The sequence below is a fragment of the Globicephala melas genome, chromosome 7, assembly GCF_963455315.2.
Source record: "Globicephala melas chromosome 7, mGloMel1.2, whole genome shotgun sequence".
NCBI classification, from domain to species: Eukaryota; Metazoa; Chordata; class Mammalia; order Artiodactyla; family Delphinidae; genus Globicephala; species Globicephala melas.
The window spans coordinates 66,479,823-66,616,360 of NC_083320.1; the positions used below are offsets into that span (position 1 = coordinate 66,479,823).

The window sequence follows — 136,538 nt, forward strand, 5'->3', positions numbered from 1 at the left end:
TCCCCACCCCCCGCCCTACAACATGCAGGGTAGCAAATCCTCTTTTAATCTCTCCTTCACAGTGTGAAGAGTCCTCTGCTCCTCTTACCCTTTATTCCCACCTCCTTGATAAAGATTCTAAGTATCCTTTTCTTAAATTGGGTCCCTACTAAGTACTCAGTGCTAGGTGCTGGAGATAAAATTAGGAAAAAGACATAGCTCCCATTGGAGCTTACAGGGCTCCATGGGAGGAGATAGGAGAGGCACGCAATCGCCAAGAACAGTGAGAAGCAGTGGGGCAGGCTGCCTGGAGAGAGTACCTCTACTGTGACCTGACGAGTCTGGAGGATTTAGTCAGGCAAAAGAATGGAATGGCTGGAAAGTGAGGTGGGATGGAGGTGGGGAAAAGGCATCTGGCTGAGAGAACAAAGACGTTCTCAAGAGATAGGGATCCTGTGGCAGGGAGACTAGGTTAACCTCTATCTTTATAGTTCAATATTCACTAGTTTTAAGTTATGACTCAAACTGATCCAATAACTTTCTGTTACAACCTAGGATACAGCCAGAGACGGTTCACAAATCTAATACAAAAGCTGTTGCACTTCACCAATCTTTTATTCAAACTGTGTTTCATCGAAATGCACTTCCATGTGTCTCCAAACAAGAGACAGGGCTTGGACTGTGCTCAAAATAATTATTCTTAAGGATATAGGATGGTACCGTTGAGTAATTATTAAGTAAATCTTTTGTCAAATTGTAACTACCCAAGAAAAATTAGGAAATGTATTCTGAGCAAACACTGCTTGCAAATGCCTGTGTTCACAGGTACTTAGCTATTCCTGGACACAGGTCCGATTTTTCTTCTAAAGGAGAAAAGCAGGCAAATCGATCGACTACGATTGTTTAAAAAGATAAAACATGCGATTTAATTTTTGAAGGGGTGTTTCTGAAAACGCTACGCCCAAATTTAGAGCTTCAGGTTTCTCTGATTTGCTCTTCAGGGTGAGCATCTACTCTGCCCCTCTGCTGCCCTCGTGCGAGTTGATGGAGCATAGCAGCACAGAAAATCTGGCCTCCGAGAAACCTGCCAGGTCCTCGGGCAGGGATGACATGACAAGCAAAAGCCTTTCTCACAGATTCCAGGAATCTGGATTTGTTGTGACTCAATCACTGTGCAGATGGATTTCAGTCGAATAATATTTTCAGGGCTTGTTTCAAAGAGACGAGAGTTTTTCCAACATCTCAAAATATATATTTAGATAATAGTAAGGATGAGGAAAGCAAGATTTAATTGGCTAATTAAGGTTTCAACTTGTACAATTACAGAACAATTATTGCTCCGCCAAGAACTAAACCTTACTGGGGTTTTTTTCCACCTTAGAAGTGTTACACCATTCTTTGCTAGTGGAATGGTATACATCAGGGACTTTAACCTTCTTATTTTACTTGAGCTATTTCCTTTAAAAAAAAAAAAAAAGAAAGCTATCTTTGTTAACTTGTATTGCATAGAAAATGTGAAAAAAATTCTTCCTGAGCTAACTTTCCTGGAATTTCCTTCAAATATGCCAGTTCTTTCTTCTTTATTTCTATTCTGCGCCTTACAGATTGTAAGTATTGTCATAGCTCCATAGATCACACTTCTGCAGATGATTCTCAAATGGTCCTCCAACTTCTCTGTATACCAGACACTAATCTTTGAATGTCTCAACACAATCTTGATATAAAAAGATGATTCCTCTTGCCTTAAAACCTGCTTCCATCCTGATTGTCCTATATTCTTGGGGAGTATTCTTGTCATTTTTCCAGGCTTAACACTCAAAAGCTTTTTTTGAATCCCCTTTCCTCTTTCCTCTGTATTCATTTTCCAACCAGTCAATGCTACGAACCCTGCCATGGGCTTGCTTACAATAGATTGAAGATTCCTAGTGAAAATAGATGCTTAGGAAAGATTTATTGAATGGATGATTCAGCAGATGGATGGGTGGACGGATGGGGAGGAAAAGATAGATATTAGATAATCATAATTTTGAAAACATTCTAAGAGGATAAGTATGCTGTAACAGGGAGATGGAATCGAATTCGAGTCAGGAGTACAAAAGGAATAGGCTTCCATGATGAAGTGATTTTTAAGCTAATGTTTATAAGACAAGAGATTGTTGATCTGGTAAAAAGAAGGAGGAAAGCATTCCAGGCAGAGAGAATGGTCAGTTCTTAAACTCTGAGGTAGGAAGGAGCTTGACATATTCATGAAACTGCAGCATGGGCAGAGGAGAGAGGAGGGCAGGTTTTTCCTCTCCTTTGGCATATTTACAGTTTACTCTGTTATTTTTAATCAACTCTGAATACCTTTAGATAGGAAATACAGCTTCAGAAGCCCCAGGCCCCCACCATTCCCTATAGTCTTATAGGCAGGTGGATCACACACTCACGCCTACCTAATTTGGGGCTAGACACTTTCGTTAACCTCCGAACTGGTCACCCTGCATCTGGACACTCTCTACTCCACAACACTCAGCACAGTTTGGCAAATTACATATCATAAAGACTAAGTATTATAGTTGAGATGAAAATCGAGCCTTAGAACCCATGTGATTAGAGATTTATCCTCAGAGGGGGGGGGGAAATCTGTGGAAAATTTTTAACAAGGGAAGGGACACATTCTGATTTGAGTTTATAAAATACACTAACGCCTTTCCATAACAGAGTAAGTGTGGTCCAGAATTTTCCACTGCTATTATATGTGGAGTTTTGTTATGGTTAGGTTAATGAAGTGACCTGGATCAGCCACAAGGACAGTAGGCTGTCAGTCATTGGAGTGCAGAAGAGCTGCCCAAATTCCTCCAAATTGGGTGGGGTCTGCATCCTAGCCTCTGTTTGGCACCATCTAGTGGCAGCTGCCCATTCTAGGTTAAATACTGGTAGGGATGATTGAGTGCTTTGGAAGGGATTTCTAAGACAGTAGCAGCAATGTCAGAAATCTTTTGTTTTGCTGATACCATCTAGGGAAATAGGACTGGAGAAAACTGGGGGAGTGGAAGTCCCTTATCCACTTCCCAAAATAGGAGTTCCTGAAATTCAGTGGGCCTTGAAGTTCAGTGGGCCTTGCCGTCTTGTACGGGCCTCTCCAATGAAAGATAAAAACTTTACCCCACCTCTGTTTGAAAATGGCGGAAGGATGGGAAGTAGTAACCAATCACATCCTCTCCAAATTCGCTTAATTACTGGTGGGTGTCATGGGCTTTTACAGTAATACTGCAGCTGTTATGTGGAAAGTGGATTGTAGGTGGAAGAGAGCTTGTTTAGTGAGCAAATCATTAGGAGGCAATTGCAATGGCTCAAGTGAGAGGTGAAGGTTTACGAAACTAAAGTGGCAGCATGAGAAATGGAGTAAGGGGGCAGAGTTAAGAGATTTAGAAATCAGAATCAGCTTGACTCAGTGACTGGATGCCAGCAAGTAGAGGAGGAAAAGTGCCAAGAACTATCTGTGATTACCCAGGTTTCTAACATGAAAAAGCTGGTTATGGTGGCCAGTTTACTGAAATACTTGGGAAAAGAGATATGCAGGTAAATATCATGAGTTCAGTTTTGAACAGGTGTTTGAGATCCTCTGAGACATTGAAGTGGATTTGTTGCTTAAGCAAATGGATAGGCATGCCTTAGAGCTCAAACAAAGGATCGTGGCCGGAGGTGTAAATTAGGGACCTGTCACTGAACAGATGGTAATAGAAGTGGTTAGCAAGAATGTGATTGCTTGGGGAAACGGGTTTGATTAACAAGAAAAGAAGGACTGAGACTCAAGAATGAGGAAAATGAGGAGAATGAGGTATTACAGAAACCAAAAGAAGAAAATGCTTCCACATAGGATGAGCCATAAACCATGCTGAAGCCTGTTCAGAGGTGAGGCAAGTCAGGACAGAAAACAGTGTGGCTGTGACTTCTGGAGGGCACTGGTGACCTTAGCAAGGAGAGTTGTATGCAAGAAGTGGGAGTAAAACCCAGACTGGAGTTATTTGTTAATTTATTAAAAAGTTAGGAAATGCAAAGTAACCTGTTTGATTTTTGTTTTTGTTATTAATTGAAGTATAGTTCATTTACAATGTTGTGTCAGTTTCTAGTGTACAGCAAAGTGTAACCTGTTTGATTTTATATAACTGAGCAGACTTAAGCAGTGATCCTCAATACTTCTTCGAAACTTTGAAAAACCTGAGCGGTAAAGAAAAAAAGGCAGAGCTATAGATGAGAGGAATTTTTGCTTTTCAGATAAGAGAGATTTGAGAATGTTGAAAGAAAGGGACCAATAATGAGGGGGAAAGGAAGGATAGAGGATAGAGAAGAGAGATGACAAGAAAGGTTCTTGAGGAACTGGGAAAGAATGGCGTCGAGAACACAGGAGATCGGCCTTTGATTAGAGGAGGAAGAGTCCCGCTATTGCTTTAAGAGAGGAGGGGTGCGGACCACAGGAGTCTCATAGATTCTGTGGTTGAAGTTCCCACTGTCTTCAATAATTTGGGGCTAGACACTTTCGTTAACCTCCGAACTGGTCACCCTGCATCTGGACACTCTCTACTCCACAACACTCAGCACAGTTTGGCAAATTACATATCATAAAGAACTGCTTCAATAATGTCACTTCTCCACTTAAACATCTTCAGTGACTACAGAGAAGGCTACTGAAGAAGAGATGCTGGATACTCTATTATATAGAGAATGGATAAACTACAAGGTCTTACTGCATAGCACAGGGAGCTCTATTCAGTATCCTGTGATAAACCATAATGGAAAAGAATATGAAAAAAGAATGTGTGTGTATATAGATATAGTTATAGATATATGTATATGAACTGAGTCACTTTGCTATACAGCAGAAATTAACACAACATTGTAAATCAACTATACTTCAATAAAATCAATTTAAAATAAAAGAGAGATACTGGATACTCAAAGTTAGAATCAGGTCAAAATGGGGGACTTGGCCTTAACTCAGCTGTATACTCACCTAAATCTCTTCACTCCTCTGTCCCTGTCTAGCCAAACTCTTTTCTTTATGCATTCCAGTCTCCCCGAGCTGTTGCCACTTATGTCATGACATATCATTGATCGTCAAGGTTTACTTCTTATTTTCTCCATAACTTTCACTGGTGACTCTCTTAGGGAAGCCCAGCAACTCTCATTTGGTTCTTCTGTGTACTAACTTACCTTTCAGTTGAACTTCTCAGGACTTTACCCAAAGCCTCCAAAGGCAGGTACCATATTTCTATTGGTCATTATAACTAAGAGACTAGCAGAGTACAATATTTTTGCAATAGTCACAGAGAAAGAAAAACAAGAACAAGACAAGGGGTCTTCAAAAAGTCACTTCTTTTGCAGCACTGTGCTAACACTCACAGCCATATTTTTATAGGAATGTTCAACACATATTTCTTAATGGAAATATGCTCAAAAGAATTCTCTTCAGAAAGTCAGAAGAATTAAATTGAGTCTAGTCCTAGTGTAGCTCTAATTAATTGTTTAACCTTGGGCAAGTCACTTCCTCTCTGGGTCTCAGAGTCCTCATTTGTACCAAAAAAAAAAAAAACAGAACAAGTAATCTCTTATTTTTCTTCTAGTCATAAAATTCTATGAACCTCTTTTTGAGAACGAGGCTGATTGTGGGTGAATAGGCATTTTATGATTTAAAGATGGCTACTACAGTGTGATAATTCTTAAAAGGCATAGTCCTTTCTCTGCATTTGGAAGGAAAAAAGTGCTGAATGATGCTTTCATTTTTTTCCCTGAGCCACGTCATCCTTCCTGGGGAAAGCCTACTGCCACCTTTAGAATATTGGACATGGAGCAGTGAAATGATAATACTCCTGAATTGCTTGCTGAGAAGCGATGTTTGATGATGATTTCATGGACAGTCTCATGGTACTACCTAATAGGGAAATCTGCTTTTAGATGAGACTCTAAGCATTAAACTCTTCCCATGAAAAGAGAAAAAATCAATACCCCATCATTAAACAGCAAATAACTCTAGTAACAATAACAATTATTTCGCCTCTGCAACTTGTAGCAATTTGTATCTGTGTAAAATAATCAGCTAACATTTTACAGAATTTCTTGGAAAGAAGCACACTTTCAACAAAATAAATAGACTCAGTTTATTGATTAAATGAAGGCATGAACTCATGAATAAATAAAAAGAGCTAAACCGTATTCATTAATAAATATTTAAGCAAAGACTAGGATTTGTAATTCTGTGGTTAGAAATTAAATCTCTGGACCAAGATAGCTACATCCCAGCTCAAAGATCAGTAGCACCTAACAGAAGAAGGGCATTAGTGTGTAGGTATAGCAACAGCCTCCCAAAGATGCCTACACCCTAATTCCTGGAATTTGTGACTATGTTAACTTACATGATAAAAGAGACTTTGCAGATGTGATTAAACTAAATATTTTGAGGTGGAGAGATTATCCTGGATTATCCTGGTGGATCCAATATAACTACAGGGGCCCTTATAAAAGTGAGGCAAGAGGATCAGACTCAAAGAAAGCGATGCAATGAAGGAACCAGAGGTCAGAGTGTTGTGGGCTCATGAGACAAGTACATTATTCACCACAAGCTGTTTTATTCTCCTTCTTCTGTGTGAGTTCTATACACAGCTTTAAAAAAGTGAGAAAGCAAATGCAGAATTATGTGACTATATTTGTCTTACTCTTTAAATGGCTCTACTAAGTCTTTTCATGGTTTATTTTTAGGTAAATGTACTTGTTTCCTATTGCTGCTATAACAAATTACCACCACCTTAGTGAATTACAAACACTATTAAAGATTTTCATGCAAGGAGTCATAGTTTTTTTCAGTGTGTATGTGCGTGAGTGGGTGTGTATGTACCTAAGTTAACTTGTATAGAAAACACCCAAAGTTCTTATAAGTGTGTGTTCAATCCACCTCAACAAATTCTTTCACTATCCTTATTCTAATTAAAGACCTCCTCTAGATGTTATTAAATATAGGAACATGAGCTGTTCATATCAATTTATCACCAATAGATATAAATGTGATTTTTTTCTGAATAGCAATACTTTACAGCTATCAACATTTGATGGGATCCTATGTTGTAGGAATTCAGAGGCAAAGAAGATGGGACCCATACTCTCAAAGAACTCAGGTCATCCTAGAGGAGAGGATGATTTCAATTGTTTCATAATTTTTTATGAGGATAGTATATCAGAGTAATATCTTAAGTTATTTTAAATCTTATTTCTAGACACATTCTGCCTTTGAAAAAAATATTATAGCCCCTAATAAAGATATACAATCTGTAGAAAGCATTAATTTTGAAAATGCTTCCTGACGGTGCATGGCTTACTTGTATGACTAGACATGGAATGCATATTAAAGCTTCGTTTAGTCTCCAAATACAGTGGAGAATATTTATTTTACCTTTTTCACCGAAACCACAAAACTAAGCACTGTTAAATGTTAACTGCTGAGAGATTCCATGTAACAAATCACCTGAAGATAGGACGGCTCTCTCATTTACACGGAGCCAACGGTCCTATTCTGGAATCCACAACTCAGTAGCAGAAGGGCTTCAATGAACCTGATAACCCCTTGAAACTGCAAGCAACTCTGTGTGTGTGTGTGTGTGTGTGTGTGTGTGTGCGCGCGTGCACGTGCGTGCACGCTTTTGGCTATAGGGTCAATAAACACAATCAGTGCTTAAAGGGGTCTGTAAAGAGAACTATACCCTTCCACAGGCTAATTTCAGTAAGCAAAAGGTTATGTACTTGAAGCGAGTTTCATTCTTAACCTAATTACACCTTTCCGGTTGTACCTAGATCAAATAATTTTATCTTTTAATATATCAATATCACATTTTTACTTCCTAAAATAGGGCTAATGATGATTCCCTGATGCCCCATATTATCCAAGGCTCCATTTGGAGACAGACAGAGGGAATAAATACCCTGACCTCACTCTCTTTTTTCCCTGATCTCATGCTAGAACTCCCCGTCAGCTGAACGTAACTGTAAGCCAAAGTGCAAAATTGCCTCTTGATGTGGTCCATACAGCCTGTCCTCCCCATGACAAAAAGAAGGGTATAGAAGGGTGGAGAGTGGATCCTGGGGTAGTGAGTAAAAGAAAGCTATCTGGCACATGCCCTCAGGTATGAAGTTCTTAAAGTTCAATGTACTAAGACATGGTCTTTACATTTGCTCTTCCAGCTCCTTCAAGTCCTTGCTCAAATGTTATCTCTTTGGTGAGACTTTCTCTCATCACCTTATTGAAGTAACAACACATGCCCCTGACTCTCCATCTCCCTTTCCTGCTTGGAGTTTGATGGTAGAACGACCACTTTAGATGAGCTTCACACTTCACTTGCTTATTTTTTTATTGTCAGTCTCTCCCCACTAGACCATAAGCTCCAAGAAAACAGGGAATATTTTGTCTCCTGGAACATCGCTTATCTTCAATGCCTATATCAGCAACGTCTGGTACCCAGTAGGTCTCTAAGCTATGGCCTGGGGTTGCTGCAAGAATTAAATAAGATGATACATTTAAACCATTAGGAATAAATGCTCAAGTGTACCTATTATTAGCCTAGTGTGTGCTCACTATTTGTTAAACAAATGAATGGCTATAGTAAGACATGGAAAAATGAAATCCATACAAGATGTAATTTGTCCATGTCGTTGCTTAGTGATATATGAGGGGTCTTTAATGTGAACCAGAAAATAAATCTATGTTAGAGTGAGGGCTTTCGCGTCAAACTGCTCACAATCAAATCCATCCCTTACTACCTGTATGACTCTGACCAAGTATTTAACTTTTCTACCCCTGAGTTTTCTCACCAATCTAACCCAGAGAGAACAGAGCCTTGGCATACTAAATGATCAATATCACTTGTTACTATAGACACTGAAAGCCAAACTGAAAATAAAAAAACTTTTCTTTTAATCTGACAGGCTGTCAGACATTCACAAATTTTAAGAATTTCGTTTGCATGCTGATAAATAAAAAGCTATAATTAATCTATTCAGAATTTCTCATTGCCAAGGTCCTTTCCTTTCAAGACAGGACTAAACCACAGACATTTAGGGAAAAATACTTCAAAACAAGCAATGTTCCAAGAGGTAAAATATAACTTCAAAAATCCTTTTATGTGTTTGTTAAAAGTAATCCTCAAAGCAGCTGTTATTAAAACGTTCTATTTTCTGTCATCCAACAGTGTTATTTCACAATCATTAATAATTAATCATAGGTCTCTGATTCATTCTTGCACACTCTAAAAATAGGAACCCATGAATAGGCTTAGATCCTCAGCAACAGAATATTGAGTACTCTATCAGCCTAACCTGGGTACCTATTCGCATTTTGCAAACAGATTTGTCTTGGGATTGCTAAATTGGAAGGTATCTCATGGCAAAGTCAGACAACATATTTTTCTTATGTGCAGTTATTTCAAATTCATCTCACTAAAAGCCTCTACATTTCTTCTGTTCTCTCTGCCTGGGGGTTGAGAGCAACAGAGTTTGTGCTACCATCTTGAGACCTTGAACATGGTGGCCAAGCATCAGATTTGAAGCCTGCAAAACCAGCACCAACCTGGCCAGCTACCTGATGGGATTTTCCGATGTCCACCATGTGGCAGATATTTGAACGAGCTCTGATGAGTGAGAAAATGTCATTAATACTGGTAGCATCTAACTTTTTATTTAAATTTTAATTTAGGGCTTCCCTGGTGGCGCAGTGGTTGAGAATCTGCCTGCCAATGCAGGGGACACGGGTTCGAGCCCTGGTCTGGGAAGATCCCACATGCCGCGGAGCGACTGGGCCCGTGAGCCACAAGTACTGAGCCTGCGCGTCTGGAGCCTGTGCTCTGCAACAAGAGAGGCCGCGATAGTGAGAGGCCCGCGCACCGCGATGAAGAGTGGCCCCTGCTCGCTGCAACTAGAGAAAGCCCTCGCACAGAAACAAAGACCCAACACAGCCAAATAAATAAATAAATAAATAGCGTTCCCTTTACAAAAATAAAATAAAATAAATGTTAGCTCAAAAAATGTAAATCCTAGCACATTAGTAATATGCTAAGAAAAATATTAAAAAAAAAAATTTTAATTTAATTTGTTAAAATAAACAGTGCAAGGCACTACTCTATACACTTTACAAATATGAGTTTATTTAGACTTCATAACAACCCCCTGGTGAAACCTATGGAAAAGTTTAAGTATGCCTCCAAGAGTCACACCATAATAAATGAGTCCAGGATTGACACCCAGGCAGCCTGGGTCCTGAATCCAAGAGCCTAAGCCTCAAGCAATCCAACAAACCAGTAAATCATGGATTTGGTTGACAAATTTCCATACAGCTCTTGCCTTAACAGCAGGACAAATGTGGGGATGGGTTGGATGTGTATATGTGTTTCTTAGCTTAGTATTCAAAATATTCAACTTACCAAGTGATAGCCTATGTATGGACTTCACTAACATGAAATAATAATCAGGGGACAATAGAGTTGAGCATAAAGACGTATAACATAGCCTGATATAAAATAGTGGTGCAATAGCTTAAGATACTTGACACTTTGCAGTAGGTAGTTCTGGGCTCACCTGAGAGCGGAAAACAGCATTTGCTTTTTTTCCCCATGAAAAGTAGTCATTCTCTTTCTATCTCAGATAGATGACAGACAGAGATGTGGATAGATAGTATCAATGAAAAAAATATTGCCTGCCAAATCAGTAAACAAAGGATGTTGCAGAGATTACACCCCTCAACCACTCACCCCCGACAGTGCACCCTGAGGACACTCAGCATACTGGCCCCAGATAACTGAGGTGCGCATCAAAGGAATGATTTCAGGGAGCCCAGACTCTTGCATCTTCTCATACATAGAAAAGCGATAAATTCCTTAACTTGAGATATCAGTTTTTCTTTAACTAACAGTAATCCTGGACTTCCCTGGTGGCACGGTGGTTAAGAATCCGCCTGCCAATTCAGGGTACACGGGTTCGAGCCCTGGTCTGGGAAGATCCCACATGCCGTGGAGCAGCTAAGCCCACGCACCACAACTACCGAGCCTGCGCTCTAGAGCCCGTGAGCCACAACTACTGAGCCCGTGTGCCACAACTACTGAAGCCCACACGCCTAGAGCCCGTGCTCTGCAATGAGAAGCCTGCGCACCACAACGACGAGTAGCCCCCGCTCGCCACAACTAGAGAAAACCCACACGCAGCAACGAAGACCAAACACAGCCAAAAATAAGCAAATAAAATAAATAAATTTAAAAAAAAGACAGTAATCCTTTGGTGTTCTGACTACCTGGTCTTTGTTGCAAAAACCCCTATATAGCCTGGTTCTCCCCTGCCTCTTCAGAAAAGTCCCTCAGAACGATCTGAGAGGCAGCAGTATCCCAGGCTTAAGTCCTCAGTTCTGTCCGCCGAATAAAACACAATTTTCAACTTGCAAGTTGTGCATTTTTTTCTGTTGACACTATATAGATAGAGATAACCCCCACTTCCTCATGTGACCCAAATTCCTCTTTTTTCTTTTTCTCTCCCACAAATTAGATATACTTTCAAGTCTGAGCTCACAAATGTCTCTCTGATACCTGCAGTGTCCAGTACAGTAGCCATGAACACAAGTGGCTACATAAATTCATTAAAATAGGCAAGTTAAAATTTTAGTTCCTTGGTCCATTTGACACATGTGGCTAGTAGCTATCACTGGATAGCACAGATATGGAGCAGGTTCATCACCACAGAAAGTTCTGCTCTAGAGAAAGATGGGAGCCACTGCCCTTTCTGTCCCCTGAAAGTGGTACTAATTCATTCATCTTGTCTGAGTTACCCTATTTTTGTCATCACAGAGCTACACAATTAAGTTTAAGAAAACCATCTACTATAAATATTGAAATTATTTGGCAACATTTACTTTATCAGACACTTCCTTCAGTCTGCCAACATTTCTTGATCAAGATCATTGGCAAGATTCCATGGATTTTTCAAGTATTTTTTTTTCTTACATGACATCCTTCCAAGTAGCTAGAATAGAGAACTTAGTATATGTGAATTTTTAAAATCAAAGCAAATACAATTACAGAGCTTATTCTTTTCTTTACCTAAAAGTTTCATTTAAATGTATGCATTATTAGGGAAAAATCACCTTTACCACATTGCTTTCTATCCTGACGTGGCCTCAACTCACTTTGTCTCTCAGAATTGTGTCCAAATAAATGAAACAATTGCTGTGGGCTTTCCACATTTTATCACTGGTAAACTGGCAACAATTAAGCCACTGAGTCAGCAACTAATAAAATTTAGACAAGAAAAACATGATTATTTTATTCTAAAGATTAGACTAGTTCCTCCATAATCTCTTTTGCTAAAGTGAATTATAAAATCTACTAATGCATTTATCCATCAGATGCTTAATTATCACTTACTATATGCCTGAAACTGTATTAGATATGCCCTAAAATTTCTTACAATACTGTTGGGCTAAAATTACTGAAATAAAAAAGTGTTAGCCATTGCCCTTTGAGTTCCCATAGGGTGATGGTGACCACCTAAATTCAAATCTCTACTCACATTCTCCAAAGACCACACAGATTCAAAAAGGGAGCAAATAAAACCACTGGACCGTTGGTAACCCATGCCTACAGCACAATCAGGAGACAGAGAATGTGACAAACTTCCATTTACAATGTAAACAAGGAATAAACCTCCAAAGCTGTAGAACCATGCCGGGGCTCAGGCCAGGGCAAAAGCGAGGAGAGGGCAAGCGAGGAGAGGGCAGTGGGGCCCACTAGCAACAGAACCCTAAAAGATATAAATCACTCGCAGAAGGAGAAAGTTCCGCCTGGACTGGAGAAATACTTAGAACAGGGATGAGACCTGGGGGATCAGAGCATTGGCTCCTGAAGAATTGACAGGAAGGGACAGAAAAGTGCACAGGAGCAGAGACAGCAGTTTGGGAAAGTATGGGCTCTGGGGTGGAGGCAGGGAACCTGGTGATGGGGTGGCGGAGGCATCCCTTGGAGGCTTGGTGGTAAAGGAGGAGCAAGGGTTAGAAATTAAGGAAAACTAAGAAACCAAAGAGGATCAGAACCAGAATGTATACCAACTGGCCTCGCCAAAAAGTGCTACAACAGGATAAGGCATTCTCGAACTAAGAATCCCAGCAAACCACTCAAATCTCTCACCTCTGCACACAGAGAATCAAGGTGATAGAAAATAATTTTAAACATGGAACAACCCAGAGAACACAGTACTCGTGAGTCCATCCTTAGGATCTACTAGCGGGGAAGTTTCAGCCCGCCAGATATGAATTGGGAAACTAGAAAAAGGACTTATGGTGAGCACTGAATATATATAATATATATATTTAATGGTAGATCAAAGACTACAATAAAGGTGGAAAAAAGGTGAAAGAATAGTATGTAACTGTTACATATTTTGGTAAAATTTTAAAATATAACTAAAGAAATGGGAGGAAAAAGGAGAAAAAAAAAAGAAACACATTCACTGAATATCATATAGTAATAAAAGGGTATCATTTTCAGGTGACAAACAAAATAGTAGAAGTGTAACCACTAGAAAAAATACAAACTTTCCTAAACACCAAATTGAATACTCTGCCCACTCCAGCTCCCTCAAAAAAAGCAAAGAAACAGACCACATGGAGAAACATGGAAATTATAACAATAAGTATATACAGTAAATATAAAAAACAATGGGTTGAAACCAAACGTCTTAGTCATACCAATATATGAAAATGAGATTAATTTAACTATTAAAGAGATTTTCAAATTGACTCACAAAGTAGAACCCAATTCTGTGCTACATGCGGTAGATACACGTGAAACAGAGGTTCAGGAATGCTAAAAATAAAGGGATGGACAAAAATTTTCTCAGGCTAAAAGAAAAGCAAAGTTGACAATCAAGGAAGGGCATGCTAAAATGATAAAGGTCAAATTTATAATGATGATAATACATATGTTTTTTTTTAGCTGTACGCGGGCCTCTCACCACTATGGCCTCTTCCGTTGTGGAGCACAACAGGCTCCGGACACACAGACCCAGCGGCCATGACTCACGCACGGGCCCAGCTGCTTCGCACCATGTGGGATCCTCCCAGACCGGGGCACGAACCCGCGTCCCCTGCATCAGCAGGCGGACCCTCAACCACTGCGCCACCAGGGAAACCCATGATGATAATATTTTTAAATACTCATGAACACCACGACAACCTTCATAAAACAGAAACTCCAGGAAATGCCAAAAGAAATGGTCAAAATCTCAGTAATAATAATGAGAGTTTACTGTATCATTCCCAGGCCAAGAAAACCAAGTGGACAAAGAACAAGGAATGATACCATTATTCATGTTATGTATGAATAAGGTAGATCCTGTGAATCTAGATTTAATTTTACTACCAATAATAATTTACATATTTTCTTCCCAAGTGCATATAGAACATTCACAGAAATTGACCATATTTCACATAGAAACCCTCAGTAATTTCCATAAAAGTATAAATAATTCAAACAATATTCTTTAATCAGAGTACAATATAAATAGAAATTAATGACAAAAATTTTTAATGTCTTTTCCAGCTGAAAATGTAAAAACTCTCTACTAAACATCTCTTTGGTAAAAAGGGAAATACTAGGTTAAACTGAAGAATTTCTTTTTTAAAAGGTGATAATAAAAATATAATAAATGAGGGCTTCCCTGGTGGCGCAGTGGTTGAGAGTCCACCTGCCAATGCAGGGGACACAGGTTCGTGCCCCGGTCCGGGAAGATCCCACATGCCGCGGAGCGGCTGGGCCCGTGAGCCATGGCCGCTGAGCCTGCGCATCCGGAGCCTGTGCTCCGCAACGGGAGAGGCCACAACACTGAGAGGCCCGTTTACCGCAAAAAAAAAAATATATATATATATATATACATAAAATAAATGAAATATAATTTAAGCTATGATCAGAGGGAAATTCATAGCCTTTAACAGTTATATCAATAAAAATAAAATAATAAAAATTTATGAATTTAAATCCCAACCTGAAATTCTAGGAAAAACATGCAAACAAACAAACATTGTAAACCATAAGAAATCACAAGAAAGTAATAAAAGCAGAAATTATTAGAATTAATAAATGATAATGCTGGGCTTTGTGGGGGAAACCACTTGCTAACTTATTTAGGAATAGGATAGGAGGCATAAATGTATAAAATAAGATATAACCACTGATAGAGAGGGAATTAAAATATTTAAGAGCCTATTTTGTACAACTCAGTGCTAATAATACAGAGATGAAATACAAATTTCCTAGTAAGTTTAATTGATCAAAATTGATCCCATTAAATATAGGTACTCAAGTAGACTAATTTCCATTGAAAAAAATAGAAAAATTATCAAAAAACTACCCTATTGAACAAGCAATAGACCCAGATGGCTTCACAAGAGAATTCTACCAAACGTTCAAAGACCAGATAATTCTAATTATGCTTAAATTATTCCAGAATATAGAAAAAGAAAGAATACCTCCAAACTTTTTTTTATAAAGCAGGTAGAACATTGCTAATAAAATCTAACGAAGATGATACCAGAAAACCAGTTAGTTACTCCTCACCTCACAAATGTAAGAAATTGTACTCCCCCAACCACAAGGCTTAGGGAGGAATAAGTATGGAAAGCCCTGAGATCAGCTTTGCACAAGCACTAGGCATCTACACTGCCCTACTTGCCCTGCTGGGGATACCTAAGCCCAGGATTGAGTCTGCAGGTACAGAGCCAGGGTATTGCATCATCCCAAAGAAATGGAAGGAGAAGATTTTAATTGAGCCTCTTGCAGACAGGCTAGGCTGCCTCCTTCCCCTGGGCAAAGCTATCATCCTACATGAGTTCAAAACATCTCCCTTTTCCCCATCCCTCAAGTCAGGGGTCTCCCACAGTTCCCTCTGTTTTTCTCTCCCTGTTCTTCTGGGGTGGATTTGGGAGGTGGGGGTCAAAGAGTCAGTATTCCTGCTAGATCCACCCCTTAGGTGAAACTGGAACCTCAGCAGAGAAAGAAAATTTGACTGGTTTGACTAAAAGTCAACATTCTTGAAACGGAGTGGTGGAGGATAAAGTTAAAAAGTTGTGTCAGAATTATGAAGGTTGGCAAATGACTTAATTTTGGCTTTAAACTAGATTTGGTAGACCTATGAATGTTTTCCAGTGAAGGAAGATTTCAATAGTGCTATAGAAAGATCAATCTAGTGATCATCACATAGGAGGCTATTGTAGTATCCTGGAGAGCCCTGCTACTCAAAGTATGACCCACATAGGTCATAGGCATGCATAGGCATCACCTGGGAACTTGTTAAAATGCAAACTCCCAGGCCCCACCCCAGACCTATGGAGTCAGATCTGGATTTTAATAAAATCCTCAGAGAATGTATGTGTACATTAAAATGTGAGAAGCAATGCCCTAGACATCATAAAATAGCCCCTGAAAAAAAGAAGGGATAGATGCAAAAGAAACTGTGCTTCAAAGAAATAATAAAGGTCAGAGAAGTCAATAAGGTTTCAAGATTAGGTTGCAGGAGTATGTGAAAACTGGCCCAAGAAGAAAATTCATAATGGGTTTGACTGTAGTTAATGGCTTACAGCTGCATTGCTGCTAACTTTCAAAATAATTTAAATTGTTAAATCATAGTAATATTTCAATTTGGAAAAAAAATCAATGGAAACCCTGCTATTACTACCTTAACTCTCAAAGATTTTACATGGCTTATGTTTTAAATGAAGCTATCCATCAGATTTTCCATTTTCTGTCTTACAATGTGGTAGATTTAGTCTTCCTCCAAATTCCCTTTGTCACTAACCTGGGCATTTCTCCAAGCCCAAAGATAGTAATGAAAATTATAGGCTCTTCCTACATACTTTTCTTTTTTAAGCAACTAGATCTGGGTTCCATATTAGCAAGCCTCAATCTTTCCCGATTTGCAGAGGCTTTTTTTTTTTTTTAAACACAAGCAACTCCACAGTCCTGTCCAGAATAAAAAGCCTTCAAAAGAAGCTAAGCTCATTAGTGTGCAATTAAGGATGCTGATTTATATGGTTTATATAATTTCTTACCAGACTGACTTGAAGTATTATAAATATCATGATAGAATTATAGAAATGTGGAAGTATCTTAAACAGTCAAGTGTTGAAAAAGCCAATCAATATAGAGTGTTGTCAATTTGGTTAATATGATATAAACAATATAGAAATAATAATACAGAAATAGAAAGGTGAGCCCTTCTGTGTAACACAAATGTATCAACACCACTCTAAAAATGTTTTACCTTCAAGCTAAAGTCAAAATTAAGAAAATTTAGCTGATCTCAGTAACATACTGGTTCCCTCTCAAAAACAACAGAAAACTTATCTAAAGACATGTTGAGCAATTAAATCTATGCTTACACTTAAAACTGAATAGTAATAGAAAAAGACAATTTTTAGAAGTATCTCCGCATTTTAAAAAAATGCCCCTTAGAAGAAAGAAAAAGATGTCTTACAACCTAATAATTTTTAAATTAATTTTCCATAATTACATATTCTCTTCCTTTGATCTCTTAATCTTTTAAAATTTCTACTCTTTTTCTCTGAGACTCACCTTTCACTTCCACACTCATCTTATGCCTCCCTTGTCTGAATCTGTTTTTCCTCATTCTATGGTCATGATCTACAACAAACACACTTTCATATAATCTCTCTAATTAAAACTTTATTACCAGGACTTCCCTAGTGGTGCAGTGGTTAAGAATCTGCCTGCCAATGCAGGGGACACGGGTTCGAACCCTGGTCCGGGAAGATCCCACATGCCGCGGAGCAACTAAGCCCGTGCGCCACAACTACTGAGCCCGCGTGCCGCAACTACTGAAGCCCACGTGCCTAGAGCCCGTGCTCTGCAACAAGAGAAGCCACCACCCTCGCACCATAATGAAAAGTAGCCCTCAGTCACCACAACTAGAGAAAATCCCTCGCACAGCAACGAAGACCCAACGCAGCCAAAAAATAATTAATTAAAATTTAAAAGTTCACACTAAAAAAATAAACTTTATGGCCTATATTTCAGTATCAAAAACTCAAAAATTGGTGCATGGGGAGTGTTCAGGGATTCTGCTGGTCTCTGTAATTCTTCTATGTAATTAGTTTTATTACATATCTAAACAATATAGGATACACGATCTTTTCTCCCTGAGCACTTGACATGCACAGACTCGTTATTCATCCCTTGCTCACAAATTTTTCTCAAAAGTGTTATGTGCACATTCCTTTAGGATATACTGCTTCAGAGAAATTATGAAGACTGTGTATGGAATGTCTCACTTTCCTTTATGCTGATTGTTCAGAAGTTAAATTGCTTGTTGGACTGTGTTAATATCTTTGCTTCACAAAATTTTTGGCTTCCTGATATTAAAGACATGAACACTATCAATTCAAACATTTGTTATTAGAACAGCATTATTCTTACAGAATGGCAGAGACTATTCAGGGAATAGCTTTGAAAAAACAATTGTTACCAGAATACACCTTGACCCTAGATTATGCAAAATAATTATTCATCATATAAAAATCTCAGTGGAATCCAGAAGTTTTAATTGGTCAAGGCAAAGGAGAAAAATAAATGAGGCAACATTTCCTAGATAAGAGTCCTGGGACTTGCTTGCAGGATAATTAACTTTTAATTAAACAAAAGGCAAAAGAAGTGCTATTGAAATCAAACTGGGTGAATAGGGAAAGAGATCTAAAATATACATTTATGCTGACATATATATGGTCTTGGAAAATGGGCGAATTATGAGTGGGTCGTTTTGTATAGTCAGTGATGTAGATATTTCATAAATAAATAACTTTTTATCAGTCTCAGTGGAATGGACCTAGCTAGAAGTCATTTTCACTCTCTCATCATATCCCAAATGAAGCATTAATGTCTACAACTCTGTGCTTATAATAAAATTTGCATGGGTTTAGCCCCATATTTGAACAATCTAAAACTTTCCCTGTAGGTTTAATTTCCTTAGCTCCCCATTTTAAAGACTTTTTTCAGTAAAGAGAATTATGGTGGTATGAATTGTCTTCATTTGGCTTGTTATTATTCATTTTTCCCACAAAATTGCTTTGTGAGAATTCTCTGGTGTTTAGAGCTTTCTTAGAATAAATAAGCATGCTCCTTTTTATTCTGCCCTATATGCTTTTTAAGACGGAAGTAAAATTTGAAAAAATTTTATTCTAGCAAATGTAATATCCCTCCACATTCTTTTTAGCATGCTAAAACAATTTGATTTAAATAAGCCACATATTAAAATCTTAAAGATCAGATAATCTGCCTTCTATTTAAACTATTCCATACAACAGAAAAAATAAATTCCCCCAATTAATTTTATGAAGATATGATGAGCAAAATTTTTAAATCCTGATAACATAGTTTTTATTTTATTTTATTGGAGTAAAATTGCTTTACAATGTTGTGTTAGTTTCTGCTGTACAATGAAGCGAATCAGCTATAATGTATACCTATAGCCCCTCCCTCTTGGACCTCCCTCCCACTCCACTATCCCACCCGTCTAGGTCGTCACAGAGCACCAAGCTGAGCTCCCTGTACTAATACAGCAGGTTCCCACTAAATATCTATTTTACACATGGTAGTGTATCTATATCAAACCTAATCTCCCAATTCGTCCCACCCTCCCCATCCCTGCCATGTCCACATGTCTGTTCTCTACATCTATGTCTCTATTCCTGCCCTACAAATAGGTTCATCTGTACCATTTTTCTACATTCCACACATAAGTATTAATATACGATATTTGTTTTTCTCTTTCTGGCTCACTTCACTCTGTATGACAGACTCCAGGTACATCGACATCCCTACAAATGACGCAATTTCGTTCCTTTTTATGGCTGAGTAATATTCCATTGTATTTACGTACCACACCTTCTTTACCCATTCATCTATCATTGGACATTTGGGTAGTTTCCATGTCCTGGCTATTGTAAATAGTGCTGCAATGAACACTGGGGTACATGTGTCTTTTTGAATTATGGTTTTCTCAGGGTATATGCCAAGTAGTGGGATTGCTGGGTCATATGGTAGTTCTATTTTTAGTTTTTTAAGAAATTTCCATACTGTTCTCCATAGTGGCTGTATCAATTTACATTCCCACCAACAGTGCAAAAGGGTTCCCTTTTCTCCACACCCTCTCCAGCATTTATTGTTTGTAGATTTTTTGATGATGGTCATTCTGACTGGTGTGAGGTGATACCTCATGGTAGTTTTGATTTGCATTTCTTTAATAATTAGTGATGTTGAGCATCTTTTCATGTGCCTCTTGGCCATCTGTATGTCTTTGGTGAAATGTCTATTTAGGTCTTCCCCCTCTTTTTTTTTTTTTTGCGGTACGCAGGCCTCTCACTGTTGTGGCCTCTCCCGTTGCAGAGCACAGGCTCCAGACGCGCAGGCCCAGCGGTCATGGCTCACAAGCCCAGCTGCTCCGCGACATGTGGGATCTTCCCGGACTGGGGCACGAACCCATGTCCCCTGCATCAGCAGGCGGACTCTAAACCACTGCGCCACCAGGGAAGCCCCCCCATTTTTTAATTGGGTTGTTTGTTTTTTGATATTGAGCTTCACGAGCTGCTTGTATATTTTGGAGATTGGAGATTGTCAGTTGCTTCATTTGCAATTATTTTCTCCAATTCTGAGTGTTGTCTTTTCATCTTAAGTTTTTCTTTGCTGTGCAAAAGCTTTTAAGTTTAATGGGTCCCATTTGTTTATTTTTATTTTCGTTACTCTAGGAGGTGGGTCAAAAAATATCTTGCTGTGGTTTATGTCAAAGAGTGTTTTTGCTATGTTTTTCTCTGAGAGTTTTATAGTGTCTGGTCTTACATTTAGGTCTTTAATCCATTTGGAGTTTATTTTTGTATATGGTGTTAGGTAGTGTTCTAATTTCATTCTTTTACATGTAGCTGTCCAGTTTTCCCAGCACCACTTATTGAAGAGGCTGTCTTTTCTCCATTGTCTGTTCTTGCCTCGTTTGTCATAAATTAGGTGACCATATGTGCATGGGTTTGTCTCTGGGCTTTCTATCCTGTACCATGGATCTATATTTCTGTTTTTGTGCCAGTACCATACTGTCTTGATTACTGTAGCTTTGTGGTATAGTTTGAAGTCAGGCAGCCTGATTCCTCCAACTCCGTTTTTCTTTCTCAAGATTGCTTTGGTTATTCGGGGTCTTTTGTGTTTCTATATGAATTGCAAGATTTTTTGTTCTAATTCTGTGAAGAATGTCATTGGTAGTTTGATAGGGATTGTATTGAATCTGTAGATTGCTTTGGGTAGTATAGTCATTTTCACAATATTGATTCTTCCAATCCAAGACTGTGGTCTATTTCTCCACCTGTTTATGTCATCTTTGATTTCTTTCATCAGTGTTTCATAGTTTTCTGAGTACAAATATTTTGCCTCCTTAGGTAGGTTTATTTCTAGGTATTTTATTCTTTTTGTTGTGATGGTAAATAGGATTGTTTCCTTAATTTCTCTTTCTGATTTTTCGTTGTTAGTGTATAGGAATGCAAGAGATTTCTGTGCATTAATTTTGTATCCTGCAACCTTACCAAATTCATTGATTAATTCTAATAGTTTTCTAATGGCATCTTTAGGATTCTCTATGTATAGTATCATCATCTGCAAACAGTGACAGTTTTACTTCTTCTTTTCTAATTTGGATTCCTTTTACTTCTTTCTTTTTTCTTTTTTTTTTTTTTTTTAATTTTTGGCTGCACTGGGTCTTCACTGCTGAGCACAGGCTTTCTCTCATTGTGGTGACCAGGGCCTACTCTTCATTGTGATGTGAGGGCTTCTCATTGCAGTGGCTCATCTTGTGGCAGAGCACAGGCTCTAGGCTTGCGGGCTTCAGTAGTTGTGGCTCATGGGCTCTAAAGCGCAGGCTCAGTAGTTGTGGGGTATGGACTTAGTTACTCTGCAGCATGTGTCATCTTCCCGGACTAGGGCTTGAACCCGTGTCCCCTGCATTTGCAGGAGGATTCTTAACCACTGCACCACCAGGGAAGCCCGGATTCCTTTTATTTCTTTTTCTTCTCTGATTGCCGTGGCTAGGACTTCCAAAACTATGTTGAACAAGAGTGGCAAGAGTGGACATCCTTGTCTCATTCCTGATCTTAGTGGAAATTATTTCAGTTTTTCACCATTGAGAATGATGTTTGCTGTGGGTTTGCTGTTATTATGTTTCCCATTTTCTGGAGAGTTTTTAACATAATAGGGTGTTGAATCTTGTCAAAAGCTTTTTCTGCATCTATTGAGATGATCATATGGTTTTTATTCCTTAATTTGTTAATATGGTGTGTCACATTGATTGATTTGTGCATACTGAAGAATCCTTGCATTCCTGGGATAAATCCCACTTGATCATGGTGAATGATCTTTTTAATGTGTTGCTGAATTCTACTAGTATTTTGTTCAGGATTTTTGCATCTCTGTTCATCAGTGATATTGGTCTGTAATTTTCTTTTTTTGTGATATATTTTTCTGGTTTTGATATCAGGGTGATGGTTACCTCATAGAACGAATTTGGGAGTGTTCCTCCCTCTGCAATTTTTTGGAAGAGTTTGAGAAGGATCAGTGTTAGCTCTTTTCTAAATGTTTGACAGAATTCGCCTGTGAAGCCATCTGGTCCTAGACTTTTGTTTGTTGGAAGATTTTTAATTACAGTTTCAATATCATTATGTGTGATAGGTCTGTTTATATTTTCTAATTCTTCCTGGTTCAGTCTTGAAAATCGTACATTTCCTAGAATTTGTCCATTTCTTTTTGGTTGTCCATTTTATTGGCATATAGTTGTTTGTAGTAGTCTCTTATAATCCTTTTTATTTCTGCAGTGTCAGTTGTGATTTCTCCTTTTTCATTTCTAATTTTATTGATTTGTGTCTTCTCCCTTTTTTTTCTTGATGAGTCTGGCTAAAGGTTTATCAATTTTGTTTGTCTTCTCAAAGAACCAACTTTTAGTTTAATTGATCTTTACTATTGTTTTCTTCATTTCTATTTCATTTATTTCTGCTCTGACCTTTATGATTTCTTTCCTTCTACTGATTTTGGGTTTTCTTTGTTCTTCTTTTTCTAGTTGCTTTAAGTGTAAGGTTAGATTGCTTATTTGAGATTTTTCTTGTTTCTTGAGGTGAGATTGAATTGCTATAAACTTCCGTCTTAGAACTGCTTTTGCTGTGTCCCATAGATTTTGGGTCATTGTGTTTTCATTGTTATTGTTTCTATGTATTTTTTTTTCTTCTCCGATTTCTTCAGTGATCTCTTGGTTATTTAGTAGCACACTGTTTAGCCTTCATTTATTTGTGGTTTTTACAGTTTTATTCCTGTAATTGATTTCCAAATTCATAGTGTTGTGGTCAGAAAAGATGCTTAATAAGATTTCAATTTTCTTAAATTTTCCGAGGCTTGATTTGTGACCCAAGATGTGATCTATCCTGGAGCATGATCCACGTGCACTTGAGAAGATAGTGTATTCTGCCACTGCAGGTGGAATGTCCTATAAATATCAATTAAATCTATCTGGTCTATTGTGTCATTTAAAGCTTGTGTTTCCTTATTTAATTTCTGTTTGGATGATCTGTCCATTGGTGTAAGTGGGGTGTTAAAGTCCCCTACTATTATTGTGTTACTGTCAATTTCCCCTTTTATGGTTGTTAGCATTTGCCTTATGTATTGAGGTGCTCCTATGCTGGATGCATAAATATTTATAATTGTTATATTTTCTTCTTGGATTGACCCCTTGATAATTATGTAGTGTTCTTCCTTATCTCTTGTAATAGTTTTTATTTTAAAGTCTATTTTATCTTATATGAGTATTGCTAGTACTCCAGCTTTCTTTTGATTTCCATTTGCATGGAATATCTTTTTCCATCCCTTCACTTTCAGTCTGTATGTGTCCCTAGGTCTGAAGTAGGTCTCTTGTAGACAGCATATATATGGGTCTTGTTTTTGTATCCATTCAGCCAGTCTGTGTCTTTTGTTGGAGCATTTAATCCATTTACATTCAAGGTTATTATCTATATGTATGTTACTATTACTATTTTCTTAATTTTGGGGGGTTTGTTTTTGTGGGTCTTTTTCTTCTCTTGTGTTTCCTGCCTAGAGAAGTTCCTTTAGCATTTGTTGTAAAGCTGGTTTGGTGGTACTGAATTCTCTTAGCTTTTGCTTGTCTGTAAAGCTTTTGATTTCTTTGTCAAATCTGAATGAGCTCTTTATTGGGTAGAGTAATCTTGGTTGTAGGTTTTTCTCTTTCATCACTTTAAGTATATCCTGCCACTCCCTTCTGGCCTGCAGAGTTTCTGCTGAAAAATCAGCTGATAACCTTATCAGGATTCCTTTGTATGTTATTTTTTGCTTTTCCCTTACTTTTAATATTTTTTTCTTGAATTTTTGTTAGTTTGATTAATATGTATCTTAATCAAAGGTGTGTTTCCTAGGGTTTCTTCTGAATGGGATACTCTGCGCTTCCTGGACTTGAGTGACTATTTCCTTTCTCATATTAGGGAAATTTTCCACTATAATCTCTTTGAATATTTTCTCAGATCCTTTCTTTAACTTCTTCTGGGACCCCTATAATTCGAATGTTGGTGCATTTAGTGTTGTCCCAGAGGTCTCTGAGATTGACTTTATTTCTTTTCATTCTTTTTTCTTTATTCTGCTCCTCAGCAGTTATTTCCACCATTCTGTCTTCCAGCTCACTTATTCATTCTTCTGCCTCAGTTATTCTGTTATTGATTCCTTCTAGTGTATTTTTCATTTCAGTTATAGTGTTGTTCATCTCTGTTTGTTTGTTCTTTAGTTCTTCTAGATCTTTGTTAAACATTTCTTGTATTTTCTCAATCCGTGCCTCCATTCTATTTCTGAGATTCTCGATCATCTTTACTATCATTACTCTGAATTCTTTCTCAGGTAGGTTGCCTATTTCCTCTGCCTTTATTTGGTCTTGTAGGTTTTTACCTTACTCCTTCATCTGTGACATATTCTTTTTGTCATCTCATTTTTTTTTTTTTTTTTGGATGGGTGGGATTGTGTTCCTGTCTTACTGGTGGTTTGACCTGAGGCTTCTAGGACTGGAGTTTGTAGGCTGTTGGGTAGAGCTGGTTCTTGCTGCCGAGATGAGGACCTCTGGGAGACCTTATTCCAATGAATATTCCCTGGGGTCTGAGGTTCTCTGTTAGTCCAATGGTTCGGACTCAGAGCTCCTACTGCAGGAGCTCAGGCCTGACCCCTGGCTCAGGAACCAAGATCCCACAAGCTGCATGGGCCAGCAAAAAACAAAAAAAAAGAAAAAGAAAAAGAGGAGCAGAACAATAACAAAGAGTAAAAAATAAAATAAGATTAGAAAACTAACAGATATGTTAGAAAGAATAAAAAAATAAAAATACAGATGAAACAACAACCAGAAGGTAAAACAGAACCACAATAGTCAAAAAAAGGAGAAAAAAGCCAGAAAAGGCCTTGGCTGTGGAGGGCGGGGCTTAGGCAGGGACTGGGTTTAGGTGGTGGTTGGGGCCTATGCTTAGGACCCACAGGGTCGGAAAAGGCCCTGGAGGGTTGGGGAGTGGGACTTAGGCTCAATGCAGCAGGAGGGGCCCAGGAGTACCTCTGGCCTTGGAGGGCTGAGGACCAGGTCCAGGACCACAGCAGGCTCACTGGGCCCAAGTGGGCAGGGGAAAAGCTAAGCGTGTTCTCCCTTGATCCTGCACCCTGGAGGGCCCCACCCCGCTGGCCTCTCTTCTTCCCCCCCCCCCACCCATGCCCTCCTATGTCCCTAGGACCCACGCAGCCGGAGGGGGCCCTGGAAGGCAGGGGACCAGACCTGGAAGCCCAACAGGCTTCCTGGGGCTGAGTGGGTGGGGGCTTCCCCTGATCCCTTGGTCCTGGAGGTCCCCCCCGCCACCGTCAGCCTCTCCTCCTCTTCCCCCCCCCTCCCTCCTATGCCCCTAGGACCCCTGCAGCCAGGTGGGGAGGGGGGCCTCAGAGGGCCGAGGACCAAGCCCAGGAGCTCAGCAGGCTTCCCAGGGCCCAAGTGGATGGGGGAAACACCCGCCGCACCTCCCCTGATCCTCCAGTCCTGGAGGGTCCCCCCCCACCGTTTGCCTCTCCTCCTCTCCCCCCTTCCTCTCTCCCTCCCATGCCCCTAAGGCTCACAAGGCTGGAGAGGGCCCCGGAGAACAGAGGACCAGGCCCAGGAGCCCAGCAGGCTTCCCAGGGCCCAACTGGGCAGGGGAAACGCTAGGCACGCTCCCCCCCGATCCCCCAAGTCCCCGAGGGTCCCTCTAGGCATGGGAACCCCTCCCCACTCCCAGCCACCCCTCAGGGGTGGGTGCCAGTCCTGTCCAGCCTCCACTTCTCCTCCCCCCTCACTCCCCACCACGTCCTACCCAGTCGCTCAGGGGTTCCTCCCATCTCCTTGGGTGCCGAGGTCCCCCCCCAGCATCTGGCAAGAGCCCTAGTTGTGAGGAGACACAAACTCTGTGTCCTTCCCCCGCCGCCATCTAAATCCTGATAACATATGGGTTGATCGATGTCTCTTACAAATTTGTTTGCAAAATTATAAATGAAGTAATAACAAGTCAATTCAACAGTATGTTAAAAGCCTGATATGATGATAAAGTAGAATTTCTATTAGCAATAAAACTATTGTTCATAATTGGAATACGTAACATCACATATACAAATACAAGCAAAAGGTATATGACCTATAAAAAGTCAACTGGAAATTCCTACAGTTATTCCTGTGTAAAGAACTCTAAGTAAAATATGATTAAGAAGAAATTAAATATGCTAAAGACTAAAAGAAACAGAGAGAAAAAAGTAAAATCCTGAAACCATTTTTATTAAAGTCCAGAATAATGTTGGATACTTACTAGGACTATGATTATTTAAAATTTGTTTGGAATTTCTAATAATTGCAATAGTATAAAAAAGTAAAATATTTGCTATGAATGTTGGAAGAAACAAAATCATCTATACGTGCAGATGAGATTATTATGTAGCTAGAAAACCCAAGAAAGTGTATTGAAAAGCATTAGAATTAATAAGAAAATTTGATAAGGGGCATACAAAATAAATATGCTACAATCAATAGTTTTACTATTTTATCATTAATACAGATAGAAATGAAAATTAAATCAAAACATTCTCATAACAACAGAAGTGTGAAGTTCCTAGGAAGGTACAAGGGCTATATAAAGAAAACAATAATATATTACATATTATATCCATATTATAACCATTCCAAATTAATAAATACATGTAGCATAATTCCACAAACATTAAAATTTACTATGAAGCTACTGAACAGAAACTCTCCATTTCTCCTCAGTAGAATTCATTTTTGTCATTCCATGTCAGTAAAATTTTAAAAAATTCAAACTAAACAAAAACAGCATCATTTTTCAGTCTTCACATTCTCAATTTAAAAAAAAAAAAGAAAAAGGTAACCCCAGTGCTGGCAAGGATGCAGGGAAACCAACACTCTTTTACATCAATGCTGGGAGTCTAAGTTATCGCAAATATTTTAGAAAGAAATCAAGAATTATCTATTAAAATTAAAACTTCACGGGACTTCCCTGGTGGTCCAGTGGTTAAGAAACCACCTTCCAATGCAGGGGACACGGGTTTGATCCCTGGTTGGGGAACTAATATCCCACATGCGGCGGGGTAACTAAGCATGCGCACCTCAACTAGAGAGAAGCCTGCGTGCTGCAACAAAAGATCTTGCATGCAGCAACGAAGATCCCTCAAGGAGCAACTAAGACCCGACTCAGCCAAAAATAAAATTAAATAAATTTTTTTTAAGTTTAAAAAAAATTTTAAAACTTCACATACTTTTGACGCCCAAATTCTATTTTTTTAAATGTATCTGACAGAAAGAAAAAAAAAAAAGGCATTATTATGTAGTGGTATTTCTATAATGATTTTACTGAAGTATTATTTATGGTGATAAAAATTAAAACTGAAGATATTTATATGTCTATAAGCTAGGAAATACATCTTAGTGATGTGTTTTTCTACTATTTTTTTTCAGGCAAAGAAACTTATATTTATATATGTTTATATATGTTTATGTGTGCCAAGAACAATGCTGGAAGGATATACAGCATATGTTAAGTTGATTACCTCAGGAGGTGGGGAGGTAAGACTGGAGACACTGGAGTAGGGGGATGCTACTGTTTTTCCTTTATTTATCCTGGAAATCTTCCACTTGTTAAAAGAACATGATAGGACTTCCCTGGTGGCGCAGTGGTTAAGAATCCGCCTGCCAGTGCAGGGGACACGGGTTCAAGCCCTGGTCCGGGAAAATTCCACATGCCCTGGAGCAACTAAGCCTGTGCGCCACAACTACTGAGCCTGCACTCTAGAGCCCACGAGCCACAACTACTGAGCCCGTGTACCACAACTACTGAAGCCCACGCGCCCTAGAGCCCGTGCTCCACAAGAGAAGCCACCACTCACCGCAACTAGAGAAAGCCCGTGTGCAGCACAAAGATACAACACAGCCAAAAATAAAATTAAACTTAAAAAAAAATTTTTTTAAAGGTGATATTAAAAGAAAAAAAGAACGTGATAATAAATCATGAAAATTTTTGGCCAGAATAAAGTTATCTTGTCCATTCACCTTATTTTACAAATGGGTAAGTAAAGCTCAATGTTCAGGTTCCCCAGGTTATGCAGCCATGGCTCAAAAGGAGAGTTTTGACTCTCAGATCAGCACTCAAACTCAAAATATAAAATCAAATTCTGAAAATAAGTTTCAGCTAACTCTATAGCAAACTCTTTCATGAGCCCATTGCATGATACTACTAATTGCTTGTCTTCTGATCTGCCTATGTGATTTACACACGACACACACACATTCTTTCCCTAGCGTATAAAAATCAATACTCCCTTAGATAAATGAAGTTATCTCTGTTGTCAGAAGATAAAAGACAAAGGTGATATTCAAAATATTTATCTGTAGGTATAACACAGCCTTGAACAATCAGCCCTCAGACACCAGCCCAGTCAAAACAGGTACCAAAGGTCCAGGTGTAAACATCTGTTAGAAACAGCAATATCAGACCTGCTTAATGCTTAAATATGCTGACACATTATATCTTTAAAAGGATTAGGATATTTTACTTGAAAATCTCATACCATACTAAATCAATTTTCCTACTAAAGCACCATTTTTTTTAAAGAACCATTTCTTTTAATTAATTAATTTCATTTATTTTGGCTGCATTGCGCCTTCATTGCGGTATGCAGGCTTCTCAATGTGGTGGCTTCCCTTGTTGCAGAGCAGGGCTCTAGGTGCGCGGACTTCAGTAGTTGTGGCGCACGGGCTTAGCTGCTCCGCGGCATGTGGGATCTTCCCGGACCAGGGCTCGAACCCATGTCCCGGGCATCGGCAGGTGGATTCTTAAGCACTGCGCCACCAGGGAAGTCCCTAAAGAACCATTCTGACAAACATTTTGGTTGTCACTAAGAGCCAAGCTGCTAATGGATATGGCTTCGTAATACTATTTGACATAAATAATACTAATAGTAGAATTTGACTGATTTACCTAACAAGGTTTTCATGTATAGAACAAGAAATATAAATATTCACTCCACAAATATTTACTGAATGTATCCCATTTCCCAGGTCCTCCCCTAGGTACCGGGCATGCTGCAGAACAGATTTGATTCTTGCCTTCATGGGGTTCACTGTCTATGAGCAAGACAGTCATTGATCAAGTAAACAAAGAGGTGAGTATACAATTCCAAATATGAACAGGGTGCCATGAAATAGAGTAATGAGGAAGGGGTTTCATTATGTAGATTAGGTGGTCAGGAATGGCCTGTCTGGGAAAATGACATTTCATCCATTAGAGTTAAGAAGTCAACCTTATGAAAGTAGGGAACAAGTTCTCCAGCCAAGGCAAGTGGTCTGCTTTTTACTTATGAGACTGGCTTATTTTTTTTACATGAATCACAATGCCTAATTGGTACTTCACTGGTGCTCAATATACATTTACTTATTGAATCTAACCATTGGATCCTGTGCACTATTCCATCCTCTTAGCAAAGGGCTGTTTATGTGTTGAACTATGGTACGATGGGGCACTTTAAGAAGAAATAAAATATTCTGAAAGTACTATAAGTTTCACATGTTTATTTGCCACTTACACACTGACAGTAAAAGACCTAAAGCATATATACAAATAATAACATAATCAAACATATATACAATTAATTCTTTATATAGTTCTGTCTTTGTGGTTCTCATCCTTTTTCCCCCATGTCCATAATATTCACAGTTCAATACCTCCCCTTCGGTATCATCTAATTACATGGAATGATTCCCATCTGGGAAAAGGAGTTGAGCGGGGTCACAGAGGTCTGCATCACAATGAGTGAGGATCCTGTGCAGTTTGAAAAGAATTCCTTGGATACTGTGTTATGCTGTCTTCTAGGGAGTGTATCCTTCTGCTCTTTCCCATTTAAGAATAACTGTGGTGTATTATGACTATCTCAGTTCAGAGCATTGATTGCTTACCTATCACAAGCTTAGCACTGTGCTTGGCTCTGTGGAGAACCCCAAAGCATGTTCATGCCTCAGCTCACTACAGGCCATGTTCAACCCCTATGGCTCTTTTGAACAGGGCCTTCTAGCTGCATAATGCAAGTCTTACCTATCTTCTCAGACCTACTATTAACTGAGCTCTTTTGACCACACCCTCCTCTTGAATCTATATTCTCCCTTGGCATCCATGACAACAGTCAGGGACCCTTTGCTTTCCTGGCTCATCTTCCTTTCCTTTCCCCATGGAATGCTGGTTTTCCCTGAAGTTTCACAATTAGTCCATTAATGTCGGCAATCTCTTACCCACTTGGAGCTTCTACCATCACACACACACTGGTGGGTCCCAACTCTGCATCTGTGGCCCAGATCTCTCTCCATATTCTACATTCTGACCTCCTGTGCCCTCCTGACATCTCCACTTAGATGTCTCACAGATAGTTCATGATAAACGCAGACTCTTTTACTTTGCCCTGGATCTATGCTTCCTCCTCTAACCGCTATACTTATAATGGCTCCTTAGACCATTCAAGAATCTGGAAGTTATCCTAGTCTCTTCCCTCCTTCTCGCCTTCCATATTCAATTGATCACTTGATCCTGAGAGTTTTGCCCTCTTAAAATTTCTTTATGCTTTTCTTCTTTTCCTTGGTTAGGCTCTTAAATTGAATTTCCTTGGAGAAATTCAACAGTAATTTTAAACTACTCTCTGCCTTCCTAATTACCTTCTCCAACTACAAGTCATCCAATGTATCTTCCATAAGACCACCAAAGGGACTGTATTAGAATATGAAAGTACAGTATCAAGTTAAACTTAGTGTTTAGTGGCAATATTAAGGGTTAGAAAATTCAGGAAAGAGAAAACTACATCCACTTTCCTCATCATGGACTCCCTCCAACAGGATTAGGTTTCTAAGAAACAATGTCACCTGAAATACCTCGCTTGTGAACTCTACAGGAACTCTGACCAAGAAATTTCCATCATTGGGCTTCCCTGGTGGCGCAGTGGTTGAGTCCGCCTGCCGATGCAGGGGACACGGGTTCGTGCCCCGGTCCGGGAAGATCCCACATGCCGCGGAGCGGCTGGGCCCGTGAGCCATGGCCGCTGAGCCTGCGCTCCGCAATGCGAGAGGCCACAACAGTGAGAGGCCCGCATACCGCAAAAAAAAAAAAAAGAAAGAAAGAAATTTCCATCATTAAGATTGGCTATGGAGACTTCCCTAGTGGCACAGTGGTTAAGAATCCGCCAACCAATGCAGGGGACATGGGTTTGATCCCTGGTCCAGGAACATCCCACATGCCGTGGAGCAACTAAGCCCGTGCGCCACAACTACTGAGCCCGTGCACCTAGAGTCCATGTTCCACAACAAGAGAAGCCACCACAGTGAGAAGCCTGTGCACCACAAGGTTTTCATGTATAGAACAAGAAATATAAACATTCACTCCACAAATATTTACTGAATGTATCCCATTTCCCAGGTCCTCCCCTAGGTACCGGGCATGCTGCAGAACAGATTTGATTCTTGCCTTCATGGGGTTCACGGTCTATGAGCAAGACAGTCATTGATCAAGTAAACAAAGAGGTGAGTATACAATTCCAAATATGAACAGGGTGCCATGAAATAGAGTAATGAGGAAGGGGGTACGAAGAGTAGCCCCTTCTTGCCACAACTAGAGAAAGTCCACGGGCAGCAACGAAGATCCAACACAGCCAAAAATAAATTAATTTAAAAAAAGAAAAAATACTGGCTATGTGTAAGGACAAAGGAAATGGAGTATAGGACATTGCTTTAGTAATTTACAAGAAATCATGCAGTTATGTTTCAGGGACTAGTCTCCACATTAATGCTCTGATTTGTGTCCTGATGAAATGAGACAAAAACCAGGAAAATTGGAAAGTGATATAGAGATGCAAGAACAGGCTCTAGGAATGAAATTGAAGGTCTACTATATAATTATAGGGTCCCAAAGATGTCCTTCAGGTAATTCCCCGTCTAACTTTTTGCTTGTCTTGCTGATATCACCCTTCTTTTCACTTCATTCAGGAGATTTTCATTGAGCATGTCTTCTGTGCCTTACCCTGAACACTGTAGGGTATCAAAGAGAAATATAAAACATAGTTCCCATCCTCAAGGAGCTTACAATCTAATTGAGGAGATAACACATACAAGGCAAACACACATGAAAATATACTAAATGAGGAGTTACAAAAATAAGTGGTAACAGAGGGCTTCCCTGGTGGCGCAGTGGTTGAGAGTCTGCCTGCCAATGCAGGGGACGCGGGTTCGTGCCCCAGTCCGGGAGGGTCCCGCGTGCCGCGGCCGCTGAGCCTGCGCGTCCGGAGCCTGTGCTCCGCGATGGGAGAGGCCACGGCGGTGAGAGGCCCGCATACCACAAAAACAAAAACAAACAAACAAACAAAAATCAAAAAATAATAATAAGTGGTAACAGAAAGTAGACAAGTATAGTAAGGATGACAGAAGAAGCAGCTCGCATGTGGGGTCCACCAGCAAGGCATGGTGAAAGGGAAATGGAATCTGCACTGGTGTCACTGCCAAGAGATTTTGTGATATGTACACATTTTTGTATGTAGCATATTTGAAGGGGGGCATTTAGAAGGTCCCCCACCCCAGAGGGTGATGATATAGACCAGAAAAAGTACATCAAAAATGTACTTTAAAAGCAAATCATCTTGATGGGGCTCTGTAATTATGAATTTCAATTTTAAATGTCATGATAACTTCTCACACATGAAGACTAACAACTTGGTCTAATTATTTGGTTTTCTGCCTAAGTATTGGTAAAAGTCACATAGAATTATTTCTTCTGCTCTTTGAATATCAATCAGGGAGTGGTGGGTTTCATCTGAAGATCTTCCACACCACAAAGCCCTCCAGAGCAAATCTTAAAAGAAGTAAATTGCTACCCTCTAGTGGTCAATGTACAAAACTGATGAAAACTTTCATTGACCTTTACTCATTATTCAATAGCGGCTGAGGCCTAGGCACAGAGCAGTATTCAGGTTTTAAAAGGGTTTGCAATTTAAAGGACTAGAGCACTTTGATGTGATACAAGTAAACCCTTCAAGAAATGAAATTCTGAATCAGACCGGATTAAAGTGTTTCAAAATGGGGCCCAACACTCTAATTACCATGATAGCGTATAAACAGATTTTTCCTGCAAGGAGTTCAAAATTTGACTTAAAATCCAATTATCTTAATTTATGATCCAATCCTTACCATACAGAGAACTATTTAGACTAACTGTTCCATAGAAAATGTATCAGAACCTATCTCTTGTTGTTCCCAGCCAGATGTGTTCTTTCCCTGATCCGAATTCCAGTCAGACTTGATTCAACATTTGTACAGGTCTTGTGTCCTGTTGGCAAGGAATATTTTTAGTCTTTTTGTGCCCTCTAGGATGGGCATGGCGCTTGGGGAGTACTTAATAAATGTTTGAATGAATGAGGAATGGACAGATGGATATGTGATCGAGGGTAAAACAATAACCCTTATTTAAGGAGAGAAAAAAATACTATTCATTGCACAAATACAAATACTGGCTCAGAGGCCACAGTGCACAGCTTTTTTTAAAAAATCAGAAAGGCAAGAACAACTCCAAATCAAGCCTAGGATCACTACTGTACTCCGTTGACAGCAGAAATGGACACTGGCTCTGCCTGCTACTTCTGTAGGCCCTACAAGGATTATGCAGGTGCTTGAGCACAAAAGCAGAGGAGTAGAAAACTTGAGAAGGTTGCAACAGGTTCCTCACCCTACTACCGTTAGCTCAGGCACTGTTTGTGGTTCAGGTGCTCTGTGAATGATCGGTGATGTTGGTGGTTGTGATGCAATAACATGTAACAATATTAAAAGCCTGCCTGCTTCAGACTGCTTACATGACCCCTCCTTGCCCTTGAAGGAGCCAGCTGGGAAAGTGTGGAGTCTTCAGCAGGCATTTAGACTTGGCTCCAGGCTTCTCCACACAAGACCCCACTTGTTCCCTCCACTGCGGGTTGTTTGAAGCTTCCTGCTCTTCGGCCCCATTCCTCTAAGCTCAACTCCCATTTTCTGGAAAGCTACAGATAACTTGACTTGGTCATAGTACAACAGACTCCAGGGTAGTTTTTTGTATCTACCTCTGCCTTTCAGCACCACGGTGTGAATAAAAAACTCAGTGTTGTGCTCTGCTTGGGCAGTGTGACAACTAGACAACAGGCTTGCCTTTCAGCCAGGATTCCAGTTCCCTAGAGATCAGGAGGTATTGGAAGAGATAGGGCATAAGAGGCAAAAATGAACAAACTAAGGGAGAGTGCCCCCCCTCACACAGAACATATACAGCACAATCAACACACACACACGCACACACACACACACACACACACACACACGTGCAATTCTAACTGCCAAACTCTCTTCTAAAGGATGTTTGAGACCAGCACCATTTTCTTACCGTCTACTAATTCCTTGACTTCCTTTTACCACAATACACAGACCTCTCTCTTAAGGAACTCCGGTGATCTTCTTGATGAATACCGTGATCTTTCCTCAGTTCTTATTCTCTTTGGTGTCTCTTCAACATTGGACACTTCTGATATCTTTGATCACCGATTCCCAGAACAGTCTCATGATTTTCCTCCCAAGATAATCATTGGTTAGCAGGAGTCCAAACCACTTCCATTTTTTAATAGTCCAAACAATTTGGTATGTTTTCAATGTGTGCTGTTATTAAATTCAAAGTTTTAATACATACTCACAAAATACCGTGGTGTGATCTCACTTGGAGATCACATCATAAATCTAAACCTGAAGTCATGATGACTGTGAAGGCCCACCATGAAAGGACAGTGATAAGCGTGTCCTGCTTTTCTATCTGGCTTCTGACTCTCCTTCAGTAACTCTTCTTCCTCTTTTTTGCTGCAAGATACAGTCCTCAGTCCCAATATCAATTCACTTACATTCTGTGGGCCTACTGCTCCTGCCTTCTAATGCCAATGACCATTTCCTACTAATGACTACACAATTGATCTCCCAAACCTAACCTCTCACCTAAGCCTGGATTCCAATACCTCCACAGTTGCCTGCAGGACATCTAAACCTTTCTATATGCAAACTGAACACATCACCCTCCTTCTGAGTAGCAAACTAGCTTTCCTATTTCTCCTGTCTTAAATCTCAACTCAGCAAAAGCCAAGGGTTCCGTGTATGGCTACTTACCTGTCCTATTTGATGAGAAAATAGGATGCTGAGATAGAGAAATACAACTGAAGGAGCTTGAAGCAGAGAAATCTATCTGAAGGAAATTGGTAGATAAAGCTATTTATAATGTGATGGAAGGAAGTTGTTATACCATTCCAGAACAAGAAAGCCCACAAAATAAAAGACAGAACTCTCAACTTTTATAAGGACACTGGGGCATAGGTTATGGGTAGAGAGGGAACTGTTAAGGTTGTCCAAACAGTTTAGGTATCTCTTAACCAAGTAGGAAGCTATCTCCTTCATGCCATAGATCCAAGTCCTATTCCTTAATTACACACGTCATGGTAATAAGCTGAAAAATACAATTTTAAAATTACACTTAACTTTTGTTTATCCCTCCATAAATTATTCATTCTGTGGATTTTTGTAGGCAATTTTTAATTCCAGTATTAAAATAATCTCTCAGGAAATCTCATTATAGTGTAAGGTCATCCAGCAGCACCATGTACAATCTGTCCTCCTCAAAGATGCACCAGAGTCAATCTTAAGCAAGTTATTGCAGCCACGAGTGTCTTCACTGAAGACACACTATGCATATTACCACAAGGAAGGAGATCATGTGATGTTGGCAACTTCCCTGTGAAAAACCCTTCTAAGATGAGAGATTATGATTTCTTGCTTTTTTTTTTTTTTAGATGTAAACACTTTTAACAATGTATGGGAACATGCCTCACAAAATGTGTTAGTAAATGAGGGTTTTTTTAATTTTTATTAACTCTCAAAGGCCACTCACTGACACAATGAACAAGATTCTCAGAGCAACTTTAGTACCATTCCTGAGCAGGTGAAAAATGCCTGGTATCAGTGCTATTTTAACATAGTAGGGAAGTCCTAGCCTATATTGTTAGATATGAAAAACAAACTCAGAAGTATGTATCTGAAGAGAAAACAATTTTTCAAATTTACAGAATATATCTGTACATTGAAATCGCAAAGGAATCCACTATTAGACTTTAGCATGGTGTCCATATAAATAAAAAGCAATCAGGGGAAACAAAGGCCTAAAAACAGAATTGACTGAATGGACCACCACCTCAAGGATGAGCAGGCTTTTCAATATTGGAGAATCCCTACAAAGGGTCTAGGAAACTGTATAGGTGGTGGGAAAGCATCCTATGGGGTAGACCTTCAACCCCAGTCTTGCCCTTCCTGCCTCTAAACCCCGCCCTGGGCCTCGTCCCGCAGCCCCGCCCCTGGGTGTGGGCAGGGTCTTCGGCCGGTAGCCCTGTATACAACACTGTTTCTAGCCTCTACCTCGTCCCTTTGGCCCGAACCTGTCCCCAGTTACCGCGCTTAGCCGAGCCAAAGGCCCATCCGCATCCACTCCAGAGGGAACTACGTACAACTTGTGTGAAGTGGTCTAACCTGGCTGATGCCCGAAGCCCCGCACCTACTCTCCGAGGCAGGGAACGGAAGTGACGCAAGCGGTTCAGTCTGTCTTTCTGGCACCGAGTCTCTGTCTCCCAGAGCGATTCCACTTTCGTGGGGGTCAGTCCCATCCCGGCTTGGTGAGGCCCGCGCGAACGAGAGGGTCCTGAGCTGGATGAGCGCGTCCAAGAACAAGTTTGTCCCAGGAGGCTTCAGGGGCCTCCTTGGGGCGGCCTGGCCCGCTCTGCTCACGTGTGCTGGGACCGCGGGTCCTCCAGGTCCAGCTGTGACCTAGAGATCGCTCCTGTGATCGGCTGAACCGAGTTGGGAGATGCATCCAGAGAGCGTCCACCAGGTCTTTCCACCCGTTCTCTACCTCTGTTCAGAAGTCTTCAGAGTCAGGTTTGTTCATTTTTTTATGAACACGGCACGATCAGTACCTTCATGATAACCAGAAGGCGCGGGGGCCTGAGCAACCTGGCTGGAACAGCGGATATTCATGTCCTCATGGGCTAAAGGCACAGGCTTCCGAACAGGGAAGCACGTGCCTGACAGAACCCGTAGACGCCTCTTGCCGCACCTACGACCTCGCTGAAGGCGGGGGCTCAGGTCCGGGCGAACGTGAGAGGAGGGGCCAGGCCTGACCAAGGAGACCCCTCTGAAAGCCCGAGCCAAACCTGTCCTTTAATGCGCTCCGTACATCCCAGAGCACTCTCTTAACGCGGGCCTCACCAAGGACACGCTGCAATGCAGGATGACCAAAGCGACTCCCTCCTTCTTGCTTTCTGAAGTTTGCATCAAACAGAAAAATGAGCTTCTTAGAGTCACAATGAGTATTACCTTGACCTACCCTAAATGAGGTAAGATAATCGTGATTGGATATCATCACTGGACCACAATTTCTGTCCTGAGAAAAGTAATAAGGATTGAAACTTTAGAAGAGACACCCATTCTTATTTCAGAAACCTGGCTGTAGGAAGTGGACCCTCTCTGCTTAAAAATCTGGAGTGGCCTAGGCTACTCAACCAATTTTAGGGATCTAGATTATTCAGATAACTGGAGATTCCTAACTTCACAGAAAACGCAGGAGCAGTGCATGAAATACCTGAGTATGGCAGGGCGTTGCATTTTGTAGGAAAGAAGGGGAAACTGAAACCCTTTGTACAGTCTCTTCCTCAGTGCACTGTACTTTCTCTTTTGTTGTAATAAGAAGGTCTGGCCCAGAGGAAAAAAAGCATCCCAAATGTTGGCATTTCCTAAGACACTTGGCCTGAAATTCCATAGCCATCCAGGGCTACATCATCAAAAAACACAAAAACTTTTAAGTATGAGCAAGATATAATTATGAAGGAGAATTTCCTTTTATATATAACAAATCAGTATGTATACGTTGCAAAACTAAAGGTAAGTTATTTTTAAATTATCCATTTTTAAATGCTCTGTACAAATATTCCTGTAGACAGGATTTCTAAATATAAACTGTTAATTCTATTTACAAATGAAATATAATAGTGTATTGAACAAATATGTTTAATATGCAGGAATGTGAACTGAAGTTCAACTTTTACTTTGGGACAACAGCTATTTTTCCAAGAGATTTATCAAGATTATAGAGAAGGCTATGTGGCTGGATTCCTCCAGCAAATGGTGGCCTACCTCTATAAATTTCTATCACAGAGTTTTTTTGTCCTTATTCTAACCTGAACAAATTAATAACTCAATTTCCATCACAAATAAATCAGAAAGAAGCTTTGGTGAATTTACCTTGTAAGAAGAAAACTTGAAAAAAGAAAATAGCACAATATTACATAATGTGTAACAACATTCACCAGGAAAATTCTACAATTAATATAAACCAAATATATTTAGTAAAATAAGAGTTTATTATTTATCATTCAGCTATCAGTTCTAATATATTTTCTTCACTCTTCTAATTTTTTTCTATTTTTAATACACCTATTCCTACAAACATGCCCAAGTCTCCATGAGCCAACGTGAGATGGTTGCTTGATGCTATCTTAAATTATAGTTTCATCTTCATCAGTCTCATCACATGCAAATATTTGCAAAGATACTGACTCTAAACATCTTTCCTCAATTTCCATAGTTCCCTTACTCCCTGGTTTCCATTCCTACAACTCTTTTGAAACTTGCTCATGAAGACTGTTACTAATAATCTAACTCTTGAGTCCAATAACATTTTCTCCATCTTCATCTCAGTCAATTTTAATCAATATTTGACCCCACTAATGTCTTCCTTTTCCTTGAAACTTATTTTTCAGCAGTTTTAATCTGGCTGATCCCCTGCATTTCTTTATGGTAGTTCCCTTTCATTCCCTACCTCTCCCACTCACTGAGAGCTTTTCTCTGGTTCTCACTTCTCCTCTCATATACAACCCCTAGTTCATACAGCCCCATTTTGTATCTCCGCTCTCTCATTTTCCTAGGCTTAAACACTTGGAGAAATTTTCTCTTACCGCTCCCCTAAAATATGAGTTTACCTAATGGAGATTTAATAGAGCAAATGCTTTCTCCACAAAGATATCTTTGGACCTCTAAAAATTCAACACTGTTCTCAAATAAATTCTCTCCCTTTGTATTATTAATGGAAGCTAAACACAATTCTCCAAAATGACAGTTCCCCTCCCAGAATTGCTTAAGAAAATCAGCCCATATAGTCAGCTGAGATCTAAGGGATATTTAATAACAGAAATATCAATGCATCTCTGTGCTCCTTTCGGATATTGACAGCAACTTTCATTTGGGGTCAGGGTAGATGCTTAAACATTTTAGCAAGATGATCTTTTATTCATTGGCCAGGACTGATGCAGACTCTGCCCACTTCTTCCCTAAATTCACCCACATAATACTGAACTAACACTGTGATAAAGCAGGAATATACAAAAGCATACACCTAATAATTAAGATCCCAGCAAAGCTTTGGTGGTATAACTTGAAGGGAAACCCAGTCATTTAACAAGATTAGAGAGAAAAAAGTAAATCATAGTCAACGACAGATCTATTCTTAGTTTCAGTTCTATGCCATCAACAGTCCTGAAACCCAGAAGCAAAGGTTACATGCCTGACCCTACCTGAAAACTTCAGTGTAGTCCAGTCTTAATGCAATCTTGAATTCATCCAAAATTAGCAACAATGGCCCCCCTCTTAAATAGGCTTTTATTGTCATTGTCATTTCCCCCTAAAGTCATTGCATTCACCCATTGTGTGTTTCATTTGGGAAGTCCTTGACTGGGCTATGAATCTCTTTCCTCACTCCCAGTAGTTTTTTGTTTTTTTTTTTCTTCAAACCTTCAAGTGTTCCCTTGGGACTTGAGTAACTTCATGCTCAGGATATGTACAACGTGAAGGTGACTGCTGGACAAAGGACGGGTTCCAGGAATCCCGAAAGTTTGTGGGAGACCTTACCAAAGTTTAGTCCTAAAAGTCATGATGACCAAACATTTTATAGCTAAACAATTGGTGTTCCTACACCATAAGATCATCTTCTTGGTAGGTGACACTTTGACCAATATAAGTTATTATTTAATTCCATGAGCTCCTACAACTCATGCTTTCAGACTAGAACTTCTGGTTCCAGCTCATTTGTAGAGATTCACGATTTATGCTCTTGTGATGGTTAATTTATCTTTAGCATATTTCCATCAGAAAAAAAATGCTCTAAATCCACATTTTAAAATGACTCTATCATTGCAGCATTATTCACAATGGATAAAAGGTGGAAGCAACCCAAATGTTCATCAATGGATGAATGAATTAAAAAATGTGGTCTATACATACAATAGAATATTACTCAGCCTTAACAAGTAAGAGAATTCTGACACATACTGCAACATGGATGAAACTTTAGGACATGTGTACAGTGAAATAAGCCAATCACGAAAAGAAGTTACTGTATGATTTTACAATACTTATATGACTTACCTGGAGTAGTCAAATTTATAGAGACATTAAGAGTGGTGGTTGCCAGGCGCTGGGGGAGAGGAGAATGGGGAGTTATTGTTTAAAGGGTAAGAGTTTCAGTTTTGTAAAATGAAAAATGTTCTGAAGATGAATGGTGGTGATGTTTGCAGAACAATATGAATGTGCTTAATACCACTGAACTGTACACTTTAAAATGGTAAAGATGGTAAATTTTATGTTATGTATATTTTAACACAATGAAAAAATTGGGGGGGGGAATGACTCTGGTGCCATATCACTATCCTAGGACAAGTGTGTACTTTTTCTTCCCAATGCAATGTTTTCTCATAATATAAAGTACTCATCCTCTCAGACACCCCTATTCACACTGCATACATCCAGGTTCTGATTTCAAATATAATCATTCCAGCCATGGATTATATATAGTTAATTCTGAGTGGTACAGGTTGAAGAATGACGTACCAAACCCTCAGATAACAAAAGACAAGCAACAGAGTTTTAAATAACCTAGGTGGTGATCACTTGCCCACCTGGTGTTTATATTTACTCACCTCACTGAGTAGCCATCTCTCTTTTGTCTAGTGAACTTCAGTCTCATTAACCCACTTAGCAGCAAATACGAGCACAGCTGGCTCTGATCAAAAGGTGTTCCAACTTTAACGAGGGACTTTGGATTTGTACAGAGAAGTCTGAGTCCAGAGCCATGCTTTTAAGCCACTCCACTATATTGCCTGGATGAAACATAAAAACACTTTAAAAATTATAATTTATATTATCAGCAATGTAGTCATATTAATTATAATCATTACAAAGATTTGAGTCATTAAATCTATTTAAAGAGAAAAATCTGAGATCATTGAGAGTAGTTTCATAAGGGCAAAAATGTGCATGTCAAATTTAGAAAGCCCATAGAAACAAAAAACAGTAAATTAACTCCTTTAAAATAGGGAGAAAGGGATAATTTATAAAATCAACTTTGGAAATTTTTCCAGAACTAAAAGGAAAAGAAAATGTATTAATAGTTGAAGATAATAAAGAAATTAAGAGACTTGCTAAACAAATTGTGGAACATCCACACCCAGGAATACTACTCGGTAATGAAAAGGAATGAACTGTTGATACATACAACAACTTAGATGGATCCCAAGGGCTTTATGATGAGTGAAGCCAATCTCAAAAAGTCACATACTATTTGATTTCACTTATTCTCAAATTACAAAATTATAGCTATTGAGATCAGGCTAACAGTTTCCAGGGACTAGGGATAGTAAGGGGTAAGGAGTGTGACTATAAAGGGAAGGAGATCTTTGTGTAGGTGGACTAGTTCTATATCTTGATTGTGATTGTGCTTACACAAATCTATGTATGCGATAAAATGGCATTTAACACGGTATTAGATTCCTGGTTTGATACTGTAATATAGTTATGTAAGGTGTAACCATTGAGGGAATATGGATGAAGCATACAGAAGATTTCTCTCTATTATTTTTGCAATATACTGTGAATCTGTAATTACCTCAAAATAAAAAGTTTTAAAAAATGATAGATGTGCTCACTAAATTGAAGAGATCCGATACACATACATGAAGGAAGAAGTTGAAGAAAGTAACAATCAAGAAGAAATAGAGGAAAATTATGCTAAGCCAAAGAAATACCTGTTTCTATTTTAAAAGGGCCAATCAGGCAAAATCAATGTAATGTAACCCACAGCTACAAATATATTTGATATTTACAGATTTCAAGGATAATGAAAATTCCTATAGGCAGAAACTACAAACAATACACAAAGGGAAAAATAATTCAAGTTGACATTACACTTTCTTTTTATAACACTAAATTTCAGTAGTGACTAGAGCAAATTCTACGCAAATAGCTTTTAAAATTTGAAATTACTTTGAAACCTTATTTAAAATACAGATTCCTGGACCGTATTTTTGTAGATTCTGAGGCAGATGGCCCAAGAATCATTATTTGAATAATACTGTTCTACTGAGTTTTGCAGAGAAATGATTTATATTTAAAAAAAAAAAAAAAAACCTGAAGCTAGTTAAACTTTTATTAGAAACCAGGAAAGCAAGGATCCTTTGACCCTTCTTGAAAAAAAAAAGTACTTGATACTTAAAAAACTACTACAGCTGACTAAAAGAACAAATAAAAATTATAAAATCTCAAGAGGTTATATGATATTTAAAAATTGGTAACATGTAATTCACCCATTAAAATTAGCATTAATATGTAATCAGTAGTTTTTAACACAACTGTGTTACATAATTATAAAAATATTTCTTGGGAAAGAGAACACATGATATTAAAAAAAGAAATTCTTAATGTCAAAGAATTTGATCTAAATAAAATCATTAATACATGTTTTGTGGCTTTTTTTGGTGTTTTTATTTTATTTTTTAATTTATTTTATTTATTTTTTAACATCTTTATTGGAGTATTTATATTGTTGTGTTAGTTGCTGCTGTATAACAGTGAATCAGCTATATGTATACATATATCCCCATGTGCCCTGCCTCTTGCGTCTCCCTCCCACCTTCCCTATCCCAACCCTCTAGGTGGTCACAAAGCAGGAGCTGATCTCCCTGTGCTATGCAGCTGCTTCCCACTAGCTAGCTATTTTACATTTGGTAGTGTAATACGTGTTTTGAGGGAGGAAAAAAGGGGAAAGTAAGAACTTTATGAGTCTTGTGTTATACAGGAGAATTAAGAGTAACCTTATATTCTTGTCATTGGTTTAAAATTACATATATATGTATATTAAGCTGTTTATATATAAAAATTATACATTTATGTAATATGTAGAAAATATATGTAAATTATAAAGCTAACACCGTAGAACAGAAATGGGACAAACGCACATTCTACAAATACTTGTAGGAAAAAATAAGTAATAGGAAAAAGATAATTTTCAGTGACACATAATACACAGGTGAGAAGAAACAATAAGTAAAAACCATAAATTATAAAATAAAATGGCAGCGGGAATTCCCTAGTGGTCCAATGGTTAGGACTCAGCGCTGTCACTGCCATGGCCTGGGTTTAATCCGTGGTCGGGGAACTAAGATCCTGCACGCCATGTGGCATGGCCAATAAATAAATAAATAAATAAATCAAATGGCAAAATAAAACCATAAATCATTTGCCATAGTAAATGTAAATGGCTTAAGAGGAAAATACCGTCAGATTGGATCAAAAGGTAAAATTGAAGTCATTGTTAATTACAGGAAGCATACATATAAACAAATTGAGAAAGAAATGTTGTAAATTTCCCTGGGGTTCAAAGAGGTTCAGAAAGTTTCTTCAGTCAAAATAAATATTTAAAAGTCAGAGAAGCAGAGAAGTAAAAACATTAGAATCAAAGTGTCATGTATCATGGCCAAAAATATGAAATGAGAAAAAATTATTATTATATATCTATAAAAGTTATAGTGCACAATAAAAATATAGTAATTGTGAGCAATACATATAGCATAGAAATACATAAAATATAAACTATTAAGAAAGAAATTAAAATTTACTTAAAATTTAACATAATTTTTAACAAGTAGATCAAGGAGATGAAACAATTTCAAGAAGAATTTACAAGAAGAATTACATTATAAAGAATGCACACTTTTCCACAACATGCACAGAACAAATATTAAAATGCCTCTATCAGTTTTAATAAAGTAGCATTTTTATTCATCCACCCCAAAGGGTATATTCTTTTCATATCCATCATGAAACTCAGGATGTTTAGAAGTAATCAGTATTCTCCAATCCTTAAAAGATCTTAGCCCTAAAGATGGGAGTTATCCCCGATTTGGTTGCTGTCTCATAAGACTCTTAGAGGCCGCATGTAAATAAAAGTCACATCAGCCTCTTTACACACTTTACCTGACTATACTAGACTGAATAAAGGCCTCCAAATATGTCCCAATCCTAATACCCCGAAACTGTGAGTGTTAACCATACATGGCAAAAAGTTCTATGCAGATGTGATAAAGGATCTTGAGATGTAAAGATTATCCTGGATTATTCAGGTGGACCCTACATATGATCACAAGTCTTTTTTATAAGAGGAAGGCAGAAGGAAATTTTACCGCGCAAGAGGAGAAAGCAATGGGACCCTAGGGCAGAGACTGAAGTGGTAAGGCCACAAGCCAAGGAATGCCAGCAGCCACTAGAGCTACAAAAGTTAAGGAATAAATTCTCGCCTTTGGCCTCCAAAGAGAATGTGGCCCTGCTGACAGCTTGGTTTAAGTCCAGTGATACTGATTTCAGACTTCTGGCCTCCAGAATTGTGAATTAATAAATCTGTGCTGCTTTTCTACAAATGTTAGGACATTCAGACAAGTTTGAGCAGGGAGATTCAAGCATTAAATTCAACCCTCTCTCCACATATATGAAATAAGAGGAGCTTAGTGATTTATCATACTCCGTATTTTATTGTACTGTCATTTTTTGTATATTAAGTTTGGTTAATACAATCTTGACAGTAGGGTGGAATGTAACTTAAATTTTAATATTTTCAGCTACAACAACAGCAATGTATTATTTCTGCATATGGAAAGATACCAGTTCTCTGATTGACTGATACAGCAGAGAGGACCAATATATACCCTCAGGTTACTTTTTAAAAATAGAAGTGAAAGATCATCTCTCCATGTCACCGATATCATGACATAATAGTTGGTTTGAATTATTCACTAAATTTCTTGGTGCCAAAGATCCCATCAAGTTTTAGAATATATATTTAGATATTTAAAATGGGGCTATAGCACAGGAAATATAGCCAATATTTTATAATAATTTTAAACAGAATATAATCTTTTTATAATAATATAAAAATATTGAATCACTATGTTATACACCTGAAACTAGTATAATATTGTAAATCAACTATACTTCACTAAAAAATAGAATTATTTAATTTTCAAAAAATATAAAAAATAAATCTGTGCCGTTTTAAGCCATCAAGTGTGTGTTTTAAGTCACCTGCCACAGGAAACAAATACACTGACCTTCTCACTGGGTATCTACCTAGTTCCTCTCTATGAAATTCTCAATGTATCAGCAATGATACCATTATTTTCCTTACCATCCAATCACCATGAATGTCTCTTCTTCTTATCTCTATATCCAAGGTTGGGGTGGTGGGGGAGAAATAGAGTGAATTTTTATCCCATCCCCTTCTTTTTTGGTGAATAAATTAAATTTTTAAAAATCTCCACAAGAGACAACTACATATCATTTAAAAGTGAAATCACCTCAGTTTGTATTCTTGTCCTCTCCTGGTGAAACTGCCAGAAATGAAGAAAGTATCTTAGCAACCTAAAGACACTGGAGATAAAATAGATGCAAGAAAAGTACAGTGCTTAGCCAAGTCTTTAAAACAGTTTCTTACATCTCTTTCTTTTACCAAAACATTAGGTTGCTAATACACTTATCACTATAATTTTATTTTTCATTAATACTTTTGGTGGAAAAGTGACATGTTTAAGAGATGTAGACGCTATAATAAAGCCATTTGCCCTAAGAACCAAGAAGCACACAATCTAATGTAGTACTTTTTTTAAAATTTTATTTATTTACTTATTTATTTTTGGCTGTGTTGGGTCTTCGTTGTTGCATGCAGGCTTTCTGTAGTTGTGGCAAGCGGGGGCTACTCTTCATTGCGTTGCGCAGGCTTCTCATTGCGTTGGCTCCTCTTGTTGAGGAGCTCGAGCTCTAGGTGCGCGGGCTTCAGTAGTTGCGGCTCAAGGGCTCTAGAGCACAGGCTCAGTAGTTGTGGTGCATGGGCTTAGTTGCTTCGTGGCATGTGGAATCTTCCTGGACCAGCGCTCAAACTCGTGTCCCCTGCATTGGCAGGCAGATTCTTAACCACTGTGCCACCAGAGAAGTCCTCTAACGTAGTACTTCTTTAAAGATTTCCCACACCTTGATTTACTTGGGACTTAACTTTCAAAAGATTCAAGTTGGCGGCTTCAATAAAAAAGTGGATCCTGTATTTCCTTCAATACTCAACCAAAAGGGACATAAAACGAACATTTTTTTGATGCCAGTATCCACGGTAAGAACTAGTTTGGGTCAGCTCAGTGAATGTATCCATGCTTATATTTTTCTTCCTGAATTGTTGAAAGCACTTTCACTGCTCTAAAGTAAATTGGAAGTAAACACTGCGGATTAGTCACAGTTTAACCAGAAAAACAGAAACAACTTCCAGTGTTCACAGAAGAAGGAATGGAAAATACACAGGTTCATGGAGAATGGTGAGGCTGAGAGTTTAACAGGGCACTATAAAATAACCCTGGCGACGGGCAATAGCAGAAAGTTTTATCTTTCTTAAGCTAGACGGATAATGGGAAAATAGGCAGTTCCTGGAACCAAGAGGCCAGGATGACCCTATGGAAACTAGAAACTGTGGTGGGTCTGGATGCAGTGGAGGCTGGAGCAGTGAAGGAGATAAAAACCATGAGAGAAGCCATCTGAGGCTGAGAAGAGGAGGGGGTGATCTTGATTTCTTTCTCCTCCAAACTCAGTCTTTACCCGGCCCTCCAATCTTCCACCATTGACTTAAGCCAGCCTCTCCCTGACTTAATCCTGCCAGATGTCAGCTAACACTGGAGCCTGGAAAAGTCACCTGGAGGGGATCATCTGCACCCTCGGAGTATATAGGAGAGAAGGATTGAACGTAGGGCAGTTGGGCCCAGGACCAGAACACCTCTGGTAAAATGATTTTATAATGTTAGATAATGTAAAATACCATATAATTCAACCCTTTCCTTTCACAGAGAGGAAATGAGGTCCAGGGAGATTAAATCATTTACCCAAAGGCAAGCTTTTAAGTCCCAGCACACAGCGTGCTTTTATTAGGATCTACTATTTACCATGAAACGTTTTCTGTTTAATTGAAGCCACATGGTGAAGTGCTTGGGAGCTGGGCCCATTTCCTATTCATCCCTAGTATCTGATTCAGCAGCTGATGCACAGAAAACACTCAACAAAATATTTATCAAACTAACACAAATTAAAAGAGAAAACATAGCCCATTGGCTGATTTAAGGTAGTTTTAAATATTTTCAAATTAATATGAAGTCCTGCGCAATTAAACAAAAGAGACTGCCAAAACTATACCTCTTAAATGTTTTAAAGCAGTGGTCCCCAACCTTTTTGGTACCAGGGACCGGTTTCATGGAAGACAATTTTTCCACGGACCAGGGTGGGGCTGGTGATTTGAGAGGCCACTTCTCAATGTACACTAAAATTCAATGAAGAAAAAAAGCATACACAAAGCAAGTACTTCAGAATAAGAAAAAATCAGACTTAAAATGAGCTGTCAATGTAATGTGCCATGTTAGAGAGGAATAATAATTAAAATATGCCTCAAAGGCTAAGTGATTTTTTCTGTTAAAGAATACTACAAAGGAGGAGGTTTGGGGTAAACAATTCCATCAAAATGGCCAAATCAACATGCTTAACAGGAGTTTCCTGTTCTTGACATCTGAGCCTTATTAGAATGCTCTATTTCCTGTATTTCCTTGCCTAAATAGAATCTTACTTCAGGCAACTTTTTGTCTGAACTTCTGTGTGTAAAAACCAGGGACTTTTATCAGATCGTTTCTCACTGGCTACTTAATGTTAACAAAGCACTGAAATGGACTGATGCCCTGGGGTGTGCAATGGAGTGTCCCAGCCTATCAGTTAGCTGCACATAGCACAAATACAGCTCATCTGAGGCAAGGCTAAATGCAATTACAGAACTGAGGGGTAATACACAGAGCACTGTCTTTTTAGGCAATTCACCTCTGAAATGCTTATGAAATAATTGCTTAAAAAATAATAATAAGGTAGGAAACAAAGATACTACCTAATATGTAGGTCTCCCCAAATAAACACACATTTAAAGGTTCATTTTTTAATAAGTTATCTGAAACCTGAAATACATTTTCATGAAGGGCAATAAATTCTGAGTGATGGTTAAGTTTTTATCACAGAGCTAAAGAAATAACTGTGGCAAAATAGTAATTGAATAAAACATAAATTCAATAAAATGGTATAAACATCAATGTTTTTAAATTAATTTTCATTGGAGTATAGTTGCTTTACAAAAAAAATCAATGTTTTAAATTTATCTTGATTTAAATATAAAGAGAATTAAATTGAGAATGAGAAAATGCGGCTTTTAACCTTCGTTCTGGCACTACCTATATGGCCTTGAGCAATTGCCTGGAGATCATACTTGATAGACAGAAGAGAACATACAATTTCTTTTAAATGCTTGAGAATTAGTTTTAGCTCTCTCCTTTCATAACTTGCTCAATGACTCATAAATACCAGAGAATGCTTTAAACTTTACTCAATTCCTGAGATGAGTGACATTTTCTATATCCAGTTAATACAAGTTCAACAAAAATTTATTGAGGGTCTTTTGAATTGTGGGTACTGTGTCTGAACAAACTATTTTAAAAGATACTTCATAAAAGTCATCAGTAAAATGCAAATTAAAATCAAATGAGGTTTCACTAATATCTACTAGGTTGTCTAATATTTTAAAGCTGCCAATATCAAATATTGGGAAGGATGTAGAGCAACCGGAACACTCATACACTGCTGATGGGAGAGCAAAATTGTACATCACTTATGAAGCTAAACATACATTTACCATGTTACTCAAAAATACCACTAAGTGTTCACCAAGTGAAAACAACTGTCCATACAAAGACTTGTACACGAATGGTCACAATAGCTTTATTCATAATAGCTGAAAACGCGAAACAACTCAAATATACAAGTAAATTGATAAACAAATTATGCTGTATCAATTAGTGGAATACTACTGAACAATAAAAAGGAATGAACTAATGATACACTCATTGACATGAATGAATCTCAAAATCATTATCCTAAGTTAGCGAAGCCAGACACAAATGAATACATACTATATGATTTCATTTGCATGAAATTTTACAGTGGAAAATCTCATCTATAATGACAGAAAGCAGATTAGAGGTTGCCTGAGCTCAGGGCTGGAGGAGGATTGACCATAAAAATGTACCAGGAAACTCACTGGGGTGATGGAGATATTCTATATCCTGATTGGCAAGATCGTTACACAGATGTATGGCTTTTTCAAAACTCAGAGCATACACTTAAAATGAGGACTGCCAAATTGCCAGGAGCTTCTGAGGGAGTAAACAACCTTGGTGGAAAAGTTCTGAGACCATAAGAGTCTATTACCTAATTGTCATAGGGGCTATTGGAAATACCATTTGGTAATGAGGGAACATTTTCCTACTGAATAAATTTGAAGCGGAGAAGCAAGAAACAAAAATGAAGTTGTGTTTTAATTACAGTGTTTGCTACGCCAATGCAACTTTGAAACAAGCAAGGTAACACCATGACCATCCCCTGGCCTCCAGTCACCTCCTCACTGGTTCCAATCAGATTGCCTAGAAAATGAAGCTTCCATCAGTTACGACTGAGACCAGAGTTGTTTTGCTAAAATGTAGATGCTGCTGTTCCTTTCTTTAAAATGTGTGTAGCTATTAAAAACTAAAATGGTAGAGAGAGGATCTTAAAAAGAGCATATGGAAACTGTGCACATGATTTAGACTGTAAGTAGCAGCTGACAGTGTTAAGAAGAGTTAGCCTTTTCTTGTTCTACTGTGCACAATAAGAAGCACCTAAGTTCTTCTGCGTGGAGACAGTAAAGAGTCCACATCACTACACCCAGACTGGAACCTAGCCTCTGGGAAGAAAGAGGAAGGAAGAATGGATTGAGGCAATTGGTAGAGGGAAGAAATTTTTAAAAATAAAAAAAAAGAGGAAAAAAAGGAGAATTCCAAGATTCCTGAGGTAGACTCTATTAGGGCTGGCTGGTGACATGATGATAAAAGTTTTTAAATATTTGTACCATCCTCTGGACCCCAAATGTAACTCTCTAGAGATGCTGTGTAGCCAAACTGACTACATAGAAGTCTAGATGATCAGATGTCCCCACAATATTGATCCCAGGACCTGGGCTTCCTACTTCTTTAAGGACTAGATCACTGGATCTTGCAAAATGAATTATGAATCATTTAACCACCAAAGACCATGTTTCTCTGACTGTTAATATTTTTATTATCACTGGAATCAGTGAAGGGGTTGCCTCCCTTGAATCTTAGCAGCAGACACATCATACATAAAAAGATGTCAGTCGGGCTTCCTTGGTGGCGCAGTGGTTGAGAATCTGACTGCCAATGCAGGGGACACGGGTTCGAGCCCTGGTCTGGGAAGATCCCACATGCCGCGGAGCAACTAGGCCCGTGAGCTACAACCATTGAGCCTGCGCATCTGGAGCCTGTGCTCCGCAACAAGAGAGGCCGCGATAGTGAGACCTGCACACCACAATGAAGAGTGGCCCCCTCTTGCCTCAACTAGAGAAAGCCCTCGCACAGAAACGAAGACCCAACACAGCCAAAAATAAATATAAAAATTAATTAATTAATTTTAAAAGAAAAGATGTCAGTGGCTTATCAGAAAAGTGACTAGAGGTCATTTGAATCAAAACAGAAACCTATCACAAATGGATTATGGCATAATAATAATTTCAGAGTTTGGTGCGTTTTACATTTCATTTTTTAACATCATTTTTAATCCTACCTTTACCCATAAATAATTGGGAAGTTGATAAATGAGACTTACATAAAACAAGTATATATAGTCACATAATGCTTAAAATAGAAAATTATTTCAAAAGGAATTTCTAAAAGGGAAATATATCTTCAACTAGGGTACAGAAAAATGGACAAATGACAAAAAAATGCTGTTGTTTTTCCCTCTAGCTGAATCAGTGAAGAGTTATGGTGCCTGATAACCACTGGGTTAGGTTCCAATCCCTCCTCCAGTCAATGGCCAGACCATTGGACTAGCTACTATGGCTTCCCTGCCAAACACTGGGGAATATGGCTGAGGAAAACAGTTTGAGCTAAAGGGGGCCCTGAGCCATGGCCTGAACCATAACCAGTATACATGGAAACACTACATAGTTTTCAGTTTCCTCTGGAACCTATAATTCCCCAAATCCTGACGCAAGGTAGGTTTGGAGGTGGACCTTGATCATTAAAAGTAAGATAAGGGTGTGGTTATGGCAATTCCCCATATGGGAAATAAGACAGAAAAGAGCAAAAGTGTACATGATTTATTTTCATTTTCTTCATTTAATTTGGGGGGGGTGTGTGTGTGTGTGTTTGGGGAATGGGATGCATTAAACTTATCAGATTGCTCGTATTTTTCCCTAGAAGTCACCCGTGGGGAAAATTTATAGACTTTTTGATAGGACATACTCCATACCAAAAAAATTCTCTGATTTTTACATTAAATTTTAAAACACACACACACACATACACACACACACACACACACACACATACAGACACACAGTCTTATGTCTACTTACTCTGGTTGTTGCTACTATTCCACATTTCCAATCATTAAGTCCATGGGTTCTTCCCTTTAGATAATTTACTTTTTAATTGCAGTATGTTTTACATTATTAAATTACCATTTTTTCTGCCTTTGTAGTAGGGACACTTAAGGCCAGGACAGCATTATGCATACAGAGACTCAGTAAGGGCTTTGCTGTCCTGTGTTTCCCACCACATCTGGGTCAAGTCCCTGCAAAGCAAGGTCGTGAGAATGTGACCGCCTTCTGCGTTGCTCTTTTTTGGCCCTTAGGGAAATGCAGGTCCTTTTGGACATTAAGCTGAAGAAGGTAGTAGTATTTAGAACAAATATGCATGGATTCTTATCATTCTTGCCTGTACTATTTTAAAACTTCTTTTTATAATTGGGCTGAGTTCCTGACTGGCTATGTGGTAAGAGGACACTTTGTTTACACTGACATTTTTCTAGAAAACATCATAGAGTCTCATATTGAGAAAGAGATAGGTTGTAATAGCTGTGGGAAAAAAAACACAGCTGAGGAAGGGAAAATTAAAGCAAAATGAACTAAAATTTAAAACAAATGCCTTTTTTAAAAAAAAGAAAGGATCAAGTAAAAAATGCTTTGTTTCATTCTTGCTTTCACTCCATTTTCCCACATGACTTTTAATGTAGAGAAATCAGCCACTAATAAGAATGAAGCCACTTACTACAACATATGATTTTAACTTTATGAAATATTCATAGTGTTTCATATTTTTAAAAAATATTTTACATCTCGACAAATTGAGTACCTTCTCTACTTTTTGTTTAGTAGTATATACATGGTACCTCCACAGTTAACAGGAGGAAAGTATATAGTAAAGGTCAATATTACAAACTGAAAAATAATGAGAAATAATAATAAAACTAACTAAAATCTGCTTTTCTCTCATTCCAAACACACTTTTTAATTTTATATTATTTACCCCAATAATACATGTTTCCACCTTATTTTTCATATCAGGAATTGCCATAACCTCCCCTTATCTTACTTTTAATGATCAAGGTCCAACTCCAATCCTACCCTGCATCACAGAATTGGGAAATTACAAGTTCCAGAGGAAACTGAAAAATATGTAGTGTTTCCATTTATACTGGCCATGGTTCAGGCCATGGCCCAGGCCCACCTTTAGCTCAAACTGTTTTCCTCAGCCATATTACCCAGTGTTTGGCAGGGAAGCCATAGTACTTAGTCCAATGGTCTGGCCACTGACTGGATAAGAGATTGGAACCTAACCCAAAGAAAACTCATCTCTAGGCTGGCAACTTCCCAGGAGGAGGTACAGCTCAAAAGGCTGTGCTCAATGGAGGTGAAGGTATTTAGCTGAACCTGTCAAATTCACTTCCTCCAGAATTTGCCCAGGAAAATTGAGTGACTAGCTGGTCAGTTGCAAGAGAGGAATGGATAGATCCACAGAAAGAAGCCAAATTTCCATGAAATAAAGATCACTATGGCCATGATAAACACAGAAAGCAAACAGTCATGGCTATCTGGAACACTGCCAAGTTTCTAGTCCTAAATCCACTATGTAAATTCTTCTAATAACCACCTCTCCTCATTCCTAAGAAAGCTCAAGTACGTTTCTGTTACTTGCAAGCAAAGAAGAACACCCAGCATCCTTCCTATCCTTCATCATTCCTCACACACTCTAACATGCAACATCCCTGCCCATGGTCATACCCATGTTTAAACATCTGCAGCAGAAATTTACCACTCAAGTTATCCGAGTATATCTCTAGGTAATTAGATTATAAAGCCATTTCCTATGTTGAGTAAATCTTTACTTCCCTGAATCTTATATTCTCCAGCTATTTAAAGCTTCATGAGACCATTCATCATTCTGATTACTCTCTTCTGAAAATGTCACAGCATATTTGTAAATTTCCCAAATCATGGCTTCCATAGCTGAAAACATTTGTCCATGTGTGGTATGACCAACACAGATGGCCTGGACTACCACTTTTGTTGTTCTGTGTAGTATGTTTCAAGTACTGTTGGTTAAAACTGTTTTCAATGACGTTGTTGAAACATTTTAAACTTACTGTTAACCAAAAGCACTAACAGCTCATTTTGAAATGAGTTTCAGATAACCTACATGTCCCCCCGCCATGGACCTATGTAGTTGGGTTTTAGATCCAAGATCAGGATATTAAGTTTATGAGTTAAATTTTGTCTTTGCTGGGCTAAATTTTATCAGTTTCCAGTCTTCCATCAAACGTCCCTGACCATCCACCCCAGCCTTTCATGATCACTTGATCCTCTATATTGCTGTAGCAAATGCATCTATTGCATTCATTTGGTGCATCATTTATACAACTTAGTCAAGTTATTTATCCTTTAGTGAAGGTTGACTTCAAAGTGCAGAGCTGATGTATCTTATTTTTGGAACCTAGAGAGTGCTATACTCAAAAACTTTATTTGTAACTAGTAATGATAGAAAAATGAATATTGTAAGCATATCCAGTGGGTCCTACACTGTTTTTCTGGTCAATGCCTGTGAGCTTACAGATATGTGACAGGAGTGGCCTTATGCAATGGAGCCTTGTACATTCTTTCTCATTATGGAGGATGAGTGGATAATCCTCTTGAAACATGAATGGATTTTTGCCTTCAACTGTTAGTATTTTGGATGTCCTTTGCATCTATTTAAAATATTTCTAGCAAACATTTGTAAAACAGCACCTGTCATAGGTAGTTGAAAGGGTCATTTGGCTTGAGTCTTCAAGGTTTGAAAATTCTCAGAATTAGACATTAACTCTAAATGAAGTTGTACATACAGCTACAGAGATACAGTATAGAGGTTAAATTATGTCACTCACAATAAATTTTAAAATCATGTCCCATTAAAACGCCACTTCATTTTCATGCATTAGGAATAAATATATTAAATATTAATATATCCTATAATTATTGTATGAATCACAGAATGACAATGCACTGTATTTTGCAGTTAAAGACAAAGCATTAGTTTGTTAAATGGAAATATTTAAGATTACATCACAACTTTGTATCACCCTGTTCCATAATTTCTTTATTTTTTCCAATATTCTGGTTGCACTAATAAATGGAGATGAGCCAGCACTTTCTCAGTTTCACAGAGGCCCTTGAGGCAAATGAGCATCATAATCTCATTACTGAAGTATTCTCCTGATGGTCCTTATTTCTGGCCACATTAAACTTATTCTCACCTAACAACAAGGCTTTTTACAAGCTGATTCCTCTCAAGATTGTTTCTTCCATTTGGTACATTTTTAATGAGCAGCAGCAATTGTATGAATCACTGTGCTAGGTTCAGTGAAGAAAAAAACAACAACATCATCAACAGATCAAAATAAATGTGATCCTTTCCTTTCCCTCAAGGAGCTTATCATGCCCACTGATAAGTTCCAATTACCAACAGCACAAAGTAAAGGACTGGGTATTGTATTTTAGGAATAAATAAAATTTCCTGAGACCAGAGAGAAGGAGACATAAATCAGATTAGGAGATTTGGGAAAAATTGGCCGGCTCCATATTTCTACACTATGGGCAATCCTGGCTCTAGTCATAAAGTTCTTTTTTGTGCCTTTGCTCCCACTTCCTGATTTTAACCCCACTTGCCATTCTTGGCGAGAAAGAATATTTCTGGAGCACATCATGCAGGAGGAGGCAATGCCCCAGCTGGGAGAGGATACAGAATCACAGTTGTCGCTAACAATTCTGCTGCCGAAATTCCACCCTACTCTTTGCTCCAGGACTGCAAGTTCTTGAGCTGATATAGTTGAGAGTACTATCTTGCAGGGTCTCTGATCTTCCTATCCACCCACTTGAGGGGTACACAATATCCTTTCTCTCAGTTTAATTCAACTGACATGGGGCTAAAATATTGCAAATGAAACTTCATGAAAACAAAAGGAGAAGAAATATCACCATAGGTGAATGAGCCCTTACTTATTTTAGTGTAACCTTCATAGATGACCTTGACTGGAAAAGCACTAAAGGGCACACACACCCAATTTCATTTCTTCAACCCTGTCAATGTGAGTGTGCTTCCTCATCCAAAACTGTGAGCATATTTATTAATAAGTGATAAAAACTGGTACTCTTTGATTATAAATCTCAGCTTGCCCACCTTTGTCATGAATTATGTTATTCTCATTGCGGTGGACATGAAGGGACTGAGCTGTAACAGCCATTCACATCCAGCTTCTGGAGCTTGGGAAATGGTTCTGATTTTACAAAGTAAATATTGTGAGCTGCAAACATGAAGGATCAAATTTGAGTTTGAATTCCCAATAAAAAGATTTATTTCCATGCAACATTGTAAATCAACTATACTCCAATAAAATGTTTTTAAAGATGCAAGAAAGACTTATCAATTAAAAAAAAGAGGAATATTTGTTTCCATAGAGACCTAAAATTGCATTCTCTACCACAGATGCAGAGAGGACAGGCAGTAGAGCAGAATAAGCTGAGCATACACTCAAGTCAAAGTCAGAGCTGCTGTTTTGCTGGGTCAGTTCTCGGGATAATGATTAAAGACTAAGAATCTGTGTGATGAGTGAAGCAGACCCTGAAACAAGACATTGACAACCAGTACTTTCCAGGCCCCTAAGGATCTAAGGAGAGGACCAACACAGGACACACAGAAGAGGACCCACATCATATTGAAGAGAGCATATTCCCAGCCATATTAGCCAAGGTTTCTTACCAGTTCATTAGTAAGGCAAAACTAAAAATATCAAAATCTAACAATTTATAGTTTATTTTATATGCTTGTAATTGTAAACTGTATATATATATATATTAATACAGAGTTTAATTAAGCACAATAAATCCTCCTATCACTTCCACAAGGAATTTGGTTAAAGGACCACATTAGGTGTTGTAACAGAGAAATATCCAGATTGAATGAATCTTATCTGACTATCAGAATGATAGTCTTGGTACCCAGAGGTTGTGTATTAATGAGGATTAGATTTGTCTATAAGTGACAAATCCCAAATAAAAGTACTTTAAACACGATCAAAGTTTTATTTTCATCTCACATCACCTGAACAATCCAGATCTGGCATAACGAGCAGGGACCCAGATCCTTTCTATCTTGTTACTCAGCCTTGTTTCCAACAGGTGGCTGGCTCAGGATAAAGCTCCAGTTTCATCCATTGTGTCTCTGTACTCCAGCTGGCAGGAAGGAGCAGAAGAGAGGTAAAGGTATTACCCTTCTCTTTAAGAACTTATATTCTGCCTACATTCTTGATCCTAACTTAGCCACAACCAGCTGCAAGTGAAAAGGTGAATTTTATTCCTCTTTCTAAGTGGCCATGGTCCAGACAAAAATCAAGACTCTGTCATGGTGGAAGAATAGAGACGGTTTCTGCTGCAGTAGCCAAAATTCCCTCTACCATATATAATTTTAGCCTAACAAATTATTTTTCTGTTTGGATATAGCAGCAGCAAACATTTATTGAGAGCATATTCTGTGCCAAGCAATTAACTAAAACCTTTAAAAATACTGTTATAGGCTGAATTCTGTCCTCCAATTAAGATATGTTGGATCCTAACTCAAATACCTTAGAACGTGACCTTATTTGGAAATAAAGACCCTTATTGGGTCTTTATTTGGGTCTTTCCAGGTGTAGTCAAGTTAAGATGAGGTCATTAAGGCGGACCCTAATCCAATATGGTTAGTGTCCTTATAAAAAGGTGAACTTGGACACAGACCTACACAGAGGGAAGAGTAAGTGAAGAGTCACAGAGAGAATACCATGTGAAGATGGAGTAATGAAGTGACGCATCTACCACCAGAAGCTAGGAGGAGGTAAGAAAGGATTCCCCTACGTGTTTCAGAGGGAGCATGGCACTGATGATACCTTGATTTTGGACTTCTAGCCTCCAGAACTGTGAAAATAAATTTCTGTTATTTTAAGTCACCCAGTTTATGGTACTTTGTTACAGCAGCTGTAGGAAACTAACACTAATAGGTTAATTCATTTAATCCCACAACTACTCCTATGAAAGAAGTAGTTATTTTTCCTCTTTTACAAATAAGGAAATTAAGGCTCAAAAAGTGAAGCAACAAGCAAAGATCCCTTGAGCTTTGAATGACCCCTAGGTTTTTCTGATTCCAGTCCCTCAACTCCTAATCTGCTATACTAACTAAAGAATTAACAAAAATCCTTGTTTTTTAGATCTTCCATCCCTTCTCAGCTTGGACACCACTGGAAGAAAAACTATGAATCGCTATGCAAATATTTTGATATTATTATCCGCCAGGTGTCTCTGTAGCATGATGTTGTAACTGATCCTCAAAACTGGGACACTTTGGAGAATGCGATTATGCGATTCATAATTACAGTGGAACAAGAAGCCTAAACCAGGACTATCTTGGGCAAACCAGGTTTTACAGTTACACTAATTTTAACTCATTCCTGAGTGCGTCGTCCACTCTGACTCTTAACCAAAAATATCATTATAGTGGCTTACAGAATTCTAATAATTAGGTTAGAAAACATCGAAATACCTTAACTATGCAATAATAATAACATAGTACCACAAGAATAAGACATTCCTGGATAATGAGTAATATAGAGATCACAGAATATAGTTACAAGAATGATTTTTTAAGATGATAAATCCATTTTAAAAAGAACATACTTTGATTATTTAGCCAAAAGTATCTGAGCAGTCCTTCCAGACCTCTAAAGACTGAGGACCCCACCTTTGGAAAGTTAAGAAAAGCAAAAAAGAAAGGTTTATCTTGTTTCAGACTCTGCACATTAAGGCTCTACTAATGCTAGTAGAATTAATAATCTAATACTGTGGAGCATAACAAGCATTCATTTTTACAAAAAACAAAATTACTCCTCTTCCAGACTCCTTTCCAAAGTTGAGGAAAAAGTAACTTCCCTGGGGATGTGGGTTGAAAATTGTTGTCTTTAGTCTCATCCAAACTTGAACCTTAATGTCAGAAAGAAGTCAGGTTAGCTATCAGGGAGAGCTTTGTAAATTCACACTTCTGCCAAGATACAGCCTTCCCTGATTATTTCTAAAACAGCCAGGTGCTCTTAGAGGTCACCTAGTCTGGACTGTAACCAAATAATGAAGAAAAGTAATAATTCTACCTAAGCATAGTATACTACTTACATAATTATACAATCTGATAAAAAGCTCAAATTTAGGCTCTCTAACATTCCTGAAAGTCTGGCTTCCATGGCCTTTATCTGGGGCTAAGACAGGCTCAAAAACTGTTTACCTGCATGTGAACATTCACTTATCCTCTACTTCAAACACTGTATAATCTGAGTAAAATGCAAGGCTCTAAATGCTCACTGTGTTTACCTCTGCATGGAAGGATTTCCAGTGACTATGTGTTCTATTCTTTCTTCCTCATGTTTTTTCATTGAGAATAGAGTACTTTTGAAATTAAACAAATAATACTTTTCAAGCTAGAAAAAAGAGATCTCTAAGAAAGATCATTAAAATAAGTATAAAGAAATTTTGGTTTCTGATCCAGCATATGAGAAGCTGGAATATGTCACTCTGTCTTGAAAAAACAAGTAAAAATCTAACCAAACTGAAAAATCAACAACTCTTCTGAGACCCTTCAGAGAAGTAAGGCCACAGGGCAAACCACTGCCCCCAAAATTAGACAGACCAACAGACAAATACAAGGAATCACAAACCTCCAGGGGAACCAGCACCAGACAGGGAAACCTGAGCTGTAACTGATGAATTTCTGGAGGCTTAACATTACAAGTCTGAGAGATAAAAAGTCCAGGGGTACCTAGTCATAAGGGGCCCCCACACTTTTGTGAATTTTACTTCCAGGAGCTCAACCAAGTTCTCACAGTAAATACTGGAGAAAAATCTCCTCTTGCTTCCTGCAGGAGAAGGGGAAAGGAGCTATTTTTAAACACTCCAGAGCATTCTGTACTTCTTAACAAAGTCTGCCCTCAGGATAAACTATTTAACTAGAGCCTAACCTGCTGGGGTTTTATCAGAGTTTAACTGACCTGGGGGAAGAAAATACACATCTCCAGCCTACTATAATCATCCTGTTCCAACTACAGGGGAGGAGAGTATTGAGAAGCACGGGTGGAATTCACAGTCCAGAGGTACAGGCTTACTAAAAGACTGAGACCTACTCATAGGACCATAGAATGCTTCCCCTCCCTCATCTTCACCATCATGTTACTAAAGGTCTATTTACAGCAGTTCCTTTTACCCAGTACATCATGTCCGGCTATCAAAAAAAAAATTATGACATACTAAAAGCTAAAAAAACAGTCTGAAGAGACAGAGCAAGCATTAGAACCAGACTCTGATTTGGGAGGGATGCTGGAATTATCAGACCAGGAATTTTTAAACTACGATTAAGATGCTAATTATTCTAATAGATAAAGTAGACAGCATGCAAGAACAGATGGGCAGTGTAAGCAGACAGACGGAAATCTTAAGAAAGAACCAAAATAAAATAATACAAGTAAAAAACACTGTAACAGAAATGAAGACTGCCTTGATGGGCTTATTTGTAGACCAGATGTGGCTGAAGAAAGAATCACTGAGCTTGAGGATATCTAAACAGAAACCTCTAAAAATGAAAAGAAAAAAAAAAAAGACTGAAACAAAAAATACCATCCCAGAACAGAATATCCAAAAACTGTGGGACAACTACAAAAGGTGTAACAGGGTTTCCCTGGTGGCACAGTGGTTGAGAGTCCGCCTGCCAATGCAGGGGACATGGGTTCGTGTCCCGGTCTGGGAAGATCCCACATGCCACGGAGCGGCTGGGCCCGTGAGCCATGGCCGCTGAGCCTGCGCGTCCAGAGCCTGTGCTGCGCAACGGGAGAGACCACAACAGTGAGAGGACCGCGTACCGCAAAAAAAAAAAAAAAAAAAAAGGTGTAACAGTTGGACAATAGAAATACCAGAAGAAGAAGAGAGAGGAACAGAAGAAATATTTGAGAAAACAATGACTGAAAATTTCCCAAATTAATATCAGACACCAAACCACAGATCCAGGAAGTTCAGAAAACACCAAAGAGGATAAATACAAAAAAATACTACACTTAAATATCATTTTCAAACTACAGAAAACCAAAGATAAAGAAAAAATTCTGAAAAAAAACAGGGGAAAAAATAACCACCTGACTTATAGAGGAACAAAGGTAAGAATTATATCCAACTTCTCCTCAGAGACAACATAGTCAAGACGAAAGTGAAGTGAAATCTTTAACGTGCTGAGAGAAAAAAACCTATCAACCTAGAATTCTGTACCCTGCAAAAGTATCCTTCAAAAGTGAAGGAGAAATAAAGACGTTCTCAGACAACAAAAGCTGACAGAATTTGTTACCAGTAAACCTGCATTGCAAAATTTTAAAATAAGCTATTTAGAGAGAAGGAAAATGATATGCCAGAAACTTGGATCTACATAAACAAGAGAGGAGCATTGCAGGAGTGAGTGAAGGTAAAATAAAAACTTTTATTCTTTTCTTTTTTAATTTTAATTTTCTTTTTATTATTTATTTTTGGCTGCACTGAGTCTTCGTTGCTGTGCGCGGGCTTTCTCTAGTTGCTGTGAGCAGGGGCTACTCTTTGTTGTAGTGTGCAGGCTTCTCATTGCAGTGGCTTCTCTTGTTGTGGAGCACAGGCTCTAGGCATGTGGGCTTCAGTAGTTGCAGCAGGCGGGCTCAGTAGTTGTAGCACGCGGGCACTAGAGCATGCAGGCTTCAGTAGTTGTGGTGCATGGGCTTAGTCGCTCTGCAGCATGTGGAATCTTCCTGGACCAGGGATTGAACCCATGTCCCCTGCATTGGCAGGCGGATTCTTAACCACTGCACCACCAGGGAAGTCCCTTTCTTTTATTCTTAATTGATCTAACAGATAACAGTTTGTTCAAAATAATAATAGCAACGATGTATTCAATCATATGTGCTTATGTGTGTACTATTAGAATGGTGAAAATGTAGAACACTGACAACACCAAATGCTGGCAGGAACTCTCATTCATTCATTGTACCATTCAATATAAAAGCCACTTTGAAAGACAGTTTGGTGGTTTCTTACAAAGGTAAACATAAGCTTACCATAGGATCCAGCAACTGTACTCCTTGGTATTTACCCAAAGGAGATGAAAACCTATGTCTACACAAAAACCCACACACCGATGTTTCTAGCATCAATATTCAAAATTGCCAAAACTTGGAAGGAACCAAGATGTCCTTCAGTGGGTGAGCGGATAAATAAACTGTGGTACATAGACAATGGAACATTATTTAGTGCTAAAAAGAAATGAGAGGGGCTTCCCTGGTGGCCCAGTGGTTAAGAATCCACCTGCCAATGCAGTGGACACGGGTTCAAGCCCTGGTCCAGGAAGATCCCACATACCGTGAAGCAACTAAGCCTGTGCACCACAACTACTGAGCCTGTGCTCTAGAGCCCGTGAGCCACAACTACTGAAGCCCAGGAACCTAGAGCCTGTGCTTTGCAACAAGAGAAGCCACTGCAATGAGAAGCCTGCACATCACTACAAAGAGCAGCCCCCGCTTGCTGCATCTAGAGAAAGCCCGTGTGCAGCAAAAAAGACCCAATGCAGCCAAAAATAAATAAAATAAAATAAATAAATTTATTTTAAAAAAAAAGAAATGAGTTACCAAGCCATGAAAAAAAAAGGGAGGAAATTTACATGCATATTACTAAGTGAAATAAGCCAATCTGAAAAGGCTACATGTTGTATGATCCCAACTAGACGACATTCTAGAAAAGGGTAAACTCTGGAGATAGTAAAAATATTAGTGGTTGCCAGGGATTGAGGGGAGGGAGGACAGGGATAAATCAGCTGAGCACAGAGGATTTTTAAGGCAGTGAAACTATTCTGTATGATACTATAATGGTGGATACATATCATTATACATTTGTCCAAACCCATAGAATGTACAACACCAAGAGTAAACTTTAATGTAAACTACGAACTGTGGGTGATGATATGTCAATGTAGGTTCATCAGTTGTAACAAATATACAACTCTGGTGGGGAATGTTCTTCATAGGGGAGGCTATGGATGTTTGGAGACAAAGCATATATGGTAAATCTCTGTACCTTCTGCTCAGTGTTGCAATGAACCTAAAACTGTTCAAAATAAAATAAATTCAAAAATGCAAATTAATTAATAAAAACTAACCACCAAAAAAAAAAATAGTATAGAAATCCTATCTTAGTTTTCTATCATCATGCAACAAATAGACCCCAACTGGTGGTCTAAAACAACAGTAAACATTTTTGTGGATGAGGAAGGAGCAAGCAGGTTGGTTGAGTGGCCCTGGCTCAGGTTGCATCTGGGATGTTGGCTGGGGCTGCAGTCATCTGAAGGGTTGAGTGGGGCTAAGGGATCATTTTTCAACATGACTTACTCACATAGCATTGGCAGAGGGTTCAGTTTCTTCTATGAGACCCTTGAATGTCCTCATGACATTGCAGCTGGCTTTTCCCGGAGGGAGTGATCTGAAAGAGAACAAAGCAGAAACCACAATGACTTTTATGACTTAGTATCAGAGATGACACATGTCACTTCCATCATATGCAGTTTATTAGAAACAAGTCACTGAGTCCAGCCCACACCCAGGGAAGGGAAATGAAACTCCACTTCTTGATGGGAGGAGTATCAAGAATTTGTAAACATGTTTTAAACCACCCAGAGAGCCCTATTCACAAAAAGGAAGTCACCACTGTCACATACACAGACAAATATTTAATATATTGAAAAAATTTATAAAGTTATCACTGAAAGTAGAAATACAAAATTTATTAAAAATTCTCCGTTTTACTTTACTTTCTACTTTTAAAAATCAAATATAGTTCTTTGGTAGATTAAAAAAAGGAAACTTTTACAAGCTCTATAAATTTACACCATAGGTGTTTGTGGTCAATATGGTGAAACTAATAGTTTTTAATCAATAAATCAACTTGGACAGAATTGATATCTTTGGAATATTTAGTCTACTTATCCATTAATTTGGTATTTCTCTCCATTTATTCAAGCCTTATTTAATGTCTTTTGATTGTTACAGTTTTCTCTGAAGAGTTTGCGTGTCTTTAGTTGAATTTATTCCTAAGTATTTGGTATTCTTTGACACTATTATAAATTAGCTTCTTTTTTCATTATTATATCTAGTTGTTTGTTGCTGCTGTAAAAATTAATATATTTTCAGGCAAATCTTATATCTATTAAGCTCCCTAAATTCTCTTATTGCTTCTAATATTTTCCTTTAAAGTCTGTTGAATTTTTCTTTTTAAACAATTTCATCATCCCAAAATGACAGCTTTATTTCTACGTTTCCAATCCTCATACCTATAAATTCTTTTCCTCTTCTTATTGCTTTAGGCTACGGACTCCAACATCATGTAAAATAAGGGTCATTATCATGTGCATTTTTGTTTCATTTCTTAGTTAAATGGAAATGCTTCCAAAATTTCCCCATTAATGAAGATATCTGCTATAGTTTATCAGTTTAAGGAAGTTGTCTTCTGTTTCTAATTTACAAAGAGGTTTTCTCCAATCATGAATTCAACATTATCAAATGCTTTATTCTATATCTAGTAAAACAATTACATCGTTTTCTCTTGTAATCTGTTAATGTGGGAAATTATAGTTTTTGGGGGGTTAACCCATCCTTTCATACTTGGGGTATACTCAACTTGGTCATGATATTGTTAGCTTTTTCATACACTGTTAGCTTCAATCTACTAACATTTTATTCAGGATTTTGAATCTATATTTTTTAGTGAAAGGGCTATGATTTTCTTTCTTTTAATGTACTTGTATCAGGATTAAGATTACTAATTTTAAATATTTCAAAACTGTAAACTTTGCATGAAAAAAATAGCACAATTTTAGAAGAAAGAAGCTGGAAGAAGATATGTACAAAATATGTAACTGACATACAGTTGGCCCCCCACATATATAAATAACTCTTACAGATCAATAAGAAAAAGACTAACAATCAAATCAAATGGGCAAAGGATAAAAAAAAAATGAAATTAACAAAGAGGATAACCAAAATATTTAATTATATTCATTAAACATTATAAAAAGATCCTCAACATCACTATAGATTAAGAAAATACAAATCTATACAATATTTATATACCATTTTAAAACTCATCACAACGTCAAAACTTAAAAAGAAACTAACTCCTGATGTTAACAGTGCAGAGCAGGAATTCCATCCCTGCTGGTGGAAAAATAATTGGGGCTATCAATTTGTAGACCAGTTTGGAAATATTTAGTGAAGTTGAAAATATGCATGAACTACTTCCTCATAATTCTACTTCTAGAGAAACTGTCATTTAATATGCTCCAGAAGAGTACAAAATTAGAAAAAATCTTAATGTCTTTCTGTAGGAGGATGGCTAACTGAACAGTGACACAGATAAAATGAATATACTATGTATCTGCATGAATCTATATAATACATCTTGAAAACAGTACACTGGGTAAACAATAATGCTAGGAGGAAAATAGTGCAGTATGGGACCATCTTTGTAAATCTTGAAAATACTCAAATCATTGTTATATATCATTTATGGCTACAAATGAATGAATTAAAATATAAAGCATGAATACAAAAGATATACACAAACTTCATGAATTGGATGAGTCTAGCGACGTAGGGAAAGGAATTCGGAAGGGTAAAGGGGTTTCTGTTGTGACATTAAATGTTTATTTTCGCAATTTGAAGAAAATATGACAAAATATTAGTATTTGTTTCTTTGATAGTGGAGAGTATATGAAGTTTATAGTTCTCTTTAGGTTTTTCTATGTTTTTTAAATGCTTCATAATTTTAAATAAATGTTTATGAAAAAAGAACCACTTGAATTATTGGAGAAGTAGATGTTGCGTTATATTACCGCTCTAACTATCCTTGAAATTGTTCTCTACGTATTCTGTCTCTTTGTGATTGAATATTCTCTGGGCCTGCTTCCTCACCTGTAATGTAAGAGGGGTGAACAGATGGTCATTTCAGATTCTTTGTAGCTCAGATACTCTAAGTGCCTTTCCTTCCCCATCCGCTGACACCCCGTCCCGCCACCATTTTTTTTTTTTTTTTTTTTTTTTGCGGTACGCGGGCCTCTCACTGTTGTGGCCCCTCCCGCCGCGGAGCACAGGCTCCGAAAGCGCAGGCCCAGCAGCCATGGCTCACGGGCCCAGCCGCTCCGCGGCATGTGGGATCCTCCCGGACCGGGTCACGAACCCGTGTCCCCTGCATCGGCAGGCGGACTCTCAACCACTGCGCCACCAGGGAAGCCCCCGCCACCTTTTTAAGGTTCGTTACCTGACTCCATCTTTCTTTCCATTCTCCAAGTCTCCTTTTCTGAAAAGTCACCCGGAAACACTTGACCAAAGCATGCTCAGTAATCAAATTTGCTAAAACTCGAGAAAAGCTTTTTAACAGTTCCACATTTTCATCTGTCAGCTCTGACGGAAATCGGTGTAGGGAGCAGCAGGAGGAAGCAATAGAAAAGACGCTCCCTGGGAACAGGTGTGCTAGTGCGTTCTTACCTGGACGTCAGACTCCAGCCAAGGAGCAGATAATTTGGGAATGGACTATAAGGCCAGTTTAACTCTGTACAATCCGAGCAAGTCAGCGTGGACGCAACATATTGTACTTTGCAGCAGTTGGTTGGGTGGGAGGCGAGGGGAGAGAGGCCGCAGCTGGAGGTTTAAAAAAAAAAAAAAAGGAAAAGGAAAAAAAGGCGAGGTGCTGGGAGAGAGGTCTGCCCGAATCAGAAACACCCTGTAGCGTCTCCGCCTCAGGAGGAAGGCGTATTTCGCAACCTCCGAGGGAAATCGCCTCGGCCGCGGCGTCCAAGTGAGCTGCGGCCGCAGCCCGCGCAGCCCGCGCAGCCCGCGCAGCCCGCGCAGCCCGCGCAGCCCGCGCAGCCCGCGCAGCCCGCCCCCAACTCTCCCGCCGCGCGCTGACCCCGGGCTTGGAGGTCGCGGAGGAGGCTGTTCTGGCGAGTCGAGTACCCGCGCCCGCGAACCTTCCACCTGCAGAGGACCCGGGTGCAGCCATGGGCTACCAGGGTCAGCGGCCCGTCGTCCCGCCACAGGTAACGAGACTGGGGCTGGTTCTGAAGGCAGGTCATATCGTTCGTTCACCCTGCAACAGCGTTTAGCTACCTTCACCCAGCGTCTTGATGTAGCACCACAGAAGGTTCTCCAGGAGAAAAAAGAAATTTTGCCTTGATCTTTTTTTTTTCATAGCGGGCACTTTTCAATATAACCCCTTTAATTTCACAAAAATCACATCCTTTGCTCCTTAAGAGGTCCTAAAGTACTAGGATTTCATGCAGTAGTCCACGAACTTGGTGCAGCTGTAATCAGGACATTTTAGGATGGAGTTTGTTCACAAGCTCTGTTTGAATTACTAGATATTGTTGTTACTCTATTATTATCCTCATTTTCTTATCGTTATTGGCATTACTTATTATTATTACTAATATCATGTTAGTCTCCTAAATTGCATATTTGTCTTACAGTTTTCTGAATTTTTGAGCTAGTTAAATATTTTTTAATTGCACTTTTATATACTAAAATAGAGCCATCTAGATGACAGAGAAACCCTCGTTTCTGAACATAAGGACAAAGGGAAAACTTGTCGTCAGTCTGCTGCTGTTTTTAATGTTGTCAACTCGATTATAGGATCTGGTATAATAGGTAAGTTTTTTTTTTTTAATTTTCAGTGAAAAGGCCAAATTTAAGACACTTATTATGTTGCTAGTATTCATAGGTTAATTTTAAAGGAAAAAATCTTAAATGATAAAATTGGTAATTGTTTTTTCATAAAAGCCTTCCCTTTTTTCCAATGTAACAATGTGCACACATCAGTCTCTCTTATACTAAAAATGGGGTGGTGATTCACACTCTTTCCACATTTGAGAGCGTCCTCCGTGTGTGATAGATTAAGGTGGAGCTGCAGATGGGAGATTGCTGAATTTTTTTTTCATAGGCTGCATCGTCAAGTGATAATGTTACCTAATTTACTTTTTTCCCTGTTCCTGGAGTGGCCAACCGTTACTTGAATCACCTTTCCATAACCTTCTAGAGGTGTAGAACCTCCAGATACTTGCAAATATTGGAGATACAAAAGTTTAATGTGAAAACATAACAATCGTGAAGAATCAAATCCACGTAATATTTCCTTACCCATTTATAGAGTATTAAATTTTAAAGTACAAACTTATTATGATATATCAGTTGTAAATATAATTTAATCAATAAATAGAAATGGTTTTTTAAATGATTTTTTAAAACAAAGGAGCCAAATAATCAGAATTGAAAGAAATGAGCCTCTCATATTTTCCCAATTTGAAGCAAAGGAAAAGTTCAGAAAAAATTAAGTGCGTTGCGTTATAATAATAAAGGCAGTTATTTTTTCAGCGCTTTTGTTATTTGAAACATCCAATGTAAGAAAAAGCAAGGACAAAACAAAATCCTGCAAATACTCATTGAGAATATTACTTTTTCCTGTAAAGTTATGACATTTTAGTCTCAGTCATCTGGATTGAGTTACTTTTCTTAACTTTCACAAGTTGATGTATTTCTTGATTTTACTTTCCATATACAGACAATTTTTTTTTTCAAATGGTAAATAAACTGTAGGAAACTGAGGCAAAGTAGTAGCAAGTAGGCGTAAAGACTTTTTTGAAATTCAGCCTCCATGTACCATAGAGGTGTAGGCCAAATTCCAGAGTTAATTCCTGATATGAACACTTTAAGCTGATTCATGTCAACTTAAAAAGTACTTCTTAATTAGGCTCAGCAGATTTTTGAAAGGGGAAAGTTTTCAGAGAATAAATATTCTGGGTGGAATTATTTTAAGTACATTTTATTTTAAATGTTTCATTGTCCATAATCTAAAATTGCCCATTTCCAAAAAAGATTCATAAGAAATAACATTACATACTCCTTTCAGCTTTATAAAAAATACTTTTGCCTTCTCATTTTCCTCTCCTTTTCCTACAGAGTTGCCCATTTTGACCCCAGGGTTGGTCTTTCCTCAAATCTCATAACCCTTCTATACTCTTGTTATCATCTCTGTTTTCCCGGCCAGCACATAAGGAGAGCTCTGGGTCATTACTCTCCACATATTCTAGGTCATATGTCCCCCTCACCCTGAAGGGAACATTATTTGTGTGAACTGTCATCTGTTTTTCATTTGATGCTTTCTTACTCTTATTTTTCTACCTCATAAACTTGCTCACTTGACATGCCCTTAACTTACAACATTTTATTCTGAAATAGGCGTTAATATGCTAACATTTAATTTTAATATTCATATACACTGTTTAAAACTATGTCATATAAATATGTCAATTTACTTAGCCTATTATATACAGAAATTGGGGGAAAACTTCCGTGTTTCCATATGTTTTATTAATGTGATGAGTGGGACATTTTATGTTTTTTCCAGGATTGCCTTATTCAATGAAGCAAGCTGGCTTTCCTCTGGGAATATTGCTTTTATTCTGGGTTTCATATGTTACAGGTAAAATGCTATGTAATTGATTATTCCTGCAATTTAAATTGTGCAATGACTGTTTTACACAAACACACACACACACACACACACACGCCCTGTAATTGAATTTCCTAATTAAAAAGTGCATCAAAGAATCCTAAAGAATTTAAACATTTGTATCTGAGGAGATTTACTTTCCTGCTAATCCTCTGAACAGATTAGAAAAGCATTATATATTACCAAGCCTAAATCCTTTTCATGTGCCTTTTCACTTTATGCCAAACGTGGTAGATAGAGGAGTCACTTTAAAGACTGATTAAGGCCAAGACCGTACTCTGAAAATGCAGACATCAGGGATTCCTTTCCCACAAAAACCTCGGGCAGGTGCACACAGATGAACAACCTTTTTGAGCTCTGTTTGTGCAGGTGGCACCAAGAGCCCCGGTGCTCAACCAGCAGGGATCCCCACTCCCTCCCCACCTTACCCCGCCTGCCCAGCCTCCTACCTGCCACTGTCTGCAAGGGCAGCAATAAGGTGCTTCTGTATCGCTTCTTCTGTTCTGCTTCCCGCTTTCCGTGTAACATGTTCATTCACACCCATTCCCCTGTCTGAGTGCAGGCTTTACAACTCCTAATCATCTTCTCTTCCTGTTGTTCTCACGCCTGCCCTGTCGTCCCCCCAGTTCACCTCAAGGCAAACACAAGGTCTTTCCTCTACCTTAATATCACTGCGAAAGAGGCAGCAATCACAAACAGACACCCACTGCAGTGGTTGCTGCTAGGGGGCTGCTATGTGTGATCACCTAGATGCCCTTTACCAGGTAATACAAAACACCTCAGCTGTCCCCTGCTCCAGAGTGGCGACCTGGGCCTTAACAGTATCACCTTCCTGTGAGGTTATGAACCCCAGCCACCATTTCCCCGAAGACTGAGTAACAGAAACCCCAAAGCTGTCCTCCTTGCCTCTGGGAGGGACCAATGTGCGGGGCCGTTGGAGCTCCAGAGCGCCACCACTGCAGGGCTTGGGCTGCAGCTGCTCTCCCCCGAGATCGAGTCCTGGTGAGCTGTTCCCCTGCCCTATCTTTTCACTCCCCTTCTCCTAAGAGCACTCCCTCAAATCTCTTGCCCAAGAATCTCTGTCTCAGCTCTACTTCTAGAGACTCTGACTAAGATGCCATCCCTCATAAAATCTCAGGCTTCCAAAACCAGCCTGTAACTCAGCTGTTTTTCCTCAGGCTGAGGAAGAAAGTAAAGCATGCAGCAGGTACCAGAGTCAGAGCTGCAGAGGCCCTCAACTCTCTTCCTCCCTGCTTCTCACCACCCACCACTCCCTAAACCTAAGATGCTTTTAGCTTCTACAGCTCTTAATTTGTAGCTTAAGACCCATAATTTAGTAATGTGGAATCTGTGACTTTGTGCTTATTCAGAGTTGCTGGTGCTTAAAAAGTGTATTTTATTTATGAGCACATTTATCACACTCAAAAACCCTATTCAAGGATTTACGCTTGTCGTTTTTAATTTCCTGTTTTCCAGTCAATCGGTACTGACAAATAATTAATTTCCTCCCAGGCATAATAACCATGGCTTGTTTAAGTGCATTATGAACATGTACACACATTGTACACCAGTAGACAGAAAGCATTTAAAAATATATATCACCTAAGGATTCAATCAATAATTAAGGAGAATGAATAGTTTCTTAAAGCCAAGTCACATTATACATACATAGATCATAATGTGAATAACTCTCTCAACTGATGCTATACATAAACCTACAGCAATGTCTGTGAGCAGTCCTTTGCAAAGTCATATGTTGCAACTAATCAGCAGAAATTAGTTACTCAGTAATTTGGCTGCATGATGAAAATCCTTAAATAATTTTGATAAATTAAGGATGACCAACCACACAGACACAAAAAATAATTATAGACTGTGATTCATTTTTTTCCTTAATTAGGATTTTAAGAGCAAAATCTACAAGTAGGGTTATAATATTGAATTGTTCTTTAAATTGACACTAATTATACAGTTGTTTGTCTCTACAATTATTCTTTTGTCTTTTTAAGGCCTTTGTCTTTTCAATGAGTTATGTCCAGTTCAACAAGTAGTGTTTCTAAGTTCTGTTTTCATGTTTGTGAAATGTTGGAGAACAAGAAAGAATTGTAAATATTTACAACAAATGATTTTATTTTAATTTACTTTAAGGTTCTCATATTTGTTGATTAGAGTAAAATAATTTTTATTGTCCAAGTATACATAACGATGTAAAAGAAAATTTTCCTGTTAAATAACGTACACTCATTCATGGATTATCTAAAATTTGCATACAGTACATTTAAAGGGAGATCAAAATGTTATAGTGATATTTGAGATTCCTAAAACTTTTGAGAGCTTTATCTATAGCCCGTATAGCATTTGTTATTGACTAAATTCTTAGCAAATTGTTACTTTTAAGCAGTACATTTTGAACTGTTGTACAATTCAGCAGTCTCATCCCAAGCATACAGTTCTTCACCAAAACTTTACAACATCTGTGAAATTGGTTACCTCCTGTTACTCCAGTCCTCACTGATTCTCTTCCTCGGCCAATAAGTTGCTTTTTAGTTTTCCTGCCTTTAGCATCTGTCTTTTGCTTTCTGATCCGTCCTCCATATTACTGCAAAAGTTATCTTTACGAAACCTCAGCCTGATCTGATATTCCCCCAGTCAAAACGTTCCAAGACTCTATAATGACAACAGAAAAAAATTTATTGCATTTAAATTCTTTCATGGTTCAGCCACAGTCTGCATTTCTGGTCTTATCTCCCACTAATATGACCTCTCTTTCACCCTGTCACCGACACTGCCCTGTGTGGGACTTATGTTTTAGCCATTCTGGACTATTCCATTACCCACATGTAGAATATACCTTCACACTGACTTCCCATAGATAGTCCCCCTGCTTGACTTTTTTTTTTTTCTTCTCTACCTGGTGAAATCCTGTTTATCCTTCAAGGCACTACTCAACTCTTCTGTGAAGCTTTTCCTAGTTTTAAACAAAGGATGTAGGATGAATTACCATGTCATTTGTGCTTGCAGAATATTTTAAAATATATTTATTAAGTCATTTATCATATTACATTTGAATCAGATATATAGACACCTAGCAATCCTGCTTTATTGATCACTGATTCATTCAACAGATATTTACTGACACTGCTGCCATTATAACAATGATAGCAATGATAGCTATAGCAATGATAGCATTATTCCTGCCCACATGAAGCTCACAATGTAGTATGTTAGGCAGAAAAAAACACACATAATTATCATGCTTCATGAAAAATACCATAATACAAATATGTGCATGACAATAGGGATACTGGCATTTAATCCAGCCTTAAAGGAGCAGACATGTTTTGGGGAGGAAAAGACGGCTTCACCGACTGTTTATGAAAAAATGTGAGAGAGCGAAGAAAATGGAAGGGTACTCCAAGCAGACGGTAATGTGGAAATGCAAGAGAGAACTATGTAAGTGATTCAGCCTGGCTAAAGTATAGGGTTGATGTTGGTAAGTGGAAAGAGATGAAGTTAGAGAGGTTTGCAGAAGCATTTTTGAAGGCTCCCATGTAATGATAATCATTACCATTTCCTGAAGACTGGCTAGATGCCAAGCATAATGCAGCCACTATACTTAATCCTTCTGACTCCATAAAGTAGGTATTCATGTTCTACTTTTTATGGAGGAGGAAATTGAGACCAGTAGGTTAACATGATTTGCCCAAGGTCTGCAGTTACTGGCAACAGAGTTGAGATTTTGGTTAAATGCATGGATTCTGGAGCTAGACTACCAGGGTCTGAGTCCTGTCTCTCCTTTATTCTGTGAAATTTAGCAATTTACTTAAGCTTCTGTGCCTCACTTTTCTCATCTATCAAATGGAGGATCATAATGGCACCTACTTAGGGCTGTTGTGATGATTAAACATGTTAATATACATAAAGCATTTAGAAAAAGGTCTGGCAGACAGAAAGTGTTGTGAAGTATTTGCTAGTGTTTTTGTGGTTTTTATCATCGTTACCATCATTATCATCAGACTCCAAATACAATGTTCTTCCACCTCAACACACAGCCTATAGAAGATAACTAAAAATAGCATGAGTTCTCATTCATTTAGCCTCCATAGTGTGCCAAGCATTGTGGTAGGCATTTAAACATCATCATCCTCATAGACTCTTCAAGGTTGGGGTATTGCCTTACTTTACAGATGAAACTCAGAGTCCTTCATCCAAGATCCCACAGCTAATAAACAGTTTTTTTCTGAAAAAAAATTATGAAAAAGTGTTGTTTTTTATCCAAAGGCATCAAAGTATTCCCCTGGAGGATTTTAAGCAGAAAACATGGTCAGATTTATGCTGTGGTCAGATTCATCTGGTACAGGGGGGAGGTCAAGAAAGTCTTAGTAGGGAGGGGATAGTGGATGAGAGAACTAATAGGAGTTTTTGCAGTAATCCAAGCAAGAAGTGATAAAGGCCTAAGCCCTAAAGTAAAACAGGTTAGAGACTAGAAGTGAGGAGATATAGTTGAATAATTTATGATGCAGTAGTTAATGGACTTAGTGACCAAAGGAAAATAGAAGGTGATGGATAATGAGAAGTCTAGTGTGATTCTCAAGTTTATCTTGATATTATTCACAGTTTGGAGAAATATGAATGCAGAAGCAGGTTCCAAAACAAATATATAAATTCTAATTTGGATATCTAAAATCAAGATGCCTATGAGGTCTTCAAGGTAAAATGTTTATTAGGCAGCTAGATATAGAAATCTGGAGTTTTGGAAGAAATCTGGGCTGGAGGTACAAATTTGGGAGTTACTAACATCTTTATGAAAATTGAAAGCATGACCATGAATAGGATCACATTAGGACATCTTGAAGAGTGAGGGAAAAGTCCAAGAATCCAGGGTTTGAAGAGAGTTAAAGAAACGTGAAAAACTAAATGGCCCAAAAGATAGGAGGAAATCCAAGAGAAAGTGATGTCAGAAAGGCCAAGGGAGGATGGTTGAGAAACAAGGGAATGGTAAACAGGGAGAAAATGCTACTGAAAAAGCAAATATGATTAATATTTAGGAGGTATCAATTGGATTTATCAACTTGGAGCTCATTGATGAACTTGTTAAAAAAAGTTTCAGTGAAATGGGGGTGGGGAATCAAGGTGGAAACAACACTGCAATGATTTGTATTTTCTTCTTTGTATTCTAGTACATTTCCAAATAACTTGATAAAAAATTCACCTGTGATGGAAGCACGAGCAAGAAAAAAGAAAAAGCACGAATCACACCCTCTGTGTAGCTGTGTACCCAATACAACTGCAGTGTCATTCACTAGGTGTTCAAAAAACATTGGGTTAAATGAAAGAGACTTTTAGTTATATATTTTCTGTATATTTGTGTCTTCAATTTCAACACTAAAAGTGGAACTTGGGAATTCTCTGGCGTTCCAGTGGTTAGGACTCCGAGCTCTTACTGCCAAGGGCACGGTTCAATCCCTGGTCAGGGTACTAAGATCCCACAAGCCACACGATGCGGCCAAATAAATAAATAAACAAAAAGAAAATTGGCCATCTCTGTTTTTTTTTTAAAAAAAAAAGTGGAACTTAAATCTCTAAAATGTAAATTTCAAAAAAAAAATTCTTAGAGTGCTCTCTTAACTATAATAATAATATAGTAAAGTAAACCATAATAACTATAAAGTTACTAGTTGTACTTTGTTATAAAACAAATGATCTGATTCTCCTAAATCTATTTTTTCTTCTGAATGCTTCCAGCACGTTTTATTCTCGGTCTTCACACGTTGAACGCCTATGAGATATTGGATTACCTACATTCTGTTGCTTGGACAATTGAGCCACATCCTGTTAATAGTCATCGCACTGGTTAGGTTAAGAAAGTAAAATGGAAAATTGAAGCTTTAACTCTAGTCTGCATACCCTCATCTGTCCAGTTCATTGCATGGATATATGAAGTCTATTTGCATCTCGATTGAAAAATATATAACTGGAAACAGTACAGTTTTATGAAAGATAAAGTTTTATGAAAAGAAAGTAAGACTTGCCATGCTAATTTACTGTAGCATTAAACTCTTCTTTAAAGTTCTTTTTTTCTTTAAGTCAAAACACTAAAAAAAAAAAATTTGTACTAAATGTAATCTGACATTTGTTTAATGGTTATTTTTGCCACAGACTTTTCCCTTGTTTTATTGATAAAAGGAGGGGCCCTCTCAGGGACAGACACTTACCAGTCTTTGGTCAATAAAACTTTTGGCTTTCCAGGATATCTCCTACTGTCTGTTCTACAATTTTTGTATCCTTTCATAGGTAAGGATGAATATGAAATTGAATATTGTAAGTATTTTCATAAACGGCCATTTCTGAATAAAATAGTTTTAATAGTCATTAAAGAATACTAGTAGTTGAAATATTTTCCACATTAAGTGTTTATCTTTAGCCATTTTTCCCTTGTTTTCTGTTCCTTTTGGTCAGTTTTCTGAGTATTTCATTGAAATAAAGTGAGCGTGATTCTGAGTTAATGCTTGTGATTCCCTAGCTTGATGAAAAATAGAATGATAGATTTCTTCTAAGGCTAAAATTTTTTTGAAAACCTAAGGATTTGTGGAAGTCATGTCCAAGGCCAACCTGCTGTTTAAAGTTGGCACCCAGCACTTCTTAAATAAGCAAAATGTTAATGTTCATCAGTGGCCAAATTGACTTCATTTTCAAAATAAGTAATACAGAAGCTATTGTTCAAACTAGTTTCTTATGTCTCTTCAGAAAGCTAAGAATATATTTCTCCAAAATTTTACTTTTTCAAATGAGGTGATATTTTGGAGCCTTGACAGTTTTCTATTATTGTTCCTCACTTTGAGCAAAATATGTGTTCCTAAAGAGTATTTGGAAACTGAACTTTAATAAAACAAATTGCGTTTTAAATGACTACCAAAACTCACTATTATTTAAAGATGTTCTGGAAAGAATCAATTTGTGAAGGGAAAATCTTTTTGTAATACAAACTGATATTCTCCCACAAATCTGCTGTCTAGTTATTTTTAAAGTTGTACATATTTGTAATCACAATATATATTTGAAAGTAGACTATTTGGGAAGTGATAACTGATTACTTTCAAAATATTCAAGATGAAATATGTGATGGCTTGTTGGTGACTGTATTGTTTTAATTATGTGTTTAGCTATGATAAGTTACAACATAATAACTGGAGATACTTTGAGCAAAGTTTTCCAAAGAATCCCTGGAGGTAAGTCAGTATATTTATTTTATATAGTTTTTCATAGTTAATGTGATTCATAATAATTTAAAAATAAAATATTTGCAAGTGGAGGAATTGGATGACTTCAAATATCCAGTAATATCCATGATCCAATCTGATCCTAAAGTATTAATCTCTTATATATAGTTTATTTCTAATTTAGCTGTTTAAAAATTATTATTTATATAATTAAAATACTTTATATTTTAAATATCTTATGTATCACTATCTGTAGTATCATTTTTTCATGTAGTGTTTATACTACATCATTTCTTAAATAAGCAAGCTAATCTTTGTCCCCATTATTTGTATTAAGCTACAATTTAATATAGTAAAATTAACCCTTTTTAATGTATAGTCCTATGAGTTTTGACCCATGCATATAGTCATATAACCACAGCCACAATCAAAATACAGAACCATTCCGTTATCCCCCCAGATTTTCCTCATTCCGCTTTGTAGTCAAACTTTCTCTCATCTCCAGCCTTAGGGAACCACTGATCTGATTTCTCTTCCTACTTTTGCTTTTCCCAGAATGTCAAATAAATGGCATCTTATAGGAGCTAGCCTTTTGGGTCTGGCCTCTTTCACTTAGTATGGTACATTTGAGATTCTCCATGTTTTGGAGTTTATTAGTAACGTGTTCTTTTTTTTAATTGCTGAGGATTATTTCATTATATGGATATAAACATTTTATCTGTCATCCAGTTGAGGGACATTCGGGTTGTTTCCTGTTTGGCTTGATTCTGAAAAAGCCGCTGTGAACATTTTAAGCAGACCTTTTCAGCATGTGCCACAACGCCACTCCCTGTTCATCCTTTCACCATATCATGGCTATTTGAATAATTCAGAGATTGTGAGTCTTTTTGCTTTGAAGAGTTCCTCGTCCAAGCCACATAATCCCCATTTCATAGTCGCCTAACTTTATAGTTGTTATTATCCTTCAAATTGATACAGAAACACGTTTTCTCTTAGTGTATCACCCATCCTAGAAACATGCCAACAAAATGAAACAAAACGTAAAACTGGAAATTGTGCCTATTCCTCTCACAGGGTTTAGTGGAAACTGAAACCAAGGAGATTTGAGCATCAAATCACTGACCCACTACTTGCTAGCTGTGTGACCTTGAGAAGGTTAATGCCCTCGCTGAGTTCTAGCCCCTCATCTCTAAATTATGAATTAGAGTATCACCTGCTTCATAGAATTATGGTGTGAAACGAGAGGCAACGCAGACAGTGCCTAGCATATAGGAGGTGTACCCAGCACCATTAGCTGTTATCTGTAGGTGCTGTCATAGCCCCCAGCCTCCAAATCCTGTTTTCATAAACTGAGATTAGGTGAGTGGATAGAATGTTAAGGAAAATGAGAAGAATATAATACCATATATACAATATGATCTAAATTATGTAAATTTTCTATTTCCATAAATAAGGAAAAAATAAAAAACATATATTCACATATAAACTGTGGTTATCTTTTAATTGTGCGATTCATGGGAATTTTTTGTTTCCTTTGCTATTTTTTCAGTTTTTCAAAGGAGCATTATTAATTTAGAAAAAATTCTTTCTTTTTTCTTATTTAAGAAGTAATACATATGTATGAGGAAAATGTTAGAAAACATAGCATAGTCTCTTTCTCTTGGGACAACCAAGTAGGCATAATCCTACCAACACTTCCTTCCTTCCTTCCTTTTCTCCTTCCTTTTTAATCTATACTTGCAGAATTTTAAGGATACATGTAACTTCAGACATCCGTATAAATAAGATAACACTATATTAGTAGAGCAAACAGTTTGAAAGGGTAAACAGACCAGATACACAAATAATTTAATTCATATTATGTTCACCAGAAATATGTAAATAGTTGAGTTCAAGGGTTTTGGAACTTGACCTTCCTGTTTTATTGTTTTGACTCACAACGTTATGATGATTGTTTAGTTATGACTGAGTTAAACAAAAACCCACGATTAATATTTCCATTCTGGTACATATGTGTGTGTGTGTGTGTGTATAACTTATGCCATTTTGAAATTCCCACCTTGGAACTTCCTTACACATTAGTTTATTAGCCATATAAGAAAACTAGTCTTACTCTTCAGAGTAATAGCTCTCTTTTTTTGTTTTTGTTTTTTACCACATTCACTTACTTATTTGACAGACTTGGCTTCTACAGATTTTAGATTTTGCAGAAATTAGTGCACAAAGACTTGGTACCACTGAGGACATTTCAAAAGTATAATCACATGATCCCTGAAGGAATTCAATATGAGCTAAAAATTTAAACAATAGTGTCTTCATTGGAATAGATACATAGCTCCTAAAGTGAATACTGTGATTAGCACAGCTTTAAATATATATATATATATAAATCCTTGTAAGTATGTTTTATGTTTACAAATTTTGTTTGTATTTGATCTCTCTCTCTCTCTCTCTCGCACACACACACACACACACACACTATATATATATATATTATTTCCTTGTTTTGATAGCCAAGAGTCTGCAGTGAATAAATACCAGGTTTCAGCAGCTTCCCTATGACATCTTCCCTATCCAAAAAGTTGCTTTGTCTGCTTTCCTTCAGGGAAATCACTTCTTTCTCAATAGAAGGGTAGAAATATAGTGAATATTTTTATCAAAACCTTGAGGTTTGAAATTTTAAGTTGTACTGATCAAGTCTCTCTGGAATACAGAAGTTAGAAAAAAAAAAGCCACAGAACATACCATTTCCCCATGTTGCTTACTTTATGAATGAAGGGTTTTGCCATTAGAGGGTTTAGGACAAGGAGTGACATAATGTCTTTACTCTTTGGAAAGGATCTCTGTAGTTTCTAGGTTAAAAGTATACACTAAGGGGGCTTCCTTGGTGGTGCAGTGGTTGAGAGTCTGCCTGCCAATGCAGGGGACACGAGTTCGTGCCCCGGTCCGGGAAGATCCCACGTGCCGCGGAGCCTCGCGTCCGGAGCCTGTGCTCCGCAACGGGAGAGGCCACAACAGTGAGAGGCCTGCGTAACGCAAAAAAAAAAAAATATATATATATATATATATATATATATATATATATATATATATATATATACACACACACACATACACTAAGGGGACAAAGGAAGGAAGAAGCAGGACAACTGATGCAGAGGCTACTAAAATAATTTGAATGCAAAATATTATAACATTATTTGAATTATAGGTTCATCCTTAAGTTACTTTGTATTTACATTTTTCGTGAATTATTTCTGTTTTTACATGGTTGTATGGAATTTATTCAAAATTGTCATTTATGTAGCTCTTTGTATTAATTAAGTCATTTTTTAATTAAATATTTGACTACTTGTGTCACTGGTGTTACTCATAAACACTTTATAATATTTATTGTGTTTTAGTTGATCCTGAAAACTTGCTTATTGGTCACCATTTCATTATTGTGCTTTCCACTGTTGCCTTTACTCTGCCTTTGTCCTTGTATCGAGATATAGCGAAACTTGGAAAGGTAATTTTTACATTTTAAATAGGCAAAGAAATGCACTTTGTTACCTGCATTAATTTTGTCAAACTGCTATCTCTATGGCCAAGTTCTTAATTACAGTATTCATCTTTAGTTTCTTTTAGTTTACTTATAATTGTATTGGAGTAAACTATGTTTGATATTTTATCTTATTTGGGGGAACTGATGGTTAAATACTTGATGACTGAAATAAATAGGTCCTCTCTTCTCTTTTTTTAAGGTAGATACTCTGACACAGACAGCACACTTTAATTTTAGAAAATATAAAGAACTCTATTTAAACCAAGTCTATTTACTGAAAAATCTAGTCTATTTTCTATCATTCTTTGTAGTCATTTAAGCAATTTAAAATTACATTAACTTTAATGAAGTAAGAATAAATCACTTCATTGGCTTAAAATTTTTTTGTAAATTACAATGTCTATTGTGCCCATTTTTATCCAGTGAATTTAAATGTCAATATTTGATTGATTAATTGTTGAGAATTTGGCCAATATTTATGATTCTTATTGCTAAAGAGAAATGGTTATTTATTTCTAATGAAACCAACCAAGTACGTATTCAACTCACCACATATGCTTATCTGCATGCATTAGCCTTTATCTGGCTGTATTTTATTTCCTTACTCTCATGAAGTGTTTGTATTTTACTCAGAATATTATTGATGTTGCATCCTCATTATGCCAAACATTCTGATAAAAAAAAAATTTTTTAAGTTATTCATGTGTTTTTACATTCTATTTTGAAAAATCCAACAGTTAATTAGTTTTACTTTTCACTGTGATGTTTCGTGTGTATCCACAGTGATGAAGCCCCCTCTTCCAGGTAGAGCTGAGAATGGGGATGATATTCCACAGTTTTCTGACCATGCTCCTTCCTTCCATAAGAGGCATCTAGAAATAAACTGAAGTGTATTAAAAGGAACTTTTTTGGTGAATTTTCTGAAATGTCTGAACTGTTTTCCATTCCACATGCTCAATGTAGACATAAATGCTTCCTTCTGAGAGCAAAAGGCAAGGCATTTATGAAAAGAAAGCTAATGTTCCATCATATTACTAATACTTGAACATTTTGACCCTAAGTGTCCCTTAAAAATGTCATATTGATGTATTTAAATAAATCTCCCATGAGCAAAGCAGAGTAGTTAGAAAACACTGATCTGGAGTCAGGCTGAGCATCTGAGTTCCCCACGGGCCACTTTCTAGCTATGTGACCGGATTCTTTCCCAATATCTGAGTGGATCAGAGGACTTACAATAGAACCTTCTCTCTAGTTAAAAACTAACAACCCAGGAAACAAGATTAATGACAATCAAATGAAATAAAAGCAATTTTATATTTTTCTTATCAGACAAAAATTTCTAAATTGTGCTTATCCATTTAAAAAATTAAGAGTAGAACACAGATTTAATGTTGAGAGTGCAAAGAACACATATACACACAGACCAGTTTATATTGTAACCAGTTAAAATAGTGACAGGAGAGAGAGGAAGTAGCAGAGAAGACTCTAGAAACACAGACCAAAGGACAAAACCACAGAGGAAAATTAGACTTAATAGAGCTAGAAAGCAGCAAGGAAAAAGCAGAGGCATCCCAAAATGTGTGTGAGTGGGTGGGGGGACGTTGTATAGGAAGGGGCAGGGTAGGATAACGACAGAAGCAAGAAGCAATTATAGTTAGAAAAAAGCACAAGTCAACACTAAAATAAAACCTGAAGAAAAATGGAAACATAATTTCCCTTTATGAAATAGTCATATTTGGTACTTGTTCTATTTGGGGGGAAAAGAACTAAGACTAAGATCTAATAAAAAATTTACCTGCCTTAGATTATCAATACCAATCTGTAAGAATAAACTACTAAAGAATTGTATTTTAAAAACTGTACATAAGTTTACTCAAGTAAAAAGTGAATCACCTAATATTTTCAATAAAATTGTCTCTATTCTAAACTGACCATATATCTTTACATTTTCTTTTTCAGATCTCTCTTATTTCTACAGTTTTAACAACTCTGATTCTTGGAATTGTAATGGCAAGGGTAGTTTCGTTGGGTCCACACATGTAAGTTTTGTTGCTTCATTGGTTGATATTTGATTTATACCCATCATTCAGATGTTCATATGATATATTATAAATGCAGAAACATAAAGTTATAATGGTACCAGAAGCATCATTTATCTTCAGTATTTGACAAAATGAGAGAAAATGATTACGTTTAAGTAGTAGCTGATGGGATTAAACTGAGTTTGCTTATTATTTTCATGGCCTGCCTAAAGAATTAAAATAAGGAAGGGATTTTGAATAGTGAGAAATAGGAACAAGGTAGAGAAGTGGTAGATGGCAGAAAGAGGAGAAATGGTAGATGGTAGAAATTTCTGTATCTATCTCACAGATGGATTTGTTCTTAACAAAGTTTTCACCAGTGTAGGTTGAAATGAGAAGAGTAAAGAATATAGTGGATGTTTTTCTCTATTTAATGAAATGTGGTCACCTTGAAAACCACCCTTTATTCTCTACTAAGATTATATTCTTTAATTGTGTTAAAATGCTTTGTCATTTGTGAACTAATAGTGATAGTTGGTAATGATATTTATTTGTTTTTTACATTATTATTTGGCCAAATAAAATGTTGGGAACTTGGCATTGGTTCCACAAATTTTAAAAATGTTACTTAGCCGTGAAATTCAAAGTAGAGATTCTACTGATCTAAACCACACAGTTCTTATGCTTTGATTATAGAATAGATTTATCAGATAAGGACTGGGTAGTTTGTATCCACAGTCCCAAGAGAATGCCGTAATGAAACTAGCTTAAAATAGCTTTAAACACAAAATTGGGTTCCCACAATGCACAATAACTATTTGTTGAATAAATTAATAAATAATACATTATGGAGTTTCCATGACACCTTAAATATTTTCTTTATCCTACATAAGACAAATAAAATTAATTTAAGACAATCTCTAACATAGTGCAAGGAACATGCTGGGTCTTCAGTTGTTATCTGTGAGGAAAAAAAGAAACTTGGTGAATAGCTATAATTGATAATGCCATCCCCCAGGTAACTTATTTTTTTCCTACTGAACATTGTTCTGCAAAATCACTTCATCTTCCACTATATATGACTTATGTCAGACTTCTTAATTTACCAGGAAAATACCAAAAATTATGCCTTAAATTTATTTGAAAGGAAGTATGAAATATCTAGACTAACTACATTTCATATGGTCTTTTCTTTAAAAAAAAAACTTTTTTTAAGGTTTTCAATAAAAGGAGATAGCATAAATATCTGTAATGTTTATATTAATGTTATCTTCAAATAACTTAATCCCAGTTCATAGTTGTATTAGTCAGTTTGGCCTGCTGGAACAAAGTACTACAGACTGGGTGACATGAACAACAGATATTTATTTTCTCATAGTTCTGTAGGCTGGCAGCTTGGTTGGGTTCTGGTGAGGGATTTCTTCCTGACTTGCAGATGCCTGCCTTCCTGCTGTGTCCTCATGTGGCAGACAGAGGGAGAGACAGCAAGCTCTCTGGTGTCTCCTCTTATAAAGGCACTAATCCCAGTAAGAGTGTCCTACCCTCATGACCTCTTCTAAACCTAATTATCTCCCAAAGTCCTCATCCTTACATACCATCACGAATTTGGGTTAGGGCTTCAACATGAATTTTGTGGGGAGCACAACTCAGTCCATAGCGATAGTGTTTTTGAAATGTACCTGGTTCACTTCAATATGGCCATTTATTCCTTCATCTAGTAAACACTTATTGAGTACCTATGGCTTCTAACTATTTTGCTGTGCAGCACTTACTGCACATTGTTCACGATCAACTATGGATGAGGGATTTATTTTAAAAACAAAAAAGAAAAAGAAATGACAATACAGTATTAGGAGTGCAAAATAGAAGCATAAATGAGGGGCAGTGTCAGCACCGAAGAAGAGAGTTCTTGATAGTCTGAATTAAGGAAGGCTTCCTAGAGGAAGAGAAATATGATCTGGACGTTTTGAAAGAGGAATCTGAATTTTTCCAGATAGATAAGGGTGTAAAAGGCATTACAGGCCTGGGAAAGGTAAGCTTAAAAGCACAAAAACACATATTAAATTCTACTGGATGTATTTAACATCTATAATATTGGTACTGTATTCTGCTCTGGTTTTCAGAAGCTGAATTCACAGCAACGAAAGGCTAATAAGTGTATTGAACAAAATACACTAATAATTTTTGCTTAAAATTTTTACTTTTATAAGCCAGAACTATTTTAATTGAAGCCTTTATCATGTAGAGAATAAATCAAGTTATAATAAAAGGTGTTAATAGATTTGGGAAATAGAGTACTATGAGGGAATATTGAGGGGAAAAAAAGCAAACAGCTAAAAGTTGGAAGTAAATAAATAAGCCATTAGTTGAGCCCAAGCAGAACAGTTTAAAGCAATGATTTTCAACTCTGGCTTCACATTAGAATTACCTGAGTAGCTTTAAAAAATGCTGATGCCAGGGCCCTACTTGCAGAGATTCTGAAGGAATTGATGTAGGGGTCAGGCAACTGGATTTATTACTTAATGGTTTTGAGTTTGTGAACAAAGATCTAGAGCCTCTTGGTTTGAAGAGATTAAAATCATGAGTACACATTTTAACTGACACATTTCTAAAAATAGGCCAGAGATTTTGTTATTTTAGTTACTGTTGTGTCGTTATTTTTCATGATTCATCCTTCAGTTATTTTTTTCAGTGTCTTCTATATACAAAATGTGTGTGAGATACTATTGTGAACACAAAGAAAAAGTATCTCTGCTCTGAGGGGTGCACAGTTTAGTGGGGAAGATAAGATGATACGAATGACTGTCATATAGGCAGTGTATCTTGATACAAAGGAAAGAGGAAGGAGAAGCCACTTCCTGGTGGTGCTAAATGAATTGATTTTTATGGCCAAGAGCTATTTATTTCTGTTATAAACAAAATGTGACCTGTATCTTTTTAACCTTCCTCTAGTGCTGATAATCATATTTTATCTGAGTCTTTGAAATTTTTCTAATAGGGATTATTTAGTTAACTCTTTCAATATTTAAATGTTAAGGAAGTGTGTTTTTTAATACTGTGCTGCCTTTTATTTCTGTTTGAATACTACTGCAAACAATTTCTGTTTGTCCAGATTTACAATCAGGCTAATCAAATCCCATGTTTAGGGGCTGGCACAGTAGCTAGTCAGGCAGGCTTTTCTCTGAAAATATGACAGCCACGAATGCTTATAATCCATAAAACATGAGAAATTCAATACTCCATGTGTGTTTTTCCTCATTTTTTTGTTCAGATGAATGATCAGAAACCCTGCACTTTTTCATAGGACTTTTAAAGTGGTATTTGAAAAAGATCTTTAAACCCAGTATCAGAAAAGAGGAAGGTCTGCAATGGCGACTGGTATTGACCTTGTTACTATGGAAACACCTTTGTAGTGGTTGTGTTTTAAAAATAAAACATACAATTCAATTTCCTTTTCCATAACTCATAGGGCCATAAACTCTGCTTTTTGATATGATTTCAAATATCTCACAGTCCAATGACTTTCATTTCTTTTTGGAAATAATGTGCAGTTTTATTGTGTTTTCTAACCTTTTGCTTTCTAAAAACTGAGGTGACAACGCAATCTAATTGCTTTCCAGAAAGTGTGCTAGTATCAAAATGCAATAACACATTTCTCCCATTTTTTTTCAAACTACAATCAGAGGTATTATCACTGTGAAAACCTTCATTCTGTGCCTCATTAATATTCAATTCTTTACATTCAGGATGGAAATGATAGCATGCAGTCCAAATTTATAACTAGTCTCCCTTCACATAACATCTCTTTTACAGCATTTTAATCAATAGTGTAGTGTGTTCCAAACATAATTTCAAAAAATGTGTCTACACTTTTAACAGGTATTTATGCATATAAAATGTGCCTTTTCCAAGGATCTCAATACATACTAGTTTTGTTACCCCTTATTCATTCTAACCCTGAAATTCCACAATTATAGCTATATATAAAGAGGAACTAGAGGGGATTAAAGAAGGATCAGAAAAAAATGGGTAAAGACAAAGGAATAGTGCATATTTGAAAAGGGAATGATTAGTTCTGGCAGATACCAGCCACTGATTTGTTTTGATGGTGCATAAATTATTGCCGTTTTTGTTGCAGACGACAACAACCATAGAACCATAACTGGTTGAGGCAAGAGAGAATTTATTGACACACAGCTATAAAGTTCAAGGCTATTTCTGTTATTAGGTTTGGTTGGATTTAGGAGCTCAGTCAACAAAACCATAGTTTTTCTTTTTTTATCCTTTGGCTTCATATCCTATTTTGGCTCTAGTGTCTGAAAGACTTTCCCCTTATTGTGACAAGACGGCAATGGCAATCTTAGCCTACATCTATTCGAGTCCAAGTCCATAAAAATAGAAAGAGCTTTCTCTTTTATTTTACCTCAAACCTCAATTCCAGTATTAGTTCTGATTGGCTCTAGTGAGGACCCGTGACGATCATGCCTTGTACTGAGTTGCTTATGTTTATGTTACATGACTACCTTTGAAGCTAAGGTTGGGATCAGCTCAGCTAAAGCACACAGACTCTGAGCAGAGGAAAAGGTATCCCAAAGGAAATCAAGGCAATGATGATGCCACAGGAAGCGGGAGTAGACTGCATGGCGTAAACTACAGATGTCCACTTGAGGTGACAGGAGGTTACTGGTGAACTTCAGGTGTTTCAATCAAATGATAAAGTTGGAAAGTAGCTTAGAGAGAATTAAGATCTAAGTGAATTTGGCCAAAAAAAAAAAAAAACCCTTTTGTTTTTTAAGAGCCTCAATGAATGAAAATCTCAGGACAAAACAGTGGCTTAAGGCGGTAAGAAGTCTAAAAGCTACCGTTTTTACCCTGGGAGATATGGAACATGTTATAGACCAAGGCAGAAGATGGAGTGAAAGTCCCCCAGGAAATCTTGAAAAGTTGGAATTCATGATATAGAGTGCTCCTTGGAGAGGACTGAAGTCATGAGATAATGAAAATGATCTTAGGACATTAAAAATTTCATACAAAAACATTCTCTGGCAAAGAAAATGTTCCTAAGGCTGCTTCCACGCTAACAAAATTTGCTCATTCATTTGCTAAAATACCATTTGACTCTGTTCTGTAGCACTGCTAGAGCTAGTGTTAAGTTTTCCCAGACCAATTGCTGACATGAAGCAACAAATAGAACCATCATGTGACTTGAGTCTGCATGAAAATAGAAAAAAACAGCTGTAAGACAATATGTTCTCCGAGAAGATCAGTCCAGTCCCTGTGTTAGTGGAGCTGAAGGAGCAGCCTGGGTTGCTCAGTGTTAAGGACTCATCCCACTCATCATCAATTTTTTTTTTTTTTTTTGAGGTACGCGGGCCTCTCACTGTTGTGGCCTCTCCTGTTGCGGAGTACAGGCTCCGGATGCGCAGGCTCAGCGGCCATGGCTCACGGACCCAGCCGCTCCGCGGCATGTGGGATCCTCCCGGACTGGGGCACGAACCCGTGTCTCCTGCATCGGCAGGCGGACTCTCAACCACTGCGCCACCAGGGAAGCCCATCAATTATTTTTTTATAAATGGCTGCCTTAGTGAAATGTGCCACCTGTGTGTTATTTCCGATTAGAAGCCAGACTGGTCTGTGGTACAGATTAACAACCAAAGAGCAAAAATCGAGTCACCTGTTCTTTCAGCTAATAAGCATTTGTTAAATGTCTGGCTTATGCCAGTCACTCTTCTAGGTATTGAGGCTGCCAAGATGAGGAAAGCACAGTCCATGACCTCAGATATTTATAGTTTGTGAATGGGGAGAATAGACAGTTAATCTCAATATAATATTTAATAGAATTATGGCAAAACGCAATGGAAACAGGAAGGGCCCTTAGCCCAACCTGGGCAGGCAAGTAATATTTCAAGATAAGACAGTATGTGATCTGCTGTTTTTAAAACAATGTACTGGGATTAGCTGGGTCAAAAAAGGAGAGAAGGGAGGAGTGGGAAGCTACTGTTGGCAGAAATGAGTGAGGCCCAGAGGTGTGAGGTGTATAAGGACCTAAAGATTTAACGTTAACAGGAGGTACCTGGAGAAGAAGGACACTGCCACTGGTTGGGGGAACTATCAAAGAAAATAAAAGTGCATCCCTTGAGAATTTTCTCAAAAACTCTATCTTGCTTTTATGTTTCTCCTCGAATATATATTTTATCATAGTTTTAACAATGGTCATGTCTCCATATTATCTCTTTTGAAAAACTGCCGAATATGGTGCTTTCCTAATCTACTGACCTCTGCTCTCTCATCGCCACCACCTGTACAGCTTCTGTGTTAGGGAGGTAACTAGAATGTTGGTGATCCTGAGTTGAAAGTTCAGCTAGAGAGAATGAAGAAATGATCGTAGAGAGGTTGGTAGAGACCAACATGGAAGGAAAGCTTTACATGTAGTGCCAAGAAAGTTGGATTTGTTCTTTAGTTGATGGGACATTGAAAGTTCTTCAGCAGGACAGTAACCACAGCGAGTCTTCATTTTGGACTTCTCGCACCGCAGAGGTGAGGATAGATGGGGGTTAAAGGCCTGGGAGGAGGCTCTCTGGAGGCAAGCATCCAGGCAAAAGACAACTGGAACAGTATAAAGGCAAGGTTGGCAGAAAACAAAAGGAAACAGAGGAGGGTGTTGCCAAGGTTTCCAGCTTGGACAACCAGAATTGTAGATGGTCCAGAACTCACCACCAAAAGGAGAAAATGAAAAAGTCTGTCCATCCAGTAAAGCATTTACTAAATGCTTGGGAACATCGATGAAAAACCCCAGCTTATTTTAAGTTGTTAACCAGGATAAAAAAGGAAGCAGGTCTGGAAAAAACATAAATTTTTAATTTTAATATCAATTTTGAGTAACCCTTGGGGTGGAGAGAGAGGAAAAGGAAGTTTTGGAAATGCAAGTTTAGAGTTTAGGGAGAGTCTGATATGAACAGGATTGTACAGGGACAGCATATAATAATAAGGTGGGGAATTCCCTGCCGGCCCCGCGGTTGGGACTCTGCGCTTCCACTGTTGGTGGGGAGGGAGGGGGGCACGGGTTCGATCCCTGGTCGGGGAACTGGGATCCCACATGCTGCATGGCAAGCCAATAATAATAATAATGTGAAGAGATTATTATTAGTAGAACCCCAATGGTAAATACAATTGACCCTTGAACAGCATGCGTTTGAACTGCTTGGGTCCATTTATTTGGGAATTTTTTTTCAATAGTAAATACTGCAGTACTACACAATCACAATTGGTTGAATCCACAAATGAGAAACTCAGATAGGGAGGGTCAACTATAGGTTATACTTGGATTTTCGACTGCTCTGACGGTCAGTGCCCCTAAGCCCTGCATTGTTCAAGGATCAACTTACATCATCTGGAGTTCACATCTGAAATTACATTTATTTTAATATAAACCTTGAGCACTTCCGTTTAAAAACAAAAGGATCCGGGCCTCCCTGGTGGCGCAGTGGTTGAGAGTCCGCCTGCCGATGCAGGAGACACGGCTCGTGCCCCGGTCCGGGAAGATCCCACATGCCGCGGAGCGGCTGGGCCCGTGAGCCATGACCGCTGAGCCTGCGCATCCGGAGCCTGTGCTCCTCAACGGGAGAGGCCCACAACAGTAAGAGGCCCACGTACCGCAAAAAAAAAAAAAAAAAAAAAGGATCCGTTTTGATGTTTAGGGTGATACCCAGGAAGAATGTTCCTGAACAGCTGTATGTGTTCATGTGGACCACAGCTGTCTATACAACAGACTCAGAAGAAAAGTGAGGTGGGAGCGAGGAAATGGCAGAGAGCTGTCAGCTGATGTGGAGCTAGGGAAGTGGGCAGATCTGCTTATGTCACTAATAGCTTGTGGTGTGACAGGAAACGTGGAGCCTTTGTGTGCCAGCCAGAGCACTTAACTCCCAGATGTATCTGGTTGAAGAGGTTAATATGTAAGGCTCTCTTAAGAAAAACGCAGGCTCTGCCGAGATTGTCTGATTTGGAAGGTGCCTGTGTTTAGCTGAAAAGAGTTTGGTCAGGTACAACAGACACATGTGGTGTCCGACCTCCTGATCGGAGGTCAGATGTTCTGGTGATCAGAAGCAATCCCTATGCAGCTTGTTTTCTCCAGTCTGTGAAGACTGGAGATGTATTTGGTGGGACTTGCTTCCTACTTGCTTATTACTACAAATCTACTGTTATAAAGATAAGGAAAAGTATGTCTTTCAAAATAGGATGCAAAACCTGAATCCAAAAACCCAAACTGAGATAATTTTGCAAAATGAATTTAAGCCCCGAAAACCTCCCCACCTCGCACACATAAGGAAAAGGCTTCTAAAAATTTTATAACTAAGCATGTCTGGATTTTTCAGAGTAAGAGAAGCAATCATTCTTGTAAAAGTAGTTGCAAACTGCTACGAGCCAATCTGTATTCCTGTCAGTATTAAAATATGTTAAAACACTGGAAGCATTGCTTCTTAAATGATCTGAACCTTACGATAAACCTTCATTATGTTGCCATGATTTATTTGAAGTTTTGTAAGACATTTTAAAAGATCCTGCCTCTTCCCAATATTGCTTTCATTTGGATTTATTTTTCTCAAAAGAATATTCACATATTTTTATAACATCAAATATTGCAAATTGCTTTTTAATGAAATAGAGCTGCCTCCTACCAAATCCTTTCCTATTTCAGCTGTATCTTTTGGCGTTTACATTTTTACTTCTAGGTAATGTGCTTGTAACTGCTATTTCTGGATTCTTACTGTTGTCATATAGTAGATGAGGATTTAGCTCTTTCAAATTATTTTTCTTCTTCTATATCATAATATGTGAAGACTTAACACAAGTTTCAAAGTTAGTTATATTTCCCTTCTGTTACGTTTTTTCTAGAATCGAGACTTGCTTTTGGTTTTGTTTTTAATCATGTTTAGTTGGATGTTCAGTTTAGCTTTAAAAAAAAAAAATTTGATTTTTTCAAAGCAGTTTTAGGTTCACAGCAAAGTTGAGAGAGCGGTACAGAGATTTCCCACAAATGCCCTGCCCCACACATGCATAGGCTCCCCCATTATCAACATCCCCTACTAGAGTGGTACATTGGTGACAGTTGATGAATCTAGGTTAGTCCATCATAATCACCCAAAGTCCATAGTTTACATTAGAGTTCACTCTTGGTATTGTACATTCTGTGGGTTTGGACAAATGTGTAATGACATGTATCCATAACTATATTATCATACAGTGTATTTTCACTGCCCTAAAAATCCTATGTGTTTCCTCTATTCATCCCTTCTCCCCCACCCCTAACCACTGGCAACTACTGATCTTTTTACTGTCTCCACAGTTTTGCCTTTTCCAGAATGAAATACAGTTGAAATCATATAGTATGTAGCCTTTTCAGAATGGCTTCTTGCACTTAGTAATATGCATTTAAGGTTCCTGTCTTTTCGTGGCTTGATAGCTCATCTCTTTTTAGTACTGAGTAATATTCTATCATCTGGATGTACCAGAGTTTACCCATTCATCTTGTGAAGGCCATCTTGGTGGCCTCCGAGTTTTGGTAATTATGAAGAAAGCTGCTATAAACATCGGTGTGGCAGGTTTTTGTGTGGATCATATGTTTTCAGATTCTTTGGGTAAACACCAAGCAATGTGATTGCTGGATCCTATGATAAGAGTATGTTTAGTTTTATAAGAAACCATCAAACTGTCTTCCAAAGTAGCTGTACCAATTTGCATTTCCACTAGCAAAGAATGAGGATTCGTATTGCTCTACATCCTCACCAACATTTGGAGTTGTCAGTGTTCTAGATTTTGGCCAGTCTAATGGCTGTACTTTTTTTTTTCTTTCTTTCAAGGTGTGTAGTGGTATCTCAGTGTTGTTTTAATTTGCACTTCCCTGGTGACATATGGTTTGGAGCATCTTTTCATATGCCTGTTTGCTCTCCGGATCTGTTCTTTGGTGAGGGGTCTATTAGGGGGTCAGTGGATCTTTGGCCATTTTTAAATTGAGTTGTGTGTGTTCTTATTGTTGAGTCTGAAGTGTTCTTTGTATATTTTGGAGATAATGAGTCCTTTGTGAAATGTGTCTTTTAAAAATATTTTCTCCTAGTTTAGCTTTTGACTTTGATTATTTTTGTTACTCCTTTTCCAAATGCTCGAACATATAAGATAATCTACCAATCTTGTTATTTTTCCTAGAGAGGAGTCTCAGAGCCTTCATTCTCTTGCTCCTTTCTAGATAGAGTGATTTCTCAGTTTGCTGCCCCATTGTCTTTCTAGGACTTCCTTTCACCTCTTTTTTTGTGTTAGACACCCTACTTCCAGTTTCTCACATCTTTCTTTTTTTCTTTGTTTTCTCCTTTTGCTGGAGCATCCTGAGTAGCTTTCTGGTGTGTCTGAGTCCTTTATACACAGGGGTTTAGCAAAGTGAGTTAGCTCTTTCACATCTTTAGCTCCCTCTATGTCATTGTAACTTAACACCAAGAATAACCCTTAATCTATGTGCATGTGTGTATAGATAGAATCTTAAAAATGTAAAAGGATAATTTTATACTTTTTTTCCTTTCAAGTCTAAGATGTAATCCAAGTGGTGATTAAATAATCAGGCAATTTGCCTCTCTATCCATTTTAGATGTCCAGTATCTTAAGGTTTAATGAGTGCCCTCTTTTATTCAAACATTGAATTTATTCATTTTGAATTTATTCAAACAAAGATTCCATTGGTGGTAGTCTCCACACCACTGTAGCAAAATTTATATCAGCACAGAGAAGCTACAGCTTAGCTGGGGAACTGATAGCTGGGCTAAGCTGTACCCTGGAGGGGGGTTGAGCAGCTCCACGTGCCCTGAGATTACCCAAGGGGTTTTCTGCAGCTGGAAGCTGCACTAATTTGGCAGACCCAGTTGTGCAGAAAACTGTATGGGGTATGGTGGGTGGGATGGAATACCGAACATTTATCTGTCAATATCTAAAGCATAAATGAATTTTTTCATCTTTTTCACCATAATCAAAACCAAACGGCTGCCCGTTTGGTTGCATTTGTACCATCTGTTATCAAGATTAAACGTTTGCTTATTTAAAATAAGATAGCTAGGGCTTCCCTGATGGCGCAGTGGTTGAGAGTCCGCCTGCCGATGCAGGGGACACGGGTTCGTGCCCCGGTCCGGGAAGATCCCACATGCTCTTCTCACATGCCACAGAGCAGCTAGGCCAGTGACCCATGGCCGCTGAGCCTGTGCGTCCAGAGCCTGTGGTCTGCAACGGGAGAGGCCACAACAGTGAGAGGCCCGCGTACCGCAAAAAATAAAAAATAAATTAAAAAAAAAAAGATAGCTTGCCTTTCTCAAGGTCCCTTCATTCTCTAAAAGAATATGAATACCATGATGAAGATTGCATTTCATGAACTTGCAGGTCCTTACACCCAGACTGAGACATGTATTGTTACTTTAGTGATAACATGAGGAAAGGGAAAAAGAGCAGAAGAAGGCCCATCTAACACTGATTGTCCACTATATACCACACTGTCTCATTCATCTTCTCATAACCTTTGTGTCAGATATACAAAATACAATTAATATCGTCTCTGTTCTACAGCAGAAAACACTAAGACCAGTGTCATTAAGTAGTCTGCCCAAAGTCACCCTGCTAGTATATCATAAAGTTAAAATTTAAATCCTGCAGCGCCAGATGGAGGTACACGCGGTCACTGTGCGCGAGTGGCTGTCCCCCTGGACGCAGGGGGACCCTGCCAACCCCTCCCTCCCGGCAGATCACGCCAACCCCAGAGGAGACACGGAGTGACACAGTCAGAGCAGGGCCATGAGAGAGGGCTTTGGCATGGTGACCGCCAAACATCCCCTCCCCAAGGGTTTGTAACTGCCCAGAGGAATGTTCTCTTCTCCATGTTATTTATTTTGACTGTGTGCTCTATATTTGTCTCAGAGATGAAAGTTAAGTTTTGCGTTTACCGTTACAAGGAGTAAAATAACAAAACGAGAGTCAAGAATTGATAATAGTCATTTGCAGATCACAACCAGCTTTTCCCACGAAGGGACCAAATCTTAAAAGCCTAATTTAGGTCTCAGTGAGACATTTTTGAATGTGTCTGAAGGATTGTTTGCAGAAGGAGGTATCTTAGGCATGACCATAGATGCTGCTCTCGGACAGTCGCTGGTGGAGACATTGCACAGCTAGGTCTGGTTTCTCACTTTCCTGTCTGATTCAGAAAGAGCTTTACTTCCCTGCAGGAGTGAGACTTCATTTGCACCTTTGGTTGTTATTTTATTTTATTTTGTTTTCAATAGCCATCTCTCCGTAGAATGTGTATATAAATATCGGAAATCATAATCTGATCTTTAAAGTTTATCTCATATTATTTAAGAATGACCCGAATTGTCTTTTTATTAATTGCCTTTTGAAAATCTGCAGTTAGGAAGTAATGTACATGTAGGATTTAGGAATGTCAGTCAGAAAATTATGTTTTGAGAAATGTAATTATTTTATTTACCTTCTAAAGCCAAATATTCTTAGGCAGAAGTTCTTTGTTATTTTAGTTTCACTTTCTTTTGAGGGTCTTTCCTTGTCATGAGTGCACAACGCCCACCTGTTTGACCCGTGGCCCTGCATGGCCTCACTCACCTTGGCCAACCCCCGGGCAGGCCTGATGGCCACCAGGACGCCCACACAGACACCACGGTCAGCACATGCTGACCTGATGCGGGAGGCGTGGGGCGAGGCCAGAAGAGAGGAGGGGAGGAGAAGCGAGGAGGAGGGGCAGGGCCAGGGCTCCCGCAGGCTCCAAACCAGGGAGCAGGGCTCCCTGAGGCCTCACACTTCTTTGCCCTTGTGTGGCAATGTCCAGCAGCGCCTGTGTGGACATCAAGAGATATGCTGGCCTCTGGGTGGTGACAGCCTAAAGAAGGGTGAGAAGGCCCTTGACCCTCTCATCTGGAGAGCAGCGAAAGGGGCAGGTCAGCATGAGAGGGTCTTCCGAGGCTTATTTGAAATCAGACACCCCAGGTGTGTGAGGTCCCACCTAGAGTGACTGTGAGACTCGAGGTTTGTAAACTTGCCCCTAGTTTGCTAAGATGATCTAAAATAATGTTTACTGTTCCAAGTTAGAGAAGAGAGAGAGAGAGAACGGGTCTGTGCGGCCCTCTGTGCAGGTCGGCTGGTCTGAAGATGAAGTCTGCCGTGTTACTGATCAGGCCAGACACGCTCGTGTCACCGCATCACCTGGGTCTCTCTTGTGCAGAAAACAGCACGGTGTTTTTAATCTGCTTGTGTTCCCTCACAGTATGCTGTTAGAAGGTTAATTGATAAGATTAAAGTAGGCTTAATCACAAAGATGTTTAGTGTTTAAAAAAATTCCCCAGCAAGTATTGGAACTTCTAAAATACGTATATCATTTGTACAGGGTTAATCTTGGAAATTATACTTGAAAACTTTATTCTACTCTTCATTTTAAGTTGGAAATTGTTTTTGACAAATTGTTTTGTACCATTGGAAAAGAAAAATGGTAATTTATGTTCTTAAAAAAAAAATTTTTAATCCAAATCCGCCTGACCCCAAAGCTCATTAACTTTTTCCATTTCAGCTCTCTGTATTCCATATGTTTTTCCTTAGTCGAGAGAAAGTTCCTTCACAGTGGAAATTAAGTTCATTATTGTTCTAGTTGTCCCTTATTGATAATATTAATCACAGTTTTGTCTATAGCCAGCAAATAATCACATTAAATGAAAGAAGCAGGTAGGAGCCAGATGGGGATAAAGAGCTGGTTTATGCATTACTAGGTAACATTAACAGTTGCTGAAGAGATGCTATCGACCGCAGTGGACTAACTTCAAAACTGTTGGCTTCCATTGCAAACTCTAGACACACACCAGTAAATGTGGTTGGTTTCAGTTCTCAGGGAAATGAACTTTGACGGTGCCAACAGAAGAATCTAAAACAAAAAGAAACCAGAGAGTAGTTCTTATTTTGGGGTTTCTTCAGAAGAAAATTAGCCTCTCTTTTTACAAAAGAAATACTCCTGAAGAGTTGTATGTTAATATGTTTGATTTTGAAAAATCATTTGAAAACCATTTCCTGTTACAGGTTACTTATTGTGAATTATTCTTTAAAATTAAAAAAAAAGGAAAGTGCTCATCCTATAATTTAATCACTTTGTAATAACAGATTAGTCTTTACTTGGTTCATATTTAATAATATTTCAATATGACTACTATGTACTCTGTTTTCCCCCATGTCTGTATTCATAATGACAATTTTGATTTGTTTCTCCCAGTTTGTTATTTTTTTTGCTTTCTTCATCTTCTTTTTCTTTTCTTCTTCTTGTTTTTTTCTTTCTCAAATTCTCTAGTAGCCATGGTTCTTTATAAGTTAACAAAGTATTCTTCTTGTCTACTGTTACACTCATCTCCTCCATTCTTCTTCTTGCCTCTCAGGAAGTTCAGTTGGTAAATAGTAGCTGAAACTTACCGCATAAGCTACACTGCAGGAAAAATAAATCCTCTTTAAGTAATTTCTTTAACTCTTCTAGACCATTAGAAGCTAATTAGGTTTTCTGCAACAAAAGTTACCTATACCACTCCTTTTAGATCTATGTTGTCCAACACAGTAGCAACCAGCCACATGTGACTATTTTTTTTATTTTATGATTTTTTATTGAAGTATAGTTAATTGACAATGTTGTGTTAGTTGCAAATGTTAATTTACAGTGTTGTTTACAGCAAAGTGATTCAATTATACATGTAAATGTATATATATAAATATATATGTAGGCTCTTTCGGATTCTTTTCCATTATAGGCTATTATAAGATATTGAGTATATTTCCCTGTGCTATACAGTAGGTCGTTGTTGTTTGCCTATTGTATATATAGTAGTGTGTATATATGTTAATCCCAAACTCCTAATTTATCTCCCCCTACATGTGACTATTTAAATTAGATAAAATTAAATGGAATTAAAAATTAATTAACTCTAGCCATAGTATTAAATGCTCAGTAGCCACATGTGCATAGTGGTCACCATATTGCACAGCACAGATGTAGAACATTTCCATCAGCACAGAAAGCAATTGTAGAGGAGCAAAATTCGCCATGCCAAAAGGTGTCTCTTTGGCAGGTGGATTATTTCGAGCTGAAAACAAGACCCAAAAGACTCAGGAAGTACCTTTGACCTTCTTCCTCACTACCTAAAAGAATTCAGATAGAGGGACGTTCCTGGAATAGAACAATCACCAGAGATACCTGCAAAGAATATGTGCTAGGTGTGGTGGAGAAACTTGGCAAGGGCTAGAGATCAGGGTCTGCTAAATGTCCCATGTCTCCACATGGCCCAGCAGACATTTCTTTACCAAACATTTACTTTTCCACCTTCATGTGAATTGCCTTCCTCCCCTTCGAAGTCCCAAACCACTACCCCCAACATCCTTGTTTGCCTTTAGCTAAACATGGTATTTAATGTGAGGGCTTTGGCCATTTTGGCGAGTTACTCAGTTCCCTTGAGTCTCTCCCATGTATACCTGTCATTAAAGTTCTGTTTGATTTTCTCCTGTTAATCTGTCTCATGTCAATTTAACTCTTAGAGCAGCTAGAAGAACCTAGAATAGCGGAAAATGTCTTCCTCCCCAACACACTATTGTATGCTGCTATTCTATATTATCATACAGAATAAAAAATATTTGACCTCTTTGTTTTGTCTTTTTCTCTGCAGCATTTCCAGTGGCCATAACACTGATTGCCACATTAGTAGTGTTCAGCATATATTTGTTGAAAATTGAATGATTTGAATGACTTTCCAGTAGGAAGAATGTAATTTCAGTTATAGACTATTTATGGAAATTTAAGCTTAAAAATTAAGTTCAAATCCAAAAAGGTTTCATGTAGAAAATATTGTATAATTATATAAAGTTCAGAAAGTTTTAAATTGGGCTAAATCTTTTTGAAATAATTTTCTATATTTGGTTCCAGTCTTTATCAACAATAGACTATCATATTTAAAAGTCAATGTACTTCTCTTTCCATAGCAATAACTATAATTCTTAAGTTGGATTCATTTTTCTTTTCCCAGACATAACTATTATTCTTAAGTTGGTTTGAATCATTCCTGTTCATGCTTCTATACTTATACTATGCATTTACGTATTAGTATTGATTAGTATGTTTGTAAAATATTCATAAATATCACTATGGTAAAAAAAATGTACATTCTCTAATATAACTCACTATTTTTCCCTCAATATTGTATTCAGTATATTTCCATTTTGATAAAATTAGCACTGGGTGACTCTTTTTAATTGCTGTACAGCATACAATCTGATGGTTTAGAAATTTAGAAATGTAATTGTTTGCTTATAAGCTTTGAGTACCTTAAACTTTACTAGATATTGCCAAGATCTTCTCCAAACTGTTTTATAGTTTACAGTTCCCTCCATAATAATTGTATCTTGTCCTAGCAACTTCTCAACATTGCTATTATTGAATTAGGTTTAAAATTTTTTTTAATGTATTTCATTTGAGTTTTTCTAATTATGAAGGAGGGTGAGCAACATACAGCATATTTGTTGGCCATTCTCATTTCCTTTTCTGTCAATTACCTGTTGTCTATTGTTCATTGGAATATCTTTTTATTATGATATGCAGTAGCATTTAATATACACTGGATAATAACCCTTTCTTAGTTATATACAAGACACATTTCATCTCCCAATTTTTAGCTTTTCTTTATTTTTTAACTTTGAATATGGATTAATTTATTATACATTTTATATTAATATTTACCTTCCATTGATTTTATCAGGTTTATCAATTTTTACCTTTATGGTTTTTGCCTTTATAGGTTTTGTTTTGTTTTGTTTTTGCGGTTCGTGGGCCTCTCACGGTTGTGGCCTCTCCCGTTGCGGAGCACAGGCTCTGGACGTGCAGGCTCAGCGGCCATGGCTCACAGGCCCAGCCGCTCCACGGCATGTGGGATCTTCCCGGACCGGGGCACGAACCCGTGTCCCCTGCATCGGCAGGTGGACTCTCAACCACTGAGCCACCAGGGAAGCCTGCCTTTATAGGTTTAAAACAATCTCTCCTCCATCGATATTATGTTTTATTCTTTGAAATTTAATATTAATTTGGAGAATTGACATCTACATGATATTGAGTCTTCCCATTCATAAATATGGATATGCTGTATCTCTCCATTTGTTTGTCTTTCAATAAAATTATGTCATGACATTAATATTATGCATATCTTTAAAAATAGTGTTTTTGTTGTCACTGCCATTTAAAAAACATTTTAACTGGTTCTTTTTTGTATACATCAACCCTATAAATTTTTGTGTATTAAGCTTGTATCCAGTGAAGTTGCTGAATGCTCTTATTAATCCCAATAGCTTGTCAGTAGATTCCCCTGAATTTTCTGTGTACATAATTATATTGTGTCCAAATAATTTATCACTTTCCAATGATTACATATCTTATCACTATCTTATTTTATTGCATTAGCTAAGAGTTCCAATAGTATATTCTGAAAGCTGTGATAGTGAACATCCTCATCTAGTTTCTGCCTTTAATTGTAATATTTCTAATTTTTCACTTTTAAGTATGTCACTTGCTGTAGGTTTTGGTATATATTCCTTATTAGGTTAAGGAAGTTCTATTTTAATAATAGCGTGCTTAGCATGCTTGTCAAAATAAATACTGGATTGTATGCTTTCCTACCTATTTTGAAATGGTCAGTCATAAGCTTTTTTCTCCATTAATCTGTTAATGTGATGACTTATACTAAAAGATTTTTCTATTACTGAACTACTCTTGCACTTATTGGAAAAAACTCTTCTTAGACATGATTTTTTTCTTAAACATTGCTTGATTGCATTTGATAATATTTCATTTTCTATTTCAGCATCTATATTCTAAAGTCAGAGCGGTCTGTAACTTCATTTTCTCATCCACACTGAGTATCAATGTTTCATAAAGTATACCAAGAAACTTTCTCTTTTCTTTTTTCTGTGGAACCATTTTTCTGGAACTCAATCCCAGGCTAATTTATAAAAGGTTGGAAAACCGTATTCAGTGTCTCTTTCCTTTATCTAGATTTGGACACACATTTTTTTCCTATCTGTAACATGTTTTTGGTATTTTCCATCTTATAAAATCAGCATCATTAAGCTGAACACAGAAAATCCAAAATCATCATAGATACTATTTCACACTCCATCTTATCTAGGAATATCAAGGAACCATATGGACCAGGAAAAACCTTTTAAACTTAAATGAAAGAAGAAAAATAAAAATAAAACTCCTACCTTTTCATTACTAATATAAGAGTTAAAAAGTAGGGCACCACCACAATCTGTACTGAAAGGAAAAATGAATATTATTCACCTGGGAATACCCTACCAGGGAAAGTAGATCATTTAAAACATATTAGAAAGTTAAAAATCTTCAAGCTTCTACAATTGTTAGTGCTGCCTTTTCTCAAAAAAATGTTTAAGGACTGTGGACAAAATTTGTATTTTTCCACATTAACATTGGAGTTTGACAGGTATGCTGCTGTCGGTAATGTTCACTGCAATGAGTAATGGAAGCAGCAGGTGGCAGCAGCTCCCACTCAACAAACTATGGGTTTCTGAGCAAGCACTGTAACAGCAGGAGGCCTCCCTTGCTTGCTCCTTAGTTCTTTTGTGTCTGTAATGCTCATTTCAAATATGGAAAGAAGTAATATAATGCATAAATCCCACTAACTTTGACAAAACAGATGAGACATTTTTGTGTCTACATTGAGAATGAATAACAAACTTAGGAAATAGATGGATTTATACCTAGTACCTTTATGCTTTCTAGGACCCTTCTTCCCTGTCCCCCTCTTCTATCTTATGCCTTTTTTGGATCTCACTGAAGCCTTTCCTTTTCAGGGAAGCTGGCCATACTTTTGGACATTTGCTACCTTCTATTAAATGAAACTGTATAATAATAACAATGTTAATACATAAGCTGATAATACTAGTGACCATTTATTGAATACTTACTGTATGCTAGGCTCTCTTCCAAAGTTTTTTTTTTTGTTTTGCGGTACGCGGGCCTCTCACTGCTGTGGCCTCTCCCATTGCGGAGCACAGGCTCTGGACGCGCAGGCTCAGCGGCCATGGCTCACGGGCCCAGCCGCTCCGCGGCATGTGGGTTCTTCCCGGACCGGAGCACGAACCCGTGTTCCCTGCATCGGCAGGCGGACTCTCAACCACTGCGCCACCAGGGAAGCCCTCTTCCAAAGTTTTACATATTTTTCTTATTTAATTTACACAATAACTCAGTGAATTTGGTACTGTTATTATTATCCTCATTTTATAGATATCAAAACTGAAGCACAGAAAGGTTAAGTACTTTGCCTAAGATACATAGCTAATAAGTGGATGGGGCCAGATCACACAGGCTGTCTGATCTTGGAGCCTGTGCTCTTCACTGCTACTCAGGGATTTGTTAAACAGGGAGACCAATCCCTGCCTATAGACAGGTTGGCAAATATTTTAATTCCACTAGGAAAGAGACTTATTCAAGCTATTTAAAGTACATATATTTCTAAAACCTCTTTGAGAAGTGTATATACAGGTGGGAATTTGAGGCGACTGGCAGTTCAGTAAGGAAGAGACAGACCAAAGAGACAGATCTCAACTTCTTTACTTACTGTTTGTGGAAGCTTGACCAGATATGTCACCACCCAGAGCTTGACTTTCCTAGTACATTAAATGGTGATAATAATACTTAGGTGTTATTGTGAAGATTGAGATAGCATAGGATAGTTCCTAGAACATAGTTAAGTACCTTTTCAATTAATATTAGTTCAAGTCTACCTTTCTCAATAAACTGTAGCGCCAACTGTGAATTTCCCTTGGGTAGGATGAACCTGGAAGAGTTAAAGGGAAATAGAGGGCAGCATTGAGGGCTTCCCTGGTGGCGCAGTGGTTGAGAGTCCGCCTGCCGATGCAGGGGACATGGGTTCTTGCCCCGGTCTGTGAAGACCCCATGTGCCGCGGAGCGGCTAGGCCCGTGAGCCATGGCCGCTGAGCCTGCGCGTCCAGAGCCTGTGCTCCGCAATGGGAGAGGCCACAACAGTGAGAGTCCGCATGCCGCAAAAAAAAAAAAAAAAAAAAAGAGCAGCATTGATTAACTGAGGAAGAACTTTGCATTATTAATGTTTGAATCTCCCTCAACAAGTATCTCAAATGATGAGTGCATAACAAATGTTTGTTGTTAAATTGATAAGTAGATAAAGTCACAGAGTTAAGTGGTCAATTCTAAATATGCAAAACTAGAGTCTCTCCAAGTCATGGGCATGCATTTTCAAGGACTGAGGTTAACAGTAACATTGGTATTCCCAGGAAATTTATTTACAATTTAAAAAGATGGGGATTTCCCCGGCTGTCCAGGGGTTTAGACTCTGCGCTTCCAATGCAGGGGGCACGGGTTCAATCCCTGGTCGGGGAACTAAGATCCCACATGCCGGGCAGCACAGCCAAAAAAAAAAAAAAAAAAAGTTAGGGCTTCCCTGGTGGCGCAGTGGTTGAGAGTCCGCCTGCCGATGCAGGGGACGCGGGTTCATGCCCTTGTCCGGGAAGATCCCACATGCCGCGGAGCGACTGGGCTCCTGAGCCATGGCCGCTGAGCCTGCGCGTCCGGAGCCTGTGCTCCACAACGGGAGAGGCCACAACAGTGAGAGGCCCGCGTACCACAAAAAAAAAAAAAAAAAAAAAGATGAATGGGAGCCCCTTATTAATTTCTGACTTAAAGATGTTCAATTTATAGTGTGACATCATTTCTTGTTTTCTTTTATGCTTATGCTTGCATTTGTTTAATCATTCATCAAATTAACTGATTTCTCTTCTAGACCAAAAACAGAAGATGCCTGGATATTTGCAAAGCCCAATGCTATTCAGGCTGTTGGTGTAATGTCGTTTGGTGAGTAGATGGTTTCCAAGGCCCTTTCTCAATATGGAGTCTTCTGTACCAGGAAAAAGTGCTGTGGGGCTTCCCTGGTGGCACAGTGGTTAAGAATCCGCCTGCCAATGCAAGGGACACGGGTTCGAGCCCTGGCCTGGGAAGATCCCACATGCTGCGGAGCAACTAAGCCCGTGTGCTACAACTACTGAGCCTGAGCTCTAGAGCCCACAAGCCACAACTACTGAGCCCACGTGCCACAACTACTGAAGCCTGCGCGCCTAGAGCCCATGCTCCACAATGAGAAGCCACGACAATGAGAAGCCCGCACACCGCAACGAAGAGTAGCCCCCACTCACCACAAGTAAAGAAAGCTTGTGCACAGCAACAAAGACCCAACACAGCCAAAAATAAATAAGTAAATTTATTTTTTTTAAAAAAAGGTGCTGTGTGTCTGGAGAGCAGACGTCCTAAGTTTTAGACTTCACATTAGCAGCATATGATCCAGTTTGTGCCAACATAAAATTAGGCTCGAACTTTTCTCACTCATCACCAGAATGTGCTTCAATTTGGACAAGTCTCTTCCTCATGCAGAAAACTCATTTAAGTCTTCTTATTTCTTAACTTGAAAATCTAGCAAGTGTTATGGACTTCTTCAAAACCTTGCACACAAAGTATTGTGAATTGGCCATCTAAAGTTACTCTGTTATATCCCAGATGGGAAAGGAAGCCCTGGACTGAAAATATGGTGTTGTTTAGATTTCCTTTAAGATTGGAAAGGCCACTGGGAAATGGGAGAGAAAGTTGGCTAGGCCTGGTATATATCAAGAGTGACATGAGGAGAATATAAGCCTAATGTGAATGAAATTTCTCATTCCTACAGCTGTTAGAAAGATTATTTCTGACATATTTAGTAAATTAGTATATCTGAACTTCAGTTCATTAGTATTTCAAAGTAGCATACATCTCTGAATTTTCTGAAGGAAAGGGAGAACTATGGTGCTTGCTTTAATAATGCTTTTTTTTTTCTTGTATTGCAGCATTTATTTGCCACCATAACTGCTTCTTAGTTTATGGTTCTTTGGAAGAACCCACAGTAGCTAAGTGGTCTCGCATCATCCATGTGTCCACCTTGATTTCTGTATTTATCAGTATTCTCTTTGCTACATGCGGATACTTGACATTTACTGGCTACACCCAAGGTAAAATGAAAAATTCAGTATTAGCATATTTTGGTGTTCATATGGAGTGGTGCTATCACTTCTCATTTTAAGTACAATTATACCCAATGTTCTACTTCAGAGTAGAACCCATTCTCTCCCCTACCTTCCTGCCTCTCCTAATTTTCCTAATTTTCTCCTTTTTAAACTGCTGAGCTTCTTCTGTAGTCCATTCTCCCTCCTTCCACGGTATCACTTCAAAGCACATGAATTCCAGCTTCCCTCTCTACTAGTCCACTGCAGTTTCACTTTCGAGGACACCAATATCCTCCCACTCTTCAAAGCTAACAGTCTTCTTGGTTCTGATTTTCATGGACCTCTCTGAGTCACTTAACAGTTCTGTACATTCTTTCTTTCCTCCCGCAGAGAAAAGAGCACTACCATACCATCATTCACTCCTTTAATATTTTTTTCTTTCTGAGTGATTCATCTTTACTTTCTCCTACCTCCTCTCCCTCTCTCCCCACAACCCCCATTAACTGGCTCAAGCAAGTTGGCTTTTTTTCTCTCAACAAATTCTTGGAGATTTTCATTGTTTTAACTCTAGTCCAGAACTTTCTTTTCATCTCCAGCCTCTTGCCTGCAGGACATTTCTACTTAGTTGTTTCACTCTTGCCTTAAACACAAAATACACCTTTCCCACAAAACCAGGCCTTTCCCTCCTCACCCCAACTCTCATCCCAGGACCCCACACTGAATTCACTTCTCTTTTCTTCTGTTCATCCAGGCCCAACAACAGAATGGTCATCTCTTCTACATCCTTGACCCTTACATTCACTCATCTCTGTAGTGTGAGAGTTAGGGTATTCTGACAGCCTGCTAAATACTATGATTCATGCATTTCACAGCTTTTGCAGGTTTGTTATCTCATTTGACCTTCAGACAACCCTAGGAAGGTAAGTGGAATAACTAGTTTTACCCCCTGCCTAGAACACAAAGAGGCGGAGTAACTTGCCCAAGCTGGCTACTGACAAAGTAGAAAACACATCTCCTAACTTTCAGTCCCATTTTCTTTCCATTCCATCTTGTCATCTACCCCATTTTGGATACATATGGCCCATTAAAAACTGTCTCTTAGCCTCTAGTTCTGCTTAGCTTACTTTTCAGATGACGCTGAAGTACTCTTGGGTGGGTGGTACATTGTTCCAAATGCAGGTTACAGGTGACTATGATTATAGGGAGAGATTTCTCAAGAAATAAAGAAGATGGCTTCATAAAAGAGTGCTGAATAACAAAATCCCAGTGCCATCGAAAATATAATACCGGTGTGTGCCATTAGAGTGCAGTAAGGAAGTGACCTTGAAAATCTTGATTAAAATTGTTTCAAAACATTGCCATGTATCACTATTGCTACATAGTTTGCAAAGACAAATAGCCTGTAGGCTCCAGTCTGCACAGGACCTTGGTTTTAAATGCCTTTTCTATAAGACATAAACCCTTTTTCTTAGTCACACCTTCCTGGTGTTTTTATCGTTAGTAATTGTGCAGATATAATTAAGTCTTTATATAACAAAGCTGACAGGTTAGTTTTGGTTTTGGTTGTCTGTTTTGTTTTGTTTTGTTTTTCTTTCTTTTCTAGCTATAATTCCCTAAAATACACTTAGACTCAACCTAGAATAAGCTGAGGTTGTTTCTTCAGGCCATTTTGCCTTAGGCAAATCTAGTCTTGTTTGCGCACACTGCATGCTTCTTTTCCCTTTCATTACATAAACTCCAGCTTGTGAGGCAGTGAGAACTCTACATTGTTCTTGAATTTCCCAGTGACTTTTGAAAAGGTACAGGGCCTGTTTTTTAGTGGAGGTTAGTGAACAGGGAGCTTTGGGCCTTTTTTCTCAGAGTGTTGGAACCCTTTCAATCAACCTTGGATGAACCTCTGCCACTACTGCTTTGTGATTTAATCTCCTTCTGCCCAAAAGGAACACTAAAAAGTAATGTACATTTACTTCAATTAACAGGGGGAGGGGAAAAGAGTCACTTAAAGTAAGTCTTGGGAAGAGGCAGGTCATTTAGTCTTTTAATGAAAAAAAAAAGTACAGAAGTATTATTATTTTGTTTTCTTTGTAAACAGTGTGGTAGTGTGTGACTTTTATCTAATTTTCTAGTCAGTCTCATCGAAAAATGTGACCAACATTTTAAAATGTAAGCATGTTATATTTAGGAAATAAACAGTCTCAAATATTCTTTGTTTCTATATTGGGAAACTTTTTGCTGACATGATCTGTGCCCTCATTAGGTCCCTGCATTTCCTCACAGGTGTCTAAGAAAATACAGTCTCTAAATAAGAATTGGTTCAATGTATATATGGTCCATCGTTTAGTTTGGAACTAATTAAATATAATACTCTGCCTGGGAAATAACCATATTTTCACAGTTTTGAATCAGTGCATTTACCTCAGACTCATCAGATAACATGGAAGATAATGTATGTTTGGAATTCCTTGCTGTGGCCCTGAGTTTGTGATTAAACTCTATAGCGTGATATACAGGAAATTCAGCTCCCTACATGTACTAGTCTACTGTTCCTTTCAGGATTGTCCTTGATCTAAGAATAACATTTCAAAAGGAAATTTGTTTATTTTAACAGACTTTTTTTTTTTTTTTTAATAATGAAGTCACTTACTTACCAGAAACAAAGACCAGAAGCAAGTTTATAAAACCAGTGCACAAGAATTTAGGGAGTTGATTCTGGTGTAAGAAGACAATGGATAAAAGTATTTTTCAGAGCTTGGTACAAATATAAGGCTAATCTTCTAAAAACAAACACTGAGACTAAGAAAAAAACTATTAGTGATGAATTTGCTTTCAAGTGGAACATGTGCTACTTTTAATACCCATCAGTAATTATATAGTTTTTGAATGCAAAATTTATGTTTAGATTTGGCAGTCTATTCTATTAAATTAAATGCCGTTTATGTAGCTTCACTTATATAATAAATATCCAATATCTCATTTATTAGATATTCATCTCAATACCCAGTATCTATTAAATACATCTATTTTATATTATTCTCTAGGAGACTTATTTGAAAATTATTGCAGAAATGATGACTTGGTAACATTTGGAAGGTTTTGTTATGGAGTCACTGTCATTTTGACATACCCGATTGAATGCTTTGTGACTAGAGAGGTAAGCACAACTTCTTTCCAACACTTTACCTAGGTCATCTCTCTACTGTATTAATTTGGGGCGATTTATAAATCATTTGATTTTGCAAATTCCCAAGTGCATGACAAGTAATATAATGTATAAAATTTTCTCTTTTAACCAGTTTAAAGATAAATTCATATTCAAATGTTTACAAGATACTTTTTCAAAAGTTGGATTTGAAAATCATGTTTGGTAGTTTAGTTTATATTAACGTAAGTATAAATATTAATACAACTGCATTCCAAAGTGAATGCCAGCATTTAATAGAGTCAAACCAAGATTTTATTTTACTCATTCTTTTTTTTTTTTTTTTTTGCGGTGCGCGGGCCTCTCATTGTCGTGGCCTCTCCCATTGCGGAGCACAGGCTCCGGACGCACAGGCTCAGCGGCCATGGCTCACGGGCCCAGCTGCCCCGCAGCATGTGGGGTCTTCCCGGACCGGGACACAAACCCGTGTCCTCTGCATCGGCAGGCAGACTCTCAACCACTGCGCCACCAGGGAATCCCTATTTTACTCATTCTTACAAAGAAATTAAGTACTAAGGTTTAAAACATGTTTTACAAAATTGTTTTTTGGCTAAAATGTTTTATAAGTCAACATGTTTTAAAGGCACCACAGGACAGATTTGATGAGTTTTATTAGTTTTAAAAAACTAAAATATTTTATTTTTCATGAAAACCCCAAATTCAATTTAAACCATTAGTTTTACAGATATATTTTATTCTATATTTATAAATTTATAAATGTTTATGTTTATGTAAATATAAAATAAACATTTCTTTATTCATTCATAAATTTATAAATATGTTTATTATGATAAATATATTTATTTATACTTATATACCATATAAAATAATAGAGAGTATATTATTTACTTATATCTGTATATTCAGATATTTCACTTATAAAGTCAACTCCAAGTTATGTTACATAGCCCACCTGAATTTGTAGAGGAAGATTAGGTAAAAGAGAACTAATTCTTTTTGTGTAAAATTGGATAATGTGGCTTGTCAGGAATCCCTTATACAGTATGCTAAAAATCCACTGTACCATTTAGCAGAACAACATGATCCTGCTTCATAGTGGTTCTTTCAGGAATCACACTGAAAAGGCTTAGTCTTAGGATCTATTCCTAGAGGCTGTTTACACAGTGCACCATGTCAATGGGTCTAATGTGTGAAGCGAAATGCCTACAGAGCTTCAGATACACTAACTAATGGGCAGGCTTCTAGAGGCACACTAGTGCTTACCTTATGCCACTTCTGCAGATAGGGAACTGCACAAGAAAAAGGAATGAGGAAATGTTCAGCACTATGTATATCCTTTGCAGTTAATCACTTGTCCTCACTTACAAATGTATAACTCATAGGCCAGCTCTCCTCAAATATAGGGAGCAGTAGACAGAACTTGATGAATATCTTTTAAATTGAAGAGCCTTTAAAATTTTTGCCAACTCTTGTTGGATGCCAGAAATGGTTTTATTTTAGTTTCTGCCCAGTACTTTAGGTTCAAATCTGATCTCTAGATCTGCAATAATAAATGGTGCATTCTCATGTGGTTTCTGGTGAACTGCTTGTGGTCTGTCAGAGTCACTCCACCTGTATAGCTTATGTCTTCAGTACTTGGAACTTGTGTTTCCTTTCTAGCTGCCATGACAGGAAGACAGAACCGAACCAAGATCTCTGCCATGGTAGCAAATACTAGGCAGAGGAACTTTGCATATACCTCACCCGTTCACTTCCTTTTTCTTTCTCTCCTTTCTGCGCGCACACACACACACACACACACACACACACACACACACACACACACAAATATACAGTTGGCCTAAATATAATCAAAGCTGTTTCTATTCATAGGTAAAGTAGCCAGCCAAGTACAAGGGTGCCACAAAGCCAGTCTGTGCCTAATAAATACTCTCACTAGCCTGCCCCACTCAGTGATCTTCATCTATAAGAATGAACTTCAGGGGCTCCCCTGGTGGCGCAGTGGTTGAGAGTCTGCCTGCTGATGCAGGGAACGCAGGTTCGTGCCCCGGTCTGGGAAGATCCCACATGCCATGGAGCAGCTGGGCCCGTGAGCCATGGCCACTGAGCCTGCGCGTCCGGAGACTGTGTCGGAGCCTGTGCTCTGCAACGGGAGAGGCCACAACAGTGAGAGGCCTGTGTACCGCAAAAAAAAAAAAAAAAAAAAAAAAACAATGAACTTCAAATTAGATAATATTTGGAAGGACATTACCAATTGTAAAACCATAAATGAGTAAGAGTGACTAGTATCCCCATTTAATTATTAACAGTTATGGCAGTATCCCGTCAATGGGGGACTGTTACTCAACTAGGAATGCTACTTATCACAGTCATTAAGGTCCCCAGCATCTGATCCTCTCCCACCATTTCCAATACTTGTCTCATGGTTCTTTTGCATAAAGCTACCACCCTATTCAGGCTGTCTCCTCCTTGTCCCCCATAGGTATCTTTACTGTTCTTACCTCTTTGCTCTTTTTCACACTGTTGCCTTGGTCTATAATTCTGTTCTAAATCCCATCCATGTTTCAAGTCCTACCTCAAGCCAAGGTAGGACAAGCACATTTCAGGAATACTGTAAAGCCAATTACTCTCAGGGAATCAGATCTAGATAACTAAAGCACTGTCTAGTTCTGAATTGTATTTGATCTTTTTAATCTGTCAAAAATTGATCACTATTTGTTTCATTAGATTGGTTGGATCTCTCCAATTAGGATGTTAATTTCTGAGACTAGGAATCATCTCCTAGACATTTTCTCTTAGCAAGTCAGTAAATAAGTAACTGTTGATCGATTTCCTGATCTGAGTATCAATGGAAAATGGTAATCAACTCTTCTCCATTTTTGTTGAGGAAAGGTGAGATAAAATAGACTTGGCTTGTATCAAATAGGATTTAGATTATATGAAATTAATTTCCTGTTAGTAAAGGATATTACACACCCATTATTATTAAAGGATATTGTGCTAACCCCTTCCTTAGAGGTCATTCAAATAATCTAAATAGCATCTGTAGTTTGTGTAAGTGGTAAGCTTGTTGGACTCAAGGAGGAAGGATAAGGTAACTTCCCAAGGTATCTCTTACACTTGAGAAATATATTTATACACACATTAGTATGCCGTGTTCTGAGTCTGGAATGTAATCCACTGCCTGTCTGATAGTTCAACAAAGAATACTTGTTATTGATATGTGTGTGTGTCTATGTGTAAATACTTTGGAAACGATAGAACATTCATTCATATGGCTTTGGCTTAAGATTTGATTGATTGCCTAATTGGTAGTGTTTTATACAGTCCTAACTACTATAATATAAAATACTCTCTTAATAAGTCCTGCACAACTCTGAGACTCCCTCTCTAAATAATCTGTTTATATTTGGCAGGTAATTGCCAATGTGTTTTTTGGTGGGACTCTTTCGTCAGTTCTCCACATTATCATAACAGTGGTTATCATTACTGTGGCCACACTTGTGTCATTGCTGATTGATTGCCTTGGAATAGTTTTAGAGCTCAATGTAAGTACATTTAAAGATTCTAAGAATCCCTTTTAAAATAATGTTTACATTTAACATGAGATGTATTTTCCCTTAACAAAGGTGTCACTTTCTAAAGTGGAATGAAAATGTGTTTGTTATATTATAGTAAATATTTATAAAGATGATATTGTGTACTTTATAGGACTATATTTTTAGAGCAGTGGTTCTCCAGTGGGGGAAACATTGCCCTTCCCTCTCCACCTGCAGGGGACATTTAGCAATGTCTAGAGACATTTTTAGTTGCCACAACTGGGTAGGCTGGTGCTAGTGGTATCTAGTGGGTAGAGGACAGGAATGTGGCTAACCATCCCACAATGTGCAGGGTAACCCCTACTACAAAGAATTATCCAATCCAAAATATCAATAGTGCTGAAATTACGATATTGGTTTAAAGGACTTTTTTCATATTCTGTTTTCTGTAGAACATACATATTACTGAAAATAACAATAAATTAAACGGATCTGGAAAGTCCTATGCAGAGTGAAGATAGGTCTAGAGAGATTAATTAAAATATGTAATGAAGAGACTTATATCCACACCCCACATTCACTTACCCTGGCGCAAGTTCTTCTTTTTTTCTTTGAAGTGTTTTTTTCTCCCTCTAGACTTTACTTTGTAATCTCTACTGCTGCTTCCCAAATCTAGGTCCTCATCATATCACATCTGAATTAGTACTGGCGTTTTGCTTCAACTAGCATATATTTAAGCTCTGCTTCCAATTTATCACCATCCTGCTTAAAAATCTCCACTTTCCTACCAACAAGCATAAAATCTGTTGCCTTTATGATCTGACTCCAAACCCTCTATGGAAAGTTTTTTACCATTAACTTCCCATAATCTGCCCTCAGCTCTAGTCGATCTTATTTTTGACCTATGAGTAAGCCATATTAATTCTTTCTTTTATCCTTTGGCTTATGTTTATTCTTTCCTGTAATTATTATTTTCCTTTCCTTTCTATGCAAATATTACAAAGATTTAAAATTTAGTGCATTTTCTAACTTGTTTATTTGTTGATCAGATATATATTGCATAATTACAGTTGAGCCTTGAACAACATGGATTTGAACTGCACAGGTCCACTTGTGTACAGATTTTTTTCAATAAATATGTACTACATGAACCTCAGTTGGTTGAATCTGCAGATATGGAGGAACCAAGTATGTGGAGGGCTGACTATAAGTTATACACCGATTTTCGACTGCTCAGAAACCCCTTAACCCTTACATTATTCAAGGGTCAAGTATACTGTATTCCACACAACAGAAATACAAGGATGGGAGGAAATCAGAAAGGATCCATGCTATCGTGGAGCTTACAATCTCACAAATAAAAGTTCAGCTGCTATATAGGCAATGAAGAAAAGAAAGAGGTATAAGTAGACTCCGAAAAGACATTTTTGAGAAAAGATTGACAGAATTTGGTAACCAATTCAACTGGGAGGACAGGGGGATAGAGGGACACATCAAGAATGACTTCTTGGGATCCAGCAATTCCTCTTCTGGGTGTTTATCCAAAGAAAAACAAAAACACTAATTTGAAAATATATATGCACCCTGAAGTACCTGGCAGCATTATTTACAGTAGCCAAGATATGGAAACAACCTAAGTGTCCATCAATAGATGAATGAATAAAGAAGATGTGGTATGTATATACAGTGGAATACTACTTGGGCAAAACAAAATGAAATCATAGTTGGATCCAGAGTGTATTATGCTAAGTGAAATAAGTCACACAGAAAAAGACAAATACTGTATTATCTTACTTATATGTGGAATCTAAGAAAGATTAAAAAAAAAAATGAAAACAGGCTCATAGATACGGAGAACAAATGAGTGGTTGCCAGAAGGGAGTGGTGAGGGGGGTGAAATAGGTCAAGGAGATTAAGAGATACAGACTTCCAGTTATAGAATAAATAAGCCATGTGTATGTAATATACAGCATAAGGAATATGGTCTATAGTACTGTAATAACTTCGTATGGGGACAGATGATTTACTAGACTCATTGTGGTGATCATTTTATAATGTATGTAAATGTCAAATCACTATGTAGTACACCTAAAACTAACATAATATCGTATGTCAACTATATGTCAGTTTTTAAAAGTGACCAAAAGAAAAAAAGAATGACTCCTTGGTTCTACTTTGTGGAAGTAGGATAATGATGGCATTTGGTGAAACATGAATAGAAGTGAATCTACCACTTTAGAGTCTTTCGTCTTCCCCTTCTACAGTCCTAATGAAATTTCTACTCAGAATCACACCACTTAGCATTCATCAATCATGCCCCCACAGGGAGGGCAAGCTTTTCAGATGGAATCCCAAGTTATCATTTACTCACTCCACTGAGAGTTAAGGGGAAGGGGAAGGTATTATTGTCAGTGCCCGAGACATTGTTCCCTCCAAGTGCCATTTGGATTTGAAGGTCCAGGCAAAGGTAGTGGAAGATTCAGTCAGGAACACTATTGGGAATTTTCCTGCATCAGAGTATGTGCAAAGTAGGGAGTAGGCAGCTCCCCTGAAACCGCATGGGACTAGGGAAACATCTATTCCATTAGCAATGGAAAGAAGGCTCATAGGAGAGATGGATCATTATTAAAAGTAACTTTTACCTACATCCTAATTTTGCATAGGCCAAAGGCTAGTAGGTTCACTCAAAATCATTTCATGTTCCAACCTTGGTCTACATAAAGGGATGACTGCTACCTAAATGTGCTAACTTGATTTATGTATTATCTTGTATTATGTACTGTTTGGACTGTCCATAAGCTTGCCTTGCCTACCTATGTGCAAGTTCTTTGGAGACAAGAATGGTACTTAGCTGCCTCCTCCATCTTCCACAGTATATAGCACAGTGCCAAGAACACAGTGCTCCAAATTACTGCATGGGCGATTGCCCTTGGGAGCACAGTTGAGGAACTATTTCTACAAATGCCCCTGGACATAAGAGACATTCTTAGTGTAGCACCAGGAAATTAAGTGTTACAAAAAATTGTTGGGGTTGACAGTAATGGTAACCCTCTAATTATGCTGAGGACATGATCGGCATGACTCCCAGCTCGATGTTATTTCTTATTTTGTGAAATGTCTCATTTGAGTTCGCATGTTTGTTTGTTTGTTAGAATATTGTAGGATTGTCATATGAGAGAAAATGTCTTTATCAAGTGCCTTGCCACTCACTATTTTGATAGCCTAAGAATGTTTTGTTCCCTTTAAGTTAAGCGAGCATACACATATTGCTTATGTTTCAGGAATGATATATTTTTGTAAATTTGACCATTACTTTCTGTTCACTGTGAATCACACTCACACAATAAAATTATAAGCACATAATCACATTAAATATTCCCTGTTATGCTTATGTTGAAATTTTTGGTGGTTAAGACAGAATTCTGGTGTTGTAGTCAAAGAATAATATTTGGTGAATATCTGTTATAAAGTCAAGATCTGAGCTGGCTTGGAGGACTATTTTTAAAAATTTAATACATGATTCTAGATCCTTAGATTTTTTAAAAACCTGGTTATGTAAACATTCATAAAAAACAGAGTGTTAAATTGTCATGATCTAATAACTCAATTACACTAGTTTTAAAGCACTTTGTAGGAATTCATAAAATCTAAGATCTGCATTCTCTTCCAGACCACTTGAGTGCATATTTTTCCAGTCAACAAATGTCTTTTGGTTAGCACAATATCATAGTCAGGTCTTTGTTCAACTCCGTTTTGTGTGGGCATTTGTCATGTTTCATAAAGCCAGATCAAGCATCATTTCTGTCAGTAATGCAAGCCAGGTCACGCAACACTTTAGAAGTAGCTAAAGCATGTGGTGTTCCCCTTCTGAGCAACAGTGTGAGCTAGCATGTAGGGAGCATTTACTCTGTGCCAAGTGTTTTGCATGCATTATCCTCTTAATCTGTATTAATTGTATAGATGAAGAAACTGAGGCACAGAGTGATTGGAGTGATTAAATAGGTCACACTAGTTTTTTTTTTTAATTAAAGTATAGTTGATTTATAATAGATTACTTCCAGGTGTACAACATAGTGATTCAATATTTTTATAGATTATATTCCATTTAAAGTTAATATAAAATAATGGCTATATTTTCCTATGCTGTACAATATATCCTTGTAGCTTATCTATCTTATACATAATAGTTTATATCTCTTCATCTCCTTCCCCTATCCTGCCCTTTCCACCTTCACCCCTCCCCACTGGTAACCACTAGTTTGTTCTCTATATCTGTGAGTCTGTTTCTTTTTTGTTATAGTCACTACTTTGTTTTATTTTTTACATTGCACATGTAAGTGACAACATACAGTATTTGTCTTTCTCTGATTTATTTCACTAAGCATAATACGCTCTAGGTCCATCCATGTTATTGCAAATGGCAGAATTTCATTCTTTTTTATGTCTGAGTAATATTTCTCTGTGTGTGTGTGTATGTGTATGGATACCACACCTTTTTCCATTCATCTGTTAATAAACACTTAAATAGGTCACACTAGTTTTAAGTGGTAGAATCAAGAATAAGTAGAGGGCTTCCCTGGTGGCGCAGTGGTTAAGAATCCACCTGCCAATGCAGGAGACACGGGTTCGATCTCTGGCCCAGTAAGATCCCACATGTTGCAGAGCAACTAAGCCCGTGCGCCACAACTACTGAGCCTGTGCTCTAGAGCCCGCGAGCCACAACTACTGAGCCCATGTGCCACAACTACTGAAGCCCGCGGGCCTAGAGCCCGTGCTCTGCAACAAGAGAAGCCACGACGAGAAGCCCACGCACCAAAACAAAGAGCAGCCCCCACTCGCCACAACTAGAGAAAGCCCGCGCACAGCAACAAAGACCTAATACAGCCAAAAATAAAAACAAATAAATAAATTTATTTTTAAAAAAAAGAATAAGTAGAATATGGACCTTTACAAATGAGATGTGTAATAGAATCAGACCTTCAACTTGCAAAGTTAAGGGAATGCTGTTACTTAGTATAACTAAAATAATACAGAATAAATTATTCAGGGTTATATTAGTTATTTAATAAAAAGCAAAACCCCATTTAGAACTTAGCTTCCCTTTTATTTTATTGTTTTCATGGCGGCAGACAATGACATATTTTCCAAGTCAAATGCACTCTCAATTTTAAAGGATTCATTTTAGAAACAAATAAAATAAATGTAGGTTCCATTCTTGGTAATAAGAATCCAGCATCTTGGCACTGACGTTGCTCTTAGAGAGAAGAGGCATCTGCAGTAATTGGGTCCTATGGGTTTCTACGTGCAGCAGAGCAAAGAGAAGAGATGAAGCAGCTGGTGCTTGTGGTCAGAGTAACCAGCCCAGCAAGCACTGTGTGCAGCTTACAGTGGAAGGAGGACAGCAAACCAGTTACCCAGCAAGAGCCCACATACAGAGTGAGGGAGCCATAGTCCAAGCTGCCAAAGACCTGTGAGCTAGAGTTTCTTTCTAAGGTATAGGAACACATTTCACGAGTCCAAATTGATTACTGAGTAGAAATTTTCAATATGTATAAGCATTCTTTTATTTAGTTTTCAGCTTCCTTGCATAAATGAGAGGTTTATATTCAGGTAGGAGAACTCAGATACTTTTCCAATCTGTATTGCCCGTAAAGATCTTCAACACTTTCTGTTATTTCCCCCTTGCAAACTACAAAATGCGCTGGCATCTGTGGTGTTATTATCAAAGGATAGTGCTTTCCCCCCACCCTTTATAATTAAGGCTATATTTTCTTGTCTCTTTGATAAATTGTTATGGTATTTATGTCCTGTCAAGAAATTTCAAAAATTATCCCAAAGCCAGTGGTGTAACCTCAGGCAAGGCTATATTAGATAGATCAAATTAGCTGGACTCATTTGTAGGGAATAGAGCAGATGGAACTGTTCTATCATTTTACTGATGATCTTAGGTCCTAACAACAATCTCTAGCAAGACGGAGCTCTCAAATATTAGGAAAGTAACCGCTATCAAGACAAGATACTCAACTGGACTTCTTCCAGTACAAACATCAGCTATACAATTTTCCCACTAATTCCCACTACTTTCTCAACCCTTGAAAATTATGGCATAAACAGAACACCCATTACTTTGCACTGCCCAGCAAGTTAGGTTTGGAAGAGTCCCAAATGCTGACTGATGACAGCTTCTTAGCAGCAGCTGGTGGCAGTTTTCATCCTGATAGCACTTTCACACTCCACAGTTCCAGATGAAGTAGTTTCACATGTTTGTTCCTATGAAGAGAAGAGACTCTCTCTCTCTCTCTCCACACACACACACACACACACACACACACACACGCATACATATATAATTGTTTTCAAAAATTATTTCATAGAAATCAAAGGATAATTATTGTAAGCACAGATTGAGTTCTACAGTATTTTTTATAACTTGAAAAACATTGTCAGTTTCAAGTGACATGATGGAGCCTAAGGAATCCATAATTCATTTAACTCTGGCCATATGAAAACTAATCCTTTATATGCTGTGTACCTTTGTAGGTAATCATTTGTATTCATGTGCTATGAATAGCAAAATTATATTGTCCATATATTTTAAATTAGAATATGGTACCTCTTAGAATTTTCTCATTCTTATATCTCTGACTGTAGAAATATTTTCCATGAAGTGTGGTCCCTTCTATTCTTCCCCAGATTTTTAGATGCTGCCTGGCTAGTCTGACTTCATAATTTGTCCCCCTCAATTGATATTTCTCCAGACTTTTGCTGTTTTTGTAAAAATAAAAAAGTTACATTTTTGAAATCATAGTCGTATATTTCTTGTATGAGAGTAGTAATTAGTGTAAAATACAGTAAACTTAGTAAATGGTGAGACTGAAAAAAACTTTCTTTTAAAACTATTTTTAAGGTCTAATCTGTTCTTTTACATCATCCAATTTCAAAATCAGTTTTCTATGATTTTTCCCTAGGGACAATCTACCAAAATAATGTGTCAAAAGCTTTCAAACCATAGTGATAGGCATATAGGGTTTCATTATACTATCCTTTCTACTTTTCTGTATAGTTACAAATTTCCATAATAACTTTTTCAGGTATGGAAAATATATTTTTTATGGAAAGCTTCTTTTGTATTCTAAACCATATCATATTGGTTATTGTGTGTTTTAAAAATTTTCTGTATTATGGTTTAAGAAAATATCATTCGTCATTTGTCACATCATATAAATATATTTTGTTAATAATATGTTATGTTTTGTTTAATATATAATTAATTTTTAACATAATTAGAAAAAATATTACCTAAAGTGCATTAAATTTTAACATTACTTCATTCACAGAGTTACTAGTGCAGATTTGGCCTCCTCAAGGGGAAAGTCTCTTTCCTTTGAAGTCAGTAACTCTTGATCTTTCTATAATAGACAACACCACTTCCCATAATTTTCAATCTAACATTCCTCCTCAGGTTGGACTTATATCCATAAGCCAATGTGGGGGAAGGGTGAATGAGTCATAGTTATTTAGTTCTGCTGTCAATTTTCTAGGGTAATAATGTGTTTAGTTTTACTTGAAAGAGGATTTAGAAATGCTACTTCATGCTAAGTACCCTTAGGGGTACAGTTTTCCTTTCTCATACAGACAGGCACCTACTTTCATACAAAGTCAAGGAAAGAGGAGAGGAGAGATAAGACGTTATGCCCTATATACACCTCCCAATAGTCCCCTTTTGTACACAGCTGACAAACAGACCTCTCAGCTTTGAATGGCATAATAGATAACCAGCAATTTGAAATGAAGAGTATAAGGAAATATGATGTGACTGAAAATATGGGAACTTTTAAGAGTTTGCCAGGAGTCAGTCTTACCATCTGCTTTATTTTATATTATTTTCTGATTATTATTTAAGCCTGATATACTATTATATTATTTTGCTTTTCTCATTTGTAAATATACCATCAGTAAGGGAAAAACCTATTCCTAAGTCTTTCTTGGAATTATTTTTCTTTCCTCTGTTTGATTTAACTGAACCTATCAAACTTTTAACATGCATGATGACAAATACATTTTGTAAATGTTTTTTAAAAACTGTCCAAGGAACGCTCCATTCAGTAACATTATCTTATTTCTTGTTTTGAATACGCAGGGTGTGCTCTGTGCAGCTCCCCTAATTTTTATCATCCCATCAGCATGTTATCTGAAACTGTCTGAAGAACCGAGGACACACTCAGATAAGATTATGTCCTGTGTCATGCTTCCCATTGGTGCTGTGGTGATGGCTGTTGGATTTGTCATGGCCGTCACCAATCCTCAAGACTGCACCCACGGGCAGGAAATGTTCTACTGCTTTCCCGACAATTTCTCCCTCACGAACATCTCAATTTCTCACTTTCAACTGACAACACAACTTTCAATTTTAAACGTCAGCATCTTTCAGTGAGTTGCGTGCTTTAAAAAATAGGTATTTTTCATAGACTTCTAAACTGCGCAATAACATTCGCACATGTTTTAGTCTCTATATTATAAAAGTATTACTTTGGCATTTATCAAGACTTGGTTTTTCTTTACTCTTTAGTCCAGTATAAAAGATAAAAAGGAGGGAATTCCCTAGCGGCCCAGTGGTTAGGACTCCACGCTTTCACTGCCGAGGACCCTAGTTGGGGAACTAAGATCCCGCAAGCCACACAGTGTGGGGGAAAAAAAAAAAAAAGGAAAAGAAAGTTGAATGTATTTTATCTTAAACTGGGACAAAATAATGTTTTGTTCTCATGACGGGGCTGCGCTAATCTTAAATGCAGGAGGAGCAGTGAAGCCTGTGGCGTCTGCTACCAACCTCCCAAAGCAGTATTCTCTTATTGAGTATGTGAGCCAATATATTGTGCTGTAAAATGAGTAGATGATTGTGGGTTGCAATGTTGTGTATGTGTCCATTATGAGAAAAATACATTTTTTGTCTTAAAAGAAGGACTCAAAGGGAAGGAAAACTCAAGATTATTAAGGAGACTAGATATCCCAAGAGCAAAGTGAAGCTGTCCGTTATGATTTCAGCAGCATCCCTTGTTTAGAGGAAAGTGAATCCCTGGAGAAATGAGTAAAGTCCTTCACATGTTACAAAGCGTGACTAATAGACTAGGTATACAGAGCTAGGTGTGTGAGGGAGCAAAATTACCTCGCAGTTTTGATCCTGTGGGAATATGATGGTGGTACCATTAAATGAATTATAAAATGGGAGGCAACCACAAGTTGTTCTGAGGCACAAGCTTAAAGAGATCAGCTCTGCATCAGCTTTGGACCCGTTGAATGTGAAGTGCTGGCAGGAATAAACAACTGGAAGCTGAACTTTCAGACTAGAGCCTTGAGAGAAGAATCAGGGCACAAAAGAGGCAGTCTCACTACTCTGGGGGGTCCTCAGAGAGATTCTTGGGCGCTCTCGTTGACTAGATTCTCCGGAAGCAGACAGTTAGATGGAGTTTGGCCTTCGGGGTATTTATTAGGGATTATAACTAGTGGGACAGAGGGGGAAAGCAGGATCAGGTGGGCACACGGAACTGCAGTGCAGGCTGGCAAAGCCCCAGCCAAGTCCATAAGGAGTCTGGAGCATACGTGACCCGTCAGAGTTGTCTCAGTTCAAATGAAATAGCCAAGTTTTAATACCGCTACTTCCATCAGTCCTTGAATGTGGGCAGCTCTTTGCAGCTGAGCAAACCCCAAAGGGACTGAGAGCTAGAGGTGATCTGCTGGTGGCTGGGACACTAATACTTCCTGTGCGGGGTCTGGGAGGCACAGCTGTGTTTGCCACAGCTGACCTCAGTTTTTAATGAGATTTTTTAAATATCTCTTAAGGGGGATTTCATGTTTTCATATCTATAACAATCTTTTAAAAGTAACAAGGAAATTTGGGCCCATCTGGATGGCTACCTTAAATCAAGTAGATTTAATTTCTCACCTTTTCATCTCTATTTCAATCAAGTTGACAATCCATAGTACTGTTTTAATTGTTGTCAAATAATGAGAAAATATCACAAACAGAGAATACACACCTGACGTATCTGTAAAAATCACAGGCCAAAAAAAAATATTCCCACAGGAAGTGTAAAGGGATAGTTTCACAGCAGTTTGAATACAGACATGGTGAAAGCTGAGTTGTCATGTGACTAATAGTAAGAAAGGCCTCTTGAAAGCAAAGGAAGCTGCCCCTTAGCCGGCAGGGCCGTGCTTGGGCTTTGTGTGGTAGCATTCGCTTCTACAAAACATCATCCGGGTCACTAAATTAATTTAAATTCTATTGGCTGTATAGCTTTTCTGTATTTCATTTGTAGAGTTGTTGTTTTTATAGTTGGTTAAGAATCATAAGGTGATTTGTGTCCATTTTTAGATCAATACATGTTTTGGTAAAATGCTTATAAAAATACTTTCATTCCGTACTGAGGGAATGTAAGAAATTTTTGCAGCAGTCCTTCTCTACGTTACTCAGGACTGAGAAACACTGACCTACATAGTTGTTAGATAAAGTCATGAGAGAGATTTCCAAGGGTGTACAAAGAAAAGTACGTCAAGGATAACGTAATTTAGTACTTAACCTTCTATTATCTTGTACTCTTGCTATTGCTTCAGATACATTAACCTTGATTCAAGTAGGTGAAAAGCTCCGGGTAAGAACTGAGTGCTGCATTAATGCCTAATATATATTTGTTCTGGTTTTGTGTGTGTGTTTTCCAAATCAACTGCAGAACAAGACTACCTTGGGCCCAGTTATTAGCTGCAAGGATTACCACTTTCAAATTATGATAGAATAAATGTTACAAACACATCTGTTTCACAGGAATACTTACGTTTATTTTGCCAGTGTGCATAACTTTGAGAACCACCCCCATCAATTTAATGAGATTTCCACTGAAACTCATTCCTTCCCTGCTACTTCTTGCCCTTAACAAAACAACTTGAATATTTAATCCAGTTTTTGAAGTTGTCACTACATTTGACCTTATAAAGTTCTTCTTAGTTTTAAAGAGGAGGGGAGGGAATAGTATATTTATACTATTATATTATAATAATTATATATATTAATATATATTATATAATAATAATGTATATCTAATAATATACTACTATATTATTATACTAATGCAAACATCTAGCAATACATTTCCTTTAAGGATATAGATTGGATGGCATCTGTATAACTTACAAATCGGGTCGTTATGCATGTCACTTATAATTGGTTCTTTAACCGCAACCCAAATATCAGAACAGGTAGACTGCTTTGCCTCTGACCAGCCCCAATGGTGTCAAGCAATAATTGTTGACTCTTGTCTTTCCTAAAAGAACTCTGAAATCCAGGTTATTGAAGTAGGAAAATCCCAACTAGTCCTTTGCTGGAGTCATACTGCACACATCTACTTAATTAGATGAGCGATAAAAAGATAAATATATTGGATAGCAGCAGGCCTCCTTCTCGTTGATCTGTGGCAGTCTTCTCAGGGAAGTGGTACTAGTCCATTTTTTAGTATAGCTGGCCGCTGACAGGACCAGGCGTTGTCAGGTATTCTCAAGCATGGACCAACCAATGACCATGAGGTAAGGTACCCATAAATGCTTAACTGACTTTGATGGAGGTAATAATTAGCTACACCAATCAGATAACCTCCTTGAAGAATTTGTAATTATTCTAAAAAGAGTATAAAGGACTTGCCCAGATTACAGAGTAGACACACAGAGTGGACAAGAGGCACCATGACCTAGAGAACACATAGACTGGAAGACAAAGAAAACAGTACAGTCATTCTCTAGAGCAATGGTTCACAAAGTTCAACACGTGTCAGAATCATTGGTGGGCTTGTCAAAATGCAGATTGCTGGGGCCCACGTGCGGAGTTTCTGGTTCGGTGCTCTGGGGTGAAGCCTGAGAATTTGCATTTGTTCAGAGTTCCCAGGTGATGCGGTTGCTGTTGATTCAAAGGTCACATTTGAATAAGGATGGAGGTTGGACATAATAGAGATGCCAGATGGGGCCATGTGTTTAGAGGCTGGGCAGGGCGTAGAATGCCAGGTTGGAGGTCAGGAAGAAACTGAGAGTGGAGACAGAAGGGAGAGCTCTTGTCAGAGAGTAACTGTACTTATCCTTCATCTCTTTGAAAAATCCTTTGGCGAAGCTTACAGAGAGGAGAGGAGAGACCAAGACAGCGAGATTAGGGAAGAGTAATGACAAGGGAGGGGAGGAGAGTTAACAAAGAAGAAAACAGAGATTATGGTCTAAAGTCAACACAGCTGCAGTGGTTAAGCTACAAACCTGGTTTGGAACCTACAGGCATTCAGGGAAGATTGCATGAGCTTCATAGCTCTTATGAGAAGGAAGAAAATATACCAGTTCCTCAAAAGTACAGCAAGTTTTCCTAGGACTAAACTCAATAAAATGTCTTACTTGGAAAAAAATCTTATTTGGAACATGAGTAAAATTGGGTTATACTCATAATAACATCATGCTGATAAAGAATTCATGTGGCTATCTTTATAGGACATTTCAATAGTCATTTTCTAATATTTGCTCATTGAAAATGAAGATTATGAATAAATTTAGCTTTGGAATTTTTATTATATTGTTCACTTATAGCAATATGCTAAATGTCTCATTTAAAAAAAAAAAAAGGCACATACAGATTTAATCTGTCCTTCACTCCTAACACCTACCTGATTCTGGTCCTTACCAACTCACACCCAGACTAATACCACAGCCTCTTACCTGAGCATTCTGCCTTCAGGCTCTCCTCCCTTCAAGATGATTTGTGTATCACTCCAAGAATCACCTTATTAAACTAATGCTTTGATAACACCAAATGCTTGCTCAGAAGCTTTTCGTGAATCTCTTGTGCTTATAGGATAAAGTACAAACTCCGTGGCCTGTATTCAAACTTTTTATAGAATGGCCTCAACATGTCTCGCCTCATCTCCCATGACTGCAGGAAGGAACCCTTTTTTCTGACATAACTAAAGCACTGTTTTACACTAAAATTGCTTTCTGCCCCTTTTGCCATTGCCCTTGAATTCTTGCCATCCTCTCATCTGAAGTATCCAAACCTTCCTTTCCCACCCTCATCAAATTCTATCAGTCCTCCAATCTTCTCCCTGTGCCATCCCTGACAACTCTAGCTGCAGGTTAATTTTCCTCCTTTGGAATTCTGTAATTCTTATGTTATATGAAGAAACCATGTCCTGCCAACCAGACTAAAAGTTCCTTGAGGACAGTGTGTTTTAAAGCCTCTTTTTACTCTTAATAGTCCATGGCATGGTACCTTGAATGTACTAAACACTTAAGTATTTGAAGTGAGATTGGTAGTATAGAAGGGAAAATGGCTGATTGTACATATAGCCATACATATTCTTTTAATAGGATTTTTCTATCTATAATGATTGTCATTCAGTAAAGTAGCAAGTTAATGTGATACAGTCATTCATCCAACAAGGTGGTTTAGATAATTGAGTTTCTCGTTTTGCTTTATTAAGCATCGACCCTTCAGAGAATTTATTTAGAATATTCTTTTTTTTTACATATAAGCACATACGTTTATTATTAATTTTAATAATATTAAAGACACATAATTTACAAATAATAATAGAGTATTCCGTACTGTATCATAAGTTCTTTATAGCCAATTGAATATTACAGGGTGCTTCGGTTGATTGATGCTGAACTCTCATATCTGTAAGCAACCTATGATTGTAGTTCAACCATGATTTGACAAATGGAGTTCCATTCCAATTCACTCATTCCCCAATAAATTTATTGTCACTAAATCTGAAATGTGATCTACTATTAATCTATTTTTATCCTCATATAAACTATACTCATTAAATTGAAATTTCTTTCAATTTTAGCACTACATTATTTCAGAACCTCATCACCTGTCAGTGAAGTGAGTGACTATTGTGTTGAATTGCATAATAGTTTTCAAATACTGGAAGAATATTTCCTTAATGTTCTGTGCTATTCATAATGTGATGGCCACAGACACACCACACTTTTAGTTTAATCTGCATTTTTTACATTTTTCTCAATTATTTTCTTAAGTTTAGACTATTTGGAATATTCTTAAAAGGTCTCTTCAAGTGCATACCAGTCAGCACATAGTTTTTCACTTGTTTTTGACTGCTAAATAAAAATTTACTTGTCTCTTTTTTTTTTTTTTTTTTTAATGCGGTTCGCAGACTTCTCACCGCTGTGGCCTCTCCCGTGCGTTGCGGAGCACAGGCTCCGGACGCGCAGGCTCAGCGGCCATAGCTGACGGGCTCAGCCGCTCGGCGGCATGTGGGATCCTCCCGCACCAGGGTACGAACCCGTGTCCCCTGCATCGGCAGGCTGACTCTCACCCACTGCACCACCAGGGAAGCCCTCATCCCTTTTGTAATTACAAGTTCTTTGAGACTTAAGACCATGTCGTATTTAGTTTTATTTTTTGCCAGTGTATGGTCATATATCTTAGTAATTTGAGTTGCTTGGGTAAACATTTAATGACTTGAATTTACCTAATTCCGATGTATTTAACTAAAATTTATAATTTACCAGGAAAACTTACCTTAATTCCTTCATTTAATATTATTCCTAAAGAAATAGTCAAAACCTTAAAGCAAAATGTGTTTATGGTTCAGATACAATTATCACCTTGTTTAATCTCATCTGACAGCTCAGTAATTTGATAGAGCACAAAAAAGAAGAGGTGGTTTAGGAACATGCAGGCAACAATTTAAGAAAAACACCCCAGACAACAAATGAGTTTGCAGTTTAAAATTTGAAAGACTGAAAACTTTTATTTCCAAGGCACAGTGTATTATCTTTTAATTTTGTGTTGCCGGAGGACAGCAAGGCCAGTTCCAGAAAAATAAATCCAGTCCAGGCTTCTTACAGTCACGTCTCTCTCAGAACAGTATTGTTCTTTAAATCTTTAGGTTCTGGGAGAAAAAAATAGTAAAGCGTCTTCTAAGACAGAGGAAAAATTATTGTACCCGACAATGGCAGACTTTAGGTGACTTCTGACTTTTCCTACACCACTTTGCATTCTTATAAAGTCCTAAAAAGAATTTTCTAAGTTATACCGTTTTTTTTGTTTTTGTTTTTTACATCTTTATTGGAGTATAATTGCTTTACAATGGTGTGTTAGTTTCTGCTTTATAACAAAGTGAATCAGTTATACATATACGTATGTTCCCATATTTCTTCCCTCTTGCGTCTCCCTCCCTCCCACCCTCCCTATCCCACCCCTCCAGGCGGTCACAAATCTAGAAACAATAAATGCTGGAGAGGGTGTGGAGAAAAGGGAACACGCTTGCACTGCTGGCGGGAATGTGAATTGGTACAGCCACTATGGAGAACAGTATGGAGTTTCCTTAAAAAACTACAAATAGAACTAACATACGACCCAGCAATCCCACTAAGTTATACCTTTTAACTGTTGCTTCTCCACGTGCAAGACATAGACAAACTGGAAGTTGAGTGATGCGACCTTGGGTTTTATGTGCTTTATGTTTCAAAGCATTTCAAAATGAATTTAGATTTGTTTAAAAAGCTGTAAGAATAGACAGGGAAGGAAATCAACATTAAATATTTAGAAAAATAGGGCTTAGAAAAACTTTGGGTTTTGTAGAAGTGGCTAGTTGATTGAACAGACACAGCGGGAGATGCTCCCTATTCTAGAAGACAATCTGACCCTTCAAAATAGACATTTTAAACAAGAGATTAAGAAATTTTAAAATATTAGCTTGAGATAGAAATTTGTCTCAGAAACAGATGATTTTAAATGTGTAACCTAAATGCCAGCTGAGGACTCCTCGCCCCCAAGTGAATTGGTTAAACTTGATCTTAAACCCCATTCCACACTCAGGAGCCTACTCCATAATTCTGGTAAATTAGCCTGGTTTACATTCTCACGCTTCTCTATGCCACCATAAAGCAGGGTTCTTTTGCGCTGTACCTGAAAAACTCCACGATACTCCAGATGCAAAACACACAGTCCCTGCATCATTTTCCATAAAAATCTATTCACATCATGCATTGTGTATTTGTTGTGTTGTTGTTGTACCTTTTGAAGATTTAGAGTGCTTAGGAGGAAGGGTCACACCCTGGGGCATGGCCTTTGACCAGTCTTTAGGCTTCACCTCCTAAACATCTCTACTCTTCATTTTTCATCTCCTTCAGATTAACAAGCAAATATTTCCCTGTGACTTTCTCAGCGAGGTCCCAGAACCTCCAGGCCTCTAGAAGACCCCTATTCCACTTTACCCCATACCTTGTCATTGTATTTTTTTGACACAAATGCCATTCTCTTCCTAAGAAGAATTCAGGTGGAAGCTGTCAGCACATCCATATTTTTCCATTTCCTGACATATAGGTAATCTCTCATTTATATTCTGAATTGCACTTCTGGACTTCACTCTCCTTAGAAAGAGAAACAGGGGACTTCCCTGACAGTCTAGTAGTTAAGACTCAGGGTTCCCAATGCAGGGGACACGGGTTCTGTCCCTGGTCAGAGAACTAAGATCCCGCATGCTGCATGGCGTGGCTAAAAAAAAAGAGAAACGAGAAGACTTCTGCTTGCATAAAGTTAAAACTCAGTTCATGGCGTTAAATAGGAGCGGTTCCATCCAAATGGGTAACACAAGGTTGACCAGCTCCCGCTGTGGTTTCCCAACACAGTGAACCCTCATGGCTTAAAGCTGTGCTCCCACAAGCCCCTCTTGTGTATCTCCAGCCATTGTAGTTTCTCACCTCAACATCTGTACTATTCTCCAAACAACCACTGTGTGTCTGCCTACTTCCTTTGCACGCCAGCTAAAACTGGCCTTTCAGAATTAGATTACTGCAGGCCCAGCTGTAGTAGGTGGATAATCATCTGCTTTAGAAGTGAGAATATGAAAAGTCCCTCTACTCATTTTCTCAAATATCTTGTGTAAATGATGCCATGGTATCTGACATATTGTTGATTGCTCTGCATTATTTAAAATAGAGACATCCCTTAACATGGGGGCATTAATTAGGGGATCCAGATTGACAATTAGAAAGTGTAACTCTAAGAGGATGAGAATGCTGCCTCCCCACTTCTGTCCGTCTCCCTAAATTCTAGTAGCACTTAAGATTTTGCCCAAATGCCTCCTCCTCTGAAAGTTCCCCCCAGCCATTTCCAGCAGACCATAACTTATCTTTTCTTGTTTTTAAAGTAATGAATGTGGGGAATTCCCTGGCAGTCCAGTGGTTAAGACTCAGCGGTTTCACTGCTGTGGGCCTGGGTTCGATCCCTTTTCGGGGAACTAAGATCCCACAAGCTGCATGGCACGGCCAAAAAAATAAATACATAAATAAAATAAAATAATGAGTTTTTATTTCTCTCACAATTTAAAAAATGTAAACGTTCTGTAATTCAGCCACAGCCTTTATTTCCAGATGACTTCTTCATTGGGCCTCAGTTCCTTTTAAGTAACAGACTCTTGTTCCAGAAGCCAGTTAGCTTTTCATCATGTTTTCTGTCTAGACAACATCCAAAGACAAATCCCAAAGGGGCAAGTATATGTACCCAGTAGTCACGCACAGTCTGAAGTAAGTTCATCATGAACGCTGGGGCCTTGGTGCCAACAACAACCCCACGACCAAGGGCAGCGGTAAGCCCAACCACCAGCCAGACCATGACTTTTCTTCTGCAAGACAACGGGTATATGTCTGACAATTAATAGAAGGAACAATCTAGTGTAAATAAGAACTTTCTAACAATTAGAGGCAACGGATGTCAGCATGGGCTACCCTGGAACTTAGCCTTCTGGGCCTGGAACAACTTAGAAGCTGGACAGACAATTGCCCACAGCGTGGTAGGGGCAGTTCACTTGCTAGATAAAAATTGAACTTGATCTTTAAGGTCTCCCCAAATGCTGAGCTTCTAGGTACAGCTTTGTGTCCTCTAATAAAATAAAATACAGAGTTCTTATGGAATTCCTTCATCACTTATTTTTGCACACCTTTTTTTTTCTAAATAAATATTAAACAGCTTAAAACCAGTGGTCCTTCATATTTTTTTCAGTGCTTAGACTGCCTTGCCCAGAATTAGTGATCAGAAAAATTTATGGATTGAACCATGAAAGCTGGTTTTGAAGGGAGGTTAAGAAAGGGAAGGGAAAACAACCTTGAGAGAATAAAGCAGACATGAAGCAGCATCACCAAGCACCAAACGTCTAGGGATTAGGTCCCACTGAAGAATAAGAGCTCACAGGGAGTTAGAAGGATCCTTCAACAGCTTCCTTTGTTCTACCATCGGGTCTGCACAGGAGTTACTGCTGCCACTGCTAACCAGCATGTGAGACCAGTTCTCATTCTCTTCTTGTCATCATTCCTCATTTTCTACTTACGGGAAAGATATTTGCAGGAGACACTAAAAGAACTGTTTAATAATTGTGTCAAATAGATCCATAAATTCTTTAATTTCCCTCTATGATTGGAGGAAATTCTCTAAAAGCAGAATAGAACCCAATTACAGACAAGATAAAGACAAATGCATCAAACCCATGATTGGGTTCACAAATGTGCAGCATCTATTGGTGATTAAGAGCTGGGAGGTGGTTACACTGCCTTACCCTGGAAAGTAGGGTCTGTGGACCCTCAGCATTGGTATCGCTCCGGGAGCTCTTTAAAAATGCAGAATCTCAGGCTCCACCCCAAACCTAATGAACCAGAATCTGCGTTATAACAAGAGCCCCAAGTTGTTCCTGTTCAAGTTTGAAAAGCACCAGTGTGCAAGTGGCCGTGTCCGTCGGGAAGGAGGCTTATCAAAATCAGCTAGGAATCTTAGTTAAATAGGAAACCACCTCCTGGAGAGTCTATTATGCCTATGTTAGGGCTTCTGTTACTGATGAGAATGTGTGATAACATATTTCTGGGAATTGGGGTAGGAAAAATAACTGTAAATCACTCATTTATGGCAATAACAATTAAGTCCATTTCTGTTTATTGTGTTTTTTGGAGGAACAATCATACATTTAAAAATGATTTTTTCCAACATTGTCTAATATTGAACACACTAGCCATATATTTTCGTGAGCTCATAATAGCAATTTTTTGGTAACTGTAGTAGAAACAATGTTACAAATTAGGAAAACTTAAGACATCCTGTTGATTTCTGCTTTGTATGTGAAGAGCCCTAATGAATGTCAGAAAGTTTTTAGCATGGAAATGTGCTTTCAGTTTATGATTATATCTGTCATAAACAAAGCGGGGGTGGAGAGTAGAAATAAGTAGGAATATCTTGGCAATAAATGTTTAAAGACTAAGCATAGTATTTATATTTGAATGCATAAAGAGGACAACCTAATAGATTAATGGATGGAAGTCACCAACAATACTCTTTCTGTTGCTTCTAGATTAAGTAGTTGATTAAACAAAATATTCACGGTCATAGACATGCTCTTTAATTAGACTGAAGAGCAGCCTAAAATACATTTTACTTTAATGAAGATGAACATGTAATTACTTTGTTAACATTAAAAACTTAATGAAAGGAGTATGCTCTATGTGGAACTAAGCAATAACTGAGTCATACAATTTAATTTAAATTTAGCGAGGGTCTGGTATCCAGAGAAGGGAGAGTATTCCTCACTCTAACGTCAGGAACTCTTGGCCTTCCCTGGTGGCGCAGTGGTTGGGAATCCGCCTGCCAATGCAGGGGACACGGGTTCAAGCCCTGGTCTGGGAAGATCCCACATGCCGCGGAGCAACGAAGCCTGTGCGCCACAACTACTGAAGCCCGCGTGCCTACAGCCCACAAGCTGCAGCTGGAGAAAGCCCGTGCGCAGCAACGGGGACACAATGCAGCCAAAAATAAATAAATAAAATAAATAATAAATTAAAACATTTTCTTAAAAAAGAACTCTTGACTATGAGGGTGAGCCACAAGAAGTCGTATCTAGGAGACTGGGTTTCCTCAGCCACAGGTATGACAGGGCTTGAGATCTTAGTCCAAAGTTAGAAGGATGAATCTCAACTTTGTCCTTATTCTCATAAACAAGTGATTTAACCTTTCTGATCCTCACTTTCCTCACCTGTAAAATGAAGAAATCATAATATCCTAGGTTTCCATGAGAGCTTTTCCTGTATTTATTGACAATTTGAATTATTGTGTACTGTATTACACATACTTATTTTCTCCCATTGGAGTTTTTGCTTTTCTTCTTGATGAATTAATGATACCATGCCTTTATGAATAAGGTACTAACTTAAAAAATTTTGTTATTGATCATTTTACCTGATGAAACTTTTTAATTTTATATAGCCAAATATATATATTTTAAGATTTTTCAATAGTTTTTGTAAAAGTTGTTTTTCCACTTAAGGATACAGATGGTCCCCAACTTACACTGGTTCTGACTTACAATTTCTTGATTTTATGATTATGCAAAAGCAATACGGATTCAGTAGAAACTGTACTTTGAATTGTGAACTGTGATCTTTTCTCAGGCCAGACATATGTGGTACAATCCTCTCTGGTGATGCGGGGAGTGGCACAGCTCCAAGTCGGCCATGAGACCAGGAGGGTAAACAATGATACACTTAAAAGCATTCTGTACCCATACAAGCATTCTGTTTTTCACTTTCAGTGCAGTATTCCATAAATTACATGAGATATTCAACACTTTATTATAAAATAGGCTTTGTGTTAGATGATTTTGCCCAACTGGAGGCTAATGTTAATGTTCTGAGCATGTTGAAGGTAGGCTAGACTCAGCTATGATGTTCAGTGGTGTATTAAATGCATTTCAAATTATACTATTTACAACTTCTGATGGGTTTATCAGAAGATGGGTTTAACCCTATCATAAGTTAAGGAAGGGTTTAACCCCATCATAAGTTGAAGAAGATCTGTAGATAATACTTTACAGCAGTATTCTAGTTTTGAATTAATTACAGTTCACTCATGTCTTTTATTTTTATTATAAAATTATAAAGTGCACATTGTAAATTAAAATGGAATGACATAGCACAAAGGGAAAACTAAAATCATCACACTGTTAATATTTTGGTTCACCACCATCCAGCCATTTTTCTATGTTATATTTTCTCCAAAGTTGGGACAATGCTATTGTGATATAATAAGAAATATACATTTGGTCTCGGCCTCCAGTTTCTGACACAGAGCTCCTAAAACTGTAATTTCCTAAGTGATGGGGTGCTAGAAATATCTTTTGTCCTAATAGTTGGTCTTTGACTCAGATTCCTGATACCAGAGTTTTTAAGACCCTTGGAATCTTTAGAAAGATGAGTGTCTTTTTGTATGCTAATAAAAGGACTGGGAGCTAGGGGCCCCTAGATAGCTTCAGGTTGGGGGTTGGTCACCAGAAAGACAAGAGGTTGAACTTTTATTGCCACCTTCAACCTGTGGGAAGGGGAGAGGGACTGTAGTAGAGTTAATCACCAACAGTCAATGATTTAATCAACCATTCTTTTTTTTAAAAAAATATATTTATTTATTTAATTAATTTTTGGCTGCGTTGGGTCTTTGTTGCTGCACACCGGCTTTCTCTAGTTGCGGTGAGCGGGGGCTACTCTTTGCTGCGGTGCGTGGGCTTCTCATTGCAGTGGCTTCTCTTGCTGCGGAGCATGGGCTCTAGGCGCACGGGCTTCAGTAGTTGTGGCACATGTGCTTAGTTGCTCCGTGGCATGTGCGGTTCTTCCCTGACCAGGGCTCGAGGCCGTGTGCCCTGCGTTGGCAGGCGGACTCTTAACCACTGCGCCACCAGGGAAGTCCCTCAACCATTCTTAAAACACAATAATTTGACTGTACATCCCCACAGTGATATGCTTTGAAAACAAAAGGAACATTAATAAAACCCCACACTACTTTATATTTTATTGTTGGTATTTGTGGTAGTGTAGGCATTGTTATTCCAAGGCTATTACATGGATATTGTGGCTGGATGCAAATGAGAAATTATAGCGGTACCCTTAAAAATCAGGATTTTGGACATAGGATGCAGATATAACATCAATAAAATTCTGTAAAATTCCTGCAGTCCTAAAATTGAATTGAAAATATCTGTGTGAATTCAAAAAGTATTTTATCTTAAAAGAATTAACTTATTTTCTAGCTCTGACCACTGCAAAGGGCTAGAAAGAATGACCAGTGCATAACATATTGAGCACAGCAATACCAAAACTGTGTTCTCCAAGTACCTTCCCAATAAAAGGAACCAAGGCTCTTTGAAGAAATGGCTCAATGCAGAAGTGGAACAGAAAATGTGCAAAATAAAAATGGATGACCAAAAACAAAGAAGCAGAACTATCAAAAAAACAAGGAAGTCAGCTTGCAGAGCTTTGCTTCCACTGGTCAAAGACAGGATGATATGAGCATCAATCAGGATAATAATAGCAGTGGTTTAAAATAACTCCTTTATTATTATAAAATATTGGCTATATTCCCTGTTTTGTACAATATACCCTTGTAGCTTACTTTATACATAATAGTTTGTACCTCTTTGGGAACTAGTTTTTTTGAGTATTAAGAAAAAAATGTATGAGCTTGTAATCTTTTGGTCTTTGTGAAAGAAATTTTATCTGTACCCAACTTAAAGAATAGTTAGTATAAGATGATAGAGTTAGCTCCTGGAACTCAAATAATATTTATTAGTAATACTTTATTTTCCTGTTTGCAAAAATAAAATGGAAGTGAAAATATTATCAAGTATTTTTTTCTTAGCTTTCTATTATCTTTTTAATGTGACAAATGTAGTTGGCTAGAATACAGACAAAGCCAGCTTATCCTCTAATCATGTAGAAGACTTATCATTATTATCTGCTGAGAGGTTTTTTTTCATAAATATAGTTTGCCAGTATGCAAATGTGACTAAAAGACATACAGTTTCCAGATGGGACACTCAAATTAAGGCACAAATAAAAAGTCTCTCCTCAATGGGTGCCCTCAGACACTTGCTTTGGACAAATTTCTGGGTGATCACAAGGCAGGATACTCCCCCCAAGACCACACACGGAAGATCACCGTCTTTTTCTTTTTTCACTTTTCTTCCCAGTAATACTCAACCCTGGTGATGTCCACAGGAACACAGCACCCTCAGGATGCATAACTTACACAACTCATTTAGGATCACAGAATCATAAATGAAAACATTTGAGAAGGCTCTGAGTCTCTATTACAGTGTGAGAAAATTTCAGAATACAAATGATATAGTGTTGAGGTAATTTGCAAGTATACAGTCTCACATTCCTCAATAAACTTGGCACTGGTTTAAAGCTTTAAACAATCTGTTCTTGGATGGCTTCACTTTTATTCCCCTTAGATGCAGCTGGCCCCTCCTTTGGCCTTGACCCAGGGTCACTGTCCTTTCTTGCTAGACTTTACCATCATCCCAGGCCTCCTCTGAGTTTTACTTCTACTGATTTCCTAGACCCTTAGAGAACCAGGCTCCTTTCCAGTCTGGGGCCCAAGTCAAGCTTTCTGCACTCACATGAAAACTGTTCTGGTAGCTCCAAACGTGAGCTGAGAATTTTCTGCCCAACCTTCCTCTGGAGTCTGGGCAATGACAGTTTCCCTGAGCTAAACATCCTCCCATAATCAATATGTTCTGAGTTTCCTCTTAATTGTTTTACTTTTTTTTTCCTCTCTCCTTCCTATGCTTCCAATTTTTAAAGAACTTAATTATTATTCACTCCTGATCACATACACCTAAGGCATCCCCACCACCACCCTCCACACCAAATTCTAACGGCAGTTTCTATGAAAATGCCCAGGCTCTAAATGCATCCCTGGACTTGTGAACTCTACCTCACAGTTGAATGCTTTGGCCCAGCAAAACATGGAGAATCACATTTCCCAACTTAAATGCAGACTTATGGCAGAATATGGCTGTCACCACATGTAGCACACATCCCTAGGGATCATTCAGATTCCCTGGACCCTCTCTCCAAGAACTGACCTTGAGCTGTTGGAGCCCCTTCTGCCCTTGTTCTTTGTACAGAGAAGCAGAAGTTCCTGAAAGGCACTGCATTCCTGGGAAAACCTATAGCCAAGTACTGACTTGTGTGGGAGTTTGACAGACCATTCTTTGCCTCAGAGTGGGACAAATCTAAGATGTAATTTATGATCCAGAGTACCCTGTGGAATCTGAGACTCAGAAATCACGGGCAATTTCTCTCTCGCTTGTCTTGTTCCCCCTTTTCAGTCCTGCTTCCTCCACTTCCTTACCTGCTTCTCCCAGGAGCACTTCCTTAATAAATGTCAAATATTAATACATGAATCCTCATCTCAAGGTCAGCTTCTAGAGAGTTCAAACTGAGTCCATGCCATAAACATGCCAACATTTAATTACAATCCCCCGAATTCTGTAAAACTGGTCATCCCGGGATTACCAAAATTTGAGAGGAAAAAGTTTGTACCTCCTTTCTAGTCCCCCCCCCCCAAATCTAGGGAATAAATTATCCCCTCCTAGGGAATTCCCAGGCGGTCCAGTGGTTAGGATGCCGCACTTTCATTGCCGAGGGCACGGGTTCAATACCTGGTGGGAGAACTAAGATCCTGCAAGCCATGTGGCACAACCAAAAAAAAAAAAAAAAGAAAAGAAAAAAACAATTATCCCCTGCTAATTTTTTATATTGTATTAGTTTCTTGGGTATTGGCTTTTTAAAAATCTAGTGTTCAATTTCCATATTCTTAAGAATCAAAGTTTACCTATGTGGGGGTTTTTTTAGTAAAAGTTAGACAGAAAAGGGAT

General features: G+C 38.0%; 1 protein-coding gene and 1 pseudogene across 2 annotated transcripts; one reads left to right on the plus strand and one right to left on the minus strand.

The window, feature by feature from the left end:
- Positions 1-67,521: 67,521 nt before the first annotated feature.
- Positions 67,522-120,422, plus strand: SLC38A11 (solute carrier family 38 member 11). 2 transcript variants are annotated; one of them, XM_060302345.2, is made up of 12 exons: positions 67,522-67,718; positions 68,208-68,325; positions 70,082-70,156; positions 76,346-76,507; positions 77,350-77,415; positions 80,811-80,917; positions 82,913-82,992; positions 103,854-103,924; positions 104,944-105,105; positions 108,138-108,250; positions 111,676-111,807; positions 119,939-120,422. In XM_060302345.2, the coding sequence occupies exons 1-12, from the start codon at positions 67,680-67,682 to the stop codon at positions 120,230-120,232; spliced, it is 1,419 nt and encodes a 472-aa protein (XP_060158328.1). In that variant the 5' UTR covers positions 67,522-67,679; the 3' UTR covers positions 120,233-120,422. The 2 variants fall into 2 exon arrangements, with proteins under 2 accessions (XP_060158328.1, XP_030708426.1); XM_030852566.3 differs by having other exon boundaries at positions 67,523-67,718; positions 76,346-76,480; positions 119,939-120,419.
- An 8,787-nt stretch (positions 120,423-129,209) lies between these two features.
- LOC115848886 (NADH dehydrogenase [ubiquinone] 1 beta subcomplex subunit 1 pseudogene) lies at positions 129,210-129,385 on the minus strand (annotated as a pseudogene).
- Between the last annotated feature and the right edge of the window lie 7,153 nt (positions 129,386-136,538).

Coding starts and splice junctions, on each gene's coding strand:
- SLC38A11 (XM_060302345.2), top strand. CDS start 67,680: ATGGGCTACCAGGGTCAGCGGCCCGTCGTCCCGCCACAG. Junction 67,719..68,207: donor GGCCCGTCGTCCCGCCACAG/GTAACGAGACTG, acceptor ATACTAAAATAG/AGCCATCTAGATGACAGAGA. Junction 76,508..77,349: donor TGAATATGAAATTGAATATT/GTAAGTATTTTC, acceptor TTATGTGTTTAG/CTATGATAAGTTACAACATA.